The 127,777-nt window shown below is 39.2% G+C and overlaps 1 protein-coding gene across 8 annotated transcripts; it reads right to left on the bottom strand.

The window, feature by feature from the left end:
- Positions 1-8,369: 8,369 nt before the first annotated feature.
- PINX1 (PIN2 (TERF1) interacting telomerase inhibitor 1) lies at positions 8,370-97,626 on the bottom strand. Of its 8 annotated transcripts, XM_080796463.1 has the most exons (9): positions 97,450-97,561; positions 95,789-95,939; positions 91,904-92,013; positions 91,250-91,309; positions 90,101-90,193; positions 87,647-87,725; positions 73,875-73,967; positions 67,938-68,014; positions 8,370-9,072 (listed from the first exon to the last, which is right to left on the bottom strand). In XM_080796463.1, the coding sequence occupies exons 3-9, from the start codon at positions 91,934-91,936 to the stop codon at positions 8,605-8,607; spliced, it is 903 nt and encodes a 300-aa protein (XP_080652589.1). In that variant the 5' UTR covers positions 91,937-92,013; positions 95,789-95,939; positions 97,450-97,561; the 3' UTR covers positions 8,370-8,604. The 8 variants fall into 8 exon arrangements, with proteins under 8 accessions (XP_080652589.1, XP_080652592.1, XP_080652590.1 ...); XM_080796466.1 differs by lacking the exon at positions 91,250-91,309 and having other exon boundaries at positions 97,450-97,626; XM_080796464.1 differs by lacking the exon at positions 95,789-95,939 and having other exon boundaries at positions 97,524-97,589.
- Positions 97,627-127,777: the final 30,151 nt, after the last annotated feature.

The raw sequence follows: 127,777 nt of genomic DNA, 5'->3' as shown, positions 1-127,777 counted from the left end.
ATTGGCAAACAGGTTTTGAGAAGCTGAGTGATTTATCCAATTTCCCACAACCTCTTGATCAAGTTGGAAAGGAAAATCCACTGAGAATTTCTTATGTGCAGTCTACCCTAAAGTATTTTCTACAGCTCATACTAACTCAAGCTAATTGTGAAACTTTTTACAGTTTGCCAGTTGCTTTCAAATATACTTTCATTGTAGATATCAGCTGTTATCTGTAAGCCTCATGGTAACCACAAAGCAAAAATGTAAAGTCAATATACAAACGATTAAGAGAAGATAATATTAAGAGAAAGCTTACCACTAAAGAAAGTCATCAAACCACAAAGCAAGACAGCAAGAGAAGAAAGGAACAGAGAAGTACTAAAACAGCCAGAAAATAATGAACAAAATGGCAATAAATATATACTTATCAATAGTTACTTTAAATGTAAATGGATTAAATTCTCCAATCAAAAGACAGAGAATGCCTGGGTAAAAACAAAACAAAACAAAACAAAACAAAACAATCAAACAAAACAAGACCTGTCTATATGCTACCTACAAGAGATACTTTCTTTTTTCAAATTATATAAATTTTAGTTAGTTAACATATAGTATAATATTGGTTTCTGAAGTAGAACTTAGTTATTCATCACTTAAACATAACACCCAGTGCTCATCATAACAACAGATACATTTTAGATGGGTGAACACACATGGATTGAAAGTGAAGGGCTGGGAAAAGATGTTTCATGCAAATGGAAACAAAAAGAAAGCTGGAGTAGCTGTACTTCTATCAGACAGAGACCTTGTAAGAGACAAAGAAGGGCACTGCATAACAATAAAGTGGTAATCCAACAAGAAGTTATAACTTTGGAAATATTTGTGCTCCCAAGATAGAAGCACCTAAATATATAAAGCAAATATTAACAGACCTGAAGGGAGAAATAGACAGCAATGTAATAGTAGGGGACATTAATACCTCACTTACCTCAATGGATAGATCATCCACACAGAAAGTCAATAAGGAATGCTGGCCTTAAATAATATTTTAGACCAGATGGACTTAACAGATTATACAGAATATTCTGTCCAAAAGCAACAGAATACACATTCTTTTCAAGTGCACATGGAATATTTTCCAAGATAGATTATATGTGAGGCCACAAAACAAATCTTCATTCCTTTAAGAGGAATGAAACCATTATCGAGCATCTTTTCTAACCACAATGGTATGAAATTACAAATTTCATGAAGAAAACTGAAAAATTCACAGGTACATGGAGATTATACAACATATGGCTGAACAAATGGGTCAAAGAAGTCCAAAGAAAAATAAATACCTTGAGACAAATGAAAATGGAAATGTAACATATCAAAATTTATAGAATGCAGCCAAAAGCAATTAGGAGAGAGGAGTTCATAATGATAAATGCCTAACTCCATAAATGAAAATCTCAAATATACAACCTAAATATACACCTCAAGGAATTAGAAAAAGAAGGATAATTGAAGCCTAAATTTAGCTGAGGGAAGGAAATAACAAATAGAGTAGAAATAAATGAAATGGAGAATATATTTATATAGATCAATGAGATGAAGAGGTTGTTTGGAAAGATAAAACTGACAAAATTTTAGCTAGGCTCACCAAGAAAAAAAGGAAGACCCAAATAAATAAAATCATAAAATTAAAAAGAGATATTACAATTGATAACAAAGAAATACAAAGGATCATAAGGGACTACTGTGAACAATTATATCCCAATAAATGGGACAAACTAGAAAAAAGGGATAAATTCCTAGAAAATACAACTTACCAAGGTTGAATTCATCATGAAGTAGGAAATCTGAACAGAATGATTACTAGGAGAAAATCTGAACACAATGATTACTAGGAGATTGAATCAGTAATCAAAAAACCTGCAAACAAATAAAAGTTCAGGACCAGATATCTTCACTGGTGAATTCTACCAAACATTCAAAAAAGAATTAGTACCAATTTTTCTCAAACTCTTCCACAAAGTAGAAGGCAAAACTTTCCCAAACACATTTTATGAGTCCAGCATTACTGTGATACCAAGACCAGATGAGGACACTACAAACACAAAAATAATTTACAGGTCAATATCCTTGATGAACAGAGATGCAAAATCCTCAGCAAAACATGAGCAAATCAAACTTAACAATACATTAACAGGATCATACATCATGATCAAGAGAGATTTATTGCAGGAAGGTGAGGATGGTTCAACACCAGCAGATAAGTCAATGCGATACACACTTCATTAACAAAACGAAGGATGACAATCATAGGATCATAACAATCATAGGATCATCTCAATAGATGCAGGAAAAGCACTTGCCAAAACTTGGTTTGATAAAAAAAACTCTCAAAAAAGTAAGTATAGAGGGAACATACCTCATCATAATAAAAGACATGCATGACAAGGCCACAGCTAACATCAGATTCAACAGTGAAAAGTGGAAAGCTTTTTCTCTAAGATCAGGGACAAGATAAGGATGCCCACTCTCACTACTTTTATCCTAGCCACAGCAATTAGGCAGGGAAAAAAATATATAAAAATATATATATAAATATATATATAATATATTTATAACATATTATAATATATATAATATATATAATCTATAATATATAATATATATAAATATATAATATATATTTATAAATATAAATATATATAATATATATAATTTATTTATATAAATTTATATGAATTTATATATTATAGATTATATATATTTATATAAATTTATGTAATTTATATATAAATATATAATATATAATATATATAATATATATATTATATATATAATATATAATAAATAAATAAAATAAATAAAATAAATAAAATAAAAAATATATAAATATATATAAATATATATATAAATATATAAATATATTATATATAAATATATAATATATATAATTATTAGTCCTAAGAGCTTTTAATTATTAATTTTTTAATTATTTTAAATTTTAATTATTTTTTAATAATTATTTTTTATTATTATTTATTATTTTATTATTATTTATTATTTTAAATTTTAATTATTTTTTAATAATAATAATTATTATTATTTATTATTATTTATTATTATTTATTTTATTAATTAATTTTTTAATAATTATTAATTTTAATTATTAGTTAATTGTTAATTTAATTAGTTAATTATTAATTATTTTAATTATTAGTCCTAAGAGCTTTTTTGGTGGAGTCTTTAGGGTTTTTTTATATAATATTATAACATCTACAAATAGTGACAGTTTTCTTCTTTCCAATTTTGAGTGCTTTATATATTTTTTATATATATATATTATATATTTATATATTTTATATATTTTATATATTATATATAATAATAATATATATATAATATATAAAATATAAAATATATAAATATATAATATATATATAAAAAATATATATTATATATAATAATAAATATTAAATAATTATTAATAATATTAATAATAATAATAATAAAATATTAATAATAAATAATAAATATTAAAAATAAAATATATAAATATATAATATATATATAAAAATATATATTATATATAATAATAATATATATATAATATATAAAATATAAAATATATAAATATATAATATATATATAAAAAATATATAAAGCACTCAAAATTGGAAAGAAGAAAACTGTCACTATTTGTAGATGTTATAATATTATATAAAAAAACCCTAAAGACTCCACCAAAAAAGCTCTTAGGACTAATAGACAAAGTTGGTAAAGTTGGTAAAGTTGCAGGATAGAAAATTAATACATTAATACATAAAAACCTGCTGCATTTTCCCCCACTAATAACAAATTATCAAAAGAGAAATTAACAAAACAATCCCATTTACAACTGCATCCAAATGAATAAAATACCTGGAAATAAATTTAACCGAAGTGAAAGGCCTGTATATTGAAAACTACAAGATGTTAACGAAAGAGAAGAAGACACAAATAAATGGAAAGATTTTCTATTCATAGATTGGAAGAATTAATATTATTAAAATATCCATACTACACTACCCAAAGCAATGTACAGATTCAATGCAATCCCTATCAAAAGTCCTATGGTATGCTTCATAGAAATAGAAAAAACAATTCTAAAACTTGCATGGAACCACCAAAGACTCTCAATAGCCAAGCAATTTTGAGAAAGAAGAACAAAGAACAAAGCTGGAGACAAAACACTCCCTGATTTTTAAAGTCTATTAACAAAGCTATAGTAATTAAAACTGTATGATATTGACATAAAACAGATACACAGATCAACGGAACAGAGAGCCCAGAAATAAGCCCACAGATACATGTTTAATCAATTTATGACAGGGGAGCCAAGAATATGAAATGGGGAAAGGACAGTCTCCTCAATAATTGGTACTGAAGAAACTGGATAGCCACACAGAAAAGAATGAAACTGGACTACTATCTTACACCATGCACAAAAACTAACTCAAAATGATTAAAGACTTGAGCAAAAGACCTGAAATCATAAAATTCCAGAAGAAAACATATGCAGTAGCTCCCTGACAGATCTTGGCAATGATTTTTTAAATCTGATACCAAAACTAAAACAACAAAAACAAACATAAACAAGTGGGACTATATCAAACTAAAAAAGCTTCTCCACAGCAAAGGAAGCCATCAACAAAATGAAAAGGCAACCTACTGAATGGGAGAAAATAATTGAAAATCATATATCTGATAAGGGGCTAATATCCCAAATATATAAAGAACTCAATGGCAACTCATACAACTCAATAGTGGGGGGAAAAAAAACCCATGAAACTAATTAAACAACAGGCAGAGGATCTGAACAGGCATTTTTCTAAAGACGACATATAAATGGCCAACAGGTATGAAAAAAAATAATAAAATGCTTGGCATCATTAATCAGGGAAATTGGAAATCAAAATCACAATATCACCTCACACTGGTTAGAATGGCTATTATCAAAAAGACAAGAAATAACACATTGGTGAGGAAGTGGAAGAAAAAGGAACCCTTGTGTTCTGCTGGTAGAAAGAAATGTAAACTGGTGAACCACTATGGAAAACAGTATAGAAGTTCCTTAAGAAATTAAAAATATAACTATCATAAAGTCCTTCATTTCCATTTCTGGGCATTTATCTAAAAAAATGAAAACACTACTTTGAAAAGATATATGACCCCCCATGTTTATTGCAGCATTACTTACAATGGCTAATATAGGGAAAAAACGTAAGTGTCCATCAGTGGATAAAAGAATAAAGAAATTTATAAATACAAATAAAAGAATATTATTCAGCCATAAAAAGGAATGAAATCTTGCCACTTGCAACAACATGGATGGACCTTGAAGTCATTAGCTGAGTGAAACAAGTCAGGGAAAGGCAAACACCGTATGATCTCTCTTATATGTTATATGTTTACCGTACGTTTATATGTTATATGTTTACCGTATGTTTATATGTTATATGTTTACCATAAGTAAACAAAAAAAGAAAGAAAACAAAATCAAGCTCATAGATACAGAAAACAGACTGGTGTTTGCAAGATGTGGTAGGTAGTGCAAGAAATGGGTGAATTGTTATTTTTTTTAATAAATTGAGAATACATAAATAAAAGTAACAGTGACATGCAAAGTTAAGAGCACCAGCAACAGAAAATTTTGCTAACAACAGGTTAATACTGGATGTGGTAAAGTCAAGGACCAAAAAAAGGAGCATGGGTTTGTGACCAGGGTAGAGAGGAGACTGAATCATTTGGTTCTCTGGGAGCAGCATTAACCTAGCTATACAAATTAAAAGAGGCCCTCTTATAAAACAGAATTTATCTTTAAAGGGAATTACAATAATGATTATTTTACTGGGTGGTAATACATGAGTTGATTTATTTAAACTGCTTGGAATAGGGCCAGGCACATAGGATTTCATATAGCAGTAATTATTATCTATTAAAATTAACCAAAGAAGGAAAAAAGGGCACTACAAGACATTTAGGAACCTCCTTGTTGGATAAATCTCCTGAGAACCTGCTTTACCTCTTAAAACTGAAGAAAGCACCATAGAGTACAAAACTAACATATATTTACTTAAGATAATTTAAGGCAAAAAATAAGATTCGTACATGAACAATTTTAAAAACATGCCTATGAAATGCAGTCCTCTAAGTCCTCCACTTAGATCCTTAGTTTCAGAAAACTAAGTGTCCTGAAAAAGAGACTCTTGGGAAAAATGAAAGCTAAGGCTGTCTGGAGAAAATAAAGATTCTGTGTCCTTCAAAGCAACTGGTCACACTGTTTGCTCTTTGTTGAAGATGTGCCTTTTACTCAGGCTATCCATTTGGCCATTAAACTCATCTAGAAGTTCTTTCGGCAGCCCATTAATATAATCATCGTCATAGCCTACAGGCTCAATCTATGGAAGCTGCACTTCCCCTTTCGGTGCAATTGCCTTGGAATTCCAAAGAACGTCCCTTCAGCACCTCTGGCCTCTGGTCTTCCCAGTTGGCCCCTTCACCCCATTTGACCTAGAAGCATCGCACCTTCTTCCTAAATACCTATTTGCTTCCTCCTTCTGCACACAGTTGAGTATATTCTCCTGGCACTGATTTTTATCAGTAAGAGAAGTTAAAGTCTAATAAAAAGCAAAAAAGAAAAAGACTACATATAATAAACATGTATATTTATATACATATATTATGTATTTATAGATATGTATATGTGTAACATATATATACACACACATATATATGTGTGTATATATGTATGTATGTATGTATGTATTTAAAAGAGAGTTCACTTTAGGTTTTATACATTCTGACTCCCTTCTGGAACCCTAGTTTCATTGACAAGCTGGGACAAGCAGAGATAACTGGGGCATGTGCCCTCTGAAAGAAAACTGACTTGAAAAATCTTGGGTGTTTTATTAGCCTGGACCATAGGCTGGGATTCTAAATTCTGGAAGCCAAGATAAAACTGAGAAACTAGACCTCAGGCTCTGAATTCGTTAAGACTTTTCTCTGTGGGATGTGTGTGTATTTAAACAATAAACACTCTTCAGAATCTTTAAGGGATTAAAACCAAACATTCTTCATATATTTTCTCAATTCTAAGCATCTCAGGGCCATGGTTCATATGTAATGTATGACAACAAGAGTTAGAATCAAGGGCCACAGGTCATCAGACCACCTGGGTGTTCTAGTTCCTGCTACCCCTCAGCAATCTTGAAATCAGAGGAAGAGCACACAGCCTGCGAAGGCCCTCCTCCCCCTACACCTACGGTCACAGTTCCCGCAGAGCAGGCCAAGCAGTGGCAAACTGCAAGAGTGGCATGGGGAGCAGGCAGCTAAAAGGCGGTACAAGAAAGCTGGGGGCTGAAAATAAGAGGAGAGCAGGGAAAAGGGAGTAGAAGGGCAAAAGGATGATGAAGAAGGAATTGATGAGGAGCAAAAAGAAGGCAGAGGAGGGCAAACAAGCAGGGAAAATAGTAGGGCTGGACCTCCAAACTTCAAGCAAGCATTCGCTTTTCCACTGTGTCCCAAAGAGGGTATAAGGGGGTCTGAAGTCAAGCCCCACAGGAAGAGATTAACCAGCACAAAGGGTGTGGTTAATCGCCAGGGCGTGGTAGAAGGCAGGATAAACACAATGAGGTGATGCCATGTGGTTTGAGCAGCACAGAAAGATACTCTTTATTATGTATGCAATGTTTATAATTTTACGTACTTTTATAAGGCAGTCCCAATCTAGAGACTGGCTGATTTCCAGAGGAAATTACTTTCATGACCTTAGCTTCTCAGTATTTTTGAACCTCCTGAGGACTCCTCCTCATTACAAATAAGGCAGAGCACAGACAGGGGACTATCCCCGAGCACCACCACAGGGAAGCAGCTCTGACTTCTCACACTCCATGAGGGACAGCTGGCTGAGAGGCCTCCTGGGAGACCTGGAAGATTAAGCTGTCCCCAGAGTCAGCTCACTTTGTTGTCTTGGGGAGAAGACCTCCGAATACATAGCCACCATCACTCGATGGTGGATATTAAAGAGAGGATATTAAAGAGAGGATATTAAAACAATCTCCCCAACCAAACCAAATTAAACCAAACAACACTCCAATCTGGGAACGTAAGCACATAATACCTGCTTGGCAAAAAATGCATGGTTGGCTATAGAACAGAAAGAACTATGTAAATCCAAACTATTGCCTCTTAATCCTTTAATTAGACTGAGTCCTTGAGAAGGAAGCACAATTCATTGTTACTGAAGGAAATCAAGAGCAAATACAGACTGTGACACACCTACACACACACGTGCCCATACACATAATGTAGTGTATTCAAATAAATATGAATAAAAACTCAGGCTGAGGGGCTCAAGGTCTAAAAAGAAATTTATTTGTTTATGAGAGACATGATTTGGAACACTAGAAAGTTCTCCAGGGATGTGTTGGGAAAAATGTGGTGAGAGGACGAGACTCAGCAACCCACGGGCACGTCAAAAGATGTGCACAAACACTCTTGGGTGAACTCTGCTCTGACTTCAGGCCAAAGGTGTTTGCTCACAGGGCTCTGACAGCTGAATGGCTAGAAGGCCCTGGCTCGAGGAACTTATTTGGCACCTTGCTTCTTTTTCTTCTTCTTCTTCGTCTTCTTCATTGGTATGTCATGTAATGTAGCTTCCACTGCTTCCTCAACTTGCTTTTGCAGCTTTTTCTTTTCTCTTCTTTTTTTGGGCTTTGGGGTAATGTCCTGTTCATCAGGGGGCCACACACAATCCTCTCCCTCCTCAGCAGAAACACCAGAATTCTCATCCCGACAAGGGTCTCTGAGCTGCCATTCAACTTGGTCTCTCTTCTTCTTGGCCTGGGGTTTGGTGTCTTTTGCCTCTTTTTTTCTCTTCTTTCCCCTTTTTCTTTCCATTCGGGTCTCTGCAAGGTCAGGCCCTGTTGCTATGACCTGTGGCTTATTCTTTAGCTCTGCCATCCGCTTGGCAAAGTACTCCTGGATGGTGAAGGCACTGGTTGTTGTAGTGGAAGACACATTCCCATCTGGAGTGGAGGGGCTGGAATCATCATCCTAAGGTGGGGAAAAAAGTTAAAACCAATTAAGCATCAACTGTTGACTCTTCACAGCATCCCAAAGAACTGCACATGGAACTACTCACCCTGGGCAGTAGAAGACCAGGCTAAGTGCCCAGCTTCCACCTTGGCTCTTTGTCACCCCTTTGGTAGAGCTCAACTGCAAAGCACAGAACAAGATGGCCAGACACTTGGTTGAATACTGTATGTATTCAAACAGACAGAAGCTAACTTTGTAAGTGAACTGGCAAGTCACCTACAGGGAATTGTGAGTAAATAGCTGCTTAGCAACAATGTTATACCTGATGACTAAGTACCCAGAAGCTCCCTTAAAAACACAGGGGCACTGAAGTTCTCCAGCTTTGTGATTTTACTGGACACCTATTTCAGCTCTGTTATGGATTACACAGGTCTCTGTGCATTGACCTGGAAGCATAGATGACACAGGTATATGCTAGCCCTTCCTGTAACAGGAGCCCAATGCCAACCCAGAATCCAGTGTCAGGAACACCTGTCTCCTCCACAGACAGGGGTGGCCCTCCAGAAGAGAATGCACCAAGGCTGGAAGTGTAAGTGTTCCCTCTGCCACACATAAAGGGCAGGTTAGTGTGGGGAACCATTCTTCCCTCGGCTGGGGGTGGGGAGAAGGGAGATGGCCCCATCCTTACTCCAACATGGATTAGATACTCATGGCTGTGTTAGTCTTGTTTCCAAATGTGAAGAACTACTCACTCATAACAGCTGGCATTAAGTGAGGTTTACATTTTAATTTTAAATAAATACATTCAGCTGTAAGGCTTTAGAAGTGAGAAAATTTCTAACTTGATAGCTTGGGATAAAAAATGAAATGCTACCGTCATCATATGGGTTTTGGCTGGCTGGCAGGAAGAGGATGAAAATGTGTGAGAGAAAATAAGTACCTATAAGATGAAGAATATAAGGACTATGGTTTATGTAGTCAATGTTTAGAGTAACTATGCCCACAGAAACTTTTGAAATAAGCCCTTAGACAATAATGCTAAACCTGGATTTTCATAATAACCGGGCTTCTTTTCATCTTTACTTACTTGCACGGAAGAGACTGGTTGACCCTTTCATGTTGGAAGGGTAGAAAAATGGCTTTCTGAATAAATCCATTTCCAAATTAGGATTCTACATATTTTTCTGAACTTGTCAGGCAAAGTTCTGCCTATGCAGCTAACTTTATTACAAACTAACACATATAAATGGACCACGCATTTTCTTGACACAGAACTCAAAAGCCAGCTCAGTGGAATCAATGTAGCATCCTTTTTCAAATTCCAGCAGCATCAATGAAAACAACTGGGTTTTAGTGGCTATTGCCTCAGAGAGCTCTCACAAAAGGATACCATACCAACAACATCACAACTTATCCAATTAACACAAACCTTATTTTACTCAGGACTAAGAACACAAAATAGTGTGGTCAATTTTAAAATTTCAAAATATAAACAGCATAACATATGGAATAAACCAACTAAGTGTTGGAACAACTTCATATGCTACCTATCAAGCATTCAATTCTGGCTGCAATCCCATCAGGTAATTTTGCAAAATACTTAAAAACAGCTGCCCCAGGAGAGCGAAACAAGGTCACTTATCTTTTTAATTCTTTAAATGTTGAAAGAGCTGAAATTCTGCATAGCCGAATGAGAAATCTTCTCAAGGTGTCCTGATGCCAGCTAATCCCAGTTTGATGGGCAAGAATGCTCTTGCCTTCCATTTAAGGGTACAAAGCCACACCCAGACAGGAGACAGTCTGTGAAGGTGTCCTGTTTATGTAAAGCAGGTCTCATTTAGTTTTATGGCATTAAAAGGAGTTTATTTTATGCAGGCCAGCTCGTCTGGTGTCTGAGGAAATGAAATTTAAATTGCATCCTATGGTTCCTTATGTTGCTCACCTATGTATTACCTCCTGAATTCCTGCTTTTAACAGTTAAATCACAGGAACTAACTGCTGGCATTAATCACACTTTTAATTATTAGGAAATATAAGACTATTTTTGAGTCACTTGTTGAATTCAGCAGGCCTTTCTAATTCCAGAAATAACTATGATCATAATCAACTCCTTATGGTGATAAGGATTTTAATAACCACGGGCCACTGCACACCAAGCTTAGCAGGGCATGGAGACAAGCAAAAGGTGCCAGCACCCAAATCCTATTTATCTCAAAGAAAGTGTAGGCAAAACAATGACTTGCTGGGGAGAGCCATTTAATGCCAGGGGCAGCCACCCTCCCACATCACAGGAATGTATCTGTTTTAAAAGCCACAGAAACAGCAGTAATCAGTTGCAGATCTGACTCTTGTAAGGGCAGTGCCTAGAACTCCTACAGCATAAGCTCTTATTTTGATTTTATAAATCATGAACCTAGTTTCTTACTATAGCAATTGTCATCCCTGTATTCTATGTTCTTGGCCATGAATATGAAAAATATATACCTTTTTAAGAAAACTAAAACTTTTTTCATGTTTGGTCTTTATTTCAAAGTAAGACTGAAAAAAAGCAACAGTTGCTTCTAGTCGTTTGAAACAGAAAACTTGCATCTTTCCACATTTCCATTAATCACATAATACAACCTCAAAAAAAAAAAATCTATAATGCCACAAGTGACTTCTACTATTTCGTAAACTTTGAGAATGCACCAATTTGCTAACAGTGTTCTAAAAATCAGCCAAATAAATGACCAATGCCTTGAAAACGTCCATTGCCATACAAAATGCTACCAAGAGAGGTATAGTTCTTACTAAACATTTGATTTACGCTTAGGGATTCAGGAAACTTTTTTTTTTTCTTTTTTTCTTTTTCTGGAATTCTAATCCTTGCTGTTAACTAATGAAGGTCCTTAAATGGATCCCATAGCCTCTCTAAGCCTGTTACCTATTATCAAGTCAAAGAAGTAGGTTAAAGGAGGTCACTTCTAAGGTGCCTTGGAGGTCTAAAACTTACTGATCTCTGAAGAGACGTTTGTGCTGCCCATATCAAGAGAAGGTACAGTGAGGCAGTATAAGCAGGCAGAAGAGATGAGCTCTGTTCATAGCAAAGCACCACCCCAACTGTCAAGCCAAAATGCCACAGTGACACCAATATACACGCAGTCTACCCATGGGAAAAACATTTCTACACCACCTGTAAGAGAGCAGGCAGTCAAAAGGAGATCGAGTAATACCATTCAGAAGAGCTGAAAGAGCCAAATACTATCTTGTACTGAAGAGTTGTTAAGAATTTGTTTAAAAGAACAGACACTACATAGAGGATTAAATCAGTAAAAAGCAAAAAACTGGAGTACTAACTGAAGGATAAATCTGTTTTATGCCTATATCCTGAAAATCATCCCAAATACTTCTAAGAAAGGTCATAAAAATCTAAAACTTTTTTTCCCCATAAAGCAAATTCCCATAAAGCTTTACTTAAATCTGCTATGTTTAAGCTAATTTCATTGTCTCACTAATTTACAAAGTAAAGGAAAAACAAAAAAAATTGTCTTTCACAAAGTCCAATATACAGCTTTTTTTTAAAACCAAGAACATATTACTATTTTTTTAAATTTTATTTTTCCAGTGTTCCCAGATTCGTTGTTTAGACACCATACCCACTGCTCCATGGAATACGTACCCTCCTTAATACCCACCACCAGGCCCTCCCAACCCCCCTACCCCCCAAAACCCCCCGTTTGTTTCTCAGAGTCCACAGTCCCTCATGCTTCATCTCCCTCTCTGATTTCCCCCAACTCACTTCTCCTTTCCTTCTCCTAATATCCTCCATGTTATTCCTTATGCTCCACAAGTAAGTTAACCATATGATAACTGACTCTCTGCTTGACATATTATTTCACTCAGCATAATCTCCTCCAGTCCTGTCCATGTAAAAAGTGATAATAAATTCTCTTTTTGTACTTAACAATTTTGAAGGTTCTCTTTTTCTATACCTTGGCTTCAAAATCCCCACTGATCCTTCCCACACCCAAATTTGTGTTCTCCAAAGGCAGAGCATGGGGGAAATGCTAATGATTTTACCCAACTGGAATTAAAACTGGTGGGCTTCTGGAATGAATGATGGGCAACCTCTCCCTTGGCTTTTATGCCTTCACAGCCTAAGATTCTTTAAATCCTGGCTTGAGTGGGCCACGAGTTTTAATAGCTGCCTAGTTATGGCATGCTCAAGGAGAAATGCAGGCTTTCACTTTGGTCCAGTGACGGATATAGGTCGTAGAGTCATCTGTGTGGGAGCTGGGCTCTGCCTGTGGAATCCCTCCAGGCTTTAGGCTAACCACGGCCTCCTGTCAGTTCACATGGTCAGGGACATGTCTGAAGTAAACGTGCATGTCCAGGACCAAGCAGGATACCTAAGACGAAGCTTTGCAAAGAAAGAGGTCCATGAACAAGGAGGGGAAATGATAAGGGAATAACAAAGCAGTTTTAAAACAAACCTCTCCTTAAATTTGTAATATGTCCACTGTATTGCCTTCCTTTTTGTCAATTACTCAAAAAGACCCAAGGGTACATTTAGAGTCTTGAAATCTTTTCCATGTATTTTAGAACCTACTCTTTTTAGTATATGTGCTGCCGAAGCGAGCACAGAACCTACTCTTTTTAAAATATAAAGTGCAACAGTTTCTTGTGTTGTTCTGTTTCCCGAGTTAATATTGTCTGTTCCCAGAAAATCTCAGTCTTCTCATTTCTCTGAGCTTACAAAAGTACATGTTAACCAGTCAGAATGGTTAAAATTAGCAAGTCAGGAAACAACAAATGTTGGCGAGGATGTGGAGAAAGGGGAATCCTCTTACACTGTTGGTGGGAATGCAAGCTGGTGCAGCCACTCTGGAAAACAGTATGGAGGTTCCTCAAAAAGTTGAAAATGGAGCTACCCCATGACCCAGCAATCACGCTACTGGGTATTTATCCTAAAGATATAAATGTAGGGATCTGAAGGGGCACGTGCACTCGAATGTTTACAGCAGCAATGTCCACAATAGCCAAAGTGTGGAAAGAACCTAGATGTCCTTCAACAGATGAACCAATAAAGATGTGGTATATCCATAATGGAATACTATGCAGCCATCAAAACCCAAAATCCTGCCATTTGCAACAATGTGGATGGAACTAGAGGGTATTATGCTAAGCGAAGTAAGTCAGTCAGAGAAAGACAGTTATCATATGATCTCTCTGATATGAGGAATTTGAGAGGCAGGATGGGGATCATGGAGGGTAGGGAGGGAAAAATGAAACGAGATGGGATCGGGAGGGAGACAAACTGTAAGAGACTCTTAATACCCCGAAACAAACTGAGGGTTGCTGGGGGGTGGGAAGAGAGAGATAGGGTGGCTGGGTGATGGACATTGGTGATGGTATATGCTATGGTGAGTGCTATGAATTATGCAAGACTGACAATTCACAGACCTGAACACTGAAGCAAATAATATATGTTAATAAAAAAAATACACACTGTTTTTAATTTGTAGTTAAAATAATAATGCAACTTTGGAGAATTTCATTTGAAATGTGAAGCAAGATACAATTAACAGGGGAAATGCATGTGTAAATTAATGGTTGTTTTCATGAGGGATTTAATCTTCATGTTCATTTAAAAGTAGGTGATTATTGTGTCTAAAATTTTACTGTGAGAAAATATTGGTCCTAGGTGTACAAAATAAAGAACTCATACTGTTTAAACTAAAAAAAAATCAAAAAAAAAATCTGACAATCGGTTTTCTCAAATGATAGCTGGGGCCTTAATTTCTACCCAAGCAATAAATATTCTGTGGGATGTAACTCAGGAGGGCCTGCTCTTCACTTCACAGAACCTCAATGGTTTAAAGCTAGAAGGGCCCTGTGGGAATGCTGCAGTCAGTTACAGAAGGAAACCAAACCCAACAAGGCCATACCTGATGTACTGAAGAAAGCAGCCACCATTTCTCAGATGCCTTCAAAATGCCAGTCACTTATTACCATAAGTCAGCCTATGTGACCCTCACAGCAACCCAAGGAGAGGAATTGTCTCCATTTTACAGATCAAAGCGCTTAACTGCAGAAGGTCTTGGGGCCACAAGGCTGCCAGAAACAAAGCCCTTTCTCTTTCCACTACGGCATCCTAACTTTTGGCCTATGTCGCACAGACTCACTTGCTGCTGCTGCTCTCTTCAGAAGTCATCCTAATACGGAAATGTGTATCAGTTGGTCATATAATCCGTGGACTAAGATCCATGCTCAACTTTGACGAGGGCAGAAGGTAACTGATGCAAAAGCTTCCCGTAGAAAAAATGTCACCAGAAATAGATACTACTTTCTAAACAGAAAAAAAAAAAACAAAACCAAACCAAAAACCCTTATGTAGTTTGCAGTTTACATAAATAAAAAATAGCCTAAAGCCAGGCTGAAGAGGTTTATAATTAGTCAAATTAGCATGTAAGTTCACTTAGCAAAGTGTGAGGGTTTTGAAGCAGGAAGTAAAAGTTGAGTCCAAACTTCCACCTAAGGCAAGACTCCCTCATGAACAGATGTCTTACAACTTCCAGCCAGATACCTCTAATACCAAAAGTGATTACTTGGGGAGACGGGCAGTACCTCCTACTGTTAACTTGCTTTGTCTCCGTTTTCTCAAAAGCAATAGTTAGATTCCAGTGGTCAAGCCTATATATATACTTGTGCCATTCTGAGAGCTGGAGAATCTTACGACCTAAGCCCATCTCTGGCAGTTCTGAATTACTACTGGGATTGGGAGCAGTGGGACAGAATGGATGTAAAGGAAACAAGACCTTGCAAAGAGAGATCCTTACAACATCAATTATAACACATCACAATCATCTCAGGTGCCTGAAAGATGCCCAAAATTACACATGTCAACTTTTCTCCAGTATCCACAGAATTTTGAATTTGTTGGGTGTTTCTCTTATGCAATTCTCTCTAAAGGCTCTGCAGCTCAATGAGCCTTCCGCTCAAACACCTCTGGGTTCACAGTCCTCTTTGCCTTTCAAACATGTATATGAAGATGTATTAACAGCAAAATGCCCAAATAAAAAGGATTCTCCTTATTGTTCTCAAAAGGATGTTGTTAGTATCTTTCAGGGCAAGAAAACAGAGCAGTTTGGGTTGAGAATTCAGTGAGATGTTTTGGGCAAACGCACTATAAATATAAAATCTTAATTTACAATAGATTAGTACAGCAATGGGGTTTCAAAGGCAAAAGTCTTTCAGCTCACTGGCCTCTCTCATATGTGACATCTTAAGTGACAAGATGACTGAAGCCTTTTGATTTCCATGTTAAAACGCATTCTACAGCAGTAATCCTTCAACTTTCCTCATTGAAAGAAAAAGTAGAGGCCCTGAGCTCAAAAGTAATGGATTTAGCAACTGGAGTTATTAGCTCTGACAGGTGGTGCCTGCAATGAGCAAATGCTCACTTCCACTCTTCTCTGTCCTCAGCTTGGGCTGGATCAGTCTGTGCACGGTTAAGAAAGCTTGGAGAGTGAGTGTTTTGAAAGAACATTTTGTATCTTTTCCAAATTTTTCAGCAGGACACTTCCGACAAACACAAATTATGTCTTGATGTACTCCTGGGATGTAGAAATTGCACCCATTCATTTTGGACAGAGATAAAAGTTATGAAGTGATTTCATCACTTACAGGATGAGGCACTGCTGGAATATGTACGCGCTACAGCCTCTGCCAACAGATGGGGCAGAATGGGCTGATGCAGTCATTATGCGGGGCCTAGGATGTTCTTGTAGAACCTTTCCACATAGTCAGGTGCATCAGCTTCTTAAAGATGGAGTGTAAAACTGCCTCCTTCAACAAGGCTGATCACTTGTGACATATCCCCTCTTGTTTACTGTCTGTGACTAGCAATTAATGAGCTACTTTTATTTTCTGATTTTGTATAATTTGCTGTGTAAGCATCTTCCCAGGGAAATGTTAAGTTCCTTGAGGGCAGAGACCATTCCTATTTCATTTATATTCAGCACACACTCTCCAGGGAGGAACAACCACATGGTAGGTGCTCAAGGAAAGCACAGAAGACACCAAGCCCAAGCAGATCAAGGCTGATGCTCTCACTATCACCCACTGAGCCATAAGCTTTGTATATATTGGTAGCGATCTGTTTGCCTGCCGGGCAGGCCTAATGACTAGAAGGTGCTTGGAAGAGTAGGAAGGAGAAAGTCAGCATTTTGCAGTATACATTCTTCCCATCCAGATGAAACCATTTCCTTCTCATCAGATGCCACCGCACTTCATGGTGCACCGTGCTTCTCTAACAACTTAGAGAGATCAACCAGTTACTTCCTATGGCCCTTAGTGATTCAGAGGAGCTCAGTCAATTGATGCACACAGTTCTCCTCTGGTCTGTTACTCCACATGTTATCATAGTCACCTCCCAGGAAATAAGTAAATTGGAAAAACAACAACAACAACAAACGGGTGCTGTGTTGTATGAGAACTGTTGCATGCATTCCATGGGACTAGCGGAACAGAGCAACAGAACAGCCTGGATGGGCTGAATTGCTCTTGTCATCAAAAGAAAAGGGTGGACAGCAAGAGAGTTCTAGGTCACATCAGAGGCAAAGGTAGGAGCTTATTTTAAGAAGACAAACAGCTGGATGAAAGTGCCACTATAAGCCCCTGGCTGCAAGTTGTTAAGGTACAGCCTAGGTTGTATCCTGAGCTGAAAATACATCTGGGAAAGCCTCTTATTCTAGAGAGTCATTAGAATGGGTTTGTTTCCAAAGGTTAAGCTAAGCAGCAATCAATACTGTTAGTCAGAAAGCAGGAACTGTGCAGACATGCCAGCATTTCTCTCCTTGCTTTCCATGTACCTTTTGTTTCCATATAATTGAAAACATTTAGTGTTTTCTTGACAAAGAGTTGTTTCTGCGCTCACAAAAAAATTTATTCAAATGTGAAATTGTGTGTGTCTGTGCGTGTGTGTTTCAAGATCTTCATCACTCACACCTGGCGATAGGCTAAACACACAAAGTTTCAGTTGTAACCAGTCTTAGGGAATCTGCTTGGGAAACATAATTGCTTTTAGTATCAGAAAGCATCAGAAGAGTTAAGAACAAATATAAAACTCTCCCTGACTGAAGAGAAAATCTGACTGAAATTTGGGTTAAAAATAAAAAATAGAATATCGGCAGAGCTGGAGAACACCTATAGACTCTGCGTATTGGGGGGGCAGGTGTGCACACACAAACAAACAGGTTCTAGGAACCCATGGCATGTATTAGAAGCACACTCTGCAGGGGCTCCAGCAGAGTGCTCTCTGGAACAGTGTTGACAAACCATGGCCCATGGGCCAAATCCAGCCTGCTGCTGATCTCTAAACACCTCACAAGTTAAAAAACAGGTTTACATTTTAGGGGCGCCTAAATGGCTCAGCTGGTTAAGTGTCCAACTCTTGATTTCAGCTCAGGTCATGATCTCAGAGTTGTGCGACTGAGCCCTGCTTGAGATTCTCTCTCTCCCTCTGGCCCCACCCTCAATAAATAAATAAATAAATAAATAAAATCTTTTTTTTTTTTTTCCATTTTAAATGGTTAGGGGAAATCAAAAGACTATCTTATGACTTGTGAAAATTATATGCATTTCAAATATCATTGTCCATAAATAAAGTTTTGAATTGCAACAGTAAATAATTTGTGGAAGTTTGTTTCTCTCTAGAGAGAAATAAACATAATAGATGCTAAGTAAGTATTTGCTAAACAAATAAATTTATTATCAAATATCTGCTTTTGGAAGTATTAGATGCTCTGAAGTATACACACATATACACATATACATACAGACACATTTACATCCACATTTATACAGAACTGTGGGGCTTTGGGTTTGATGGGAGTTCTTAATGTCCATCACTTGCTATCTTCCTGAATTAATCCTGGTGAATAGTAGAGAGGCTGCTAACTGCTACCTGATTTTAAGCAGCAAAGGATGGTAGACAAGGAGAAAGTCTGGTGATGAAGTGATCAGACATCAAAGAGAATTCTCAACACCCTACAAACCTACAGAGCTATCTTTCTAATAATTAGGCATTAGAACTTTCTTGGAATTTACAAACTCAGACGAATAAACTGGACATCCTCAGAGAAGATAATGGAAAACTAGAAGGTACAAAATGTCTTGCTCTGCACTGAACAACAGGAGAGCAATACAAATAATGCCAAATAATTCCTCATATGAAGGCCAATGCTAACAAAACTGTTCATGTCTTCTTTTTTTTTCTTTTGCCTCCTCAGCTGCTTCAACTGCCATCCATTAAGAAAAGCCAACATAAACATGTTTCAAAATGATGGTTCTCTATGGCAACAATTTCTCAAGTAACTGACATCAAAACTCCTGACAAGAGTCATACAGCCTCTGGGGAAAAAGAGGGGAAAGAAAAGAGGAGCAGGTTTCTTGCCTCCCTGAAAGGTCCTAAGGCTCAGAAGTTGCAGTGACTCATGTGACAACATTTCACAACATACTAGCCCTTAGAAGATAAACGAGGCTCCTGAAAAGCTAGAAATGATCAATGTGACGTAGACACCAACTTCTTTAAATGAAGTCTAAAAATAATCCAAACTGACTATATTTTATAATTCTAGGTCAATTGGTTCTCTTTGCTTCTCTCTGGAGGCAGGACAAATAGCTTTTATCCATAGTTGAAGGGTAGTCTCTGAATCTTTTATTTATTTATTTGACAGATACACAGAGATCACAAGCAGGCAAGGAGGCAGGCAGAGAAAAAGGGGGAAACAGGCTCCCCACTGAGCAGAGAGCCCAATGCAGGGCTCAATCCCATGACCCTGAGATCATGACCCAAGCTGAAGGCAGAGGCTAACCCACTGAGCCACCCAGGTGCCCCTCGTCTCTGAATCTTAAAAGAGCAAAAGCAGAGGCTACCTGAGGATCTGATTCTTCCATCTTTACTCCAGAAAAGACGTGATAATTACTTAGGAATCATACTCAGGTTCCTTATTATAGAAAGCACAGCATTTTTTTTTTAAAGATTTTATTTATTTATTTGACAGAGAGAGACATAGCTAGAGAGGGAACACAAGCAGGGGGAGTGGGAGAGGGAGAAGCAGGCTTCCCGCCGATCAGGGAGCCCAGTATGGGGCTCGATCCCAGGATACTGGGATCATGACCTGAGCCGAAGGCAGAGGCCCAACCCTCTGAGCCACCTAGGTGCCGCAGCTCAGCATTTTTTGAAGAGTTCAGAGAACCTAGTACTTTGAAACTAGGATTAGAGGAAGAATAGTTATCTGGAATAGTCAAGATTACTTTTTTTTTTTTTTTAAGATTTTATTTATTTATTTGACAGAGAAGAGACAGTGAGAGAGGGAACACAAGCAGGGGAAGTTGGGGAGGGAGAAGCAGATCCTCCACTGAGCAGGGAGCCTGACGTGGAACTCGATCCCAGGACCCTGAGATCATGACCTGAGCTGAAGGCAGATGCTTAAAGACTGAGCCACCTAGGTGCCCTCAAGATTACTTTTAAGAGAAAGGTAAATTAGGTAAATGAAGTCACTAACAAAAGAAAGTCCCTCAGTTCTTTTATATTATATAAGATTAATAACCCTTCTATACTCTTTTTAATTGACCAGAAATCAAAATAACAATTAAAAACATTTAAAAATACTTTTTAGGAGTAGATTTGGTAGGGCAAAATAATTCTATGTTTAAAGGATATTTAAGTTATTAGTAAGAGTAAATTAAATAAAATTCTGAACTCGGTGAGTCACATAATGTAATAAAAGTAAATGACACCAAAATATGACCTTGAAAAGGCTCAGGTCCAATGATTTGGCCATTTTGTCCCTCATGAACAGCCACTGAGCACCTATCATTTACCTGACCATGGTTGGGACCTTGATAAGGAGCTCCCATCCCGAGGGAGACAGACTGTAAAAAAATATTATCAATAAAAAAATAAGACCAGGGTAGATCTCATGTAAGTAGTCTTCCCACCACCACATCAAAAATTAAAATTAAAAAAATGCACTGGGAGAAACTAAATGATAGAGAAACGAAATGATAAGAAAACCGACTGCAAAACCGACTGCAATAAATCCCTAACTGATTAAAGGGAGACCACAATTCTAAAGCGTTCACAGAAAATAAATTAGCCATCAGGGAAATTCATATCAAAACTACAATGAGATACCACCTTACCCCAGTCAGAATGGCAACAATTAACAAGGCAGGAAACAACAAATGTTGGCGAGGATGTGGAGAATGGGGAACCCTCTTACACTGTTGGTGGGAATGCAAGTTGGTACAGCCACTCTGGAAAACAGTATGGCAGTTCCTCAAAAAGTTAAAAATGGAACTACCCTCCCACCCAGCAACTGCACTTACTGGGTATTTACTCCAAAGGTACAGATGTAGTGAAAAGAAGGGGCACGTGCACCCCAAGGTTCATAGCAGCAATGGCCACAATAGTCAAACTGTGGAAGGAGCCGAGATGCCCTTCAACAGATGAATGGATAAAGAAGATGTGGTTCATATACACAATGGACTATTACTCAGCCATCAGAAAGGATGAACACCCACCATTTGCATCAACATGGATGGAACTGAAGGGGATTATGCTAAGTGAAATAAGTCAAGCAGAGAAAGACAATTATCATATGGTTTCACTCATATGTGGAACATAAAAAATAGAACAGAGCATCACAGGGGAAGGGAGGTAAAACTGAATGGGAAGAAATCAGAGAGGGAGACAAACCATGAGAGACTCTGGACACTGGGAAACAAACTGAGGGTTTCAGAGGGGAGGGGGGTGGTGGGATGGGGTAGCTGGGTGATGGGTAATAAAGAGGGCATGTGCTAGGATGAGCACTGGGTGTTACATGTAACTAATGAATCACTGATACTACATCAAAAACTAATGATGTACTATATGGTGGATAACTTAACAAAAAATTAAAAAAAGAAAAGAAACATTATTGCTACTATTAAACATATAATCCTTATGTGTTATTATACATATTAAATATCTAATCTCTCAGTTTTATGTAAGCTATAATTTTTCTATTTGATAAGGAAGAATGATAATATCTTAAAAATTTAAGTAAAAAAGAACAAGTAATGCTGCCTCCCTACCTGCTCAGAACCCAAAAAGGTTCTGTAAAGTAAGACCTGCTTCCTGTTATTGTCCTTAACTGGCTCTGCCTCTGCGCAGATGCAGTGCCCTATACACAGTGCTTCTCAATCTGTCAGGGGTGAAGGGCCCACTGTTTTTTTTTTTGTTTTTTGTTTGTTTGTTTGTTTGTTTTTTTAAATCTCCAATCCATTGTGGACCAAGACTTTTGTAAACAGACCAGACTATTTATTAAGCAAAGAAAATAAAGTAAAATAGAATACAATAAAATATTAAAAATGCTTGGAAAAGTGAAATTTTAAAAAAGACCTAAAAAACACAAGTTCCAATTTATGAAATTTAATATCAAGCTACAAAAGTCCCTAAATACTTTCTCTAATTTCTGTCCTTGTCATGGGCTGGTCTGTGGACCATACTGTGAATATATACCACTATATACAGTGGTATATAGTGTTAGTGACCAAGGGAAAGAAAGAAAGGTAGGGAGTTCAACGTGGTGCAAGTGGCAATCACCCGAGTGTCAAAAATATTTGACTCACATCGGACAGAATGTGTTATCTTGGACAAGTCACTGGCCTTTTGCATCTCAAAGTGAATTATTTGCAAAACATGAAAATAGGGCTACTCAATGACTTTTCTCCAACACAGCTTTGCCCTGTGTGCTGTTCTCCAAATGAAATCTTAAACAGAGGCCAACATGTAACACACCAGAACTGTGGTAGAGGTGGGTTAGGGGAACCCAAAGCTCCTGTCCTAAACCTCCTTTCCCCTCGTAAGGCTCCTGAAGCATCTCTAGGAACTCTGAGGGCTCTCTGTGGAGTTGGAAAAAAGACAGCTATGTTTTTTAAGATCTATTACAATTCTAACATTCTAACACGCTGTAGCCTTGATAAATTTCACAGCACTCAGAGTCAGGAGACTAAGAAGCTTTCAAGAATACATTCAGGCCTTTACTATCATATAATAACCGCAATTCTTAAAGTTGTCATTAACGTTTTATAATTCCAGCAACTGGCTGTCGGAAGTGTCCAGTGAACAATTTCTTCCAAAACTGGTAACAAAGCATCAAGCCTGGCCTCCATAATACTGTAAACTCATGCAAACTGGGTCCTGAGGATCTAGAATATTCAGAATGACGTAATTCTTCCTGCTTCACCTGGTGAGACTCCAAAGAGGACCCAGAGGGGAGATGGTGATGCCCAGACCCACATCACCGGTGTCCCTGAAGACTATTTCATTAGAAGCGAAGCATCGCCTTCTCACAAGCCATGGCCATGCTCTAACCCAAAGGAAGGTTCCTTTTCATCCTATTTTTGTTACATTACAGGATGAAAATCTGGGAGAGAATGTTATTTCTGTTTTCCTGGCAGGAGAGAGGGTTAGAAGGAAAAACGAGCCAATATTTCACTCTTCTCTTCCAAAACTGGGCCATCTGTATGTCAATTTCTTATTATCACAAAAGCTCTCAAAACCATTTGCTTGATCTGTCAACAAACAAAAAGCCAAATCTAATCCTTTCAGTCCAAACCTACGCCCTGGCAAAAGTCTAACTAAACAAAACAGTCCAGTGACTTAACAACTCTTGGGTTATTTTGGTAGTCCTTCCCTTTACACCCCCACTTCTTTTTCTTTTCTTCTTCTTTATTATGAGTGTCTTATTATAAATTGGGTTTGTGAACTGTAAGACAATATAATTTTTACTGGTACTAAAACAACTTTCAAAAAAGCAATGGCCCACTTTCTCCTTTCTGGCTCTTATAGAAAGTAGAGGCAGGCCCCCAAACCCTGTTTGAAGTCCTTGCTGCCAGGAGATGGTCGGTTTATGTCTCTTGTCCTAGGACAGGAAAAGGATGCACTCTCGGCACCGTGTGCTAGGGAGAGATAAGGCCAGAGATTTCTGTCCTCAGCACCTTATCAGCTTTTCCTGCTACTTTCCAGAGCAGACAGCACCATGACTGGCAATAAACTAAACTAGTCTAAGGGTGTGTGTGTGTATGTGTGTGTGTGTGTGTGTGTGTGTGTGTGTAGCTTGAGATTGGTGGGGGGGAGGTAGGAAGGGGTATAAAATGAGGAAAAGAGATGAGGTTTTTAACATATCTTAAAATGGTTTGGTCCAAATAAAGTTGCCCTTCTCCCTCACCCCCCAAACACATTTGTTTTCGATCTCTTTTTGCTAAAACTGCCATTAACAGGCATAAAAGGTTTTATAAGAACTTCCTTTCTGGTTGGAATGCACTACCACTTTCCTTGCTTTGAGCCCTGCCCCTAACTGCTGTATGCTACTGGCTCCTGGGCACGTAGCACAAGACCCATCTGCTGTCTATGCTCTGACGGGGGCCTATAAGCCACAGGCTGCAGAGAGAATGTTTTCTTGGGGCACATGTGTCTCATTGACACAACTGGTGTTTTCTGTGGCCAATTCCATTTCCATCTTGCAGAGGAAGAAACAAGGCTACGAGAGACTCCTCCAAATACAGAAGGATGTCACTGGAAGCCTCTTTCATTCTGCAACAAATCACACCTATAAATCCAAAAAGGCTTCTATGCTTTAGAAATCCCGGTCTTTTTCCAGCTGGGGAACAAAGACAGCTGCTGGGGAAGAATCTAGACTAAGCAGGGAAATTTAAAATTAGTTATGGCCTTAGTTATTTGTAATGAACTCATACAGGAGTGATACATATTTAGCAGTCTTCTTTTTAAAACTTTTACCATGGAAATTTCCAAACAAAGAAAAGCTGAGAAAACAGTAAAATGAACCCAGTCATATCCAATACCGAGCTTTAACCATTATCAATACAAAACCATTAGCAACTCTACTCCCATTAATTCAAAGCAAATCAAAGTTATCATGTATTTTCATCTATAAATGTTTTAGTATGTGTGTCTACAAGGTAACAGCTCTAAGAAAAATCCATAACTAGAATCCTATTATCACATAAAAAGATTAACAGAAATTGTTTAACATCACTAAATATCTAGCCTGTATTCACATTGGTTTAATTGCCTTTTAATTCTTTTATTAATTTCAATTCAATTTATAATTGTCTTTTATTTCTTATTACAGTTCATTTGAATCAGTTTCCAAATAAGGTCCATGTATATATTGTGATTAGCTGGTAGGTCTCTTGTCTTTTAGGCTATTCATTCTCATTCTCTCTTTTGCTTTTTCAATTTCTTACTGATGAAACCAAGGCATTTGTGCTACTGAGTTCTCTCAGAATCTGAATTTTGCTGAATGGATCCCTGTGGTTAAGATGTTCCTGTCTCATGGATGTCCTGTAAAGTTAAATCTAGAGGCAGCTTTATTTTCCAATGTAATACTTCTCCAATACAGCATGTTGCTTTATGAGAAAGTGGAATGGATTCATGGTTAAGTAAGCTTGGGAAACACGCCTATGCTATTCCTCCCTTTGATTCATAATGCACACTATCATCTGAGGTATCTAGTAATTGTTAAACTTCAGAACTTACCAAACTTATTTCACTTTGGAACTCTTTTTGGCATAAAATTCATTGACACCCCATGGAATTAGTGTTCTGCTGAACCTGCTTTAAGAAGGTGTGTTTACACAGATACTGCCATTGTCTCGATAATATGAGTAGTTCTTCTGATTAAATCTTAGAGCTAAATCTTTGATTTCCCTTGTTCTAAGGGGGCAGGCTTTTCCCAATGAACCATACATTTTATGCAAAACTGGCAGACACCTGGAAGGGAAGTGACAAGAAGACCAGACAAGCATTCTGTCATGAACAACCAGCTTGCTAGGTGACTTTGGGAAGAGAGGTTAGCTCTTCTCCAGATACCCACTTTTTGACGTGGAACTATCCATTCTCAGGCTTAGTCAAAAATATCACTTTTCCATCTTGTAATGGAAGGTGATAGAGGAATACCATGTCCTAAATCTCACAAGTATGTATGTATCAAGTTTTAAGACTGCCTATACTCTAAACATTTTCTTTATAGAATTATGTGCAAGCATTTAGAGCTATATGTTCTGACCAATCAGATAATCTGGGTGAAGAAAGATCTTAGAACCAGGTTCCACTTAAAAGTTTGTGCAGAGTTCAAACTACAGAATAATTACTAATTTCTAATATAATTAAGAGGGTAAAAATGGAGAATATAATCAAGAATCAATGAACATATTAAAAAAATTCAAATTTAAGAAAGTAAGTCCTGGTGCACCTGGGCGGCTCAGTGGGTTAAGCCTCAGCCTTTGGCTCAGGTCATGATTTCAGGGTCCTGGGATTGAGCCCCACATCGGGCTATCTGCTCAGCAGGGTGCCTGCTTCCCTCCCCCCCCACCCCCACGCTGCTCTGTCTACTTGTGATCTCTCTCTCTGTCAAATAAATAAATAAAATCTTAAAAAAAAAAAAGAAAGCAATTCCTAAAAACAAAAATGAAATAAATACATGTGAATACCTACACAGAATGGAATTCCAAATGACCTTAAAACACCATAATTTGACTGTACATACCCTAATGGGATTCACCCTAAGGACAAAAAGAAATGGTAAAACAAAACAAAAAACTTCAGCCTTTTTTTTTTTCTTTTTTTCTGTATAAGTTATCAGTGTTTTTCTCTAACTATCATGTAGTTGGGATGGAAAATGTAATGGGAAATAAATGAATAAAATAATAGTATAATGCTTTTATTTCTAGAATCCACAGATTCCAAGAATTCCTACTGTGGGCAAATAAAGACAAAAGATTAATAATGTTAAGTCCTATGGTCCTGAATTTGAACCAGTAACATGAATATAAACTCATAATTTATTTTATTATTAAAAAAATACAGTTTGGGAGCCTGGGTAGCTCGGTCAGTTAAGTGTCTGCCTTCAGCTCTTGGGATCAAGCCCCACACAGGACTCCCTGCTCAGTGGGAATCCTACTTTTCTCCCTCCCTCTACTGCTCCCCCGCTTGTGTACATGTTCTCTCTCTCTTTTGCTCTGTCAAATAAATAAAATCTTTAAAAAATATATAGTTATATCTATGTAATAAGGGCTAAGAACAAAGACCAACCTAATGGCAATGAGCAAACCTACTGCCCAGACTGTGGTCTCTAAACATTATTTACCACCAAAAGGAACCAGGGAGAAATGGATGACTCCAAATCTGAGGCAGCAAACATATATAGGAAGCCTGGAAAATCTCTTCCTAAGTAAGAAGGAATGATCAAATACCATTATAGGGTCATGTCAAAAGAATTCAGGAACCAACCTGAAGAGGTTTCCATTGGGCAAAGATGGAAAATCTGATCATTAAAAAAATAAATGCAACACACTGAAACACAACAGATGTATTTTACTCCATGAGTGATACAAAAAAGGAAAACTCATTGGTCATTTGCAGACAATGCTAGAGAATCTATTCTATTTAAAAACTGGTAAATAAAGGAAACAAATAAAATATCTATTATTTATTTATTACCTCAGGGTAAACAGATATGTGGAAATTTTTATTCTAAATTTCATTCTAAAATTGAAGGAAAAAAAAAACGAACAAGATATGGAGGGAATCCACAGACTGAAAGAAACTTAAAAGCCAAAATTTGGGGCTCCTGGGTGGCTCAGTCAGTTAAGCATCTGCCTTCTGCTCAGGTCATGATCTCAGGGCCCAGGATGGATCACAGTCCAGTCCTGAGTCAGGGTTCCCTGCTCAGCGGGGAGTCTTCTCCCTTTCCTTCTGCCCCTCCCCCTCCACACTCCTGCTAACTCTCGCTGTCTCTCTCTCATAAATAAAATCTTAAAAAAAAAAAAAAAGCCAAAATCTGTATCATTTTGAAAACTGAAACTGAACACTTATTGATAATGGTACACAATTACCATCAGCTTTTACAGAATAATGGTCTTGGAATTATACATTTTTAAAAAGTCCTTTAACCTTTAGACATATAAGCTCAGTACTGAAGTATTTATGGATAAAATGTTGTGAGTTCAGGGATTTATTTCAAAGTAACACAGAGAGGGTAAGTGTCTGGGGTGTTTGCCTCTCTCTATCCATTTTCACAGGCTAGCCATATCAGTATGCTAGCTGTCCCCTAAAAGGCCCTTTGCTTTTTCAAGGATCTGTGTCTTCATGGAGATGGCTCTTCTCTCCTCCTTGCGAGGCCTTTCAACTTAGCCAACTATGACTCCTTTAAGACTCTACACATGTGTTACCTTCTTTAATCTCTGCAAGCTGAATTCATCGCTACATCACATATGTCCCCAGCAATCAATGCTTTTGCTCCAGTTGATTGTGTACACCTTGATTTACCAACTAGACTGAGTAGGGACTGTGTCTTACTCATTTAATCATTGGTCATGCAACAATGCTACTGGGCGACAAGGACAAATACCCGAGTTAAATAGAAGAAGGAACTGGAAAAGTCTCAAGCAGGGTAAGTACATAGGAAGAAAACAATTAAAATAGTATCTTTTAGAAGAAAAATGATGAAATAGTGAGAGATTATTACACTGAAGGAGTCACAAACAAGACTCTAGGCTGAGCCTGATCTATAGTTTCAAAGCACAGATATACAGAAACAGGCTCTGCTTATGGCTCACTTGGAACTCACAGACATCCAATTTTATCTATTAACTTTAAGAAAATGCCAAGGTATCAGTTCTAGATCTTTATAAGGAAAAAGGAGTCTAAAATAAAATGTAACCAAATAATGTGCTATGTATCATGATTAATCCAATTCCAAGTAACTGGGATCCATTAAAAAATAAAGTAATATGAATGCTATGCTTTTACCTCCCTAACAACATATTTATTCCCTTAAAAGGGAGGAAGGGATGGGATGAGCATAAGGATGATAATCTAAAATTAAATGATTTTTTTTTCTTAAGAGAGAGAGAAAAACAGGCAGCAACCTCTTTGACCTCAGCCACATCAACTTCTTACTAGACAAGTCTTCAAAGGCAAGGTAAACAAAGGCAAAAATGAACTACTGGGATTTCACCACGATAAAAAGCTTTTGTACAGCAAAGGAAATAGTCAACCACCAAAAGACAACCTACAGAATGAGAGAAGATTTTTTGTAAATGTCTTATCAGATAAAGGGCTAGTACCCAGCAAATGGATAAAGAAGATGTGGTATACATATACAATGGAATATTACTCAGCCATCAATGACAAATGAAATCCTACCATTTGCAACAATGTGGATAGAACTGGAAGGTAGTAAGCTAAGCAAAATAAGTCAATTGGAGAAAGACAATTAAACAATCTCACTCATGTGGAACTGAAGAAACAAAACAGAGATCATAGGGGAAGGGAGGGAAAAATAAAAAAATATGAAATCAGAGAGGGAAATAAACCATAAGAGACTTTTAACTATAGGAAAACTATAGGGTTGCTGGAGGGGAAGAGGGTGGGGGAATGCGGTGACTGGGTGACAGACATTAAGGAGGGCATGTGACATAATGAGCATTGGGTGTTATATACAACTGATGAATCACTGAACTCTACCTCTAAAACTAATAATACACTATAAGTTAATTAATTGAACTTAAATAAAATAAAATAAAATTTAATAAAGAGAGAGTGTACATGCATGCATGAGTAGAGGCAAGAAGCAGGGAGGAACAGGGGGGAGAGGGAGAGAATCTTAAACAGGTTCTGCACTCAGTGTGGAACCTAATGCAGAGCTCAATCTCAAGGCACTGGGATCATGACCTGAGCCAAAATCAAGAGCTGGATGCTTAACCAACTGAGCCACTTAGGCACCCCAAAATTAAATGGCTGATTTAACTAAGTGAAGTGTCAATATTTAACTTTAAAAAATACAGCATATGAGCAAATTACATCAAGCAAATTACGTCAAGTCAATTATCATATGGTTTCACTTGCTTGTGGAACATATGGAATAGCATGGAGGACATTAGGAGAAGGAAAGGAAAAATGAAGGGGGGGAAATCGGAGGGGGAGACAAACCATGAGAGACCATGGACTCTGGGAAAAAAAAAAAAAAAAAAGAGGGTTTCAGAGGGGAGGGCGGTGGGGGGGATGGGTTGACCCAGTGATGGGTATTAAGCAGGGCACGGATTGCACGGGCACTGGGTGTTATACACAAACAATGAATCTTGGAACACTACATCAAAAACTAATGATATACTGTATGGTGGCATACATAATAAAAATATAAAAAATACAGCATAAATTTAAAAAGATTTTCTTAGGATCACACAGTAAATTTCCAATCTGGAACTTCAACTTTGGAATAAGGATTAGGTAAATATCTAAAGCTCACACTCTATTTATAAAGGTTTACTGATATGCAGAAATAAAACTAACAACTGATTTCCAGAGTTACTCAGCAATTTTCTATAATTTAAAGCTACCTTCCTTTTAGAGAATGTTCAGATTTTACTTAAGTTAAGTAGCTTCCTCAGGCTGGCTTTCTTGTTTGTAGAAATAGAAACCCCAACAAATCTAGGTCATTGAAATCAAGACATAAAATAAATGTAAGCACTTATTAAAAAGTGATTTGGAATCCAGGCTCACAAAATGCTTCATGACCAGTCAAGTAGAACTGAGAACCTCCATATGATTTTAAGAATTGGAATGAATTACAGAAGTCCTGGATGTCGGGGGGCAGAAGCGACTGGAGGCTGGCTCTCATTACTACTACTGTTTCAGAGTTGAAACAACTCTGATGCAGAAAAGATAAACCTGTCAAAGAACAGCTGACAAACATTCCAGCCTTGTGCTGTTTGCAGAGACTGAGTGCCATTCGAAGAAATAAACCTCTGAGTGAACTTCCTAGAGGTTCAGTTGGCTTCAGATAAGAATTAACAGAACCCTGACAATCAGAAAGACCTACCAGCACTATGATTCCTAATAAACACAGAGAACTTAAAGTTTAAATCTTAGGGAAGAAAAAATAATTATTTGGAAAATTCCCATAAAGGTTAAAATTCCCTTTAGGTTAAAGACTGAATTTTAAACAGAATTTTCTGGTTGTTATAAAGCAGCTCCAACGGAATTACATAAGATTACAATTTAATGACTGATAAGCATCAAAAAATATGCTAAACTACACTTAGAGCTATTAGTGAGATCCTATTAATTTAAGGTTGGGTTTAAGCCTCTCACATTATCTCTATGGAAGGACTGGCCTAGCAAATTAACAAATAAGAATCTTCCTTTAGCATTTAGTTTAGAACCAAAGTCTATAAAAGACAAGATTCTTAGTTCATCCAATGGTGTTTCAGTGGTAAGTTATCCAAACAACATAATTAGAAAATAGCTTAAATTACAAAGAATTCCCAAGGCTAAGGGAAATACTTAAATTACTTAAAAGAAAGGCTTTCAGGTAGCTTCAAGCAATTTAGTAATGCTCATTTATATGCAAACATTTGCTGTACTAATTTACAATTAGTTCTTATCAAATAAGCAGCCCCCTTCCCCCCACCCGTTTGGCACAATGGCTCCTCAACTCCAAATTTCAACAAGAAATATAAGAAAATGTTGAATGTAAATACTTTTCACAACACTGAACAAACTAGGTGTTGAAAGACCCATTTCCAAGTACCCAATGTAGAATGTATGTTGCTTGTGTATGTGTATCTCCATCTATACTCACATGCACCCTATGCAAGGCTGGACTAATGCATTATCGTAAAGGAACACAAACAATGCAGCGTGACTACTTCCTTCCTCCATTAGCTAGACAAGTATTTAGACCAGTTGCCAGGCACATCAAATTCCAGATGGTAGAATTAGTTACCTAAAAAGATTCTGGGCCATGCGTACTATTAGATTAAGAGATTTTCCATGGCTAACATGGCAGGACTAGAACACAGTAAGCGGAAAGATAAGGCTGTCCATTTTATCACTGACAGCACACAGATCTCATGTGAAATGAGATGTTCGATTATACTTAGTAGTAAAGTAGATTCCCCAGGACAGCTTTTCTGTTTGTAGAAACAGAAACCCCACCAAGTCTAGGTTATTGAAGTCAGGACCTAAGTTTAAGCATTTGTTAAAATGCTATTTGGAGTTCATGATCCTAGTCATTTTTTCCCCATTTTCATTCTTCCAAAATGCCTTGTAATGCTATAGAGTAATCCTTTGTCACTTGTTCCTTTGTCAATATAGTCATTAAAAGTAATCAGACAGCTGAATTTGTTGATGGTCACAGAAATCTAATATTTTCTCAGTTTTTCTTGTTTTGTAGTAACTAACCATGTAAGTTTGTGATAGCCTGGTGGGAAGGGATGAATAAATTAGGTAAAATTTATCATGTGCCACCATGGGAAGAGCCTTAAACTGTAGGTGACTTTCTTGAGGCAGTTAAATCTGGTAATTAGCAGCCAGGCCTGAGTCTGTGAATGGGGTGGACACTTTCTGAAGTCAATGAAAATGTGAAAAAGCCCTGATGTCATTGCTTACTCTTCTTACCTAGTCTGTTCTGTGACATCTGTTTCTTCAACACCAAGTAGCTTATTCATCACTGGTAAACAGGGGAAATAAAATGTGGAAGCTGTGTGATTTTTCCCAGGCCAGGAGAACCAGGACTGTTTGGGCAGAATCACATCCCTAGAAAGAAAGGGAAAAACCCCCAAACCTCAAACCTCTCCATTTGGCTGTTGTGCTGGCAGGATCCTTTCCTTTTTATTTTTAGGAAGTTAAACTGAGCATAGGTAACGAATGCTACTGAAGGGTCCCCAAGGTTCCCCAAGGAGCTGAACACTCTCAGCTGTCACTCCTTTCTGGGAATAGCCACCTGTCCTGAAGTCACACTCCCATTCCTGGGGGACAGGGAGGCTGGACCCAGTGACTGGTTAATGCAGGGCCATAAAACCCAGCTTCTGCCAAATATGTAGGGTGGCTTTGAAGAGGCCACTGTGGAGTCGGCTGAGGACTTGTGACTGTATTATAGAAGGCCAACTTCTCTCCTTGCCAATCCTGCTTCCTCCCTCTTTGCACCCCCTCCCACCCAAGGTAGTAGTCCTGAAAACACCTCCCAACATACTTCTTACATGCTAATTAGCATCCATTTTTAGAGTCCGCTTCCCCCAACAGACTGCAACAACACTGGCATCCAGGGCTCTCTCTGCAAAGAGCTCTCTGCTGGTAGCAGACTGCATGTCACTGTGTTTACCTGAATGGGAGCCCACAGCTCAGAGTTCCACTTCCATCCTTAGGAGCCAATGTATTCATTCAATATTGTTTTTGAACATCTTTAAGATTCCCTAAGTAGTCTCCCTGGTCTGAGTGAATTATCTCATGAGCCAATAATTACTGTGTGTGTGTGTGTGTGTATGTGTGTGTGTGTGTGTTAAGAGAAAAAGAGGTGGTAGGGGGAGGTATGTTCTTGGTTACAAAACTGAAGAGATTTTAGCAGTTTACCTCTTACCTGATTTTTTTTCCCATAAGCTCTGTTGTTCTTAATGTGGAATTTGCAAAATGAGATATTTTTCATGAACACATATCTTCTGTTACAGCAGAAATGACTAGAGGTGTCTGGGTGGCTCAGTTAGTTGTCTGCCCTCAGCTCAAGTGATGATCCCAAAGTCCTGGGATCCCACTGCCAACGTCAGGCTGCTGGCTCCCTCTGCCCCTCTCCCTGCTCATGCCTGTCACTCTCGAATAAATAATGTCTTAAAAAAAAAAAAAGAAATGCCTATAATTGATGTGATATTTTATTATATTTATATTGGACATTATTATTTTGGAAGAACTTAAAATACTAACTGCAGCCTATCAGATTACATTGTAAATTATATAAGGCAGGAACCATATACCTGGTAAAGAGCCATGCAAGGAAAATTAATGACAAAAGGGGGTCCAGCAGGGATAGTAATTTATCCCTTATTATAATTTATCCTTACAATATATTGTAAAATGATCCAGTATAGCATTTCTTTAAAAAGTGAATGTATTAAAAAAAAAAAAGTGAATGTATTAAAGGGCACAATAAAGATAAAATCAACAACATCCACTATGGAAAATTCTGTAAGACAAGGAACCCAAGGTTTCTTCAATAATAAATTGTAAGGAAAAAAGAAGAAATGGGAACTTATAGGTTAAGAGAGTAAAAGACATTATCAATCAATCACTACATATAGATCTTGTTAGAATCCTAATTCAAACACACACATGTAGGGGCACCTGGGTGGCTCAGTGGGTTAAGCCTCTGCCTTCGGCTTAGGTCATGATCTCAGGGTCCTGGGATTGAGCCCCACATTGGGATCTCTGCTCAGCAGGGAACCTGCTTCCCTCTCTCTCTCTGCCTGCCTCTCTGCCTACTTGTAATCTGTCTGTCAAATAAATAATAAATAAAATCTTTAAAAAACACACACACGTGCCAACTAAAAAACTGTAAGACAGCTGGGGAAATGTGAACGCTAGCTGGATTTGATGACATCAGGAACTGCGGTTAATTTTTTGAAGATATAATGGTACTGTGGTTGTGTGTTTAAGAGTCCTTATCTTTTAAAAAAAAGTCCTTATCTTTTAGAGATGTATAATGAAATGCTAAAATAAGATACTAAGATAAAATGATATGATGTCTAGGAATTGCTTCAGTAACTGGGGAGAGAGTGGAGAAGGACTGATGCAAGACTGGCCATGAACTCATCACTGTTAATATGGGAATGGGTAGGCAGGAATTCTTATTACTTGACTTTTATTACATTTTAAGTTTTCCACAATACAATGTTTTTAAAAGTGCATGTACATCTGCTAGTCTACAAGGAAAATTTTTCCTGGAGTGCAGTAAGAAACCCAAGGCATCTGTGCATAAGTGAAAGTGATCACTAACTAGCTGGCCTAACTGATGCTGGCAGTTCCATTATCCTAAGAGAAATCATCGTGGACTCCCACAGAAGAAACAAGGCAGAGGGGAATCCAACCAAGGCAGCAAGGTAATCCCATCTGTGCGCTGACTCAGACGGGAACAGAGAAGCCAGCAAAGCGATGTGTTTCCCATATGAGATCATGGATTGGCCACCAGCAGCCGCTACTAATGTTAGAACAGGGTTTTTCCCTGTAAGAGTCACAATTCCTCTAGCTAGCAAAACAGGAACTGATTCTAACAGGAATATTATGTAATACCAGGGGACTGAAGAGATTGGGAAAAGCAGGATGAGGGGTAGAGAAGAGTGACAGGATGAAGGTGGAGGCGGGAATGGAAAAGTCTCTCAGGGGCCCTTAAAGGGATCAACTCCAGGACAATTCCTGCTGCCTCAGCCGTTCCAGCCAGTTCTTTCTTTCCCTCGATTACCAGACAACTTACAGGCATCAGAACATGACAAGGGAATCAAAAACCCTGTCTTCTCCACAAAGAATGAACAGGATTAAGGAGATGTTCGGTGAGGAAAAGAATAATGGACCAACCAGATGGGCGGCATGCTGGGCAAGCTCCCTTTCACTGTAGAGAGAGCAGTGGTCAAGAGGGAGCTTTTAGGAATGCAGCCAATCAGCAGAGAGCTCATAAGCAACATACTTCAAAGGCTTAGTGGCAGAACTAACAATGCAAGCTCCTAAAGAGATGGTAAGTGTGAATTTTTAAGAGGTCATAACACAGTATGTACTTTATGATCCTGCTTCTAAGATAGCCAGGAAACGCCAGACACTTACTACCAAACCCACTTGCCTCCACATGCCAAGATTTTCATTACGGTTATCTGTGGGTATCTGGATCCATGGGTTTTTTGCCTCCTTCTTAGCGCATATCTGTAGGCAATAATTTTTCTGTAGTGACTATTTACTGCTTCCACGATGAAAAATCATTTGAAATAAACACACAAATGTTAACAGGAAAAAACCTACAAGTTTAGCGCCTGGAGGGTGCATTCCTCCAGGACGATCATTTAGGTCAGACTGTTGTCCTGTCCAAGAGGCAGGTGAACTAGTCATAGGGGGCGGCATTTTCGGAGCTCCCTATGCCACTAGCTCCATGCTCTTTCCCTCATCTCTTTCACTTTCAGATGGTCCTAATGCCTCTCTCAAGGTCCTTCCCCTGTTAAACCACACCAGCTTGTGTCTATAGGGATTTTAGTGAGGCCAAATGAAAAAGCCTTCTGTCACATGTAGTGATAGCAGAAAGTAGCCAAATGAGAATAAGAAAGCTTATAGAAAGACAAGGTTCAAGGGGAGAATGGGTTCTGGCAGATGTGGATGGGTCCATGAGAAAAGTCAAGTAAGGAACTCATGATATCAAATGAAGTATGAAAAAACTAGTTAATAGTAATGGCAATGAAATGATAGGTAAGTGAACGTACTGTGAGTGGAAACGAAGTAAAGGTGTGACCCCAAGGAAAGCCCAGGGTGGCACACACATTTTGCTAGCTAATGTTTCATTACTGATCAGTTGCTACAGACTTGCTCTTCCCTTGGATCTTTCCAAATTGCAAAAAAAAAAAAAAAAAAAAAAAAAAAAAAAAAATCACCCCCCCCCCCACTGGCCCCAAGCTTCAAATTTCTCCGTTATTTCCAAATGCATGCAGAGACTACAGTCTAAGCTCCTAGCATGTGTCTTACGAGGGTTCTCCAGGAATTTACAACCACCTTCCAACACCTGGTCCAAAAGTCAAAACTAATTTACAGGAAGACTTTCTTTTCTTTTGATACCAAGCCCCTCAACAGTGGTTTCCAGCACTTTTTGATGGAGCATGCATTGCCAATAATATGTATACAGCATCTGAGGGTAAATGCATGCAGTTGCTTGCTGGCAGCAGCTGCAGGAGACAAGCCCAGGGACAGCAGCTACTCCAGCCCCCCCGCCCCGTGCCTCCCCCCACTTCAAGGGCTTAGGGGATCAGTATGTCGGCACACCTGCAATTCATTCATGGCACACTGACTGCAGAACTTGGTCTCAGAAATAAGCTGGCTGGTGAAATTGCTTGTAAAACTACAATCAGAATTAAGGCTTCAGTGCAAAGGTGGAAACATACTATATTCTTTTAAAAGGATCCGTGGAGTATTTCTGTTTGGGGAGCCCCAGCTCCTGTCTTTGTGGTTACCCTTGCTATGCTTAGGAAATCTATTGGTCCTGTTCCAGTAAGAGTCTGGCTTAGCAGCTACAAGAAAAGCAAGGTTGGTCATGGGCTCTCTCCAGCACTGACCAGGGCAGAAGGACTTGTACTGGCCTGGGATACTGTTGTAGTCCCTGCTTGGGCCCCCTGGTGGAAGTCCTCTTCTAGCTGGACCTGAAAGAAGCTAGGTTTTGGAAGACCTACTTCCAAATCTCAAGCTCAAGCTCTACTCAGAGGTGCCATTTACATCTTGCCTGGTGTATGGAGAAACTCCTACCTCCCTGTTCTGGCCAGCGTTTCCCCTTTCTTCCCTTCTCTCACTCAGAATAAACAAGAGATAGTACTGAAGCTTATTTATATTGTATCATACTCTGAGTCTGAGTCTCTGAATAAAGGTCCACTTATTTAGAGAGCTGGACAACCAGTTTCTAATCAGAATAGCACATCTCCCACACAACTCAGCTCGTGCCTCACCTCCTAATGCCCTCTCCCTGCATTCTACAGCTCTCTCTGCTTTCTTTCAACTTCGTGTTTGCACATGTTGCTACTTCTGCTTGAAAAACCTTCCTTGTCTCTTCTCTTATTAACCCATTTGTCCTTGACGGATAAGCTAGGACAACACCAGGGAACCACCACCTCCAGGAAGGAGGAGCCCACGTGTGCACCTCTAGCACACGTTATGAAACTGCACTGAAATGATAAACCACGTCTCTCTTCCAGGCCATTGTGAGCTCCATGGGAGGCTGCATCAAGCTTTGTCTTCCCAGCCCACTGTTTTGAAGAGTGCCTGGCACACCACAGGTGCTCAAGAACTGCCTATGGAATTCATGAATGAGGTAAAGCAGATTTATAGTAAAAAGAAATAATCTTGGTGGCTGAATTCATGAGATATTTGCAAATGGTATGCCCTATGAAGACCACAGGAACTCAGGTAAGGTATAATGATATTTTTGGGATCTTCAGATTAACAGTTGTATTGACAGGTGAATGTAGTTGAAAAAAACAAAAGGCAGTAGTTAAGGGACATGATTGCTTTAATATTGTGATATATGGCTCACAGTATATACAACTCTGAATTGAAACAAATGGCACTCAAATAAATCTGTATCTGTAAGTACATATATCATACATCGTGTATCATATATGGTATGATTATAGCTACAAACTGTATTAATTACTAACATTGTAAGTTGTACTATATACAGTTTTAATATGTAATATGCATGATTAAACAAGATAAGCCATTTTATGATTTGAGACTCCAATCATACAGCCCATTTTGGGTATTGCTCAGCCTTTTCCCCTATCTGGCATCTCTCATTGCCATGTGGAAGCAGATTCTTCATTCACACTCGAGTTCTGTTTCACACCATCTTCTTCTCACTTCCATGTATTTCCCAAGTCACACCCCCTAGATTGTTCCTCAGCAGACTATTCCCCAGCCCTGTTAACATCTGTTGAGTGTGTACTATGTGTCAGTACTTGCTAGGGATGGATATCTTAGCCTTGAGGAGCTTCGAGAAGCCTAAGTTTGAGGTAATTCCTGCCCTCAAATCTTCTATGAGTGTCTGCATTCCTTAAACTACTTTAAATAGCATTTTATCTAGAAAATCCTACTATTTGCTGGTCTACAAAAAATAAGCCAATTATTATTTATGGCACAAAACTTTTCTGAGCCAAGAGTTGTTTTCCTGAGCTTTGTTTGTTCAAATGTTTTGACCTAGACACTTATGTCCCCACCAAAAAGCTTCAAATGGGCTCATGCTTAAGGAAGAATACATGTGTCCAGTAGAATGGAGGCACTTGTTTTAATTTTTGTTATGAAAGGTTATTAATTTCAATAATAAAACAAAAAGGACTCTACTTTCCAAAATAAAAGTAGGGTGTGTTTATAAGTCATTTAGCCTCAGGGATATCTGTCAAACCAATATGAACACAGTTAATATTGTTATAACAAATCATGATAACGTGAGTCACTTATGAGCATTTTAGAGTATTCCTTATTACCTGCAGAGATTTAACTTAAGATAAACGTAAAACAAATATTATTGCAAGGAATATCTATTAACAGATTCAAACAAGAGGCAAAAATAATTCAGTTGGGGTGTGTGAAAGCTATGCTGCCTAGAATAGCTTTCACATGAGAGGACAACTACATTCAAAGATTTATAAATGCTTTTTAAATTGGAACAAGTGTAAACTGTTAAAAAATCGATTTGCTAATTGCTTAGCAGTTGTCATTAACATAATAACTACTAATTTTTCTCTTCAAAAATGAGAATGCTATGGAAAGGCAATGAAGGGTTATTTCTAGGAATGGGCTCTCAGAAGAACGAAAATATTAATGCCCATTCACTGGTAATTTAACATCAACTAAAATCCATAATTACAAGTATATTTTAAAATATATAGATCGTAGGGGTGCCTGGGTGGCTCAGTTGGTTTAGTGGCTGCCTTTGGCTTGGGTTGTGATCTCAGGGTCCTGGGATTGAGACCCATGTCAGGGAGTCTGCTTCTCCCGCCCCCTGCTTGGGCTCTAATGAATAAATAAAAAATCTCTTAAAAAACAAAACAAAAAAATTATATAGATCCTATAAACATTCACAAACACTTCCATTAACCTACGAAGAAAGCAACTTTTGTTTTCTCACAAAAAGCAGCTTTATTACATATTGGCTGAAGGCTGAAATAGTATTACAGCCATACCTTGTTTCACTGTATTTCACTTTACCCTACTTCATAGGTACTGTATTTTCTATAAATTAAAGGTTTGTGGCAACCCTGTGGAACAAATCTATGGGTGCCATTTTTCTCTCTCTCTTTTTTTTTTTTAAGATTTTTTTTATTTATTTATTTGACAGACAGAGATCACAAGTAGGCAGAGAGGCAGGCAGAGAGAGAGAGGAAGAAGCAGGCTCCCTGCTAAGCAGAGATCCCAATGCGGGGCTTGATCCCAGGACCCTGGGATCATGACCTGAGCTGAAGGCAGAGGCTTTAACCCACTGAGCCACCCAGGTGCCCCAAGGGTGCCATTTTTCCAAAAGCATTTGCTCACTTCATGTCTCTGAGTGTCACATTTTGGTAATTCTTACCATATTTCAAACATTTTCATTATTTGTTATGTTGATCTGGAATCGGTGATTACAACTCATTGAAAGCTCAGATGATTGTTAGCATTTTTTAGCAATAAAGTATTTTTTTAAATTAAGGTATGTACATTTTTCTTAGTGCTATTGCACACTTAACAGACTATACTATAATGTAAACATAACTTTTATACCTACTGGGAAACCAAAAAACTCATTTGACATGGTTTATAGTGATATTTGATTTACTGTGGTTATCTTCAACCAAAGCCTTAATATCCCTGAGGTATGCCCATACAAAGTAAAAAGGACCACACTTTTTGCTTGTTATTACGTTTAAATGAGAAGAAAATTGATGCCTTCAGATCATACTTTAGGATTTAAAACTAAAAACTGAGTGCATAAATATTTTTAAGGTAATTTGTTTTTAGTGACCTCAGATACATAGAGTGCTCTGAATTCTTCCCAGGAACAGAAAGACGATTTATCTATTGTATTTATTCAGGGCAAGCTTCCTTGTCCATGTCAGAATGGGAAATTTAACATCACTGAAGAAGAGAAATGGTGATAAAGGAGGTAGAAGGCAGAAATGAACACATCATATGTTCCTGAATATTCACATAGGGTAAATGTTAATCTTTGTCTAGAAAGTGTGTATTCATTTAGAGAACAGAAAATGAAACTCAAAAGTATCTTGATTTTACAAGTGCAAAATTCCAAGATGAATTCACTCAACACCACAAATCACTGGGGCCAGGTGACAATGCTAATATCAAAGTAAGAAAATTCACCAGACCTGTGTGACTAAGGGCTATCAAACCTCCACCCCAGCCAATTAAGTTCACAGAATTTCTCTAACCTGGCCACCGACCAAGGACTTGGCTCATTCCCATGCTGTCTTTCATAGCCGCTATAATCAATGAGGCAGAAAAGGTCCTTTCTAAAAGTGCCAACAAAAATTTTCAGCAATCATTGTCACCTCAAGTAAAAACAAAGTCTTTACTTTGTAACTTCATGACTTACTTTATAGTCACTGCTTTTAACAAACAAATAAAACCCCCCAAAACAAAAAACAAACAAAAAAACCCCCAAGACTCTTAAAGCTACTTTATTACCCTAAACAGGTAAAGTTAAAATGAACATGATCTCACCTTTTTTAATCTACTCTATGGTAGGGAGTTCCACAAATTATGACAGTCACCAAAAATCAATAAAAAGGCCCTTATTTATTCACAAATATCATTTGCATCTTTTTCATGCTGCCTAAGCAGTCGTTCCCTTTCAACTGAACACAGAATTTGTATGGGTGAAAAAAACAGCAACTGCTTTCACTGCCTGAGGTATTTAAATCCTCAACAGAAGACAGGTAAAGGTATGTCATAATGGGAATTGGCTAAGGACTTTGGATGCCAAGTGGTGAAAGAGCTCTGAAATTTGGAGAACTAGTGGGTTCAAGTGAGAATGAGACAAGATTTCTAGGGTTATAGATAATGATGGTGAGAAAAAGCACATCCATTAAATGCTAAATGCATGGAAATAACTTGTCTGCTCACATAAGAAAGGCTTCTTAGGAACCGCAGGGAAAAACCAGGTAGCAGGGCAAGGAGTGCTTCCTCTGAAGTCAAAGACCCCAGGCAGGCAAAAGGCACAAGTATTCCCTGGGCAAGTATTCCCTGGGCGTAATGGAGCTCAAAGATCTTTTGATTTGGTTAACTTCAGTGTGGAGATAATCTGTAACAATCTGATGCATTATATCTTTTATACTTTGTATTCCAGCCTCCATCATAGTGTCTGTCACTTGGCCATCATATCAAGTTTCAGAGAGTAGAATGGGAAAAAGAATGACAGTAATTCTCTATTATATTGATGATTCAGTTAGCTAGGCAAGCCTCTACTTTGCTTTTCTATTTGTTTTGTTTTGTTCTGGTAAGACATTTTCCTTAAAACCATAAAATGTTTAAGACATAGGGAGGCCAAGAAAACTAACTTGTTGACTTCTGATAGGTTATAAAAACTCATTATTCTACCTAAATTTTTAATTGGTAATTTCTTCTCTTAGTGACCTAGAGCAGCTTTCCTAAACATGTTCTAAGAGATATAAACAGGTAGTTTTTCAAAAGAAGGGTCCACAGTCCAGTAAGTACCAGAAGCTTTGGAGATGTACCATATTCATTACCACATAGAAGTCTCTAAAAAGATGCAGTTTAAACAAACAAACAGTTACATAATTATATGTTCAATCTATTGTTTCCCAAGTGTATTTGAACACATGACATGACAACCATCAGCCCCCTCCCCTCCTTTTCCCCCCCACAACATCTATTAATACCATCTCCTGTTCCATGGAACACCTCTGGAAAACCCTGCCCTACAGCAATGCTGAGAGAATTAATCAGAAGAAAGAGTACCACAACGTGAACTGAAGCTGATCCAGTCCCAGTCTCCCTAACCCAGCTGAGGCCCACCTAATCAATCTGCAACATAGTAAAGCAAAACAACAGCAAGAATGCTGCTGAGCTACACTCAAAAAGACCTGGTTTTTGAACACAGTCGTGACACTTACAAGTTACTTTACTTAACCTCTCTGAATCTTCCTCGTATTTAATACCTGTCTTGTGTATCTCTTAGGGTTGGTGCCTAATAGTTAACAATGTTGAGACTGTCCTCTCTACAACAAAATGATGATTATTGCTGGACCACTTCCTGTCTAATAAAAAAGCTCCAGTTTAACACTATGGACCTTTTGCATTTAGTTCAGGTTTGAGGTCAAACCTGCCAGGCAGAGCTTGAAGCAGCTACAGTGGAGCTCTACTGATCTTTATTAAAGTTCTGAACACATGTTTATAGGAGGTCATAAAAATATAGCTGTTAAACAGCTTTCAGAAGATAAACATGGTCTAAATCAGGCAGGTTACTGCAGTTTGGGGAATATTAATAAGTCATTATTTTATTCACAAAAAGAGAACTTCTGGATCAGAGATTTAGAAAAAAAATCTAAGCACAGACACCTAGGAAAAGGGACACCTGGAATTCACTTTTATTTCTAGTGTTTCATCATCATGACAAAAAGCTTCCCAAACCATCTTTTGATATTTTCCAGTATTTGCATTTAAACAAACAGCATATAAAACAGTCATAGAAAGAAATTCATAGTAATTTCTTTAAACATTTGGTCACTTAGTCAGTAGGAAATGGTAAAATAGCAATCAATGTCCTTTCAGTTTCTGATGGAGAAAAAAATATGCATTAATATGATATGTATTGCATAAGTCAGAAAAATGTCAGTCATCTTAATAATGCAATGAAATATAAAGTTCTAAATGATGAATTAAGTCAAAACAACAACTGTTATTTTTATTTAATAAGAAATAAAAGCAAGTAATTTTAGGGAGAGAAAAATGTCTTTACCTTGACTTTTCAGGTATAAAAGCTACACTAGAAGGGAAGAATAGATCAAGTGAGACAGAATCCATTTTGAATTTGTCCTATCAACAGATGTGCTTCTGAGATCATTGCAGACACAGGCATACTTTCTTTGAATAACCCAGTCAGCCAAAATTTTGGAAAAGTTAACTGAACTTCTCCTAGAGTACATCTGACCTGGGTATGGCTTGTTAAGTGCCCACAAAAATGTGTTTGTGTGTGTGCATGTATTGTTGAAATACAAAGAGAAGCATAATCCCCAGCCTCAAGAAGTTACCACTTAAAGTTGAATTTCATGCCCTCCCAAATCCATTTGTCTTTAACTGGAAACAACTCAGAATGAATTATTGTGGCTACATACTACTTTTACCAGTTTTTAGCTAGCACATGGTTAAAAAGTCAATGCATACTCTCACTCAGTATATATAAAGGTAACATAAAATGGAAATTATTAAAGAAGAGAAAAATACATAATTTCTTGTTATCAATCAAGCTTGCAGCTAGGACTCCTGATTGACCAAAGCCAATCAGGCAATTCAAAAGCTGTATCGGTGGGTATTTAGAAAAAGTCCTTTGGCAGCAAGCTGGTTAAAACTAAAATCCCTCCATACTCCCATCAATTGCTTTTTTAAGTCTTTCAAAAAGGGAAAGCCACCCTTTCTAACTTCTTAGAAGTAAATTCTATTGAGTCTAAAGACCTAGTCAGTGTTTTTGAAACTGCACATCACAGTCACCTGGGGCTTGTTGAAAATGCCTATTTCTAGAGTCCAGCCAGCCAGAGTCTACCGTAAGCATTTTTGACAAGCTCACCAGGTGATTCTTCTGCCTAACAATTTAAGAACTAGAGGCAGTGAATAAATTACTGCTCAGTAGCTCCTCCTAGTGTCAGCTTTTCAGAAAATACTCCAGTTTCCCCAAATTGGGTGTAAGAAGCAATTACAGTAGCGCTCCCTTAATTGTGGCTACTTCCAAGACCCTCCCCCCAGTGGATGCCTGAAACTGTACAGTACCAAATCCTGCATATATATGTTTTTTCATATACTTATGATAAAGTTTTATTTATAAATTAGGTGCCGTAAGAGATTAACAACAATAATAACAATTTTAACAATATACCACAATAAAAGTTATGTAAATGTGGTCCCTCTCTCCTTTGCTCTCCAAAATATCTTACTGTACTGTACTCACCCTTCTTCTTGTGAGGATGTGAGATGCTAAAATGCCTACGTGATAAGATGAAGGGAGGAGAATGTGTAACAAAAGCACTGCGACATAGCAGTAGGCTCCTGGTGACCTTTTGGAGATCCATCATAAGGAGGATCATCTCCTTTGGAACCGCAGTTGAGCACGGATAACTGAAGCCATGGAAAGTGAAGCCAAAGATAAGGGGAGGACTACTGTATTTCATATCAGAACAGCAATCAATCACCACCCAAATCTTTAGTTACCAGTGGTCAACCTGGGATCAAGTCCCACGTTGGGCTCCCTGTTCAGTGGGGAATCTGCTTCTCCCTCTCCCTCTGCCCCTTCGCTAGTATGCTCTCTCTCAAGTGAATAAATACAATCTTAAAAAAAAAAAAAAGTTATGTTCATTCCTTGAAGTGTTTTGATGTTGCTGCTTTTACATTACAAGACAACCAGTCCCCTTCAGGCTCCAGAGGCCTGGCAGCTGCTGGGGAGATGATGAACAGACATGTCTGCTCCTGTTTCATTTTTCTCCAGCCTGGCTCTGGCTCATTCACCTTATTCTGCCTTCAATAGCTGCCAAAAAAGATTTCAGTCCTTTTCCCAATCAAATCTGTCAGGCTCATGAAAGCCCATGTTTGATAAGGTCTGAAATGCACAGGTGACGAGCCTGACCTGGAGCAAGCATGCAGGGAATGACCCAGCCGCTCAGGCCAAAGCTGGGTGGGTAGCAACACCAAGAGCCAATCTACTCGCTAGGGTGCAGTGGAAACAAAACATGATGTGTGCAGGCATCTGAGTGAGGATGCATGGCATCTGAGCAAGCAGCCATGGGCCATGAGAAGAGTCAGCTGGCAGGAGATAAGAGAACAACATTTAAGGACTATGAATTTGAACATGGATCTTAGGAATTTTCCTGGGCAAAGTAGGTTTTTATCCAAATTAGAGTGACTTCTGATGAAGCTGAACAGGGAACTTACTCTGAATTAGGGTCAAGGTTATGCCTTGCTGGGCTATTTGTCACTAGCGGCCTCCTGAGGTTCAGAGAGATTAAATTTCTGCCTAAGGCCACATGAGTCACAAGAGCCTAGGCAAAACTGAGACCCAAGTATGCATAGAGCCTGTACTCTTCTCACCATCCTACGCTGTTTTTGCATTTGTTACTTCTGTTCGTTAAGATTTTTGTCCTTCTTGGTTTGGATTTAAATTACATTTTTCTATTGACATTGTCACTTACACAAAGTGAGACCCTAGATGCAGGAACATTACCTAATAAGAGTCTGATATACAGAACATGGTATGGATCTTTCTTAGGGTTTAACAAAAGCTTTAACACTCCATATGTATAAATGCACCTGTCCAATTTAAGAGTGACTTGTTGCTCAACTGCACTGACGCAATCAGATATTACTGCAGGGTTTTAGCCAATGTTCATAATAATTACTTAGTGATTCTTTTATTGAGAGTGCTGTTCTGAGTAAACTGGGTTTTTCTTGGTCATGGTTAACTAAAACAATAAAGTGGAGTTTATCTACATGATTTGGTTGAGAATAAAGTACAAATTCCTAGTGTGACACCAGTCTTAAAAGAAAAGTACACTACTCTTTTCTCTGTGCTTTCCCACAGCCTCCAACCACAGCACGTGAACAAAGTGCTGGCGTACAGGACCCATGTATCTGAGTAAGTGGACAATGAATCTGGCCCAACTCTCCTTTCTGCACAGGCAAACCCTAAGTTTGTAAAGACAGCCAGCCAGCTCCTTGCTGGATCCCTGGCGTACATCTCTTCAGCTCTACATTTTATTGTGTCAAGCTCAGCGAGATACATATAAATATATGTCATGTATGCAGTCCTACTAAAAAAGGGAATCCTGGAACATATCAACACATAAGAGAATTCACAGATGAATCATGCCTCATCCTATGGAGAGCAAAGAACGGTGGGAGGAAATAAAGAAATGTAATGGGTTTCCATTGGTAGCTTACAGAATTGCCCCTTAAACTCTATCTCTCATATAGTAGAGTAGGGGAAAATGAGCAGGATCCCAGTATTTGCTTGGACTTACTTCCTATCCTTTCAAAGAAAACTGGACTCTTTACATCCACTTTATGACTTAATGAGTCTCACAGTGCTTTCACCCAAGTTATTTTGCCCATCGTTTCTAGGTGAAGAAGCAGAAGCCCAGAGCAGGTGAGTAGCCAGGTAAATGGTGTGATGCCTTTATCCAGAAATTAAGGCTGGAATTCTCTCAGCCCAGCCCTTTGCTGGTCAAGCTCAGACTCTATGGACCTTAGTATCCTTTTCTTAAAGTCAAAAGGAGAACCATGTGGTCTCTTTCAGTTCTAAACTTTTCCACTTGTCCAAAGTCACACTGAGGATGAAGTGACAGAACTGGGACTTTTACTGGTACTGTGGTTTTAAAACAATCAACACTCATTGAACTATGCTAAACCAGTTCTAATGAAATAGAATGTCTGCTATTATTGTAACCTCCCATTCTGGATGCTTTGTGCTTGGAATCAGTATCTCAAGAATCCCAACTGCTAGACCAATAAGTTTGCCTAAAAGATAAAGGCACATCTATCACTGAGCATAGATACCATCATATTCCCATGAGAGACTCTGATGGTCACAGACTAAAAGTGGTAAAGAAAACATCATATCATGTACCAAGAGCCACTGAAATGTGGCCAACTTATGGTGCTGTTCCTCTAATGTGAAAGGGAAGTAGAAGACATTCTATATGCCTTACAAGTCACAACTGTCTCCTACCAATAACTGAAAAACATACATGGAAGATAAAAGAGCCCAAAGACTTCCAAGTAATGAACAAATAAAAAGGCAGCTTAGGAGATAGAGGAGGGAAGAAACAAGATTTAGAGTAATCAAGAAACTCCTTGGAACAAGTCATAAATCCCTTAACAATGATGCTCTGAGCATCCTGCTTCTCCAGAACAAACAGAATGATTTCAGGAATAAGCTCATGGAGTTGACAACAGGCTGATGAGACAAACCTCTGTGACTTACACAAAGTGAGTTACTCACACACTAAAGACAATTCCCTCAGAACTCCTCATTACACACACACACACACACACAACTCCTCATTCCATACTTTACTCTATGAAAACAACTTTCAACCATGGAAAACTGATTAAATTTGGATATTCCAGGTCTGGAATAGCTTTGCATTCCACTCCTTCATTCCATAAAACAACCACTTTTTGAACCTGATCCCATTCTGGGACTGCTATCTCTTGCCAGAACCCAAATGATGATGTAAACCTATTAGTGACTAAATCTTCCTTCCAGACCTAGATTTCCCAAGCACTCATGAGTAGACAGATGATAGTGGACCCAGGAGGAATCAACTACTCTGTCTCCACACCTCATTCTCTGTCCCATGCAACTGGGATGATGAACCATACATAACCATACATAAGGAATATGGCAGACCGGTAGGTGTGGGAAGATGAGGTACTCAAAGAACAAGGAACTTATATTCTGTGAGAGACTCAAACTAACCATTATCTTTCATCCACTTTTATTCTGTCTCTCTGCTGGCTTCCATCCCTGATTTCTATTAATATTAATATAGATGACAAGAAGACTTATTGAAAGGATTTGAGGAAGAAGTAAACTAGGACATAGGACAAAAATAAACTGGGCACTAACAACTTTGCACTTGAAGAATGACCCTGACATTCTGAACCGACTATACAAAATAATTACACCACTCTTTGAGCAAAGCTAAATAAATGTTAAATAATATTATAATTAGGAGATTCTTTACCAAATTTTAGGTTGTGAAAACTTTTAATTATATACACAATCAGTGGACCCCCAATATTATTATCAACAATTAACAAGGTTTTGCCACATTGCTACATCATTTCTTTAATCTTCGTGTATGTACTTCTTTTTTTTTTTTTTTAAAGATTTTATTTATTTATTTGACAGAGATCACAAGTAGGCAGAGAGGCAGGCAGAGAGAGAGGAGGAAGCAGGCTCCCTGCAGAGCAGAGAGGCTGATGCGGGGCTCAATCCCAGGACCCTGGGACCATGACCTGAGCCGAAGGCAGAGGCTTTAACCCACTGAGCTACCCAGGCGCCCCCATGTATGTACTTCTAAGCAAATTCCAGATAATGAGTCATTTCACTCCTCCTTCTTTCTAGATGTCTAAAAAATAAGGAAATTTTCTTATATAATCACAATGTCATTAGCACATCTACCAAAACTGACAATAATCCTTTGATATCATCTAATACACAATCCACAGTCAGATTCCTCAACTGTCTCATGTGAATCGTCTTATGGTTCAGATCAGGTCCCATACCAGGCTTACATATTATGTCTAGTGACTTCTATCCCTTAGAGTCTTTCTATTTACAGTCTCTTTCCACCTGACAATCCCATTTGTTTTTTCATACCATTGACTTACTGCAGAAATTGGGTCAGTTGTCTTAAACAATTTTTCACATTATGGATTTTTATTTGTTTCCTTAGAAGGTCATTAAGCTTGTACCACCAAACACTGTATTTTTTGAGTGAAAGTTACTTCTAGAGACCTGAAAAGATTTTACTTTAAAGTCAAGAATACTTCCTAGATTCATATGCATATGTCAGGTGCACACAAGTTCTGATTGTTCTACTTTTAGCATTACTAAGATTGATCAGTGATAGTAAGTTCTTTTTTAGCACTAGAAAATAATTTTTGGTGTTGAAACAGATTTCCACAGATTACCATGGAAGTGAATTTTAAGTAACTCTTAATAAAGTGGATAATGAATAAGGTTGTTATTAGTAACCAGAAACTTAACAGTCCTTATATAAAGTCATCAATTAAGAAGCAGGAAAATTAACCTGCTATTAAAACAATACACTTGATTCTATCCACCATCCACTGAATTATACCAACTAACTCACAGTTACCTAGTTTCCTAATGAGCAACTACTAAAGACACTGAGCTTGTGCCAATGAAGTGACAGTCATGGCCTCTGCCTCAGGTAGAATAGCAAGACATAGTCTATTAAAAGGATAATAAAAGAGATAACAAACTAAGAGCATACAGTGACAGCAAACTCAGACAAATGCAGAGTTCAGTGAAGGGAAAGACCATCGTGGGAAACCCTGTCATGAAGATGTTACTCCCTTGAGGACAGCGATTCTTGTCTGTTTTGCTTACTGCTGCATTACCAGTGTCTAGAAAAGTGCCTGGCACAGAGGCATTTAATAACAATCTGAATACATGAATGAGCCAAGACTTAAAATACCAATGCTTGTTTGACTAAACAATTGTGCATTCCTTCTCTCCCTACTTCAATGGCAGGAGGCTAGACTTGAGATGCACTGGAAGATTCAGGCAGAGTGGACAAGGCAAGGGCAGTGAAAGCAGAGCCAGTGGTGTGGGGAAACAAAGATGTGAGAAGACAAAGGATGTCTGGAGCTGACTGAGACAGTCCTGGTGATCTGATTTTGAATCAGCAGGCATTAGCTCCTAGACACAGACCAGGCCAGTTGGTAGAGGGCCTAGTATACAAGGCTAAGGGACAGTGCATAGGGACAGGTCATGAACATAGGTAAGAGAATACCCTGAAAATAGGAAAAACTAGGGTCAGGCAGACCAGTTAGGAAAGTAATTCAATGGCAATAACAATTGGTAGTAATAATGGCCATGATTTTGGTAAAAACGGAAAAGCAGGATGAATACCATAGGTATTAAAAATATAAATAAAACCAACAAGAGTTGTTGATGATCTGACTGGACATGAAGGTCAAAGGAGAGAAAGAAATCAAAAATCATACTCAAGTTCATTATCCAACTATGCTGGGCAAATACAACATACAGTGATGGAAAAGGTATTGGCGTGTTTACTTTTCTTACCCTACAACGCTGGGTACATTTAATCTACTCGTCATCATTCTCACATGAAGTGATCCCACTAGTGCTTCAATTTAAAACTCAGGACCAGAGGAAGGTAAGGCTTGGCTCAAAGTCACAAAAGCAATTACCAACAGATCTAAAGACCTAAATGGAGATCTTCTCCTGTCCTTCAGTCCATTACTCTTTCCATTTTGACATCATAGCTAGTTTCCATTACTCTTTCTCAATAGTACAATTATAATTTCTAAGAAAGGCAAACCTGTCAGGAGGTGAGGCCTGTCTCTCCTGGCAGAACACCTTGCATTCTTTTGGTGGGAGATGAAAATGGGAGTCAGGGGCAAGATGTCTAACCTACGCCTTCCTACAATGTGTGGAGAAAACAAAATAGATCCAACTTGCTGGCTACAGGAATAACACCCAAAAGGCTTCCATGTCAGGGTGTTAACAACATGTATGTCTGGAGGCTCAGGGTACTTTCTGCAATCTACTCACACATTTGTATAGAATAAATTAGGAATTATATATTTCCATGATATATAGTTGTCTAAAGTAAACTGAAAAACTCAGCAAATTACCCATGCTTAACCAGTAAGAACCAACACTAGAGCTGAAAGAGGAGTGAAGAAAAATATACCACTTTCTTCACTTCAAAAGGGGGGCTTCTCACGACAAGGATGCCCACTCTCACCACTCTTGTTCAACATAGTATTAGAAGTCCTAGCAACAGCAATCAGACAACAAAGAGAAATAAAAGGTATCCAAATTGGCAAGGAAGAAGTCAAACTCTCTCTCTTCGCAGATGACATGATTCTTTATATGGAAAACCCGAAAGACTCCACCTCCAAACTACTAGAACTCATACAGCAATTCAGTAATGTAGCAGGATACAAAGTCAATGTCCAGAAATCAGTGGCTTTCTTATACACTAACAATGAAAATACAGAAAGGCAAATTAGAGAATCGATTCCATTTACTATAGCACCAAAAACCATAAGATACCTCGGGATAAACCTAACCAAAGAGGTTAAAGATCTGTACTCGAGGAACTACAGAACACTCCTAAAAGAAACTGAAGAAGACACAAAAAGATGGAAGACCATTCCATGCTCTTGGATGGGAAGAATAAACATCGTTAAAATGTCTATACTGCCCAGAGCAATCTATACTTTTAATGCCATTCCAATCAAAATTCCACCAGTATTTTTCAAAGAGCTGGAGCAAATAATACTAAAATTTGTATGGAATCAGAAGAGACCCCGAATTGCTAAGGAAATGTTGAAAAACAAAAATAAAACTGGTGGCATCACGTTACCTGATTTCAAGCTTTACTACAAAGCTGTGATCACCAAGACAGCATGGTACTGGCATAAAAACAGACACATGGACCAGTGGAACAGAGTAGAGAGCCCAGATATGGACCCTCAACTCTATGGTCAAATAATCTTTGACAAAACAGGAAAAAATATCCAGTGGAAAAAAGACAGTCTCTTCAATAAATGGTGCTGGGAAAACTGGACAGCTATATGTAGAAGAATGAAACTTGACCATTCTCTTACACCGTACACAAAGATAAACTCGAAATGGATAAAAGACCTCAACGTGAGACAGGAATCCATCAGAATCCTCGAGGAGAACATAGGGAGTAACCTCTTTGATATCAGCCACAGCAACTTCTTTCAAGATATGTCTCCAAAGGCGAAGGAAACAAAGGCAAAGATGAACTTCTGGGACTTCATCAAGATAAAAAGCTTCTGCACAGCAAAAGAAACAGTCATCAAAACAAAGAGGCAACCCACGGAATGGGAGAAGATATTTGCAAATGACAGTACAGATAAAAGGTTGATATCCAGGATCTATAAAGAACTCCTCAAACTCAACACACACAAAACAGATAATCATATTAAAAAATGGGCAGAAGATATGAACAGACACTTCTCCAAGGAAGACATACAAATGGCTACCAGACACATGAAAAAATGTTCATCATCACTAGCCATCAGGGAGATTCAAATCAAAACCACATTGAGATACCACCTTACACCAGTTAGAATGGCCAAAATTAGCAAGACAGGAAACAACGTGTGTTGGAGAGGATGTGGAGAAAGGGGAACCCTCTTACACTGTTGGTGGGAATGCAAACTGGTGCAGCCACTTTGGAGAACAGTGTGGAGATTCCTCAGGAAATTAAAAATAGATCTTCCCTATGACCCTGCAATTGCACTGCTGGGTATTTACCCCAAAGATACAGATGTAGTGAAAAGAAGGGCCATCTGTACCCCAATGTTTATAGCAGCAATGGCCACGGTCGCCAAACTGTGGAAAGAACCAAGATGCCCTTCAACGGATGAATGGATAAGGAAGATGTGGTCCATATACACTATGGAGTATTATGCCTCCATCAGAAAGGACGAATACCCAACTTTTGTAGCAACATGGACAGGACTGGAAGAGATTATGCTGAGTGAAATAAGTCAAACAGAGAAAGTCAAGTATCATATGGTTTCACTTATTGGTGGAGCATAACAAATAATATAGAGGACAAGGGTAGATGGAGAGGAGAAGGGAGTTGAGGGAAATTGGAAGGGGAGGTGAACCATGAGAGACTATGGACTCTGAAAAACAACCTGAGGGTTTTGAAGGGGCGGGGTGGCAGGGTGGGGGAACCAGGTGGTGGGTATTAGGGAGGGCACAGATTGCATGGAGCACTGGGTGTGGTGAAAAAACTATGAATACTGTTACGCTGAAAATAAATAAAAAATGGGAAAAAAAAAAAAAAAGGGGGGCTTCTTCAGTCTTCCTCAGGCATATATTCTGAAGGCTGTAATAGGAGACAGTCATGAGGGGGAGGAGAAAGAGTGAAGTGGAGGAGAAAGTCCACATGAGAGACCAGGGATAATGTAAAATTTAGAATATTTCCAGGCCAATCTTATCTAAATGTAGCTTATAAGGAAGTAAATCTTGAGGAGCAAATAAGTTTTTTTTGTTTGTTTGTTGTTTTAAAACACAAATAATGCTAGGGCCAGGAGTTGAAAACAATCCCCACCCCTACCACCCCCCCCCCACCCCCGCCGCCCAAGACTTTTGAGATAAAATAGTTTACATTTGAAATTAATGGATGAAAGAAAGGACTGTTAAATTTCCAAACAAATTTTTCTTCTGATGTGAAAGCGTTTCATCTTAATATTTCTGACCTCTTCTTTAGTAATGATTTGGCCAATATCCCTGGGTGTTAGGCCCTATCCACTTATAGAATGGAAAACAAGGGCTATTTTTCTCCCTAAAATAAAAATGTGTAAGAAAACAAAGGGTTTAGTCTCTGGAAGACCAACCTTGAGAAGTTCTGCCAGTAGGACCAAGTTGCAGCTGGAGGGCAAGGCAGCCAGAGTATGTATGCAATGGCCTCCTCACCTCATCCATCACCAGAACCCAGGCCCTGTTCCCCAAGCAACAGTGCCTTTCTAGAGAAACTGAGCCTCACTGAAAGAAAGCAGTGGTGCCTGTGCAAACAGAGCTTCCAATTGGTGGTCTACCAATTGACTCAAGTAAGAGACAGCAAAGGGACATCAGACTATGGGGAAAATCTCCAACATGAAAGAAACCAAAACCAAAAGGAAAAATGAGCTCAGAAGAAGAAGAGAAAAATAACCAGGAGCTCTCATAAAATACTGTGCTCAGAGATAAATGTATCCATGAAATGAGAATAGCGGGGGACTGAAAAATAAACAAAAAGGAACAATCGGATTATGAGAAATAGCTCTTGGAAATTAAAAATATGAGGGCAAAACTTAAAATTTTAATAGGGAAAAAAAAGAAAAAAACACAAAAATTTTAGTAGAAAGATTGGAAGAAAAAATATCAAGAAAATATCTCCAAAAGTAGAAGAAAGATATAGAAAAATAAAGACAAAAGATGAAAAAAATCCAAGGAATAATTCAGGATGCTCACTGTGTAACTACTGACCTCTAAAGAAAACAGAGGAGGAAACGGGCGCCTGGGTGGCTCGTGGGTTAAAGCCTCTGCCTTCGGCTCAGGTCATGATTCCAGGGTCCTGGGATCGAGCCCCGCATCGGGCTCTCTGCTCAGCAGGGAGCCTGCTTCCTCCCTTCTCTCTCTGCCTGCCTCTCTGCCTACTTGTGATCTGTCTGTCAAATAAATAAATAAAATCTTAAAAAAAAAAAAAAAAAGAAAACAGAGGAGGAAAAAACTACCAAAGAATGAATAAAAAGGTTAAATTTCCAGAACTGGTAGAAGGACATGGATCTTCACACTGGAAGATGTGTCAAGTACCTAGTGAATAAAAATACCCAACCAATCACACTTCCATGAGAATTTAGAAATTCAAGGATAAAAAGATCCTAAAAACTCACGAAGACAAGACAAAACAGATCTATGTAAAGGACTGAAATAAAAACAGCAGGAATGGAAATCAGAAGGGACTAGTCATACCTTCAAAATCCTGCAAAGAAAATGGTTTTCAGCCCAGAATGCTATAACCCAGAGGTAATGGGAGCTGAGTGCAGGGGAAAGTCTGGGATGCCAGTGACAGAGCAAACCAAACAGCCAGAGTGACGAAGAAGAAGAGGGTCCTAGGAGGGCAATCCCTGGGGAGAAAACTGCACTGATTAGCTGATGTGCTCAACGTGGCAGTAAGTTGGATATTAAAAGGTTACTAGGGGGTACAGAAAAAAATACATGGACACGCCCTTTGTTCCCCACCAGAAAACAATGCAAAATTATAAAAGGCAATGTACACTTGAAGTTCAGATGATGTTAAAAAAAAAATTAACGCATCAAGAGTGTCAATGTAAGATATTTTAAAATATGAAAATAAGTACCAGATAATTTTAAAAGAACCGGAGCACTTGGGAGGTGAAACAGCATGGGATGTGATGCAAGAATGTTGCTTTTCATTAGAAGCCGATGAGGGCAACTTAATTTTTAAAATCAGTATGCATCTATTACTTTGATTAAAAAATAACAACAAACATTCAGTGAGTACTCACTATCACTACATGCCAGGGACTATTTCAAATGCTTTAGAGGTGACCTCATTTAATCTCCAATCTAACAATTCTTTTAGGTAATACTATTATTATCCCATTTTAAAGATGAGGGGGAGGAGAAAGAGTGAAGTGGAGGAGAAGGACCACATGAGTGAGCTAGGAGCTCACTGCTAGCAACTTGATGGAGCCAGGATTCAAATTTAGGCAATGTGGACCAGAATCTGGAGATCTTATTAACTTCTGAAGAAGCCAAGAAAATATAATTCGATAAATTATTTTGGAAAAAGCAGATTTTCACCTATCAATAAACGTAGACAGTCATAACCAATCAGACTAACAGACATGAGTAAGTGGAAAGCATTTCTTTTCTCATATCTAAAATCCTATATTTTTCTATCAACAATAAAAAAAAGTAGCCCAAACAGCAAGAGCAGCAGAAAAGAAAAAGTTAGAAAAAATTGCAGTCACACAAAGTATAGTTAAAAAATGACTAAGTTTCCTTGATATATGAATTTGTTGGAAAACCATTTATCAACAGCCTGTTTCTCTCTACCAGAGTCCCTCAAGCCGAGAGCCATGTCATTCCCCTTTGACTGATTAATTAGCCAATCAGGGGACATTTTTCATTGTGAGGCATGATGGTTTATTCCAGCTAATGTTTGGTCTCTAATGGCGACATATTAAAGCCAACTCGGCTATTTTAGCCCTGTGGAGTGACCAAAAGAAAGGGATAGAAGATAAATCAAAAGAGCTCCCTTCAGTTTTCCTTCAGTCCTTAACAAAACCCCCAAGGAGCAAATGGCTGGAAGAAAGATCCTCTACCAATAAAAGAAAAAAAAACAAAGAAAAGAAAGGTAGAAATGCCTTCAAGCCAAGGGGATCCTTTCCTGTGTCTGAGGAGCAATAATTTATCCTCTGTTGATTAACAGACCACTGATAGAATAGGCACTAAAAAGTCAATATCTAGCTCTTCTTCCTTTTATCAAAAGCTGTGCTCAATAGAAAATCTAGCTCGGCAATGCTTCTTACTCACTTGGAATGATTTCACCGCTGAATTAGAAGAGGCCAAGAGTCACCTGATCTTGGGCACTCTTCACACTACAATCACACTCCAGTCAGGCAGTTGCCCACTGTGGTGCAAGTTCTCCAAGCTTCTCATCCATCCCTATGCCTGTGACAGGCACCAAAGCACAAAGATCTTTGTAGAAGTTCAAATATCAGAGGAATACAAGTTCCTAAAGAAGAGAGATGTGAATATTCACATACCCAGGAAACAGGAAACACTTCTCAAATATGTATAGTATACTGTCTAGCCCGTTCAGCAACATTATTCTAAAGAGCTACTCCTTGCTACCCAATTCCACACTTATGTACATAAAACTAACTGGCTTTCTCACCTCCAACTAGGCCAAAGATTATAAATTAGCAGTTGTGTCAAATGAGATCACAAACATGTTTTACTTGTCTGGAACAAGATCTACCACCACCACTGATTTCAACATCATCATTATTTTATAAATCTTGGGTACTTTCAGGCAGGATATCAATTTTCCTGATTCCCTGTCATCTTAAAATTAGACTACTTAATACACGTTTACAGTCAGATACCAGAACTCCATGGACATTTGAGACCCAGGATAAGCTGGCAAATAGAAAGAAAAGGCATAGAAAAGAAGATGTACCAAGTTATGTAACAAATTATATCTTCTTTACAATACATTGTCCATTCAGAGACTCTTACCCTTTGTACCAAGATCAACCATCAGTTCTCTGTAGATTTTTCTGGCATCATGGTAAAAATTAATGGTTCTCTAGTCTGTTTCCACAATGTTTAAAACATACTTCAATAACTGAGTTCAATTCAATAAAAACTTTACTGAGAGCCTACTTCATGCAAGGCATGGTTCTAGATGCTATATAGAGTACAAAAATTCCTGCCCTCATGGGGCTTCCAAACCTCTGAGGAAAGACGGTAAACAAACAATTCAATGTATCAGGTGGCAGTAACTGCTATGGAGAAGAATAAAGCAAAGGAAAGGGTATAAGAGTCTCAAGGTTTTTGTTGTTATTGTTTGTGTTTTCAATTATACATAGGGTAACATTTGTACAAAAGTGTGAAAGAGGCAGGGGTAGGCCATTCCACACAGAGGAGCCACCAAGTACTTAAACTTGGGGTGGGAGCAGTTCTGAAATACTAGAGGAACAGCAAGGAAGCCAGTGTGATGAGGGCAGAGCAGTTACCAAATACCCAGAAGATGAGGTAGGGCAGTAGTGAGTGTGTGTCTATGTATATATGAGAAAGAGAGAGAGAGAGAAAGAGATAGGGTGGGGGTGGGTGGGTATGACATACAGAATTCTAGGCCATTGTAAAAATTTGCTTTTTGTGCTTTGCAAGGTTTTGAAGACAGTAGTGACATGATCTCAATTACATTTTCCAAAGATCACTCAAGCTGCTATAGAGAAGTACACTGTAGAAAAGACTCTTACACTCTCCTAAAGAATCTGTTACATTACATTCAAGATATTTCTATAACTATGTCCTCTAGCAGAGGACCATGAATTCCATGAAGGGGGCCAAGTCCTACTGTCTTTGCAGCTTTAGCAATCAGAGCAATCATCAGGACACACCACGTAAATTTTTATAACTGTTTAAGTTTCTCCAGCTTTTCCATTATTAAATAAATGACAACAAACTACGTTTACTGTGGAAGAGAAGAAATCAGAACTTTACATAACCTGTAAAAGGATATCTTTAGTGTCTGGCTTCAAAAGTATTAACAGAAGTAAAGATTGTACTAGGTACAAAATATCACTTTGATTCAAATTCAATATCCTTGATAAACTATTCACTATTTTGTCCTTTCATACCTCCAAGGATGTTATGTTGCTCAGATGAACTTCAGTGAAAGAAAAGGGGAGGGTAATGGTCTCCTGGTGCTTCCTAAATGGACTGTCCCTCAATTTTCTTAGATGGCATTTAATTCCACTTGTAAATATCTCCAAGCGTTAAATTTTCTATGACCTAAGTATTTGAACTGTCCACTCCCTGTCTGAGGAATATTTTTTATATCTAAATCTCTGAAACTCACATTAAAAATCTGTTTTCCCTTGCTACTGTTAATGGAATCAGACTAATTTCCATTGTGATGACAAAAATAGTCCTGCTTGATGCAGTGGCATAAACTAGATGATCTGAAGAGTCTATTTGTCCTTGAGATCCTATTATCTTTCCATAAACAGACTCTAACAGTACTAAAACACTGTAAATCTTTGGGGAATAGGGATAGCATCAAATACATTTTGAAACTTATTAAATTCAGTACCATCATCTCCATGAATACTCAATACATGTTGATGATGATCAAGAGGTTTTATCTAAGTTTTTGTTCATTTATTTTAAAGCAATGAATTCTTTACACACTGAACAAATTCCAATACATTTACTTCAAATTGTATAGGACATCACATTAGAAGGAAGATAACTGCTTTAGTTATTACTCATAATAAATATTAATTCTTAAAAATTGATATGCTAAGAAATCCACTATAATTGCTGTAATGGCAAAATGGCAACAAAAATCCTCCTTGCTGGAAGACTATAAAAGGGAGGATTTAGGGCACCTAGGTGGCTCAGTCGGTTAAGTGTCTGACACTTGATTTCAGCTCAGGTCATAATCTCAGGGTCGTCAAGACTGAGACCTGTACTGGGCTCTATACTGGGTATGAAGTCTGCTTAGGAGTCTTTCTTTGCCCCACCCCCACCCAGGACACACTCTTAGAAAAAAAAAAAAAGGAAAGGAATTATTGGCAATGAGTGAGTTTACACAGTACATTTATATTAACAAACATTGCTCAGCATGTGACTATGCACACATAGATTAAGATTTTCTCATTACTATGTTAAGTTTATTATTCACCAGCTTAAATTTGAGTGTGTTAACAATTATAATGATGACAGCGATCTTAGGAGCAGCAACTAAGGTATGTTGGGCACTTACTGCATGCTAGAGACTTGCTAAGGTTTGGCTTAATTCTTGTTAGATAATTTATTAGCCCCATTTTATGACTGAAGAAGCTAAGGCTCTGAGAGGTTAAGTAACTTGCCCCAAAATCAGTCTTCACACTACCCATGGGCTCAAAAACAGGCTTATCAAATTCTTACAGTGCCTGCTCTCAATGCCATACTCCACTGAATGAGCCTCCCATTAGAAGAAGCGAGAGAAATAGAACAATTCATTAGATGACATGATTTCCTCATTCCACTGGTTAAGACATCGACCAGGTTCACCAATGCACAATCACAGAGCCACAGAATGACAGCTCCTTAGAGAGCCATTTCAGTTATCTAGGTAACAAACCACTGCAAAACTTAGCAGCCTAAAACAACAATCCTTTCATTATCACACACTACTTCTGTGGGTCAGCAATTCAAGAAAGAGCTTGGCAGGGTGGGGCTCTGGCCCCAGGTTTCCCTAATGTGGCTGTGATCAAAAAGTGATTAGAGCTGGCATAGCAATGGGTTGGCCTGGACCTCTTTCTCTTCACAGTCTTGGGAACCTTTCCACATATTTCATCCATCAGTACTAGTTCTTTCTTACAAAGCATAACAAACAAATCTGTTCTTTTTTTTTAAGGAAGATTGGTAAAACCATCTGGACATTCAAAGTCAGGATTTCTCTTTAGGCAAGGCAGGGTTTGTTTTTTTTTTTCTTCTTCTCTTTATTGTATTATTTTAGTCACCATACAATACATCATTAGGTTTTGATGCAGTGTTCCCAGATTCACTGTTTGTGTACAACACCCAGTGAATTGCCAATTTGCTAGTTCCTGTATATAACCTGCACCTCCAGATACTTTCGTTCCCAATGCCCATCTCTGAACACACTCTTAAAATATGGCACCCAGGCCTCAAAGAATAGTTCAAATACAGTCACCAGTGCAGAAAATGAGCAAAACACCTGTTGCCTTCAGCATGCAGGCACAAGCGTTCTGATACATCACAGGCCTGTATGTAGGATAGCTGCCATACTTACATACTCTGGCTTATGTAAAGCTGAGGTCAGGTTACAAATCCTTGCCTCTAAGTTAATTCTCATCTAACTGCTATCAAATGAGATCTTTCCAGGATTAAATGAGACTTCACACATCTTCATAAAATTTCTTCTATTTTGTTTTGGTTAAATAAAGTGTTTTCCAGCTTAGGGAGATTATTTTGAATCTTGATCCTGTTATCAGTGGTCAAAATGATGATGAGAATTATGGGAGTCATCAGAGCTGGCAAAAAACCCCCAAACTTTAGACCTAATTAAATATATTATTTGGCTTGTTTGTGGGCTTAGTTTAAATTTATCTCTAACTAAATGGTTCTTCATTAGAAGACTGCTTTAGCAAATACTAGGCTGGGAAAGCTGCGCAGCTTTTGAATCCTGATGCCCAGATCTGGGGTAAGAAGAGGGAGGCAGAGTGACAGAGGCTGTAGGAAGTGGGGGGAGGTTTAAATTTAAGAGTTCACATCTGGTAAACCATTTACAAAACTCAACCTAATTCATGAATATAGGTTATTAACATGAACATTTGGAACGAAGGAGGAGTACCTTTGATTCAAGGACATTTCAAGCAAAAATTTTTAAAAAGACTGTTCTTTTCCCAATGATCTTCCCTTATGAGGTAATAAGGGCAATTTAGATTTTAATAGTTATATAATACTTCACTGTACTAATAAAACCATATTTTATGTAATGATATTCTATTTGGCATTTCAGAAAATACATTTAGATTCTATAGAGTGTATATTTTTTATATCATTAATAAAGTTATAACTTTAAAAACAAAAAAAAAAAATAAGGGCAGTTTATAGAGCTAAAACAATGGTCAAAATATCCCATGAACTCAACTAGCCAAAAGAGAAGGGTCTGCTTGGAAGTGTTGGTTCAGATTTGACAATCAGTCAGAAATGGAAAAGAAGGGAGATTCATGATAACTGACAAGAAAGGAACATAAATCATGCTTTGGTTCAAAAAGCAAAAGCCCTCAGGTTATTCAAGCAAAGTAATCATTAACTGGGGTATCCTGGGAGCATATAAGAAATACAAGGTTTCTAATTCAATCATGTTATAGAGGTGAAGAAATTGACAATTATTTTGCCAAGAGCCTATGTCAGAAACCTGCTGTTGAGAGAAACAAAGTAGGAATGCTGGTAACACAGTCTCAATCCTTGATATGGTTTAGGAGTATTTTCTCTAGTGATAAGGCTGAATCAGGAAACAAGCTGGATAGAGGAAGGAAACCGCAAAAGTCGGGGGAGGGAAAAAAATGAAAGAAGAAAAAAAAAAGGAGTATCAGGAAGTTCAACAAGATAGGAACTAATGGAATTTGTTTTTCAGTGTCTCCAATTCCAACTTGCACACCAAGTGAGAAAAGATACACACACATACACTCTCATATCTATAACTCCTGGCAGGCACTGGCCAGCACAAGTACCTGCTGCAGGTCTCAGGGGCCCTAGTAATTTCAGTTCAATATGTTCGATCATTTCTTTGTCTCCACAGAAAGTGCATACATCTCCAATTTAGGTGAACTCCAATCCAGAGTTATTGTCTTCTTAGTACAAAGATGATGGGGAAAGGAAATGAAGGACTTGGAAATTAAAAATGCACAACCAACCATTCCTACACAGAGCAGTGTGTTAAAAGTTTTCTGAGTAATTGGTAGTTTGTGATGATCTTTCACTATTTAAGCAAGTAGTTCTGAATAGCCAGATTCAGATAGGGCACCAGTGCCTCTAGATAGTTTCTGTGGCTGGAGAAAATACTGAGCACCAAGAAAGTCAGAGAATAGTTCCTAGAGACAGGAAGGCTCTGTTCCTCTACACAATACAAAGTTCACTCCTACTACCCTCATAAAGAAAAATTTCCATTTTAAGTGATTTTTTAAAGGAAGAGGTTTATTTTTATTTTTATTAATATTTTTTAAGATTTTATTTATTTATTTCACAGAGAGACAGCTAGAAAGGGAACACAAGTAGGGGGAATGGGAGAGGGAGAAGCAGGCTCCTCCGCTGAGCAGGGAGCCTAAAATGGGGCTCCATCCCAGGACTCTGGGATCATGACCTGAGCAGAAGGCAGAAGCTTAATGACTAGGCCATCCAGGTGACCCTTATTTTTTTATATTCATATTTATATTTATATTTTTGTTTTTTTATTTACTTAGCACAGTCCTAGATTTTAATGATTATTTTCAGATCAAGAACTCTCTGGAAAATCTGATACAAGTGTTGGACTTATATATCCATACCTACATGTACATATACCCACAAATTCTGCATGTAATTTAGAGGAGTTTACCAACCCACTATAATGAATGTACCCTGACATACTGTCCAAGGAGCTCTTCTATACTGACACATGATAATTATATCACTTTATACATATACATATACATCACTTTACAGTTTCATATACTTCATATACAGTTTCATATACTTTCATATACTTCTGAAATTTCTAAAGTAAATGACTTAATCATTGTATCTGGACTTGAAAAACATCAAACAATCTGATTTTTATAAGGCATTTTCTAAAGATCTGTAAGATAAAAGACATAAAACCCAGCAGAAGACATACAATCTAGCAGGCATTAAGTGCCCAAGGTAGATCATGGAAACTATGATCAGGCCTTAAAACCTTGGTATTGATCATTACTGATGTGAGCTGACTCAGCATGTAACTATGCGAGATCAAGTGATTCATACATATAATATTCAATTTTGAATTAGACAATTCTGTTGACAGCAACGTCTGCTGAGGTCAGGGATGGTGTAGGGGAGGGGGTGACTATAACTGAGGTAGTATGAGGGAAATGCTTGTGTTGAAGGTACAGTTCTGTAATTAACTAAGATAGTGGTTATAGAATCCACAAATGTCATAAAGTGGCACAGAACTACACACATGGATTGCTACCAGTGTCAAGTTCCTGGCTTTCATCTTGTGTGACAGTTATGTCAGATGTAACTACTGGGATAACTGGGTGAAGGGTACAAGCAACCCCTCTGAACTATCTTTGCAACTTCCTATACATCTGTAATTACTTCAAAATAAAAAGATTTAAAGCAAAAAAAGGTAAAAAAAAATCTGTTATTAAGCAAGGGCTGCAGCTATTGGATATAAATGTATTCAAATTCTTCAAATCATATGAGACTAGAAAATGCACACGTTAACACAGCATCTAAAGAAACTTCAGAAACTCAAGCTAAGTCTTTCTTAATTCAGTTCCAACAGCAAAATAAAATTGTTCCCAAAACTGACCCAGGCATTTGTAATATGCTTCCTGAACCTATCAGAGTTCAGTTCTGCCTGAAGGCAAGGTAGTGATTTTGAAAGCTGAACCACTATTTTCAGCAAAATGAGAATATAAAAGTCAACCAGTTTCCCACAAAGTGATGATAAAATATTAACTACTTATGCCTTTGACAAAATCTCAAAGAAAACTTCTAAGGCATAACTAAGATCATTTAAATGTAGATATTTATTTATTTATTTGCAAGAAAGTTGACCTATGGTACAGGGGAAAGGAAAATGACTCTGGAGTCAGAGGGACCTGGATTTAAATCCCATTTGTGCCACCTTGGACCTTTGTAACAAATCCTGAGCATTGGTTCCCTCACTGCTAAAAAGGTGATAATGCCTCCTTCACAGGACTGTTGGGGACAAATGAAATACTATCCGAAGTGGCCAGCACCGTGTCTGGCACACAGATGCTTTATAAGGTTGTAGTTTCTTTTCTGTCATTACAACAGTCAGGGGTTGTAGAAATTAGTAAGTTCGGCTTTAATTTGAGAGGTAGGATATCACCCAAACTAGATGTGGTCAATGCCCAAGGTTCTTTAAATCTCGATGCAAAGACAAGATCAATATCAGCACCTTATCCAGAGCACCCACAGAGAATTACTATGCTAACATTCAATACTGCCATGATGTCTAAGATTCTTCAGGTACCTGACCTCCAGCAGCACCTTTACCTTGGCAATGCCAAGTACAAATTCAGGCCAGTGTTGCTATGGGGGCCAAGGGAGTAAAAACAAAGTGATACTCCTTCCAACTGCAACCAGGAGCCAAAAGAGGTTGTATTTTCAAACAAATCTGATCAAAGACCTCCTGCCCTTGGCTATAAGGACTGTTGTAACTAACACGATAAGGTTTCATAGCAACAATTTATTCAGGGAAGGTACAGGTATGCCTCAATGAGAGCTAACTCTCTATGTGAAAATCGACACACATCTAAAACAAATTTAAAAGTGACTCTGCTTTACAGGGAGAAGCAAACCAAGAAACAGCCTCTCAACTACAGAGAACAAATTGATGAGCACCAGGACAGGGATGTGGGGGTAGATGGGTGAAACAGGTGATGGGGATCAAGGACTGCCTTTGTGACAAGTACCAGGTATTGTATGGAAGTGTTAAATCACTATATTGTACACCTGAAACTGCTAGTACACTGTATACTAACTGGAATTAAAATAAAAACTAAAAAAAAAGTGACTCTGCTTTACAGTAATTTTTTTTCCTTGGTGTCTTAAAAATGTGATTAGGTTTCAATACCCTCCCATCTTATATATAAGTGTAGCTATGTATTAGATGTAAAATACCACAGAGGCCCTGTTGACTTATGCAGGGCATGCAGCAGTGTGACCAGCAGCATTAGCATCACCTGGGAGCTTCTCAGAAACGCAGACTCTTGGGCCCCACCCCACCCTCAAGAACTGGAATCTGCAGTTTAACAAAATTTCCAGATGATCTGCGTACGTGTTAAGATTTCAGAAGCCCTGTCCTAGGCAGTATTCGTAACCCTAAAGCCAGAAGCTCTCCCAAATGTTACATAACAGGGCTTCCACTAGTGGCTCTCAATCCTCACTCCTAATAGTCACCCAAGTCATCTGGGTAGGCTTTATTTTAAATTAAAAGTATTTTTATTCTTCTCTTTTTAATACCTATTCCTGGACCCTGACTCCAAATTTGGATTTAACTGGGCTGGGCTGGCACCCTGGCATTAGCATTTTTCTTAAAGCTCCTTAAGTGACTGAGTGGAAGTGCTGCTAAGAACCACTGCTACAGACCACGCACTGCACCCTGATATAACACTGCCTCACCAAACAATCAGGATTTCAAATACATCTACAAGAGGAAAACCTTAAGCTAGAGTGAGATTAAGAAGTGCCTGGATATAAATCTTAAACAACAAAACACAGTATTATATTAAGGCTGGTCTTCTCCACACCAACTGCACTGAAATAGACTTTCCCTGGGCTAGTACCAGGGAATTGTTTCCGAAGCTCCTCAAGTACAGGCTCACAGCAACATGGTCATGAATGATTACACCACCAAAAAGCCAACAAGTGCTGGATAGTGTTGAAAAGTTTCATGGCACCTAACATCAGGACTTACTGACAGACATCTGTCAAAGGATTAGAAACCTCTAATCTCCTGAAACAAAAAGCTTTCCTGTGCTTACCACTTAAGTTCTTTTAAAGTTCTACCCAAAGCCCATAAATAATACTTCCTTCCCTCATCTGCTCAACTGTAAAATTTCAAAGAGAGTACTAAAAAAGACCAGGGTCGCAGGCAGTAGGGGCTGGCAGTAGGGAGAAAAAAGAGGGTCAAGTAACCGAAGAATGCAAGGATTTGGAAATGCCAGCACAGTGGGAATGCAAGATTGAGAGAGCTGGAACAGTAAGGTTATCATCAGAAATCAGTGTGGACCATGGGGCTGATGCAAAGGTGCAAGGTGTGGCCAAGGGAGGGGGTAGCTAGGGCAGAGTGGAGGTGATAGAACATCCTTGAGGATACTGAAATTACTGAGGATGATCAAAGGAGAGTGACTCAAGAGAAAGACTCAGGTAAGACAGATGCAAAGTCTTGAGTGAACAAGGCAGAGGGCCTGATCCAATCCAGGTCACGCAGTAACCACTGAAGGGGAGAGGTGTAACCACAAGTAGCGCTGTCTGATGATCCTCAGCTCTTCCAACAGCCTCTCCATGAATGCAGCATCCAGTGTGGCCTGATGTCAGAACAACTCCTCCCTAATGACCCACCTGCTTTTGACATGACTCAGCAGAGACCTACAGACACCACCCCTTGGTGAGCCAATGGGGCCCAGGTCTGCATCCTCAGTCTTTACCACTGAAGGTGCAGGGGCAGAAAAAGTGCTGAAAGATGGAATTTTCTCCCAACCCACAGAGGAAATCATCAAGCACAATCTCTAAATAAGTAGTCTTTGAAAATAATATTAAGTAACAAACAGCTACTGCCCTGGAAAAATTCCCGTAGCTCTGGAGAAATATCAGAAATAAATGACACAAGTGTTTTTTTGTTCTATCGTCCTCAAGAGCCTTGGCTAGGAGCCAATAAAGAAACTATAAGGAGGACACATCGGATTAGTTGAGTAATAGCTATAGCAACCATATTACAGATTTTTGGAGACAATACCAATTTTAAATTTTTATCCCTTTATCTCCAGAAACCCGTATTTCAAAACTTCAGTTTTGACATCCAAGCCCTGAACTGTCTCTTACTTTGGAAATGGCACAAAAAACTTTGTGCTGTATTACACAGTCCAATGACCTAATGAAGACTCTGAATTATGGACTCATTCCATTTAGGGTACAGTTTAGTCATCCTACTCCTATCTAGTTTTGAAACAAACATTGAACAATGGAGGAAATACAAAACCAAATGCCTTACAGATTCTCCATGATGATGCAACTCTCAAAATGCTTTTTAAAGGGAACAGACCAGAATAGCGCTACATACATGATATTGTTCCTCCCCAAGCCATTAGCCCAAACAATTATGCAGTCCAAGCAGAGCAAACAAAACCGATGCAAGCAACTACCCTCTCTTCTGGCATGGGAGAGACATTTTTCCCTTTGAGTATACCAGCAAAGGCATTCCTCCCCGAGTTTATTCCAGTCCTCACACAAGGGAAAAAGCAGGTAACATATATTCTTTCTGAGAATCCTTGTAAAGCATATTATCTCCCAACTATTATTATTAAGAGGATCATATTTAGCCTTTGTATAAAGCCTTTCAAAGTTTTTTTGGTAGGTTTATCTAAAAAGTACTACCAGTATTACATATAAATAGTTCTACACATAGCAAAAAATCAAGCAGTGTTGAAACAGAACATATATCAACTGTATGTGGCTTAATACCTCAGGAGTCTTCTTACTCTGTCTTTTCCCAAAAATGCAGTCAAGATCTGTTTTGCTCCGAGATGATAGATCCTTCCCTAGAAAAACAACATGATGACTTTCAGTAATACCATTCTTTCTAAAATAAGGAGCATGAATATAAACTATGACAATCCTGAAAGCAAAATGGGTTTTGGAAAAGAAACAATTTTGTAAGCTATTGACTTTCTGTCTCCCTTTCACAGACTACAACTCCTTAATTAAACATGAAATTAATTAAAAAATCCCTTATAAATCAAGTGTTTTAGAAGCAGAACCCCTGACATTCTCTTATTTGTAGAAGCAACTGAGAGCACGTAACACGAGTGGGAAATAATTTTAAAGCAAGCTCTTCTACTGGTATGACTTCAAGGTATAATATCTGGGTCTCTGGGTTCCCCATTTATAAAAGAATTATCGTTTATTTTAAGGAGATGTGAGTTACTTAGGATTATGAAATGCAGACAAAAACGCTGCTAGCTACATAGCTTTGAAAACACACATGAATGAGGGCACGCTGTATTTGACACATAGGAGCTCTATAATTAACTGAATGAATGAAAATTTAAGAATATATGCAAATAACTATATTAGGATAAAAGGATTTCAGATTTTTCTCTTTAAAATGTTCTTTACTATTACAGCTCTACCATCTTTAAGTAAAAGGATACATAGTAAGAGCAGGAAATTTAATGGCTTCTGGCAAAGCACTATCCGAAGGATCTACAATTCTTATTAAAAACACTGAACTCTTTCACTTAATTTCAAACCCACAAACCAACTAATTTAAAATTCACTTCTTTGGAATTTCCACTTCTACCAATAATACTCTGTGAGCAGTCAACCAAATCTATTTCCATTTATCAACCACATGGTAAATACATTTTAAAAAGTAACTGCTACATGTAAAGTCTTGAGGCTCTGGGGGAGTGAGGCTCTGGGTCAGACACAGGAATGTGTGTTCTGAGTAGGAAGCCTGAGTTCCAACGTCACAGACTCACTTGTCTTCTTAGTTTCCTGTAGCAAACTGACTTGGCAAAGTAATGGCATGACCCAAAAGGTTCTAGTTCGCTGACTATCACTGGGGCATTCAAATATGATATTGCTCAGTGACTCCATGAAATTAAAAAACAAAACACCCTTAGATTTAATGCAAAATGAGGCGCCATAACCAGCTTCATAGGCAACAGTACTAGATTCAATGGTCCAATCAGTACGACCTGTTCCTATCAGGGATATGGTCTTCTGTGGCTCTGTGCTACTCTTTCCTTTCTCCCTGAGCTAGAAACAAAGCTTTCCTGTTTCTGATTATTAAGCAGACCCAGACAACAGATCCTAAAGGAAACTTCCTCAAGAACAAAATGAAACAAATCTCACATAGGAACTCAGAAAATGAACCTGAAAAGTGGGGAATAAAATTGGTCATGGTGGGGAGAAGTGGGAAAACCCTTAGAAGGTCTAGAGATCTATTCTTAGCTTTGTCATCAGCATAACCCATTTTGCACTGCTGAGCACATTCAGGATGGCAGTTTCTATTTCAGAAAAAAGGAGTTATGCTTAGTTCAAAATATGTATTGGCCATCTTTCCCTAACCTATCTTCTGGAATGGAACAGATACCCTCAAAGAAATGCAAATTAAGATCTTTTACGGCAACTCTATTAAAAGGAATGCTGGAGGGATTTAGGAAGGAAGGGTACATGAAGATCGCAATTCTAGGACAGATGTCAAACTATGAACGTGCAGATTGAAAACAAATCTAAACATTACAGGAAAAACTGCCAAGCTGGTAGAGACAGTAAGCTGTACCAAAGAAGATGCAAGTGTTTCTAAGGTTTTGGTGATAGATTCTTATATCAGAAATTTTTATCCTTTAGCAAAGTTCACTTAAGTAAGTGTAGAAACCAGGATTGTTACAGGCCTTGCTCTGGATTTGATCTGGAAAACAAAACACAGAGAAGAATTAAAAGTCAGAGACCCATGGAAAGGAGCTTAAAGATAGATCAAAATGTGAAGATAGAATTGGACTGAAACAGTTGTTAGTTAATGATCCTGGTTGAATAGTTTATGAATTTTATAAAATCATGGCCACTTTTGAATAAAATATATAAATACTAAAACTGAGTTTGAAAGCTTACTGATTTCAGTTCTAAATTAAGGTCAACTGATAGCAAATCCTGTTGAAAAACTTAGATGTTAGGGAAAATGACAATCAAAAGCTCAAGAGAATAAGAACTTACATTATCAGTCTGGGTTTGGTTCATCTACCTTTCAGTCTTCCATTGGCCATAATACGGCTTCCAGTAGCCAAGCTGATGTAACTATGTCCATAAAAGGATAAGCAGGTACTTTCAGAGAAGAGTTCTTTATGATTTTTTTAGCTGTTTTTCTAACAGTCATGATTATCCAGTCCATCAGAGTGGCAAAGGAAAGGAGGAAGGTTACCACTGTGGCCAGAAGTCCACATGGGAAGCAAATGAAATTACAAAAAATAAGAATTTAAGAAGCACAGAGATCTGGAACTTCTTAATTTAAGGGCAAAAGTCTTATAGAACCCAACAAGTTCTCGGGAAAACACAGTATTATAGCACCATATTAAAACAAAGCCTGAAAAAAAAACCCTAAGCTTTCTACTCGGAGTAAAGGGGTGAGGGCTAGGAAATGCATGGTAGGTGAAATAGGTTTTGTTAAAATTAAAAAAAAACAAAAAACAAAAAAACAAAAAAACCCACTTGAGGTGTATGTAGTTAGCCTCACTTACTTGGAAAATTCATTTGCATATCACCAGTCATGAAGAATACAACACATACTGTACCTTGATTTTTAACAAAAATACATGGGACCAATAATAAGCCAAGAACAGATTATGGTGGTGGCACTGAAAGGGTAATGTCATAGCACCAGGCAAGCTGCAGGGCATAGCATGGGGTTTGAAATAAGTGAGACCCTCACAACCAATAAGACAACCAGAATTTTTTCACAGCCTGCAGTGGTGCTAATTTAGATTTAAATGGCAAAAGAATCCAAAGAGGAAACTTGACACCCATCTCTAGCAGAGTCCCTTGCCATGGGGAGGGGCAGGGTTTGTGGGGGAATGTACTAAGAGTAATACAGTCTGTGCATCCAGCCTAGGGAGCCAGCCACCAGGACATGTGCTGTCCAGGCAGTTTCCTCGTTTAAGAAGCAAATACTGCCAATGGTCTTGGGAGTAAGAAGTCTGAGTAAAATCACTAGGATGAAGCTGCGCAACCACAGTTCATGCTCCCTTATTTCTTCCACCCACCGCCCGCCCAACTGAGGGGAGGAAGAAAGCAATACTCTCCTGATAACTTTGCACTGTGTAGGTGAAAAACTTTAAAAATGTTTTTGTGGAGTTTGATCTTTTCCTCTTCACAGATGCACCTCAACAAACATTTTTTGAATTGCAAGAAACTGCATGGAAGTTAGGCTTTTAAACAAACATGGGTGATACAAACTTTTGAATTAGAAAATAAGTTGTTTCAAATTCAATTCATAAGTTTGGGACTCTAGAAAGGAGTTAAGTATGTATCGCAATGAAAGTGATATAGCCAATATTTAGGCAGTAGCAAATTTTTATAATGCTATTTGCTACCGGAATCTCACACTTTTAAAGTCAAATTTTTGTCCTCACTGTTCCCACCAAGCTATGTAAAATGTCATCTTCCCATGTTTTAGTCTCTGGATCACAGGCAGGAGTTACAGCATGAATCATCCTCATTGAATAAGCAAATTAGTTATGTTCACTAAGATCCTACCGAGAGCTAAAAAGCTTATCAAACATTATGCTGAACCATCAAAAGTTCCATAAAATGGGTCATTTCTGAAAAGTCATAAAATGTAACCTACTTTAGAACTCAATAATGACTTAAAAATCTTTCCTCATGTTTAACAGCGGAAGCGGAGTCTGGAAGGTCAGTGCTAAAGTGATCTGTGCGAGAGGGTAATGCAGCACCCAGGATCCCTGTGATCTGAGATCATCCACCTTAGAGATGACACAGGGTTTATCATTCACATGCAGGGACAACTGCTCTATATGGAAAGACTTCTTTTACTAAATGAAAGACTCTAAGATATGCTTTTCATCGTGGCTTGTTAAGATGGATAGTAAATGATGAGTTTCTTCATTACCTGGATTTCTGCCTCTTTTTCCCACCTTTTCTACTCATTCCCCAATCTGCATTTCCTCTATTTTCCCACTAAATCTCCTCTGCTTCCTTCCTGACAATATATCTTGAACCCTCTTCCCTGTATACCAATGCCCCCTTCTCCCCAAGCAAGGCTAATACTAAGAAATCAGCAAACCTCATTCCAAGAAATTGGAGGCACAACACACCAAGCAGGTTGACAGGATCACCTGGCAGGGGAGTGGCTTAACTAGAAATAGAAAGCAGATACTCCCAGCCATCCATCAGATTAAAGTAGATTACAGAGGTTTATCCCGGCTGCAGCAAACGGTTTAGGTGAAATCATGCGTGTATTTAGGCACTAAAGGAAAACTAGATTTGCTAACTTGAAAGTTTCAAAGGCTGCCCTACCATCTAAATGCTACAGGCCATTTTTAATGTCATCAATTTGTTCAGCATCTTTCTGCTATATCTTTCTTTTCCTTTAGGTTCTAATGAAAAAAGACTGGTTATAAAGTGGCAATTTAGCCTCCCCTCAGAATGACTGAGGAGCCAGCAGGGACTGTCTTCTGTTCTGCAGCAGGTCAGGCGTGGAGACAGATCCTGATTAGAGACCATATAGGAAAACAACAAAGAAGGTTCTAGCTTGAGGAAAGAAGAGGACATAACACGAAGAGCCACAGAAAAACCACACCAGCTGGGAGAAAGAAGCAGGAAGCATCCGTCTCTCCTTGTACACATTCCTGAAGCTATTCGGCTACTGACTCCATTTAGCTCTGCCACAGGCTCCCACTTAAATCAAACCCAGACCTACCTTTCTGGGTGCTACCCCCAAATGAGAACCACCATTAATAGCTAGAGTAGTGGAAATTCTAGCTCCCACTGCTATTCAACTTCTAGGAGTCAGGGAATTCCCAATCATGCCAACTAGACTAAAGCAAAGGGATGTGTGTTTCCCGGCAGGTAGAAAGGTACATCCAATCTCCCATAGGAAGAGCCATCATATGGTAACTAGACTAGCACAACAGGATTACATTCACATTTATACCTTAAGTACAGTACATAATAAATAGGCTTTTGTATCTGGAAAGTGTACTTAATGCACAATACTGTTCTACAGGAAAATAACTTGGGGGAGTTAAAAGGCTAGTTAAATTGTTTCTTACAATACAAGACTGCCACCTCGTGGTTACACGTACAACTGCACTTGCAATTGGCGGCAGTACTGGGAAGGGAGGAGGAGGAGATGTTGGAGGACCTTAGGACTCACTCACTACCCAGTTCTCAAATACATTTTCTAAAGCTACTTTGCAATGACCATGGAATGCCTATGTTAACACTCCATGCAATGCCAGAATGGTTTGGAATAATGTGACTCAGTTTGGGAGTGAGATTTCTCAAAAACAAGAAATGTAACCAAAAATGTTGAGCAACAAATTAAAATTATTTTCTGACCTAACCACATAAAGTCTCTTTTCTCCTTTACACAGATTGACTCCCACTTCCAGCTTTGTCAAAGGACTTGCCCATAGTCTAAAGTCGAATGTGGGGTCCCACCTCAGAGCTAATGAAACTGCATTTTAAACAGATCTCTAGGTGATTCACAATAAATGTTGAAACTTTAGCACTGCTTTAGATCAAACCAGTCAGGCCATCCATACTTGTCCATTTTGTATATGAAACAAGAAATAATGTTGCTGAAAGCTAAAAATCCTTTAAGAAACCTAGTGTGAACATAGAGATTTCAGCAACAAATAAAGAAATGCTTAATTTTACCTTTTGTGAATTTCATATAGTGAACACGGTTTTTGGAGATTTTAGACTTTTCTTCAAGGCTGAAAGTCTTCTTTTCTTTGTTGTCTGAGGAGTCTTAAAAATAGAATGAAAAGCATACATTAAACTCTCTCTCTGAATCCATCCTCATTTATTCTCTTACAAATACAAGGTCTGATTTAAATGAAATCTTTAGGAGCCCTATCATTTATTATTGAACCCAAATCAAATGATTAGAAATATTCTTCTTAAACTGTGTACTATGAATCAGACAAGACCATTCACACAGAATTTGTAAAATCCTCGAGGAAGAGAACCAAAAACTTGTGTTCACACAAAACCTACATATGAATGTAAAAGTAGCCTTATTTATCATAGTAAAATACCGGAAATAACCTGGAATTCCTTCAATGGGTGAATGGCTAAGCAAAGTCTGGTATATCTTTATACTGAAACACTACTCCACAATAAAAAGGAACAACTTGGATGGTCCTCAAAGGGCATTGTACTTAGTGAAAAAGGTCAATCTGCACAAGATATGTTCCAATTATGTAACATTCTCAAAAGTGACAAACTATACAGTTAGAGAAGACATTAATGGTTTCCAGGGGACAGGGATGAAAGGGAAGTGTTGGAAGGGGAGTGTGAGTATGAAGAGGCAGCAAGAGGCAGCTCTTCTGTGGTAATGAAACAATCCTGTATCTTAAGTGTGGTGATGATTACATGATTTTATACATGTGATAAAATCCCACTGAACTACACACACACACACACACACACACACACACAAGAAAGCTAAAAAAAATGGTGAAACGTTAATAAGGTCTGTGGTCTGAATCAACATAATAAGGTCTGTGGTCTGAATCAACAGTCTATGCCAGTGTCCTAGTTTTGATGTTATTTTATAGCTATATTAGATGTCACCACTGGGGAAAAGTGGGTGAATGGTACTCAGGACTCTTTGTAGTACTATTTTTGCAATTTCCTTACATCTATAATTGTTTCAAAATAAAAAGTTCTTTTAAAAGTTCTTTTAAAAAGCCAATAAAGGAAGGTTAAATGATAATCAAAAAACAGAGCAGAAATGATAATCAGGTAGTATGAAGAAGCAGAGCTGGCACTGAGCCATCACCTCAAACACTAGATTTCAGAGGAGACTCACCTTAAGGACAAAAATAACAAAAATAAATAATCGAGGAATAAACTCATGTTTATTCCTTTGATAAAAGAGGAAAATGTGAGCCTTGCCTAAAGTAGTCCCTTGCCTAAAATATCAGAGCAAGTAAATCTGGGGTTAGAGTCATTATAGTCATTATAGGATAGTCACTAGCTGTCCATATTCTTTCACCCTTATCTATGTGTAGAGGTCAGGCAGCAGAATATCATGGAAACAGAATATCATAGGGAGAAAGAGCCTGAATTTTCCTATACTTATGTTATAAAAAACTACAGATATGACGTTAGAGAAGGGAAAGGAAATTTTCACCTTGATACCAGAGCAAAACCAGCACATGTCCAATAAACATGTTTTGTTAGTTAGCTGTAATCCTTTTCATAAATTAGCAATTTTAAAAACAAAGTATGGATTATAAAGTAAGGCTCCAAAGGATATAAAGACAGATGTTCCAAGGTTTCAGACAATCTCTAGCATGAGAGTTAATTATATCATCAACCTGAAAACTTCTCTTCTGCACTTCTCAAGAAGAGCCTGGTTTTTTTTTCAGACATCCCCCAAATAAATTTTTCTCGTCTTTTGGAGGTCAAACACTTCTTAAGGTATATAATATTCTCAGTTTTGATGTTCCAAAACAAATCACTTACAAAGTGCTTAGATAATAGCTATTATCAATTGAACGCTTATTAACAGGAAGCACTGAACTAAGAGCTTTCTATGGAGTCTTGTATTTCATTTTACAATCACCCTACAAAGTAGCTGCCATGATGATTAAACTACTTCACAAATGGACCCTGAAGCACAGAGGGATTAAATAAGGCACATCTAGGAGGTGACTATGAAGGGATCCAAAGCCAGGTGGATATGAGTGATAGTCCACATTCTTACCCACTACTGTGTCCCCAACAGAGCTGCTCTTGCACTTCAGAGGATGTTAAACATCTCCAGGGGAGTTTTCCCATCTGCCGAGGACACAGACTTCCCATAGTATATGGAGCATAGACAAATCTAAGGGGAAATCAGTCTTTATCTACTACTCCCTATGCATTCTTTCCCAAAACTGCTCTGGTTCTGAGTGGATGCAGCAATCTGGCTCTCCTTCTCCACTTCTCCCAGGTGTCCTTCCCTCACTTTATGAGAGAGGCACAACTCTTCTCTTATCAGAGATAAAAAAGGCATAAGCCAAGGTACTAGGAAGCGCCCTTTAATCAAAGCAGCAAAACCAGCTCCACCCCAGACCAACCTGTCTCATCCAGAGGTATACTTCCAGAAAGCTTTTACTGTAATAATAATTATCAAAATTTATAACATGTTTCCCAGTTTTATTAACTGTAATCTACTGATATAATGACAATGCAATCCACAGGAAAAATATTTACACCTAAAACCTTGGGGTTACTAGAAATAAACCAAAAATTTATATGTATTTGTTTTGGGGCAGAGAAATAGGATAGGATGATGAATTCTAAAAAGTTTAAGCAAAAAAGGACATGTTAACATAAAATGCTATGGGGTATAAATGCTATGCGTTATCTGTTTCAGAAGAAAGGGAACTACAAAATATAATACTTCTGACTACTAAAGGACTTGTTGTTATATTTCTAAATATGGGACAACGGATATCAAATTGCTCTGGTATTTATTATCCACTGGATACATCTGAGACTGATGTAAGGGTTTTATCTTAAAGTGTCAGTATTTCCCAATAGGCCAGAAATTATATCCTTTGCAACTACTTAAAGCTATGATTAAAAAATCTTACAGATGTTGCTCTAAAAAATGTGAGAGAAGGTATACTGGTTTTCAAAATGTATACCAAAAAACCTTGAAGATCCCTGTCCTAAAAGGAGATCGGCATCCCAGTTTATTTTCAGAAATCTTTAAAATCAAAAAGGGCAAAATATCTGATGGAAGTAACAAACATTTCCTAAAACCACCAAAAAGCAAAGTTGAGTCTGGTAGGACTAGTTAATGAAATAATTCCTAAAAATGAAACTTTGAAAAATATACTAAGTTTTATACCCCATTAAAAAAAAATGAGGGGGGTACCTGGGTGGCTCAGTGGGTTAAGCCTCTACCTTCGGCTCAGGTCATGATCTCAGGGTCCTGAGATCCAGCCCCGCATCGGTCTCTCTGCTCAGCGGGGAGCCTGCTTCCCCCACCTCTCTGCCTGCCTCTCTGCCTACTTGTGATCTCTGTCTGTCAAATAAATAAATAAAAAATCTAAAAAAAAAAAATGAGGGTTATTTCTAGAATCTTTGTGATAATCTAAGAAAAGGACAGTATGGAATATCTGCTTAGTTAAAAGGCATATTGTGTAGATTTGTAAAGTCTTAAGGAGCTAAAAATATAATGTTGGAAAAGATATGTTACTAGGTTATTGTGCCATCTGATGATGCTTTTCAGCTTTAACACAAGTAATACAACCAAAAATGCACTTGGATGAAGACATAATGTATTTACCAAGGATGACATGGCAGAAAAATAATCTACTAGTTCTCCAGGTCCATTTTCTGGTCAGGTTTTCCCTTAAAGGAATAATCTAAAGGCTTTTTGTACTGGGAGTGACAGTTAGCAAGGTCTGGTTGCTGAGCTGCTCCTTCCCTGTTGCAAGGATACCAGCACCCTCTAGTAGACTCGAGGTAAACTTAATCTACAGGTCAGTGACTCTCCAGGGGTCTTGTACTTGTCTTATGCACAAGAGTCAGCCTGCAAGGATGAACCTGAGGAGGGGGCAGCATGAGGACAAGGAACTACCACTTGGAAGCTGTTATGCGCTCACTGCCTTCCTGACAAATAATACAGGGTTCCCTGGGGACCCCTTAAACATTTCACTGACTGTACTTATGGGAATACATCATGAAGACCTGACTATACCGACTATGGTCAGCCTCAGCAATTAGCACAAGGAACAAAGTGGAAAACTCTGTCCCAAACCAGGGTTTTCACAACTATGATGACATTTCTCAGAGTAGAGTACTCGTAATAGAGAGAGAAAAAGAGAAAAAGTAACTTTCTAGCTATCACTGTCAAATCTCAAAAGCAAACTGCTCAAAAATCTGCTTTCTTTTTAGTACCTACACAAATGAATCTCATGGCTCCTTTCTATATGGAATCTTGAAGCTTATAATTTCTTGATGACCCTATCACCTAAGAAGTTACAGCATTTTCTCTAATCCAATACATCAAAGAGAAAATTATTATACCAAACAAGGTGTGAAGTCAACTCATTTTCCCTCATCAAGAATGAAATGTGGATGCCTCTAAGAAAGCAAGCCCTAATTCAAAAGCTTCTGCCTCCACGACTATGGTCATGCAAAGCCAGCTCAAGATTGTCTGACACCCTAATTGTGTCATTGAACCTGTGTAGGAAAAGTTATTGCCATTTATATATCACCAGATATTAATTAAGGTAGAAGTTGATCCCTGATATTCAAATTGCTTCAGATTACTTTTTAGTTAACCTTCACTACAGGTTTAATATGCCATAAATTACTTAATTAAGTCTACCAGAGAGGGACCCATGTAATTTTTAGATTTCTTTTATTGAGAAAAATATCATATATGTAAGGAATATCTGAAGTCTGTACAGTTAGTTATAAAGCAATCTCTCTGCCTGCCCCCCCCCCCACCACTTCCTGGATTAGAAAATAGAACACTGCCTGTATCGAGAAGCATCCAGCACCTGTGTCCCTTCCTCCTAGAACAGGGTTTCTCAACCCCTAAACTACTGACATTTAGGATGAATAATTATTTGTTTGGGGAGGGAGGAGCATAGCTCTGCTGTGTACTATAGGATGTTTGCTGCATTTCTGGTCTCCACTAGACAAAAGTAACATCTCCCCAGCTCTGACAATCAAAAATGTCTCCAGACATTGCCAAATGTCCCATGAGGGGCAAAATAGCCCCACCATCCTAACGGCAACTATTATCCTGACTTTGGTGACAATCACCCTTGATTTGGTTTTAACCATTTACTTTGGGGAGGGGGGTGGGAGAGTAAGAGCCACAGAAAGTACATAAAATATAATGTTCACAAATAACTTATATAATTGCCAACCAAAAAAAAAAAAACAAACAGCAACAGAACCCTAATATCACCCCAGAAGTGTGCCATGGGCCCCTTCTCAATCCCAACCTCCTTCCTCTCACCAAAGGTAATCACTATTGTGAGTTTCACAGTAATCACTTCCTTGTGTTTTAAAATAATTTGACCACCCCAGTGTGGTACTTAAATATTAGATTTTTGCCTGCCGTCTGAACTTCTATGCAAATGGAATCATACTGGATTTTATCTTCGTGTTTCACTTCTTTCAGTCAACATTAAATTAATGAGATCCCTCTACACCACGAAACAACCAATAGCCTATGGGCCAAATCTGACCTGCCACTTGTTTTGCCACTTTTTTTGTAAATAACATTCCATGAGAACACAGCCATGTCCATTTATTTATGTATTGTATATTGTTGATTTCACACTCCAAGAGCCAAGTTGAGTAGTTGTGAGAGAGACCCTATGGTCTACAAAATATTTCCTTCTGGCCCTTTACAGAAAAAGTTTGCTAACTCCTGTTTTGGACTCTTGCATGTAACTATACTTCATTTCTTTGCATTTACAAACATAGCAGTTTACTTATCCATTCTACTGTTTAAAGATATTTGGGTTAATTCAAGTTTGGGGATACCGCAGTTAATAAGTATTCCTTCCTTCTGACTGAAGTGCATCCTTTAATATTTCCTTTATTGAAGGTCTACTAGTGGTAAAGCTTTGTCTGAAAACTTATTTTCTGAAAAATTTGTCTGAAAACTTATCCACTTTCTTGAAAAATGTATTTGCTGAGTGTAAAATTCTAGGTTGACAGTTATACTTCCCTTAATATATTACTCCAATGTCTTTTGGTTTCCACTGTTAAGAACTCTGCTTTCATTTATAATTGTTGTTTCTTTGAAGATAATCAGTCTATTTTCTCTGGCTGCATTAACAATCTTCTGTCTTTTGTGTGCATGCCTCTGTGTGTGTGATGTTTTGCTACAATGTTACACTGTTACATCTGTTATTATGTTTGCAAGTGATGATTTTTTAAATGTAATCTACTTAGATTCATTAAGTTTCTTGAATCTGTGGACTTGTTTTATCACTAATTCTAGACAGTCTTCAGCCCTTATCCCCTTAGATACTGCCTGCTTCCCATTCTCTCTCTTCTTTGTGCCGAACTTCTTTTAGATACCAGACCTTCTCACTTTATCTTCCATCTAAACTTCTGTTTCTTATTTCCCATCTTTTCCTCTTCCATAGCTGCATTCTGGATAACAGTCTTCTAGTCTTTTTTATAGACTTTTTGAACTGTGTCAACTTTGTTATTAGACCCAATAGCACACTTAGTATCCAAGCTTATGTGTGCTAGAAACCAGCCACAGTCATCAATAATACAAACTTAGCAATATGTGATAGGAAAGAAAAAGCTTAGGAAACAAAGAGATTTAGATAAATTTTCAAAGAAAATCCTTACCACCCAAAGCCTTTGCTACTCTCTCTCAATTATTCAGGAACTGAAAAAGTTGGGGGATCAACTTATTTTGGTATTTGTTTCATTTCTTTTGCACTAGATTTTAAGTTTCTTCAGAGAAAGGAATATGTCTTTTTACCTATTTCTATAACCTCAGTCTTCAAACAACACCATCAAGATAGTGAAAAGACAACCCACACAACTGGAGAAAATATTTGCAAATCATATATCTGATAAGGAACTGATACCTGAATATATAAAAAAATTTTACTAAACAACAATAAAAACACATAACCCAATTAAACATTGAACAAAGGGTCTGAATAGCTATTTCTCTAAAGAAGACTTACAAATGGCCAATAAACATACAACAAAATGGCCAACATCTTCAGCTGACTGGAAATGCAAATCAAAAGCACATGTAGATATTACTTTGTAGCTGCTAGCATGGCTATAATCAAAAAGACAGACAATAACAAGTGTCGGCAAAGATGAAGATAAATTAAAATCCTCATACACTGCTGGTGGGAATGTAAAAGGGTGTAGCTGCCTTGGAAAGCAGTGTGGCAGTTACTCAAAAAGTAAAACATGGAGGGGCGCCTGGGTAGCTTCTCAGTTGGTTAAGCATATGCCCTCAGCTCAGGTCATGATCTCAGGGTCCTAGGATCAAGCCCCACATCAGGCTCCCTGAGCAGGGAGCCTGCTTCTCTCTCTCCCCAAGTTTGTACTTAGTCGCTCTCTCTCCCAAACAAATAAACAAATCTTAAAAAGTTAAACATGCAGTAAACAACTCACCCAACAATTCCACTCTACATATATACCCCAGAGAAATGAAAATAAAGGCCACAGTCCACACTAACACTAACAGTGTTCATAGCTGTATTATTTATAACAGACAAAAAAGTGGAAACAACCCAAATGCCCATGAATGGGCATTCAACTAATGAATGGATAAATCATGGTATATTTATAAAATGGAGAATCATTTGGCAAAAAAAAAGGAATAGAGTACTGACACATGCTACAACAAGGATGAACCCTGAAAACATGCTAAGTTAAGGAGATCAGCAAAAAAGACCATATGTTGTGGAATTCCATTTATATGAGATAGCCAGAATAGGCAAATCTTTAGAGACAGAAAGTAAATCAGCAGTTGTCTACGGTGGTTGCAGGGTTCATGGGGATGACTGCCACTAGGTACAGAGTTTCTTTCAGAGGTGATGAAATGTTTTAAAACTGGTTCTGGTGAAAATCCTGTGAATACACTAAAAGTCATTGAATTGTACATTATAAATGGGTAAATTATATGGCATGTGAATTATAGCTCAACAAAGCTGTTAAAACACACACACATACACACACATCAAGTCCTTGCCCCAGTTCCCTCCAGACTCTTAATTGGTTCTTTTGGGTTTTATTTCTTTCATATTTCTAAATAATACCTTTATACTGCTATATCCTACCAATTTCCTGCTGACTTCCAAAAATGGCACTCAGGAACAGGATGTAATTTTCAACTGCCAGGAAATATGAACCTGGCTGAGAAAATGCATAAATGCTAACTGGGGGAATAGTGTTCTAGAGATGGAGAAACTAGTGCAAAATCCTAAGGCAGGAGGATGCTTGATATATTCATAAGCCAGCACAGGAGTCAGTGGCTAAGATGAAATGGGTAAGAAGGGGAGTTGCAAGAGATGAAATCAGAAAGGGAAAAAGGTCCATATAATATAAGGGTGCAAGGCCACTGAAAGGACTTTGGCTTTTATTCTGAATGAAAAGGAGGCAAGAAGGGCAAGGAGGTGCTGGTGGTGGTGGTGGTCTGAGCATGAGCAGCACAGACTTAAAATTTGAAAGAATCAGTCTGTCTGTTATGCTGAAGGAGAAAGAGCAATTGAGGGCAGTAGCTCCCCACCAAGGGCATTTGCTAAGGGGCCATCTGGCAATGTCTGCAGGTACTTCTGGTTGCCATAAATGGGGAGGGGGGCAGCAGAAGGTGCTAGGGGCATTTAGCAGGTAGAGGTCAGGAATGCTGCTATCATTCTAAAATGCACCAGACATGCCTCACAGCACATGCCATGGCTGAGAAAACCAGCTTTAGAGGCTGTTACAATAATCTAAACAAGAAATAATAGTTTCTGAGGCCATACTAGCCACAGCACAGGTGACATGAAGCAGGAAGGGTCTGGATATATTCTGAAGGTAGAACCAACATTTCCTAGTGGACACAGGTACTTGGCTTCAACAGCTCCAAGGAGAGAACTGACATCAACTGAAATGGGGAAGACGGTGGATAAACGGTTTGAGGGGTGGGGAAGCAGTCAGAACTTGACTTTGAGTATGTTAAGTTTGAGATAGTTGATGATACCTCAAATGAAGATACTGAGTTGGGGGTTCATTACAAGTCTGGAGTTTAGGAGAGAGGTTAATACACTTGTGAGAAATCTGGCAATTGTCACCAACATCCCAGACATGTTTGTTGTATCCAGCCATGATGTAATAAAGAATTGGTGTAGCTAAAAGATGAGAGAGGCCCCAGGACCGAACTGCAGGGCACCAGACATGATAAGGCTGGGATAAGAGAATCCCAATAGAGATTAAGGAGGAGTGGCCAGTGAAGTAGGAAGAAAACCAGGAGATGATGGGGTCTGGGAAGCCACAGGAAACAAGTGATACAAGGAGGAGTGAACATCTGTGCCACACGTGAAGTAAGATGAGGATTTAAAAATGCCCACTGGATTTAGGAACATGGAAATCACTGGTGACTTTGGCAAGGCAGTTTCTGTGGAGCAGTAAGGCAAAGTCTAACTAAAGTGGGTTTAGAAGAGACAGGAGGAAGATTCCCTGTCTTCTGCCCATGAAAGGGTCAGTGCTACAGGTCATGCCCTCTACTATGAACAATGGGAAAACAAAAGATATGAAACAATTCATCACACACTGGACAACAGGCAGCACAGGAATGTCATCCTTGACAGACAGGCAACAAAAGATGTGAGCTCTAGGGCTGTCCCAGCTTTCTGTCAAGAGGCAATTACTAGACATGTCATAAGGTGGGGAGGGGAGCTCACCCAGCACGTGGGGGTCTTACTAAAATGAAAACATATGTCCACGCAAAGATGTATACACAAATGTTCATAGGAGTCTTTGGTACAGTAAGCAAAAACTGGAAAACCAAATATCCATCACCAGGTGAATGCATAAACAAATTATGGCACACTCATACAATGGCATACTATCCAGGAATGAAATGAACTACTGATAAATGCAACATGGATAAATCTCAGAATCGTGCTGAGAAAAACAAGCCAGGCAGAAAAGGAAATACAAACCTAATCTCTATGGAGAGATCAGCCGTTGTCTGGGGCCAGAGAATGAAGTGGGAGGGTGGGGTGCGGGGAGGAGCAGGGTGCTGACTGGGAAGGGACCCAAGATAATTCTTTGTAATGATGAAAATTTCTTTATCAAGGTTATTACAATTACAAAGGTATATACATTGGTCAAAACTCATGGAACTGTACTCTCAAAAATGGGTACACTGTATTATATATAAATTATACCTCAATGAAGTTTATTTTAATATTCTAGGCAGACTGCTTCTTCTAGTAATGGTGAAGTGGCTCATTTCAACAATCTCTCTTACCAAGAAAACTACCACAAAATATTGGGTGGGCGGGGGGATGGCTCAAAGACATTACAGTGGAGCAAAGCGGAGAATTACAGTCCCAATTAAGGATAAGGAAATCCAGAGAAGTGAGTCTGATGTTTGGGGCTCCCCCTCCCCCCACCCCTGTCAAGCAGCAACTCTAGAAGAGGCAAAAGGGAAGCAGAGCAACTAAGCAGACCATCTGAGACTTGCTCAAGCATGTTATAAGATTTTAAAAAGAGAGACTAGGAGAACTGAAATCAATTTGTATAGAAAATCAGAGTTTTGTGGCAAAGTGAGAGCAGAAGCATCGGGAAGTGGCAGTAAATGAGGTAAATGGGCTCCAGAAACCGTTTTAAAATTAGTTTTAAACAATTTTTTGAGTAGGACATAACACATGTGGTACAGTCATGAAGGTACAAAAGGACTACAATAAAAGTGAAGCCTTCCTGACCTCTTCTCTTCCCCAGTCACTCAGCTCCCTCCCTAGAGGGTACTACTTACCAGTTTCTTCAGTATTTTTCTGCAGATATTTTATGTATATAAAATACATACAGAATAGATATTTTGGAGCTATTCTATGCATATCAACTTCAGCACCACTGATATTTGGGGCCACATAAATCTTTATCATCAGGGGCCATCCCTGTGCACTATAAGATATTAAACAGCATCGCTGGCCTCTATCTATATTAGATGCCAGAAGCACCCCGCCCCCCATTTTTGTTTTTTGTGACAACCAAAAATGTCTCCAGACATTGCCAAAATCACCCCCAGATGAAAGCCACTGATATATACCCAACCCACACACATGCATTTCCTCTCTATATTTTTCTACAAAGGCATGCCATACATGTGGTTTGTCATCTTCCTTTTTTTTACCTTATGATAACTGGAAATGACCCATCAGTTGTATAAGGATCTCAAATTTTATTTCTATCATACTGCCAACAAGTACAGCTATTTATAATGTTTATTATCTTAAGAGCATTCTATTTTTTTTTTTTTTACCTAGGGAGAAAGCACATTATTGCCTTTGATTTCATTAATGACAACTAGAAATAGCCTAAGTATCAAGCCCAAATCCATCCACCTACAAGTATCACTCCTTCTCGGTGACACTATATCCTAATTACTAAAAATAATCAGAGGAAATATTCTACTTTGGAGTTCTAGCTCTATAAATAACAACAATAATAAAGATTATAGCAGCTAATACTCATTAAGTACCCACCACAGGTTAGGCAGTGTTCAAAGTACTTTAGTTATAGCAATATATTTAATTCTTACAATCACCTTCTGAGGATGGTAGTATTATTTCCCCTTCACCAAGAATGAAGAGACAGAGATGTTCAGTAATTTACTCGAGGTCACACAAGCAGCACTTCAATAAATATTTCCAGAGTTGGAATCACACTATAATTTTACCAATTATCAGCATATCCTGCTAGCTAATTCCTAAGCAGGGATTGTCCCATATAGTTACATATTCTCATGTCTAACTTGGGATCCAGCACACAGCTCAACAAAGTTTGCTGAACTTGGATAATTTTTAATTTTATTCCACAAAGTTCTTCCTTCTTCAATTTAACAAACATCTTTTGACAGTTTACTACAAGCCAAATATTGTGCACAGGGAACAGAAAGAAATTCCTTATAAAAATGTTTGCAGAATACAACTCAACAACAAAAAAACCCAATTCAAAAAAGGGCAAAGGAATTGAAGACATTTTTCCAAAGATACAGAAACAGCTATCAAGTATATGAAAGGATGTTGAACATAACTAGTCACTAGGGAAATGCAAATCAAAAGCATAATGAGGTATCGCCTCACATCCATCAGGATGTCTGCTATCAAAAAACAAAACAAAACAAAACAAAAGCAAACCACATGAAATCAAAACCCCAGAAAATAACAAGTGCTGGCAAGAATATGGAAAAACTGGAAGCCTTGTGCACTACTGCTGTGAATGTTAAAATGGTGTAGCCATTACAGAAAATACTATGGCAGTTCCTCAAAAACTTAAAAATAGAATCTCATTACCATGAGATTCAGCAGTCCCACTTCTAGATACACACCCAAAAGAACTGAAAGCAGGGACTTGAAGAGACATTTATACATTCATGTTCATAGCAGCATTATTCACAATACTTAAGAAGTACAACCTAAGCGTCCACTGAAGGATGAATGATAAACAAAATGTGGTCTATACATACAATGAAACACTACTGAGCCTTAAACATGGATGAACCTTGACAACATTAAGTTAAGGAAAATAATCCAGACATAGAAGGACAGATACTCTGTGATTCCACTTATATGAGGTACAAAGAGTAGTCAAATTGAGAGACCAAAAGTCTCTCAATGGCTTGAGAGAGAGAAGAATAGGGAGTTAGCATTCAATGGGGAAAGAGTTTCAGTTTTATAAGATGAAGGGTTTTATGGATGGGTGGTGTGGTGGTTGCACAACAGTGTAATGTACTTAATGTTACTGATCTGTACACTTAAAAATGGTTAAGATGGTTAATTTTATGTTATGTATATTTTACCACTATTTTTTAAAAATCTGCTTGCAGAAGAGCTAACAGTCTAGATTTCTTCAATGAATATCCAGCACAATTAATTGAAGTTACATCCTTGCCTTCCAAAGAGCTGTGCGACCAAAGCAGTCCCTTAAACTCTAAAATTAGACGAAAGGCCTGTAAGTTTGAGGACTATACCATCCATGCCCTTCCCCTCAACACCATTTTCTTTCTGTTAATTTAATATGGAATGTCCAATATTCAATTGTTTCATTTCCAGTTCCCGGGCCTTGGATATACAATTTCTAGTACTGAGCCATTGTAACAAATTTTACTATATACCTGAGCATTTTGAATTTCTTACATATATTCAAAATACAATAAATTTCACTCGGTAGAATCAATACAAAAAAGGTTTTTCTATTAAGCCTTTGCCGGCTGCTGGTTTGTGGTCCCACTTCGTGTTTATTGCTTTGTATTTTTTTTTCTTGTTTTGTATTTTAAAAACAAGTTTTTGGTTGCTAGAGTGGAGAGGCGTGGGAGGGATGAGGTGGCTGGGTAATGGACATTGGGGAGGGTATGTGCTATGGTGAAAAAATAGATAAATAAACAAAATAAAAAGAAAATAAAACAAACGAAAAACAACAACAACAAAACAAGTTTTTAGTCACACGCAAGGATCCCTGGAAAGATCACTTGACTGTTTAACACTCTAAACTGAATGGATTTATCTTGTCATCCTCAAACTCTTATGGGGTAAAAAATGGTGAAAGCACCATTAAAATGTATACAGAAATGACTATTCATAATAGCTTCAATTAATTTTCAGATATATTATGCTTACAGTAAAAAGAGTTAATAAAAATGTTTTAAATTAAGACATTATGTCTTCTATAGCTCGAATGAATAAAAAAGCAAAGGTTTTTCCTACCTGTTATTTCCTGCCCATGGCAAGTGTTCAGCTCAGCCAGAAGCTGGTTAAAATCATCCTGATGAGCAATCCAGTTATCCTGAAAAATACCCGAAAAATCAATTAAAGGCAAGCCTGCAGTTTACATATACCAGTTGAGATAAAATATATTTTAGAATCAAGGAAATCTGGTTGTTAATGTGAAATTTAGAAGTTTCATCAAAATATTATGTTATAAATTTGAATGAAGAAATAATAGAAATTTGAAATATAATTTAGCTATATTAATATAAAAAACAGACTTTGGAGCATCTGGGTGGCTCAGCTGGTTAAGAATCCAACTCTTGATTTCAGTTCAAGTCATGTATGATCTCAGGGTTGTGAAACTGAGCCCCATAATGGGCTCCCCACTCAGTGGGGAGTATGCTTGAGACTTTCTCTCTCCCTCTCTCTCAAATAAATAAATAAATCAGAAAGGACGAATACCCAACTTTTGTAGCAACATGGACAGGACTGGAAGAGATTATGTTGAGTGAAATAAGTCAAGCAGAGAAAGTCAAGTATCATATGGTTTCACTTATTGGTGGAGCATGACAAATAATATAGAGGACAAGGGTAGATTGAGAGGAGAAGGGAGTTGAGGGAAATTGGAAGGGGAGGTGAACCATGAGAGACTATGGACTCTGAAAAACAACCTGAGGGTTTTGAAGGGGCGGGGTGGGAGGGTGGGGGAACCAGGTGGTGGGTATTAGGGAGGGCACAGATTGCATGGAGCACTGGGTGTGGTGAAAAAACAATGAATACTGTTACGCTGAAAATAAATAAAAAATTAAAAAAAAAAAAAAAACAAACACAAAAAAAAAAAATAAATCTTTTAAAAAATTCAAAATTCAAATATTTTTTTTTTTAAATGGGCTTCTTGGAAGCTTAATTCCTGATTTCAAATGTGGATAACTAATCAACAGCCCACTTATAATCAAATTATCAACAGGCAACCTCTGTGTTAAGTATTAAAATAAAGCAAAATAAAATTTTTATTTTTCTCTCACTATGGGCATCGGTCAAAGGAAAAAAGCAGTGACAGACTTCAGGGCTCTCTTTTTGGCTCATCTGCACTTAAAATATCTTGCCCAATTCTATTTGCTCACATCAAACCCAATTTTACAAAACAACCCTGAGGAAAGGAGTAGAAAGACTCTCAAGTTCCCTGGATCAGTCAGCACCTCGTAAGGTGGTGCTAATACGTTCATGCTAACAAAAACAATTGGACTTTAAAAGAGAATGGGCCTCTCCAAAACAATCTGAACCAATGGGAAGCAAGGCATCAGTGTAAGAATTTGCCTCATACATACTTTTTAAGAATGCTAAAGGTTAAGGCATAATAAATTAGGTTTACTGGGTAAATTCCTAAAAAATTAAGTCTATCCATACATCTATCTCTCAACAATTACCTTCAAAAACCAACCTCATATAAACTCTTTCTTTAGTGGTTTATAATTTTAGCTGTTAGTCCAGAAAATGTTAGCTACTCTAGTCTATCACTCAGCAAGATTACTACTTCTAGCCCGTTACTCAGTATATTGAATAAAAATAATTTGGTTTACCTAAAGTAGTTCTCCTGATTTCCTATCAGATTCTGTTAGCCATAAAAATTTAAGAACAAAGCTTTCAGCTTAGACACGTTCTAAGGTAAACAGTAATACTGAAAATGAAAAGCATGATGGGCCATTAATTTTTAATTATGGTGTTATAATATTTTTAAAGCACTGGTATTTAAGGGGAAATATGAATAAATTCAACTGCTGAATACCAGCAGTCAGAAATCAACAACTGGACATAAAAAGGTCACCACTTTCTTGCCGAAAAAACTTTTAGTTTCTTTCTGAAACCAAACACCACTGCCTTTTTTTTTTTTTTAAAGGATTTTATTTATTTGGCAGAGAGAGGTCACAAGTAGGCAGAGAGGCAGGCAGAGAGAGAGGGGGAAGCAGGTTCCCTGCCGAGCAGAGTGCCCGATGCGGGGCTCGATCCCAGGACCCTGAGATCATGACCTGAGCCAAAGGCAGAGGCTTAACCCACTGAGCCGCCCAGGTGCCCCACCACTGCCTTTTAATAATGTAAGCAAATGTTGGAACAAAGGTAAAGATGAAAATGCCCTTCTGTACTGAAATGAGTACAGAATTATAAATATTCTTAAAAAGGTATATATTTTTTTAAAGTTTAACAATAAAGCTAATTTGGATCTCTTAGACATAAGCAAGTAAAGAATCCCATAAGGACAATAAGGCCAAGGTGAAGGCGCTGATATGATGAAGAGACAGCTTAGTTACAGGCTCTTTAGTTAACCACAGCATGAAGGATACAAACTTGAATAGTTGAACACTGAACAATTTGATTGGATTAAAATGTTTATATTTATATAAAAAAAAAGCAAATCATGCAAGGAAAACCCCCAGTAGATACACTGTTGCTCACTTCATTATTGATTGTAGCTCCAAGTCCCAGGTGGTTATTTTTAACTTGAACTTTAATATGATCTGTGGCTCCTTGCTCCTGAGCCCCTAAACCCTGTGGAGATCAACAGAAGAATGTTAGCATTCTTATCAAGTATCAAGACAAATCGCATCTTTCCTCCTTTATCACCCATTCAATTAATAAATATCCAGGAGTGAGGCAATATCCTTACCCTCAAAAAGGACATAGTCTAATGGATTCTTACAATGTATGTCTATAATACCAATACATTCACAAAAATGAATACTACTCCTTCAAACTGACACCCACTCTACCACTACAAAGAATAGGCCTTTTCATGATGCTCAAAATCAGAGTACTAACACTAAACCAAAGGAAACCCATTAGAGATATTGCAAATCTATGGTTCTCTCCATTAAATAATTTTATAAAACAACACTGAGAAAGTAGGAAGAGGAGACACCAAGTCCTCTGCATTAATTAACACTCATGTAAGGTCCCAGAGAAGTTGGCATACTAAGAAACTAAAAGATAACCAGCGTGGCTTCAAGTAAGTGGATTAAGAGAAAGTAAGATGATAAAAGGAGATAAACCTCACAGGACCTTGGGAATTATGGTAGGAATTTGGATTTAATTTTTTAAAACAATGGGAAACCACTGAACTTCTATGCAAGGGAATGCCACGATCTAATTTCTGTACTTTAGAAGGTATTGTGGCTGTTGTTTGGCAAATGGCCCAGAGGTAGAAAAGAGGGAGGGGAGGGTAGCAGCTATGAGACTGCAGCAGTGATCAGGGCAAGAGATGACCACGGTCTGTGGCTCAGGACAGAGTCCTTGGGGGAGAAGAGTAATGACTGGGGAGGTGAGAAATGAGAGAGGTAGAGGAACTAAGCATGCCCATTTGCAAAAATGGGGAAGATCTGAGAAGGAAATGACTAGGGCGAGCAGGGCAGCGGGGGGGCGGGGGGGTGGGATGGATGGATCAAGAATTTTATTTTAAAAAGATAAACTTGAGACACTCAAGTGGAAATGTCAAGCAGGCTGGTAAATTTACAAATGTGAAGCTCAGGGGACATTTCTGGACCAGATGTAGAAAAGCACTCAGAATTTAGACAACTCCCAAGCATGATCCAGAATGAAAGAGCTCACCTGAGCAGAGTACAGAAAAAGCCTGGGGCTGAACCTTGAGGAGCTCCAAAGCTCCAAGGCCTGGAAGAGGAAGAGCCAGCAACACATTTAGTAGTGGCCAGTGAGGGAGAAGGAAAAAAGAGAGAGGAGGGTAGTATGTGGAAGCCAAAACAAAAGTATTTCAAGAATAGTCAATTATGCCCAATGCTCCTAAGGGACTAAGTAATGTGAGAACAAAAAAGGATCCACTGGATTTATCAACAAGGTCATTAAAGACCTCCACAAGAACCATTTAAACACAAAGATATCAGTAGAAATCCTATTACAGTTGGGAATAAATGGAGTGTAAGGAAAATGAAAAAACGTGTATTCTAAGCTATAAAGGGAAATAAAGTATTACTCTCAGCAATATAAAATCCTGATGGATTTAAGTATGATTCTAAGTGCAGCTAATTAAAAGGTGCAATTTCTGAAAGATGCCAATCATGGCAGTTTAAGCGATAAAGAGAACTGACATCTGTGTTCAATTCTAACTGTATCATTACAATTTAGTTATTTCTCCAAAATCAGTTATTGATCTAAAACATAAATTTCTCCCAGACTTCAAAGAAAGAAGCATCCTCCTGATTAGCCTTTTTGCATGGCTCCAATTTGTTTTGTTCTTTTCCACTGTACCTTTCCTTTAGACCACCCCATCTTCTCTAGCATCCTCTGGCCAAACTTGGAATCATCATTGCTCCACGCAGTGTTTCTTGGATCCACAGACCACTTCTGCTTCCGCCGACCTGGAAGTGGCAAAGTATCTCATCAGTTTACCTTTCACACCTGGAAAATACTACACAAATACACACAAAACCTATTACATACACACATGCTTGCAAAAACTGTGACAAATGATATGTTTTATTAGATACAGATATCGGATTCAGCAGCAGATGAAATATCAGATTAGACCACTTACCCTAGTTTTCCCAATAACTGTATATTCTCAATATACAAAATGGCCTAAGAATAACAATGTTCCCTCCGTATATGACAAATAGAAATACATGATATGCCATCACCTGGCCTTCCAGACTCAGATAAAAGCAGCAGCTGAAAGCACCTGTCTTCATGGGCATTGCCACCAGGAGCAGCCACCACTCCAGCTTTCCTTGCTGTACAGCACGGACCAAATGCTATCCATGCATTATACTCCATTTGCACAGTAACCCAGTGAGGATGGGTATTCTGATCTCCATTTTTCAGATGAGGAAATCTGAGGCTTAGAGAAAGAAATGTGCCTAATGCCCCCAAGCAAAACTCAGAGCTTCTATACAAATCAAGGTTCAACTGACGTCAAAGCTTATACTCTTAATCCACAGTCATGATGATCTTGGGGAGGTCAACAGTACCCTTCACACACGTGATTTACAGATACACTTAGATCCTATACTATATATAATACTGTATACAATATATCGTATATACTACATGATACTATAGATCCTTTGTCATTCAAATACCCTAAAGCCACATGACCCCTTCTCTGAACTTCCAGTATAAGTTATCTGCTTTTCTGGCATTTAACTTACATTCTTCTGTATTGCAGCCATTTACATCCATCTCTGATGTTTTCTATTAGACCATCATCTCCTTATGGCTCATATTTGTGTATTATTCTTTTTTATGTTTCATTGCAAGAAGTAGAAAACACTGTGCCCACAGCAAGGGCTCAGTAAACATGTGAATGAATGTATGAGTGCATTTGAAGAAAGAAAGGAAAAAAGGAGAAATGAGGAAAGGAAGAAAGGAAGGAAGGAATACAATTAAGGGAACTGCTCTGAATCTCTTCATATTAAGAATTTTTTAATGCACATCAGTAACAGTGTTAGGAACTCAAATTTATCACTGTAGGTTTTTTTTAAAGATTTTATTTATTTATTTGAGAGAGCGAGAGAGAGCGTACTCATGTGCGCACACAAGAGAGGGCAGGGGCAGCATTCTGGGATAATGACCTGAGCCAAAGGCAGATGCTTAATCGCCCCACCACTGAAGTTTTAAGGAAAATTACTGCAGAGATAGAGAACCTCAAAAGTTCACAAAACAAGAACATGAACCCCCAAAGTAAATTGTGGCCAAGTGAGAAATTTGCAGGTCAAGTGTCATTATTATTCACCTATGGCAGCAACCAAAGTACAGTATCTCACTATCAACAAGAGCCTGTAACTTAGTCCATCTTTTTGTTCCTTCCTTCCTTCCTCCCTCACTCCATCCCCTCTTTCTCTAAGAATGGCAGACTGCCATGTGCAGCAACCCCATTTAGATGAGTTTGGAGTCAGAAGCTTGACTACCCTACATCCTCCTACAATGGACCTTGAGAGCTTGTTCAGAGGTTCCAAACAATTGCCTCTGCTAATAAACAACATGCCAGATAATGAGCTTCGTTAACCAGTGTTCTGTGAGGCTGCTTACTGGTGTGTGCATCAGAACTCATGTCTCTATTCAGTGCTTGCCAGGGGGTTCAGAATGGGGCTTATATGAAGGGGGCATTTTTGAGAATGAACAAGGCCACTCTCTGCCGTAAGAACTACAACAATTTATGTTACATATGTGTATACAGCAGACTAGAGGCCTTATACGAAAGATCCCCAAGGTCAGTTTCTTTTCCTTGCAGAAATGTCAGGTATCCTCAAACAATGGAGTAGGACAGGGTTTCCCCGATGAGGATGTTAAAGGGGGGAGATCCCATTAAAATAAAAAAGGGCAACAATGGGTGAAACAAAATTTAACAGTGTTCCATATTACAGACTTTCCCAGAATGTTTAATATGCAGATGTATAGCTCCTCCCAGGGCAAAGCAGACATGCCATGTTTTCCAAATTTATTTGATCAGAACCTTACTTCCCTGAAACACTCTCTGGCTCTAGTGCTGTAGAAGTTTCAGGTTTGGTAAGGAAAAGACTGTCACTGGTCTGTTCAGATTGGATCAAGGTTTACATGGGCTTGGTTATTCTTATTACACAGTTACTCTGTGCTTAGAAGTCAGCTTTGCTAACCCTGTGTGCAAAACAGAACATAGCAGGCCTCACTGCTATCCTTTGAAAGGCTTGCTTACAAAGTTGGCATCTTGGCTGGGAACTTGGGTTTCAGGAGGGTTCCTGGCATTCTCAGAATTGATGAAGGATTCACTATGCCTGTTTATACAAACAATATGGCTTATACTAAATACCTGGTTTTCCTTCTGGGAGTCTGGAATTCGGCGCATGCCAAGCAGAGCCTGCCTACATGACCAGCCCCCAGTAAACATGACACCAGTCCCTAACTTCCCTAGTTTGCAACACTATACAAGTGCTGTCACAACTCGTACTGGGGCAGTTAAGCATGTCCTATGTAACAACACTGAAAGGGAACTCTGGAAGCTTGTGTCTGGTTTCCCTTGGACTTAGCTCCAGATATCTTTTCCATTTGCTGATTTCATTCTGTATCCTTTAGCTGTAATAAATCTTAGCCATGGCTGAGTAAACTTTCTGCTGAGTCCTGTATTTTGAATTCGAGCAAATCACTAAATCTGCGATGGTCTTGGGGATGCCTGACACTATGTGGAACAGTAGTGTAAGAGTAGAATACCCCGAATCTGCAGAATCACTACTTGGGATGATGTGTTTAACTATCCTCTATCAGGGACTCCTCCTATTTAAAGATCTAACTGTAGATGGTTCCATCAGGATACTTTTGCAGCAGCCCCAATAAACAACCCTCCATACAACAGCTGTAACAGACTTCACTTTTCAATCACTCCATGCCTAATACCACCTGGCTTATGCCAGGATTCAGCTTACTCTGAAAGGTGTGTTGAGTTCCAAGAGTAATGGGACAGAAGTTTTGTCTTTTTTTTCTTTTTCAAAGGACACTTCACGATATTCAAGAGCTCAAAATATACCATCCATGTACCATATGTTGTTTTTAAAAAAATTCAAGACACATTCAAAATTAAGGAAACTGCAATATTAAATCTTAATGACATGAACATTAAAATCCATTAACCATAGTGTGACTTGACTACAAATATGATGATTGGAAGTACCAAAAACTGGTCTTAAGAAAGAAAGAATCTATGAAAAAAGTAATAACTTGATCAAAATCCAGGTCTGAAACTCCAGATGATGTAATGACTGGGAAGTGAGATCAACAAATTAAATTCTTGCCTTACATAGGGGGAGGTTTATGTAATCTAGATTTCTTGTCTTGCATAAGGGAGACCCAAGAAAATAACACTTGATAATTACAAAAACATTAAATAAAAATATTTCTGAGAACCAAAAAGAAAACTTCTAGATTTTAAAAATAGGATAAGTGCCTATGGCAAAAAGAAAAGAAAACAAAGTATAGTCCATAAGGCAAGGGAGAACAGAGGAAACAGCATGCCTAATGAATTGAAAATTTTCACTTATGTTAAGTGAGGGAGAAAATAAAACTGTACCTATAGAATTACTCCAATTTTATAAACTATCAGAAAAAAATAATTGCAAGGGATTGAAATTATGAGACTAGGCCTTTTCTTTGCTCCTATTTTCTTACTTCTAAAATAAGAACACCAGTCCTGGGGTGCCTGGGAGGCTTAGTTGGTTGAGCATCTGACTCTTGGTTCTGGCTCAGGTCATGATCTCAGGGTCCCAAGCGCTCTGCACTCAGTGGGTAGCATGCTTGAGGTTCTCTCCCTCTCCCCTCCCTAAAATAAATAAACAAATCTTTTTAAAAAATAAAATAAGAACACCAGTCCTAAAAATCCAATCACAAGGGATGCCAAAGGCATAAACTTAGCAAGTTATTTTAAAAGATAACAAAATATATTATCATGGCAAAGATTTGAAAATTTGGAGTCACGGTGGGGAGAGAACTGAAATATTCCTTAAATCTTGCAATTTGAATTACTGATGTCTACAAACAGCATTTCACACCTGTATAACAAGCATTTCATACTCTGAAATGTTTTCATGTTTATCATCTCATTGATTTTTTTAAGCCAACCTAGTAATGAAGATAATAAAATAACTTTTTTAATAGCCCTGCAGAAACTGATCATGGAAAGAGACATAAATGAACAGCAGAGGCAAGGCTAATGTGCATGCTGAACTAAGCATGTATCACAGAAAATAAATCAGAAGAGATCCTAGCAGCCTTAGGTTCACAAATGAAGAAACAGAGCCCATACAGTCAGTCTAAAACATATATTCTTCAAAAACAATAGGAAACTGCTGGCTCAGTGACAAAAAGGTAAAGACACAGAGGTAACTACATCGAATTTGTCACTTTCTAGCTCAACCACTCCGGGCAAATTATTTTCCTCTAAACCCGGATTTTAGCCCTGTAAAATTGGAACGGTGCTTTATCCCTTATGTTGTGTGCTCCCATTCTCCCACCTTCTTAGATAAGAGGATGCCGACAGCATTTATTTCATAGAATACCTGTGTAGCTGCTGTCGGTCTGTTAAAACCAGCTGTTCTTGTTCATTGCACACTGCACACTTTTCATGCCCAAAGCACGACTGCCATCTGGTGGCAGGCACCCTTAGCTACAGATACCGCTCAGAAGTCAGCCTCTGAAGAGAGGGAATTAAGGAACTTCACAAAGTGAAGATAAATGTCAAAGACAAACTGAAGTAGGATGCGGCGCTGCAGCCAACACATCTGTCATGCAAGAATGTTAATTCCAACTAAGTCCAAACCGCCAGTCTTACTTAGAATCACTCATTAGTCCTGCATCCCCTAAAAAAGGCTAATTTCTTGTGTTTGATGCTTCTGAACCCCTTGCTTTTCTTTCTCTGGGTTCAATAAATCTTCGAGAACGGGATTTCACTGCCTGAAGAGATTCTGCTGGCCCAACCGCCTCTTTTTAACCAGAAGAGGCCAAGGCCCGACGAAGTGAAGGAACAGCTCAGGGTTTGCCCGGTCCGCGTCCTGGCTCCCATTCGAACCACCGCGCGCGGGCCCAGATCTGAGCGTAAGGACAGGAGTCCCACGTGGACACTCGCAGTCTCTTTCACTAGTAGACCGGTAGCTAACTTCCGGGAAAGGCTGGACTGGGAAATCTCCGCGGAAGGCAAGGCGAGCCGAACCGGGCTTCTCCGTTCCCCGGCATCCCCCGCCGCCCCCCGCTGCGCGCCGGCGACCCGCACCCCGGGCCACTCGGTCCGGCCGGGCGGGTCACCTGGAACCTTCACCCTCGCGCCCTCCACTCACGCTCAGCCAGCATCGACATGTCGAGAACCTGGGGCGCCTCGAGCGTCCGGACCTGAGCGGTGGCGGTTACCGACCTGCCGGCGGCTACCGAGCTGCCAGCTCGCGGCAAAGTTAAAACCACCGGACTCGCAAACCAGGTGGGCAGGAGGAGCCAGGGCGCGTGCTGGTGACGTCAGTGAGGTGCGACCGGCCCTGGACCACGTGGGGGCGAGTGGGCGGGACGCGGACGTTCTAGGGGCGGGGCGAAGAAGTTCTGGGAGGGGAGGGAGCGCGGACGCCGTGGGGAAGAGGTCGGAAGGTCTCCGAATCTAAAGCCGGTGGACAGAAGGGTATGGGTTCATTCGCTTGAGCAAGTTCCTGTACTAAATGATTGGCTATACTTAAACCCTTTCTGAGAGTGGGTGCCACAGGGCAAGCGCTCAGTGGGGTTACCTGTATCATTCTCAGTATTGATGACTAAATGTCAAGCATGGTTTCCGGAAATAAAACAGGAACTCTGCCCTCTGTTAGCTCACAGTCTCAGGGGAAAGAGATATGTAAACAACAGCCTTTAGGGCTGTCAGCGTTTTAAAACGGTGTGTATGAGGAGTTTGACAAACTCGCCTGGAGGGGAAGACCTTGCACTGTGGTGCCCTACCTCTCTTAATGTCCTACCTCTGCCCTATGAGAGAGACAAATAGGTCAAGTAGATATATATCTACCTATCTATCTGTGGGATCCCAAGTTAAGAAGATAACGAAATGTGGCAAAAATTTTGTCTCTAACATGATGTCTTCAACAAGACTAAGTTGTTTTGTTTCTTCTCTCGTAACGTGCATTCTGGAACTTTCCCTTTATCGTAATCATCTCTCTATCCATACCAACACCTAGCAAAATAATTTGAGTATGGTAGGGGTTCTATAGCCATTTGTGAATGTTAACTGAAGTGTCTCAGTCTCCAGGGGAGTTCTAATGAAATTCTGGTGATGAGAATCTTAGATAGAAAGGACATCTTCTTGTACATGTGACTCTCCAGCAAACTTCAGGTGATAGTATAGATAGAAGTCTTTCCTCTCATAAGTAGAACATAAAGAGAGCAGCCAGGTACCACAAAAAACTGTATGAAGGACTATATTCCTGTTCTAGATGAATTTGCCCTTTAATGAGGAGTCTAGACAAGCAAGGTTAACTTCTCTAGTTTCATAAAAATCAGGAAAAAAAAGAAACAAAAGGAGTTGTTACTGCTTGTTGAAACAAAAGCAGTAGTTACTGCTATTGGTGAATACCCAGGAGCTGGGGGAATTGGGGAGAGGCAAAATTAATGGAATTTTTATACCTAAGTCAGGGAGCCCATAAATTGTGCCACGGAGAACAAGATAAAGGTAGGGAGTTGGACTCTAAGTTGGACTTAGAAAGGCAGGGTCACCCAGATCTTTGGATAATTAGTTGATGTGTTTGATGAGACCAGAGAAAATAAAAGGTAGTTACATGAGTGTGGACAATAGTGAATTGAAAAGAAAGTAAAAATTTTCAAGCACCACATTTGTTGGTATGTGATTGTAGGAAGACCTTTTGTCTTTTGGATGATCAGAAAGATTGAGACAAGTTTGTAACACTGTTGCCATGGTCCAGGTGATAAATAGTCAAAACTAAACTAAGATTGTCAAGTGCGGCAGTGAATGGCAAGGAATGGTTATACCTTGTGATTTGGTGAGCTGCCTTTCCTGGAAATGTTCAGTCAGAGCCTGCAAAAGAATCCTAGAGAAGGTATTCTGCATTTGGGTGAGTGCAGGATAGACTAATGATGTCCTAGGTTTGTTCCAACTCCGGCATTTCTTGTGCCTATGAAAAAAAAACCTATGGGGATTATCTATTGAAAAAAAAAAAACTACTGTCAGGTGTTGGGTTTTAGAAAAATATATAGAATCCTATTTATATGTTTTAAGTTGTCGGCTGGGAATGAATATTATGCTTTTAAAAATAAGGTGATTCAATATAAGACATTCAGTTTTATTCTACAGTCTCTTTCTTGGCAGACCCTCTCAGAGCAGTGCTTCTCAACCTTTAATGTGCATGTGAATCATCTGAGGATTTTATTAAGATGCAGTTTCTGGTTCAGCAGGTCTAGGATAGGACCAGTAATTCTGCATTTCTAACAAGCTTCCAAGGATGTGGGTGCTGATGATCCACAGACTTTACTTTGTGCAGCAGGCCATCAAACAACCAAAGGTATAAATGAATGTGTGGTTAAAATACACTTTTTTCTTCTGTTCAAGAAAAGTACCTTATGAAGAACACCTTTAGGTAAGGCTGAAAAATGCTTTCAGTATACTCCAAAGACCTGAACCTAAGAGGTACTTGGGTTTGACTTAGTCCCCTGCCTTCAGGCAAACAAAGACCAAGATCAGAGACAGATGATTGCTACTTCTTTTCTTTAGCTCTGGCAAATCACAATCAGTCCTCCTCCCCTTGCCCCGCCACTGCACACACATACAATTAGAAAAGCTCATTACACATTCTGTACAATTGCAAAAAGGAATTCTCATATGTTTACTACATCTTTATACTATATGTCAGATATATCACTAAAATTTTTTAAAATATTTTTTAAAGTTTTATTTTATTTATTTGACAGAGAGAGAGAGAGAGGTCACAAGTAGGCAAAGAGGCAGGCAGAGGGGGAGGGGGGAAGCAGGCTTCCCGCTGAACAGAAAGCCCAAAGGGGGCTTGATCCCAGGACCCTGAGATCATGACCTGAGCCAAAGGCAGAGGCCTAACCCACTGAGCCACCCAGGCACCCCATCACTAAAATTTTTCTCTATAAAAGATATAGAACTGAATCTTGCCGGTTAAACTTAGCTCATTCCTAAGAGGCACCAGGCTAATACAGTGCAGGGAAGGGGGGAAGCAGAAAACATGATAGAGTCTAAATTCTGCTACCAGCTTGCAGTGTGATCTTGAGCAAGTCATTCACCTCTTTTGATATCACTTGTCCAATCATGAAAAAAAGAATGGTCACTGAGATTATTTCCAGGTCTGAAAGACTCATAAAATTAATCTGAAAAGGATAAGTGATATGAGCATTAAAAGGAATAAAATATAACATTAAAGAGCTGAGATTTTGAAGCCAGACTTCCTAGGTTCAAATCTTAACTCTGTCACTTACTAGCTTTGGTAATCTACTGTGTATTTTGGTCAGATTACTTTACCTTCTCCTTCCTCTATTAAGAGGAATAATGAGATGATATATGTGAAGTGCTTAAAATGGCATGTGGCACATAGAAAGCACTCAATATAGTACTCAATAAAGTGCTGTTATAATTTTAAAGGAAATAGAGGTTAGAATGGTTATTTCAATAGATATTTATTGTTTCAGACATTGTGCTCACTGCTGGAGTTACAAAGGTGAACAAAATAGCATGACCCCTATCCTCATTGAATTTGCAGAGAAGACAAACATTAATCAAATAACCACATACATAAATATAAAATGAGGTCTGAGATAAATGCTGGAGAGAGACAGACATGAGGCTAGGACAGAATATAAGAGGGGATTTAACTTAGGAAAATTCAAGAAAGCTTCCTCAAGGAAGTGAGAATTGTACAGCACACAGGAGGCCAAAGTCTCCACTGTCCTCCCCAAACTGAACCCAGAGAGTCTGGAACTTGAACAAACCTGGAGACTAACATTTATAAGCAGTCAGTGGCCAATGTCTTCATCATCTGTGACCACATGTACACCGTCAGCAGCTACTCGTCACCTGATGCCAGCTTTGCCTATGGCATGGGCATGAGGCACAGCAAGGCCCTCACCATCTCACTCATGAACCATACAGCAGCCTGGTTGACTACAAGCCACTGGAGAAGAGGTTTTTGCTTGGGACAACTTCAACATGGTCACCTATGACATCAGGCAGTCCAAGATGTGAAAAGGCTACTATATCTGGAAGGGCAACAGCAGGTGATGCTTAGGGCTCCTGAGGGGAGAGCCACCCAGCCAAAGCCCATGCTGCTTTTATCTGCTTTTTAAGCTTTCATTATTAATCCAGAACAATCAATGTCTGTTATCACCATATCTGACTGTGTGGAAATAGCTGTTTGGGGGATTTAGAGAGTTTCACCATAGATATTCTTTTCTTCTTTCAACTTTTTGTTTGTTTATTTATTCGACAGATTGAGAGAGAGTGCACAAGCAGGAGGAGTGGCAGGCAAAGGGAGAGGGAGAAGCAGGCCCCCCGAGGAGCAGGGAGCCCAATGTGGTGCCTGATCCCAGGACCCCGGTACCGTGACCCGAGCTGAAGGCAGTCACCCAACCAACTGAGCCACCCCAAATAGTTTAAGTTTTGTGGTGTTGCTGGGCAAATCTATAATGCATAGTAGTCTCTTCATGAAAACCACAAGGCTTTTTATAAAAGGCCTTCACTGGCTAAAGAGGGTATGTTTGGGGAATAAGAGTTTGGGCAAAAAAGCTTGCCCATGTGCATCCAGGGTCATCCCCTGCATGTTGCCTGGTTACCATAAGCCACAATGAAAAGCAGCAGTTCTAGAAGAAGAGGATCAACTCTGTGGCTGATACTGAACATATGTCTAGTTGGCTTCTAATGTGTCATGTATGTCCAGGGGCTATTACATAAACTTTGCCCTGTGAAATAAAGTGATCTTATATACCATCCTCTTTGGAAAAAAGGAAGTGAGAAGTGAATTAAAACATAGCCTCTTCCAGGACTTGATATGACTGAATGCAGAGCAAGGGAAAGGCCAAAGAATTGAGTAAGGGGCCAGTTCTTATAAGACCTTACAGGTCATAATAAGGACTTGGGTCTTTGTCTTAAGAGCTATGGGAAGCCATTGAAGAATTTTTAAGTAGGGGAGTAACACATGTTATAGTTTCTAAAAGGTCCCTAGAGCTATTGTAGGGACAGAACAAACTGAAGGGAGAAAGGTGTTTATAGAAAGTTCAATTATCAGGCAAGTGTAGTTAAGGTGAAAAATGAAGGGGGTTGTTAAAGTGATGATGAGTTGTTGGATTCAAAAGACTTTTAGAAGGTAAGGTCAGTGAGAATTGACTATAACCTGGATATTTTGGAGTTGAGAGAGAGAAATTTGTCAAGAATAATCTCAAAATTTCTATAACTGAAATAGTGGCATTTGGAGGACGATGGTGATCAGCTGAACTAGTCAGTCTTCCTCTTGGCAGTTTGAACTAGGAAGTAGAAAGAAGCAACAAGGTAGTAGAGATAGGTGTATAAAGTACATTTTTAAAGTTTTGTTTTAACTTTGTTAAACTTTGTTTTAAAGTTTGTGATGATCCCACTTTGAAAGGAAGGAAAGGGTAGTAGAGGGAGAGAAGTTTCAATGAAAGAAGAAATTTCTACAGAACATGCTTATAATTATCTCTCCCTGGTGAAAGAGAAGTAAAAGTCACACTGCCTCCTGGCAGCTGTTCTTTTTATTGTTTATTTTCTAAGCATTTAGAACAGAAGTAAAATAAACCTACCCTATGACCCAGCAATTCCACTCCTTGGTATTTATTCAAGAGAAATGAAATGAAAAGAAATGAAAGCATATTTTCACAAAAACACTTGTACAAGAATGTTCATTGAGATTTTATTCATAATAGTTAATTATTATTAACTATTAATTATAATTAATAATAATAATTATTATTATTAGGGATCAGTACCTGGCAAATGGATAAATAAATTGGCACATTCCTACAACAGAATACTAAGCAGTGAGGACAAACAAACCACAGAAACACAATGACATTTAAATTTTTTTTTTATTTTTTATTAACATATGATGTATTATTAGCCCCAGGGGTACAAGTCTGTGAATTGCCAGGTCTACACACTTCACAGCACTCACCATAGCACATACCCTCCCCTATGTCCATAACCCAACCACCCTCTCCCTAGTCCCCTACCCCCAGCAACCCTCAGTTGGTTTTGTGAGATTAAGAGTCTCATGGTTTGTCTCCCTCCCGATCCCATCTTGTTTCATTTTTTCCTTCCCTACCCACCAAACCCCCCACATTGCCTTTCAAATTCTTCATATCAAGGAGATCATGTGATAATTGTCTTTCTCTGATTGACTTATTTCACTCAGCATAATACCCTCTAGTTCCATCCACATCATTGCAAATGGCAAGATTCATTTCTTTTGATGGCTGCATAGTATTCCACTGTATATATATACATCACATCTTCTTTATCCATTCATCTGTTAATGGACACCTAGGTTCTTTCCATAGTTTGGCTATTGTGGACATTGCTGCTATAAACATTTGGGTGCACGTGCCCCTTCAGATCAGTACATTTGTATCTTTAGAGTAAATACCCAGTAATGCAATTGCTGGGTCATAGGGTAGCTCTGTTTTCAACCTTTTGAGGAAACTCCATGCTGTTTCCCAGAGTGGTTGCACCAGCTTGCATTCCCACCAACAGTGTGGGAGGGTTCCCCTTTCTCCTCATGCTCGACAGCATCTGTCATTTCCTGACTTGTTAATTTTAGCCATTCTGACTTGTGTGAGGTGGTATCTCACTGTGGTTTTGATTTGTATTTCCCTGATGCCGAGTGATGTGGAGCACTTTTTCATGTGTCTATTGGCCATCTGGATGTCTTCTTTGCAGAAATGTCTGTTCATGTCCTCTGCCTATTTCTTGATTGGATTATTTGTTCTTTGGGTGTTGAGTTTGCTAAGCTCTTTATAGATTTTGGATACTAGCCCTTTATCTGATATGTGGTTTGCAAATATCTTCTCCCATTCTGTCAGTTGTCTTTTGGTTTTGTTAACTGTTTCCTTTGCTGTGCAAAAGCTTTTGTTCTTGATGAAGTCCCAATAGTTCATTTTTGCCCTTGCTTCCCTTGCTTTTGGCGATGTTCCTAGGAAGAAGTTGCTTCGGTTGAGGTCAAAGAGGTTGCTGCCTGTGTTTTCCTCAAGGATTTTGATGGATTCCTTTCTCACATTGAGGTCCTTCATCCATTTTGAGTCTATTCTCGTGTGTGGTGTAAGGAAATGGTCCAGTTTCATTCTTCTGCATGTGGCTGTCCAATTTTCCCAACATCATTTGTTGAAGAGACTGTCTTTTTTCCACTGGACATTCTTTCCTGCCTTGTCGAAGATTAGTTGACCATAGAGTTGAGGGTATATTTCTGGGTTCTCTATTCTGTTCCATTGATCTATGTGTCTGTTTTTGTGCCAGTACCATACTGTCTTGATGATGACAGCTTTGTAATAGAGCTTGAAGTCTGGAATTGTGATGCCACCAACTTTGGCTTTCTTTTTCAACATTCCTCTGGCTATTTGAGGTCTTTCCTCGTTCCATATAGATTTTAGGATTATTTGTTACATTTCTTTGAAAAAAATTGATGGTATTTTGATAGGGATTACATTAAACATGTAGATTGCTTTAGGTAGCATAGACATTTTAACAATATTTGTTCTTCCAATCCATGAGCATGGAATATTTTTCCATTTCTTTGTGTCTTCCTCAATTTCTTTCATGAGTACTTTATAGTTTTCTAAGTACAGATTCTTTGCCTCTTTGGTTAGGTTTATTCATAGTTATCTCATGGTTTTGGGTGCAATTGTAAATGGGATTGACTCCTTAAGAATAATTGGTATATAGAAATGCAACTGATTTCTGTGTATTGATTTTTAGTAAATTCCTATACAAGTTCTAACAGATTTGGAATGGAGTCTTTTGGGTTTTCCACATAAAGTAACATATCATCTGCAAAGAGTGATAGTTTGACTTCTTCTTTGCTGATTTGGATGCCTTTAATTTCTTTTTGTTGTCTGGTTGCTGAGGCTAGGACTTCTAGTACTATGTTGAATAGCAGTGGTGATAGTGGACATCCCTGCCCTGTTCCTGACCTTGGCGGAAAATCTCACACAATGACATTTAATGGGCTTGGCAAACCATGGCCTACAGCCTGGCTACCTGTGTTTGTAAACAAAGTTTTATTGGAACAGCCAGGCCCACTCGTTTATCTTTTGTTGGGCTGTTTTCTGGCTACATCAGCAGAGTTAAGTAGTTTCAAGAGATAGGTCCCAAAGGCCAAAATATTTACCACCTAAAAATATTAAGAGAAAACTTGCTGTCCCCTGAATTAATCTCAAAAACATGGTGCTCAATGAAAGAAGGAAATACTCTATGATTCCATCTGTTATGAAATTCTAGAAGGGCAGAACAAATCGAGGTGTGAAAAAATCAGAACAGCTGTTGTCTCTGGGGGAGTGGAGCACACATTGACTGGGAAGGGTCACAGGGAAATTCAGGAGTGATGATGGCGTCATAGATTTTGATAACCATTTGGATCACACAGTTCAGTGCCTTTTGGGAGGGAACTGAGAAGTGTTCTTTTGTGATTTGTACATTTTATTGTGTAGACATGGAAAAAACTGTTAGCAAATGTTGAAACTTAAGTAACAACATTTATGCCGAACTATTTAGGGGAACATGTTCTGATGTCTGTGATTTCCTCTGAAATGCCCCCCAAATAGGTGGGATTAATGGCTAGAGAGAGGATAAATGTGTGAATGTGTGATACAACAAGTGTAGTAAAATTGCAGTGGACCTTCTTGCAGCTTCACCTCATGCTGGAAATTTCTCATAATAGAATGTTGGGGACAAAAAACAATACTGGCAATGTGTAAGATCAGAATTTTTTCATTTACATAAATACAAGGGCTCAAAGATAATATTGTACCAACCTCTAAATAAGATAGAGTAACAAATCCAATTGATAGACCCTCACTCCTTTTACAGGGTTTTATGGAGAAATGACCCATGAAAAACAATTCCCTTCTTCTTCTAGAACTAACTTGCTGGACGTTCATGGCCCCATCTTGATGGCTGAGAGCTAGAAGTTGGGCCCTGTGGTCATGATGGAAGTTGTTGTAGTATCCTTTCTGTTCAGATGATGCTCACATATATACCCCAACATTTGACTTTTTCTTGGATGGTTATCCAGTACAGGCAAGTTTTGACTGAAGAAGACTCACCCACATTACCTCTGCTTTCATCCATAGCCTCATGAATAGAGGGAGTGAGAGGAATGTCCTCACAATGCTAGGGTCCTATCATGGGATCACAACCAAGAGAATGGGTGTCATTGTCATCTCTGTTCTCAAACCTTTAATGTAAAGTGTTCTCAGTTTGGTTGAAAGTCAGGTGACTTGAATAATCCAGGTCAGAAACCATTCTGTGTAACAGAAGCAGCAAGCTGATGTACAAAGAGGAGGAATATGGAGATTGTGAGGGGTGAGGCTTGTTAAGGTGGGGCATCATTGGGAATAATCATAGCTTCTTTTGATGTGCTGGAGCTGCTCTGGTTCTGAGCAATTCTCATTCCTTCATCTCCTGCGAGGTCCAATTATTTGTCTTTTTTTTTCTCCCTTGTTCAATTTAGCTGAGCACCCTCTTATTACCCGGTGGTTTTCTCATAATACATTTCCTATTATTTGAGGTAACCCAAATGAGTGTTGGTTCTTATCACCAAAAAGAAGAAGAAGAGGGAAAGAAAAAAATAACGCACATGGGGAAATGCTTACCAAGTTGTACCCACATGTCATCCATAGTTCATGTCGTTCCCGTAAGGTTTTTTTTTTTTTAACATTTTCTTTATTTATTTGTATACATACATATATATATATATATATACATATATATATATAGAGAGAGAGAGAGTGCGCACGCACAAGCAGGGGGAGTGGCAGGTAGAAGAAGGAGAAGCAGGCTCTCCACTGAGCAGAGAGCCCAATATGGGGCTCCCCAGATCATGACCTGAGCAGAAAGCAGACACTTATCTGACTGAGCCACCCAGGTGCCCCATAATTTCAGTAATTTTAAAAAATATGTACCGAGGGGCACCTGGGTGGCTCAGTAGCTCTGCTCTCAGTGTGAAGTCTGCTTCAGATTCTCTCTGCCTCTCTCTCACAAATAAATAAATAATGCTTAATGTACAAAATAAAAAACCTGAAGGACAATAATACCTGCATCATTAAGGTCATTTCTTGTTAAGGTTATTGTTATTTTTTGATTTTCCAAATACTTTTTAAGGTTTTCTCCTGGTTATGGTTCATATGTTCCTGCTTCTTCACACACCTGATGACTTTTTATGCCATGACAAGAATTCTGTGCTATATTATTGTGTGTTGGAGGATTTGTATTCCTTTAAATATTTTGTTCTGGGGTAGGTTAGGTTTTTTGGGAACAATTTGATCTTTTCAAGACTTTCTTTTAATTTCTCTTAGGTGGCACCCACTAGTCTTTTAGTTTAGGTGTAATCTGGTCCTATGACTGAGGTAAGACTCTTCTGAGGATTCTATTAATCCTCCATGTGTTAGGAGTTCTTCCTTCTCAAGGAAACACAGGTTGTTCTTGGCTCTGTGTAAGCTCTGGGGATTTTTCTGCATGTTTTTCTTGGGTAGTTTCTTCCTAGTAGTTTCTGTACATGGATCCCTTGCTCAGTGCTTACTGGAAAATTGGAGGGGTTCCCACTGATGGCATATGAAGCCCTCAGTATAGTTATCTTTTCTCCAAACACAGCCCCAAGGATTCTAGCTACCTTGATCTATGTCTCCTCAGCTCTGTGAGACCTCTGGGTTCTGTTGGGGTCTTCCCTCCCCATATACAGCCTGAAACTCTCGCCAGGCAGGAAATAGGGTCAGTCAGAGGGCTCACATCCTTTATGTCCCATCTCTCAAGAGAAGGGGGCAGGCACAGTTCTTCACTGCCTACTGCTCAATATCTGAAAACCAGTGTTTCGTAACTTTTGTCTAGTTTTGTGTTGTTCAAGATGGAGGGATAGATCCAGTCACTGTTACTCCATTATGTCTGGAAGCAGAGGTTCCTAATACTTTCTAAATATTTCAAGTTTTCTACAATTTATATGCCAGCTATGTGTACCCACAAAAGTCAAGTCTTTAAAAAAAATTATCCTGTACAGTAGCAAGCAAGTTAGAACAATGAAAGTTTGAAGCCAACAAACCAGATTTTACGTTCAAATCAATTATTCATCAGTGAAGACCGATAAGCCTAAAATGGCATGAAGCAGAAAATGAGATATCATATGCTCTAAATGACTTCTATCACAAGAACAAAAACCAAAAACCACCCACCACCACCACCGCCACCAAAACCAAACTGTGAACATTTCAAAGAGCATTCTGAATTTCCATAGAACTGTATATTGTGGCAGTTGACGTGGGGGAGCCTGGAAGCAGGCTGACAGAAATAGCTCTGTTTTCTCATGTATTTAAAGCTAATTCTGCCATAGAACGTCACCGTGGGCCTCTGCTCTGCCCTTCCTCCACCAGCCTTTGGGGATATTTCTCCTGAGGAGGACCAACAGAGCACAGAGAGTCTGTTTTTGTCAGTTATCTGGGGAGCTGCGTCTAATATAAACTCCCCTGAGTGTGCCAATCCAGTGGCTCTTACCAAAAGAATGGAAGACTCATCCCCTTCCTGGAGGGTGTCTCCCACAGTCCTGCCTTAGCCTGCCTCAGGCCACATGAGGAACACAAGGTGAGAAGCACCTCCCCATTCTAAGATCCAAGACACCAGAAATGGTTGGTTGATGTGACATCTCCCTGAGAATTATCTACCCATTCCCTGGCAGGAGAAGGGGGTGGGGGTGGGGGCCGGAGCAATCCTGTTTTGCTACGTTATTTCTCCTGTAATCTGCTCTAAACGCAACCTGCTTTCTGTGGCCTATGGCTTCTGAGTCAGGAGAATGTGTCAGTGAGTCAAGAGCTGTGCGAAGGGAAGGCTCTCTCTATTGATCCCAGTCCAGAAATGCCTTCTGGCTTCTTGGCAGCAGTGCTGGCCTGAGACCCCGCCTCTGTTTATACTTCCTATCAAAATGTTAGGACTTCAAGCTTTAGCCTCCACAAAATCTGTGAAGCTCAACAGTGGAAAATCACAGCCAAAGATCAAATGCACACAGTGATGTCAAAAGAAAAAATATCTGGATTTCGTCACTGTCTTACAATTTTTTTCTTTATTGTCTTTGATTAGCCTTCTCTAGCTTTGCATGAGGGGGTGACACTTTCGTTTCTCATATCTTGAGATGTTTTCACGGTTGCAGGTAGTTGGGTGATGGGGATGGGTGTAGGGAGATCCCTGTTAAGGGAATGAACAGATAGAAAGGGTGGGAGTCGGGTTGATGCAGAGGGATGCGTGGTGGCCAACTTAGTAAGTGCTTGAGAGGGTTTCTAGACTGAGCTGCTAGCTGAGACCCACACCCCCCACCACTCCCTCACCCCCATGTTCGGCCTGTCCTGAGAGTGGGAAAACATTCTGTCAGGCAGGGACCATGGCAGTTACAAGTAGAGATTCTGGAATCTCCTAAGGAGGTTTCCCAAGCCCCATTCTTGCCTCTCCCTGACTACTTCTAAAATCTTCTTTCTGGCTTCTTCTGCTTTCTAGGTAAGCAGTCCACAGAATATGGAGCTCAGGTGGTGTAGTCTGCCCTCCCTGTCGCCCTGTTTGTTAAGGACAATAACAATGCCTCCCTCAAAGGGTTGTGATGCTGGTTAAATGGAGCCATTTAACAGAATGTCCAAAATGAAATCCTCATGTAGTTTAAGACAACACCTGATGTGGAGAGGAAACTAAAGAGATGGGTGTTTATACTGGAGTGAATACAGTTTGTTTTTTAACTGCACACCAAAGCCACCATCTTGATCTGTCCAGTAGAGATTTCAGTGTGGGTAACAGGTGAGAGAGGTTCCTGGGGTGACAGCTGTCTTTGGATCCAGAATCCCATAGAATCCTAGATCTGTTAAGCCACTAGGTGGGGTCACTGCTGATTGAAGAGATGAAGAGGAGGCTGTGATCTTGGAAATCTAAGAAAATCTCTAGAAGTCCTTTTGACTTACACAAAGTTAATTCATATTTAGTCCCTTTAAAAATCTTTGTTATGAGGGTGTCTGGGTGGCTCAGTCGGTTAAACATCTGCCTTTGGCTCAGGTCATGATCCCAGTGTCCTGGGATCAAGTGCCACATCGGGCTCCCCGCTCAGTGGAAAAGCCTGCTTCTCTCTCTCTGCTGCTCCCCCTGCTTTTGTGCTCTCTCTCTGTCAAATAAATAAACAAAATCTTTTAAAAAAGCTTTGTTAAAAGAGATATTAAGTAATATCATTTGCAATATTATAGGTACTTTATATTATAAATCCCACTTTTAAAAATAAAGTATATATAATAGTCTATGTATACATACATATACAGTTAGCATATGCTTGGAAAAACTTGAGACTTTATTCCAAACTGTTAGTATTGGCATCTTCAGTGGAGCAGGAAAGGAATTACAGGAAACTTTTTCTTTTCTGCAATATATATTTTTATATTGTCAGAACTTTTAAATAGTAATAACACATTTTTTCTTTATTATGTCAGAATAATTTAAATATATTTGTTCCATGTATTAATATGTGAAAAGGGATGTGCATGGTCCTTTTAAAAGTATTATCTGTATGTGAAATAGACGTAAGTATTTTGCCTAGAAACTTAAGTCCACCTTATCCCCTCCATCCAAGGCAGGCTAGGAACCCATTATAGGCACAGGTGACAGAAGTTTGTACATGTTTTGGGAACCGCTGGACACATTCAGCATTTTCCTGAGGCAGAAACATGGGAATGGGAACCACTGAATAACATCCAGCTGACTGGGGTTGGGGGTCCACGTGGACACTGCTGCCCCTAACACGCACTGTCTCTTCCAGGCAGCTCTGCCCTGCCACCAATCCATGTTACTTCCTATTCCCACAGCTTTGTTTCTCATGATGTCCCAACTCCCACTGCCTAATTTGTCTCCTATAGGCCTCTAGGCTCCCACTTCTTGACCCTGGTTTGACCTTCTTTTTTTGTTTGTTTGTTTGTTTTCCGGCCCTAGTCTCTTGATTGCCTCGCCTGTCCCAGATGTTCAGACACTGTGACCACCTTTCTAGGTCCGTTTGGGCAGCTCTGCCTGGCATTGGCCTATGACACAACTCTGTGGAAATTCCCAGATATCTGAGGGGGAGCTCTGAAGAAGTGAACATGGCTTTGAAACTCCCTTCTGATGAAAATGACAACTGTGTATTTGCAGGCAAACCAACCATCTATGGCCTTGGTTTTTAGGTTCATCCAAGATGTTGCATGTATCAACAGTCTGTACCTTTTTAATTGCTGAGCAGGATTCCAAGGTATAAGTGTAGTACTGTTTTAACCATTTAATCAATATCTGGGCTATTTCATTTTTGGACCATCACTACAAACATTCCTGGACAGGTTTTCGTGTAAACATAAATATCCATTATCCTTGAGATAAATGCCCAAGAGCACAATTACTGAGTCATCATGTAATTGCACATTTAGATTTGTAAGAAACTGACAAAATGTTTTCCAGAGTAGCGGCACCATTTCACTTCCCATCCATAATGTATGAGTGGTCTAGTTTCTCAGCATCTTCCCCAGCATTTGCTGTTGTCACTATTGAGGGTGGTTTAGTGATATCACGAGGTTTTAATTTGCATTTCCTTGATGGATAATGATGTTGAACACCTTTTCATGTGTTTATGGACCACATGTATGTCCCCTTTGCAGAAATAGCTGTTTGGGTCTTTTACCCATATTTAACTATTTCTAAAAAGTTAACTGTAGAAAGTCCAGTGATACGAATCACAGAGTCCTAGGAAGCACTATTTTACATTTGTTAGAGCTTGTGGAGGGTTAAGGAGAGGGTCAAGAAGATATGTACTGTGCCCTGCCCTTCAACTTCTTCCTACATAAGACAATTAAAAATACACTAAACTGATGGGGTACAGGTTTCAAGATACCAATTGGACCACATTTTCTAGTGTTCAGGGTGTGGTAGAAGTCCCTTGTCCTACACAGATGTGGCTTTCTTTCTGGTAGCAGAAGGAACAGCTTGAGCCAGAGTTGTCTCTCTGGGGTGGGCTTACCCATCTTGCTTTCTATGTCTTTGTCTCTGCATGTGGCAGCCTTGTAGATCTTCAGCCAGCTTGAGAAGGAGTTACACAAGGCAGAGAAGAAGACTCACTTCAAGGCAGAGGCTCCAATCTTTTTTACTGAGCATGGTTCCCTGGGTTAAACACCACATTCCCAGGTAATAACGGAAGTGCAGTTAGAAGAACCTCATTTGGTGCTATCAGGATCTTGCTTGGGCCACTTTCTTTTTCATGGAGCTGTTGACTCTTCAAAGTCAAACTCAGCATGGGGAAGCCAAAGCCAGTGAGTGATGAAAGCAGTATCTACTGATGAGATTTGGCTTCTAAATAAGGTTGACAAACTCTATTCCTTTGTGCACCCAGGCTGGGTGAGTCCTAACTCTTCTAATGTGTTCCCAGAGTGAGGACGTTATGATACCTTGCTAACGTCACCAGTAACCTCCTTCCAAACCCTAAGGCCTTCCCCAGGTCTTGCTGCACTCCCTCTCCATCACTGCCTGACATTCACTAAGTGCTTTCTTTGTTATATTCTGCTTTCCCCACATTTTATTTTCTCCCCCTGTGCTACCATTTTTCACTCCTCCAGATGTCTAACATTAGCTATTACCTCAGGTCCTTGTCTGGTGTTCTCCTCTTCTCTCTACAGCCTCATTCCCTTCTAGGGCTCATTCTTTTTCAGGACTTCAGCTACCTCTCCTTTTAGACATCACCCAAGAGGACTTCCCTCCTGGACTTCCAGCTTCTTTCATGTCCACTGCAGCCTTTGCCTTGCCATCAGTATGCCTCCATTATTTTTTCTTTTCCTTTTTTTTTTTTTAAGATTTTATTTATTTATTTGTCAGAGAGACATATCACAAGCAGGCAGAGAGAGAGGAGGAAGCAGGCTCCCTGCTGAGCAGAGATTCCCGATGTGGGGCTCAATCCCAGGACCCTGAGATCATGACCTGAGCCAAAGGCAGAGGCTTAACCCACTGAGCCACCCAGGTACCCTCCATTGTTTTTTCTGCCCCAGGAGCTCTTCTTCCTGGTTTCCTGTTCCTAATACTGCCAAATCCACAGTCAACTTTGGATTTATAAATGACAAAGAAGTAGTAGTAACTGATGTAATAGTTGTGATCATGATTCTCTATTTAACCCAGTCATCTAATGCCTTAGCTAAAACCCAAGTATTTTTCATCCTCAACTTTCCTTCTCCTTGCGTCAGGGATCCCATGTGGCTTTACCCCTTGGCTGTATAACAAAACCCAGAAGAATGTTGAGTTCAAAACAAGAGGGCATGTGGGAGTTTTTCATTTGGACAAGAACTGACTTTGACATAGTTCCAAGCATTGTCTCTAGCTTTTTCTAAGAATAAAAGCTAAGGGGGAGAGAGTCTAATGGGTGGGAAGGAAGGACTGCTGGAGTATAAGCTGAACTAGTGCTGAACTCAGCATATTTTTACATTCAAATAATGCAAGAAAGAGAACTGGATGGTAAGGGAAGAGGATAGGGGAAGAAGTTTCCATGGTACAAGAGAGAGCTACACTACCCACATAGGTGCTCCATTGAGCAAGGAGTATTAACTCTCCTTATTCAGAGTAATGTAGGGGTTGGTTTCTTTGGCATCCTTCATGTCTCTGGTTGTGCAGCTGAATAGGTTTTCTTTTTCTTGTCTTCTTTCCCCAAATCCATCAGCTTTTGCTTACCTTTACCTCAGTCAGTCCCAGGGGTCTGGTAAAGGCAGAATGTCTATTCCAGGGGAGAAGGAAGGCAACAAGGGACCATCTCTAATCACATCCTTATGTAGGAAAAGTAAAGCACAGAGTAGGTGGTGACTCTCCTGCGTGACTTAATGACTTCACAGACAGAGCCAAATCCAAACACGCACAAATTGCTCCTGAAACTGTAGCCTCTGAAACAATGGTTTCTGGCCATTAGACTTTGTGACTTTTCATCCTTATTAGTTGGTTCTAACTCTATGGTGAGATGGGGAGGTGACAAACATTAAGTTTTCTTTCTAGGCCTCAATCTCCATAATATATTTTAGAAAACATAAGCAAATATCAAACCCACAAAAACCCAGCTTTAAGCAATTGATCTTCTAGCTTCCTATATTTACTTTTTGTTATTTTAATCTTATTTTTGGAATGTATTTCTTCCTTCATCAGGAAAACTTGAGATGGCATGCAAAAATACATAGGCCCAGATATTTTAAAAATATGAAGAAATCCAATCAAAGGGAGAAAATATAGGTAGGAGAAATAAGATAAGTCAAGGGTAAAGTTAATGTATAGAAATATGTACCATAAACTTGAGCTAAAGGTCCAGAGTGGCTTTGAGCTTGTAGCCACCAGCACAAAAAAGGAAAATATTATATAATGTTAAATGATAGTAATAGTGGCTAGCATTTATTGAGTGTCACCATGTGGTGTCAAAGATAAACAAAGCTGGACAATATTTAAAGTGCTTGAGACAAACTTCAGTCAGTAATATGTGTACTAGGGAAAAGAGTCCATCCAGCATGAACTGAACTCAACTTTGACTTGTACAGAGGTGACCAGACATTTTAAAGGGAGAATGAGGGCATAGGGAGGAAGATTAGAGGGGTCACAATAGAGTCAGGCAAGTGAAAAATTATGAAAAGCAGGAAGGAGTTTGGCCCATGTGAAACCCATCTGGATTTGCTAACTGGGGTGTACCCAAGTTAGGCTCTTCCCCTCCCACAGAGGCTGGGAGACAGGGCCCCATCTTCAGGTGTAGCCTGAAACAAACACTAAATTCTTTTGGCAACCCTGAGTTTTCTCAGGCAGGCACTTTAAGAGGGGGACTAGGGTCATCCCAGAGATGTAGACTTGCGTTATTAGGAACTATGTTAATATTTTGTTTACATCTTTGTAGGCCAAGGTTGAAGCCCAGTGGATGAGAGGGCTCAGGCGAACCTGGCTACAGTTTGGTCAAGGAGAGAATCTTTGTCAGGAACAGGCATTGTTCTACATTTTTTTTTTTTTTACAAGTATTATCCCGTTTACTGCTCACAACATACCTGCAAAATGGATGATGTTGTTGTCCCTACTTTACAGATGAGAAAACTGAGGTACAGAGATATTAACAAGTTTATATGGACAGTAAGGGCCAAGAATTAAATCCAGGCATCCTGATAGCTGAAACTAATATTTTAATAATTAGTTATTGGTATTATAAGGATAGGACTGCCTCTGTGGATTTGGGGTCTCATCTAAAAGGTGAGATTACTTACTGCATCAGTCACCAGAGACTAGAATCATGTGTCTCAGAGGAAACAGAAGAAGGGCAGAGAAACTTCAGAAACACTGTCCAGGGGATTCAGCTTTCTTGGTCTTATCCAAAAAGTTGGCAAACTCTTGATAAGGGAGCTTGTGGGAGCAGGGGTGGCCTATAGGAAGACATCCTCTGCATGGAGCCAGGCCAGGAACCAAGAAATGAGGGCTTCATGTGTGGTATCTAGAGGCCATGCCACTCTGCTAGGACTAGATCTGAAATAGCTCAGATCATGTGCAGAATGCAGTGGTGAGGGACAGAACATAGGGACTCAGTTGTTTGTATTTTATTGTCTGATGGTTATTTGTTTCCCTTTCACTCTTACCTGATATTTAGTAAAGACATTTGGAAAGCAAATCTGGGGACTACCCCTCACCAAGTAGGAGAATCAGGTAGGAGGAAAAAGAGCCCACTTGGGAGTCTAGGCTCTAAGCAGAACTTAATTTCCAGAGGCATATATGTTTTCTTGAAGTCATCCAACATCATTTTGTGATTCTGGGCTCTTGGTTCATAGTCTATAAGGAAGAGCTGCTCCCAGAAAACAAACAGAAAATGAAAATTTTCCCCAGTGTTTTTCTTCCTTCTCTCTGTTGATGTTTATGTTTTATTTCCAGGCAGGGGGCAAAAAATAGCAGATTTTCTGTATTCCTAGTGTGGTTTCTAAAATTCCTCCCTCCTCCCCCAAAAGAAAGAGTGCCTGGGTGGCTCAATTGATAAAGTGTCTGACTCCTGATTGTGGCTCAGGTCATGGTCTCAGGGTTGTGAGACTGAGCCCTGCATCGGGCTCCCCGCTGGGCATGGAGCGTTCTCAAGATTCTCTCCCTCTCTCTCTAATAATAATAATAATAATAATAATAATAATAATAATAAAATTCCTCCACTAATGCCCACGGCCCTTCCTCTTCAGAAGAATATAGATGGGGACAGTTTGCATTAGCAAGACAAGAATATAATTCAAATAGTGTTGGGGGTTTTCAGTGTACATATAAATATTGTTAACTATTACTTTATAGTCTACATTTTTCCTAAGCATTGTATCATGTGTCCTTTAGAAGGAGCCTCCTAAACCACTGTCCCTCTTTGTGCAGGAGACCAGACCAGCTCACAATAGCCAGAAGTCATGCAGACTGATGTCTGGTCTGACAATTCAACGCTGAGATTAGTCCTCTCTTTCCAACATCTGAGGAGGGGGTTGCAGAGGGGATCTGAGAATCAGCTCTGTCCCAGGTAGCCCAGTATGTTTACAAAAGATTCTGGGTGCCCCCTTCCTCTGCATGTGTCTCTCCTCTGCCCATCGCAAAGCTCACATTTCTGCCATCCCTGTGTATGCGGGTGGGAGGTAGGAAGAGAGGTTCTTTTCCTAAAGGTGCTGCATCAACCTGTGTGCTTCCTTGGCTTGATATATATCAAGTGAGGGGATGGCGTGTGGGTCTGCCTCACTCAAGAAGTCATTAGAAGAGGACTATGAGTTTATTTGAATGAATATTCCCTTGAACCCACTCTGCACCAGACCAAAAAAAAAAAAAAAAAAAAAAAAAAAAAAAAAAAAAAAAAAAAAAACTCTCCTAAGGTTGGAGAGTACCCCAAAGCAAGGAAATAGCTGGAGGTCTACTCTCAGATGTCTGTTAGTCACAGAGTTTTAGGGGGACCCAAGCCACCTGGATTTCTTTTCCACAGTCAGACTGCCCAAGTCTGACATAGGGAGGATGAAGGATTCCACCCCCAGTGCCATGGGTGATCTCTCTATTCTTCTGGCACTGAAGGGAGGAAATCAGGTCAGCTGTGAGAGGAGAGTAAGCAAAAGAAGGGTCCAGAAAGAAGAAAGCGAGGTTGAAAGATGAGGGGCAGGACAGGGCACAGAGGAAGGATAGATCAAATTCTCCTTCTCTTGGCTTTAGAAGAGTTTGTCTAAACAGACTTCTGTAGCCCTTGACTGGATGTCTGGGTCCAGGAAGTAGGGTATCATGCACGCATGTATCTCTGTGTGTCTATGTGTATGTGTGTGGCCAGTGAGTGTGAACTTAACAGCAGTTCAATAAGCTATGGGGATTGTTTGCAGTAGCCTCTCACCCAACTCCAATTGCCAGAGACCAAGGCAGTCCAAACTTCTCTTTACAAGTTAAGGAGAAAAGAGGATCCAGAATCACAAATCCCCAACTACAAATACACATTGGCACATACACATGAAATTCTGGACTCATGTTCCCCAAGGGCAAATTCCCCACATATCTGCAAAGGGTCTTCTGTGTTGCCTTTGATGAGCTGGGTTAGCAAAGCAGATCAACTCGATTTAGAAAGGATTTTGGTTTAAGATAATAAGCACCTACCACATCCTTTCCTCAGAACCCAGGCTCTCTTAAAACAGCTAAGTTCTTGGGGCATCTGGGTGGCTCAGTGGGTTAAAGCCTCTGCCTTCGGCTCAGGTCATGATCCCAGGGTCCTGGGATGAGTCCCGCATCAGGCTCTCTGCTCAGTGGGGAGCCTGCTTCCCCCTCCCTCTCTGCCTACTTGCGACCTCTCTCTCTCTCTCTCTGTCAAATAAATAAAAAATATCTTAAAAAAAAAAAAACAGCTAAGTTCTCTACAAGCTAAAGATTAGCAGTCAGTCTAATGGGAGTTTTGGAAAAGAACCTTGAAAAGGAATGGTTGGGGGGGTGCCTGGGTGGCTTCAGTGGGTTAAAGCCTTTGCCTTTGGCTCAGGTCATGATCTCAGGGCCCTGGGATCAAGCCCCTCGTCAGACTCTCTGTTCAGCAGGGAGCCTGCTTTCCTTCCCCTCTCTCTGCCTGCCTCTCCGCCTACTTGTAATCTCTGTCAAATAAATAAATAAAATCTTTAAAAAAAAAAAAAGGAAAGAAAAGGAATGGTTGGGAAAGGGTTTTCTATGTCTTTCCTGGTAGATGAATCTTCTTAGGGCTGAAGAGCTGCTTATTTCATATAATTGGCAACTGATCTTTTCTAAATGTTTTAGGACTTAAAATAACCCATTAATGAATCTCCTGTATAGGACACAGAGATGTTCCCAGAAGAGGCTGAGATGGAGTGGGGGTGGCTAAGGAATCAAAGGGAGGTTCCTTGACTCACCGGCCAGAGTTGCCTTCCTCCGATGTGTTCTTCCTGGCTGAGATAAGCTTCCACTCAGGAAGCCTAAGCCAGAGAGGAGGGGCCCAAAAAGGGCAAGTGTAGAAACTTGTGGGCTTAAAAGTGTGGGGGCGGAGGGAGGGAATGGAGAGAATGGGGATGCAGAAGGAGATCAATCACATGGCTGTTTGTTAAGAATGTCCATCTCTCTTTCTGCAGTCCTAGACATACCTCCCAGAATCCTAGACATAAAATCTCTCTATTTCTTTCTCTTCTCAGAGGAGTCCCACACTGAGCCAAACTTTTACTGGGAAGAAAGGGCTGATAGATTCCTTTCAAGTAGTGTTTCTGTCCTCCCAGATGATACCTTATAAAATTAGAACATGTTCAAATATAGAGAGAAGAATAGAGATTAATATTGTGAGGCTCATGGAATTACCACCCCCTTTGCCAAATATGCTTGGGAAAAGTTTTCAGTGAACCCCTTTGGATGCAATTGCATTTGGCACCTCTTCCCTTTTTCTCCAGGTTTCCCCTCTCCTGCTTCCACCTGTCCTCACCTGTGCCCACCTTCTCTCCCACCCTCCAGTAAAGAGCCTGGAATGAGTACAGTTGGATTCAATTTTGTATTTATAGGCCCTAAGGAATTATATATTAAGGAAGCAAGAAGAAACCATTTGGTTGGTTGTCAGTGGGGCTTTTTGAAGGCAACGTGCCCCAGGGATTCATTTACAGAATATCTAGCACAAGGTACTGGAGGAAAGAAAGTGTTGTATCCAGAAAATTTAACCCAGAAGTTTTGTTTCTTCCCACCCCTCATTCCCCAACACTTTTAACACTGAATTTTCTCCATAGATGCTTCTCATCTTACCTGCTCTAGGTTTTCCCTTATCTGGCCCCTATCCTCACCTTTGATCGCTAGCCTGTATTCAGGCTCCATGAGCAAGTAGTGGCATCTCTGTGGAGCTCCATACATGCAGAGATGTGTGTCAGTATATCAGGAGGCAGTTAGTTGATGTCTGGAGGGCCCACCAACTTACCTTCTCATTTCCTCTGTAAGGTCTCTTCCACTCTTGGGGTTCTCCGGCTGCTGCCAAGGAGACTTTTGTTGAGTCAGAGGCAACGCTCAGCTCACATTGATGCCAATAAGCCCCCAGAATTTTCTACTCCACGATTATCTGCCCCTCCCTGACCAGGAATAAAGGAAAAGTCACACACACACACATATGTTATTAAAATGAACTGTTTATATTATCTCAGTTGAGTCAATACATTATAATGTATTAAAATGGAAAGGTACAAAATTGAAATAAATACTTTCTGATTCATGTATAAATCTTTTTTTGTCAAGATGACTTTTATCGTCAGTACATGTCACAAGAAAACATTTAAAATGACACTGAAACAATCATTTAAATCATGGTGCATGGAGGAAAAAGGTAAAGAAAACAACTTTTGGCTTGTTTTGGCATGAGACCTTGATACAATTTGGGTTCCCCAAAACCATGTGAAGGGTGGTAAAATAGAAATGCTCAAAACTGACTTAAAAAAATAAACAGGCTTTACAAAAACCCTCTTTTTGATAAACCCAGCCACTTCTCTACATGGTCTGCACTTACAGTAAATACATTCATTATTGTCCATGGGAAGACAGCAACTGCCTTTCGTTTTAAAGAGCTTGGTGGAGAGGCTGATGAAATACACTGCAGCTGAAGGTGAGTAGAATGTTCAGGAGAACACAAAAGTCTAGATGGTCTTCAGGAACAGCACTGAGAATGATGGGGTGTGGAGGGTCTCTGGAACAAGAGGTAGAGGGGAGGGAGCGTGAGGAGTCCAGATCTGAAGCAAAGCCAAGTCTGAAGGACAGCCACAGTTACCAGCAGTTAAAGTATGGTGTGGGGATCTCTCCCCGTCTGAGCAGTTCTGGGTTTGTCTTTAGTCTGGGTATGTTCCTGTTTTAGCAGAGGCTAACCCAGTGCTTTGGAGACAGGGCTGGGACTCTTCAGGCACAGCAGCACTGGGGAGACAGGGACAGGTGTAGGAGTTAACAATGAATGCCTACAAAGGGGCTTTCTCTTCTGGTTCTGACTGCTTCTTAGGTGGTCGTTAAGGCAATAAGGACTTTAGCAAACTAGAAGTTAAGGGCAGCTAAATTCAGCCAGATTGAAGGTAAACAAAAGGTGAGAAGGAGTTCCTTTCTCCTCAGCTACCTTCCCCCCAAGCACAGGAGGCCTCAGCTCCCGAAGCTCTTAATTTACAGTACACAGTAGCAGAGGGCATGCCCTTTGGAAGGCTCCATGGAAAAGTAGGCTTATCCCTGACTTGGGGCATTTTATTTTCCAGATTCTCTTTCTTGAAGTTCTTTCAGGAGGCTACGCTCACCCAGCAATCGAGTGAAAAGTGGGAAGCACCAGGGTTTATGCATTTAGGGTAAGTCCTTGGCTATAGACTGTCTCTGGCCCATCTCAATGACCTTGAACATTGTATGTCGTAGAAAGGCAGGCCTGACACTCACATGCTTCAGGGAGACCTGTGCTCACCTGGAGAACAGGACTAGCCTTTCAGTGTTCACGAATATTTCCCCTGCAACCAATTGAATGACAGATACAAAGTCCATGAAGTGTGAGATCCTTGGAAGGTGTGTGAGCCCATGGGTGGGTTCTTAGGAGAGTAATAGAAGCTCCTTTGAATCCACTCACAGGGAGATGTACAGAAGACTGAACAGAACAGATGCAAGAATCTTTTCCTTTCTTCTTGTTTTGGAGTAAAGGAAATGGACCTTGAAATACTATGGGAAGGATAAACCTTGAAAGCTGCCTGCCATTCTGAACAGCTTCTGGCAAGATGCTAGGTGATCAGACTATTGAGACCCTGGAATTCAAGAACTGGTTCTCAAGCAGTTGCTAAAAGGTACAACCACTTACTCCAGCAAATGAATCACATGTGGTCTCAGTGAACAAGACAGGTATCTCCTCATCCTGTAGAGCGAGATTGCAGTCTGACGCAGGGGCTCTTCAGGAGATGCCTGAGGCCTGAGGATGCGATGCCTTGGACCCAATGGTTGTGCTGTAATTATTGAAGACCACGTGTACAGGGGGCATTCATGGGGACAAGATGTTCAGAAAGAGAAATGCTGGTTGTAATGGCCAACTATCAGGGGACTAAGCTCTGCCTGACCTTTCTCTGGTAGACGCTGTCTTGTTTTGTTCCTAAGAAACGTGGGCAACATTTCATCCAGGAATCCAAGGATCATGACAAATCTGTAAGGAAGCAAACGTGATCATCAAGCAGTGGGAATACAGATGAAACAAGATTGGCCATGAATTGATCATTACTGAATTCGACTGGTAGGTCTGTAGGACTTCCCTGAACAATTTAACTCTAATATGTGCTTAAATATGTGGTTTGAAATTATCCACAATACAAAACAAGTCCCCTTGGAGATTATCTAGCTGAATCCTTCATTTTAAAGGTAGAACCCAGTGGTCAAATGCCCAAAGTCACATAAGGAGTTAATGCAGAGCCAGTATTAGAATCCTGCCCTCTCTCTGCAGGGATTAGGATATTTTGGTTAGCTTTACAGGCTTAAATAAATGTCATATTCTTCAGCTCTGCTCTTACTACCTTGAAAAGCAGGTGGCTGTTTTCAAAACTCCTGCCAAATAGCCTTAAGAATATATTAGAATGGCCAAAATTAGCAAGACAGGAAACAATGTGTGTTGGAAAGGATGTGGAGAAAGGGGAACCCTCTTACACTGCTGGTGGGGATGCAAGTTGGTGCAGCCACTTTGGAGAACAGTGTGGAGATTCCTCAAGAAATTAAAAATAGAGCTTCCCTATGACCCTGCAATTGCACTACTGGGTATTTACCCCAAAGATACAGATGGAGTGAAAAGAAGGGCCATCTGTACCCCAATGTTTATAGCAGCAATGGCCACGGTTGCCAAACTGTGGAAAGAACCAAGATGCCCTTCAACGGACGAATGGATAAGGAAGATGTGGTCCATATACACTATGGAGTATTATGCCTCCATCAGAAAGGATGAATACCCAACTTTTGTTGCAACATGGACGGGACTGGAAGAGATTATGCTGAATGAAATAAGTCAAGCAGAGAGAGTCAATTATCATATGGTTTCACTTATTTGTGGAGCATAACAAATAACATGGAGGACATAGGGAGATGGAGAGGAGAAGGGAGTTGAGGGAAATTAGAACGGGAGGTGAACTATGAGAGACTATGGACTCCGAAAAACAACCTGAGGGTTTTGAAGGGGCGGAGGGGGGGGTGGGAGGTTGGGGGAGGCAGGTGGTGGGTATTAAGGAGGGCACGTATTACATGGAGCACTGGGTGTGGTGCATAAACAATGAATTCTGTTACGCTGAAAAGAAATTTAAAAAAAAGAACATATTAACGACAGAAGTACCCTTCTCTTTTGAAGCCCCAGGGGGGAGTTTTCTTTGAAGGCTCTCTTCAGTCCCAACATTTCAAAGGGAAACCCTCCACCTTAATGTTTGATAGCACAAAGCAGTCACTGTAGCCATTTCTCAGGGGAGCCACCACAAAGAAGGACACTGAATGTTCTTCCTGGGCCCCTGACAGCATTCCGTTTCCTTTAGAATCTGATTGAAGGCTTGGTGGGGGGAAGGGAGCATCACATTTATGACAGGGATAGAGTTGGAAAGGGCCCGAATGGTAGCCATTTAAAGAAATGAATTTCTATAAAAATCTTCAGCTCGGGGTACTTGATCTCTTTAGAGAAACAGCACTATAATCTAATTGGAGTCAAAGACATCTCCATTGAATAAGAATAAAACTTTTAAGAACTAGAGGCTGGGAGAAAGGAAGGCAGGACTCACTGGGCCCTTCTCAGTGGTGACATTGATAGGGAACCAAGGGGCTTCAGTAGTAAACCGTATACTTTATTTTGCAAGTTAAAATATAAATATTCTAGATACATCCGTGTAAGTTTACAGGGACAAACCTCAAAGAGTCCTTCCAAAGGAAAACAGACCAGATAAGCCAGGTGCTTCTAAGCTCCTATAAATAGGAAGGTGAGGTGAGAAAATCTCTAGAAGAATGACACCCAAGGAAATTCCTGGGCCCACTATGTTGCACAAGGAAAGCACACTTGTTTCTGGTAGCTTGGCTGAGATAAAAGTTAGCAGAGAGGGGCACCTAGCTGGCTCAATTGGTGGAGCATGCAGCTCTTGATCTCAGGGTTATAAGTTCAAGCTCCATGTTGGGCAAAGAGCTTACTTAAAAAAATAAAATAAAAAATAAAACAAGTTAGCAGAGAGAGGTACCTATTGAAAAAAAAAAAACAGATTATGAAGACTTGCTTGGATTAAGATATTGTGGACTTCCTGAAACACACAACCAAAGGCAACTATAAAATGTTTTCCTTCAGAGATCAAATGCCCTGGGAATGGAAGAGATCCAAGAAAGTCAGAGTGGCTGGACAAGAGATGGTGTGGCTGGGTGGATGGGGAGATTACTCTGATTGTTTAGAAAAATCTGTTCTAGCAAGAGGCTCAGTAGGGCAGTTTGTAGATTAAGATTCTGCTGTTTCTATTCTCATTGTTCTTCCTTGCCCCTCAAAAATATATGTAAATAAAATATCAGCGCATTTTTTCATTCAAAATCCTAACTCTCTTGATTTAGAGAAAGGTAGACTTGGAGAGGGAATGTGTATAAGTGTGAGTTCATGTTGCCTGCCATCATGAAAAATAAACTCTTCTCTCTACCAGAGATTTATATAAAGGATGAAAGCATGGGAAATATCTGAACTTCACAAATTAAAAGAGGGACTCTGAGCTACTAGTTATAAGTCAGAGAGGGAAGAAAGAGCATCTCAATGTGGGATCTGATTCTGGCTCTGCACATTTCTAGCTGTGTTTCTTTTGGAAAACTACTTCATCTCTCTGTGGGTTTCAGTCTCCTCGTCTGTAGGGAGGAGATTGAGCCTCACTGACATTCATTATCTGTGGATCTAGAGAACTGATTATTAGTCTGCAATAGATATGAGGTAGGGGCTGAATTCTAGGATCAAGAAATTCTCTACTAGCTTTGCATCAAAGGGAACAAACCTTGTTTGTGGGGATTGTGAATAAATTTTCTAACAGGTTCCTGGGACTCCTGGCTAATGTCATGATGGGAGGAGATTTGGGGGAGAGAAGTTCAACCCCCGCACAAGGTCCGCATGTTCATGCCACTCCCTCTGACAAATTCTGGTCTTGGAACAGCCAGGCAGGAAGAGAGCAGTACTGGCTACATCTCTGTGGAGTCCTGCCCCTTTCCTTTCCTTGACTCCTGAAGAGTCAACCTTGACTCTTCAGGGAAAGTGGCACGTGCTATTCAAACCTCATGAAAATTTCAATATATTTTGAAAGATGTCTGCTACCAATGGTCAGTAACGAGATCAATCCTCACAGTCACATACATTGCAGCAGGTTGAAATGCCCATGACAAGATGCTTATGAAGTGTTTGAGCTCTGAGTTCTTCCCTCTGAAGAGTGAGAAAAGTAGTACTCGTTTTCTGCCTGGCCGGCTGTCAAGATTGACATTTCACTGCAGAACCAAGAAGCCCAAAGACCTTAGAGGAATGGCTGTGTCTCCAGATCTGAGGAGGAAGGGAAGGCCCATTTGGAGACAGGTTGCATCTGTCTGCCAAGAAACCAGTGTCTGCAAAACCACAAATAATAGAAATACAGGTGCTTCTAATACAACTATGTGTGCTGGTTCCCAGCAGTGGGAGTGGGGTATCAGAGTTTTGGTTAGGAAAAATAGAAGATGGCAAACTCCTTGTATGCCCTGGTGAAAACAAGCCCACAGATTCTGGTTGGATTCAAGAAAAGGTAAGACTCGAGGGAACAGAAGCTTGTTGGCATTCACCAGAAATACTGCCTACCAATCCTGTCTCCTTCCAAGATGCACGGGAGCCACCTAGCTGAAGAGAAAACTTTGGATGCCAGGATAACCTCAGCCTGGAATAGCTCTTGACTTTAAAAAAGATGAGTCTTGGGGCACCTGGGTGGCTCAGAGGGTTAAGCCTCTCCCTTCGGCTCGGGTCATGGTCTCAGGGTTCTGGGATCGAGCCCCACGTCGGGCTCTCTGGTCAGCGGGGAGCCTGCTTCCCTTTCTCTCTCTGCCTGCCTCTCTGCCTACTTGTGATCTCTCTCTCTGTCAAATAAATAAATAAAATCTTAGAGAAAAAAAAATAAAAAAAAAATAAAAAAGATGAGTCTTTCTCACCAAGCAGGCCCAGATGCTCTGAGGAGGAGAAAGTACGTTGCAAGCATGGTCTCTGAACACACAGTAATTTGAATCTCTTAGGTAGTTAAAGACCCATTCTTGCTCTAAATGCACCGAAGACTCAAGAAAGTGTAGTTGCCTCCCCTCCCCCCAAATTCAGCGCTTTATCATCTTACATATGGTGAAACTGAGGCACAAGGAAGGACAAAGAATTCTTCTGCATCTCTCATATTGATCTAGAGACATACCCAGGAGAAAAACCCAGGACCTTTGTCTCAAAATCCATCAAAATCTGCTACTGCCTTTCTGCTTACTTCACAGTTAAAGTCTGTCTGCCTATCTCTCGATAATATATTATATGTACTATTATGTATAAAATATAAATAATTCTCAGATTCCTATTTAACTTCCTGTTCTCCTCCTCTCCTTTATATAACTACATTGCAGGGGGAAGGGTAGAAAAAGAAAGATGTTCCATGTGGAGGGAAAAACACAGTACTGCTCAAAGGAATAGACTTCTGGAAGGAGAGATGACAGGCTTTGTCTGCAGGGCCGGGGATGCTTCAGATCTGGACTGTACAGCAAATTAAATGAAACACAACTCAACAGAAACCGGCGATGTAGACAACTGTGCCAGACGAAGTGAACTTCCACAACCTGGTTTTAAGGAACAGTAAATACAATAGAGATAGATAGATACACTATGCTGAATCTTGAATACTAAAACAAGGTATAAATAGAAGTATGCTAAATTAAAGACGGACATCATAGGGAATAGTCTGGTCAACAACCAATCACCATTATAATCAAAAAGTAAACCAGCCTTTTCACTGAGTACCTCCACAACGTTTCTCAATGCACTAAGTACATTTTAACCATGCAAAAATACACAAACATCTTAACTAGGTTGTTTTTTTTTTGTAAAAAAAATCAAACACCAACATTATGCATTTTTGTTAATTATATTGGTTAAAGTTACAGCCAGTGGCTGCCAAATATCAGATACATCATATACATATTTTTATACAGAATCTGGACAACACAACATTACACATCAGAGAGAGAAAGAGAGAAAAAGAGAAAGAGATTATTTGTTCCTTTGTGGGTTTGTTGTTGTTGTTGTTCAGTAAGGAAATAAAGTAAAATATGAGAAGCAATGCTAAGAAGGAAAACACTTCAACAAGTCAGGAATACAGAGGGAGAATTGCTAATCAGAAATACAGGAGGAAAAGAGTTCATAGTTAGGTCTGTGTCTAGAATTTTCTTCACTAAGAAACAAAAAAGCACAACAGGTGTATTGGTTTGGAAAAGCAGAAAGAGCGATAACATCATGCTGTCTGGTTCCCAGCACGTTTCCAGCAAGAAGAAAAAATCATAATCACAAATTAATTTCGCAAGTTTTGTTTTCAAAAATGTCCTCCCTTACCCAGGAAGCTGGGTAGTGCAGGGGTGGGGGCAGCTCAGTTTCGAGAGTCCTTGGCAAAGATTTGGCCAAAATCATTGGCCTGAAATTAGTTGGAGATATGAGCTGTCTGTGGAAATTCACTCAATGAAATGCGACGTCAGCTTGCTCCAGTCTAGGCAAGGTTTCTCGTTGCTAGCCAGTGATCTGGCAGAGGAAGGACACACCCTCATGACAGGTTCTGCTAGCCAGGCCCCAGTCCTGCCCCTGAAACATTTGGTGTCAACACAATCCTAAGAATTCAACCTGGAAAGAAACAAGACCTTGAACACAAGCTATGGAAGCACTAGCGTGGTCACGGTTAGATACAAAAATGTGA

Source organism: Martes martes (assembly GCF_963455335.1).
Source record: "Martes martes genome assembly, chromosome: 2".
NCBI lineage: Eukaryota > Metazoa > Chordata > Mammalia > Carnivora > Mustelidae > Martes > Martes martes.
Note: the sequence above shows the minus strand (reverse complement) of the source record. Positions and strands in the feature narration are given on the sequence as shown.

Bases quoted from the DNA above. Each gene is read 5' to 3' on its own strand.
- PINX1 (XM_080796461.1), bottom strand. The intron at 90,194-91,249 runs GTGAGCTCTTTC...TGATCTCCACAG, and splicing joins TTTTTCTGTACTCTGCTCAG to GGTTTAGGGGCTCAGGAGCA. The intron at 73,968-87,646 runs GTAGGAAAAACC...TCTATTTTTAAG, and splicing joins CCATGGGCAGGAAATAACAG to ACTCCTCAGACAACAAAGAA.